The sequence below is a fragment of the Protomyctophum parallelum genome (genome assembly GCF_964188405.1).
Source record: "Protomyctophum parallelum genome assembly, chromosome: 15".
Taxonomy (NCBI): Eukaryota; Metazoa; Chordata; class Actinopteri; order Myctophiformes; family Myctophidae; genus Protomyctophum; species Protomyctophum parallelum.
The window spans coordinates 20,734,174-20,878,352 of record NC_139710.1 but is presented as its reverse complement, the minus strand read 5'-3'; the positions used below and the strand labels follow the sequence as shown (position 1 = coordinate 20,878,352).

General features: G+C 43.0%; 7 protein-coding genes across 11 annotated transcripts in view; 4 read left to right on the top strand and 3 right to left on the bottom strand.

Annotated features, from left to right (window-relative positions):
* Nucleotides 1–34,569: 34,569 nt before the first annotated feature.
* On the bottom strand, nucleotides 34,570–37,662 carry LOC310871723 (protein transport protein Sec24D-like; the record flags this gene model as incomplete). The annotated part of the gene is made up of 1 exon (XM_083783362.1): nucleotides 34,570–37,662. One exon carries the CDS (start codon nucleotides 37,660–37,662, stop codon nucleotides 34,570–34,572), a length of 3,093 nt encoding a protein of 1,030 aa, XP_083639488.1.
* Nucleotides 37,663–40,960: 3,298 nt separating this feature from the next.
* Nucleotides 40,961–42,400, bottom strand: LOC310871722 (TBC1 domain family member 22B-like; the record flags this gene model as incomplete). Its single annotated transcript, XM_083783361.1, has 1 exon — nucleotides 40,961–42,400. The coding sequence occupies one exon, from the start codon at nucleotides 42,398–42,400 to the stop codon at nucleotides 40,961–40,963; it is 1,440 nt and encodes a 479-aa protein (XP_083639487.1).
* A 1,193-nt stretch (nucleotides 42,401–43,593) lies between these two features.
* Nucleotides 43,594–63,142, top strand: slc39a14 (solute carrier family 39 member 14). 3 transcript variants are annotated; one of them, XM_083784060.1, is made up of 10 exons: nucleotides 43,594–43,851; nucleotides 48,451–48,657; nucleotides 49,480–49,826; nucleotides 51,642–51,816; nucleotides 55,044–55,213; nucleotides 56,257–56,379; nucleotides 59,130–59,312; nucleotides 60,168–60,393; nucleotides 60,669–60,853; nucleotides 61,598–63,142. In XM_083784060.1, the coding sequence occupies exons 3-10, from the start codon at nucleotides 49,512–49,514 to the stop codon at nucleotides 61,757–61,759; spliced, it is 1,539 nt and encodes a 512-aa protein (XP_083640186.1). In that variant the 5' UTR covers nucleotides 43,594–43,851; nucleotides 48,451–48,657; nucleotides 49,480–49,511; the 3' UTR covers nucleotides 61,760–63,142. The 3 variants fall into 3 exon arrangements, with proteins under 3 accessions (XP_083640186.1, XP_083640187.1, XP_083640188.1); XM_083784061.1 differs by lacking the exon at nucleotides 55,044–55,213 and adding an exon at nucleotides 53,416–53,585; XM_083784062.1 differs by lacking the exon at nucleotides 43,594–43,851 and adding an exon at nucleotides 48,065–48,148.
* A 3,066-nt stretch (nucleotides 63,143–66,208) lies between these two features.
* ascc2 (activating signal cointegrator 1 complex subunit 2) lies at nucleotides 66,209–83,028 on the top strand. Its single transcript, XM_083783134.1, has 19 exons — nucleotides 66,209–66,327; nucleotides 69,164–69,265; nucleotides 69,642–69,800; nucleotides 71,151–71,324; nucleotides 72,073–72,202; nucleotides 72,467–72,534; nucleotides 72,725–72,838; nucleotides 73,103–73,215; nucleotides 74,126–74,200; nucleotides 74,454–74,558; nucleotides 74,652–74,720; nucleotides 75,589–75,663; nucleotides 76,635–76,875; nucleotides 78,005–78,201; nucleotides 78,441–78,560; nucleotides 80,275–80,499; nucleotides 80,784–80,871; nucleotides 81,144–81,238; nucleotides 81,571–83,028. The coding sequence occupies exons 2-19, from the start codon at nucleotides 69,179–69,181 to the stop codon at nucleotides 81,743–81,745; spliced, it is 2,310 nt and encodes a 769-aa protein (XP_083639260.1). The 5' UTR covers nucleotides 66,209–66,327; nucleotides 69,164–69,178; the 3' UTR covers nucleotides 81,746–83,028.
* Nucleotides 83,029–83,645: 617 nt separating this feature from the next.
* Nucleotides 83,646–89,006, bottom strand: rnf215 (ring finger protein 215). Of its 2 annotated transcripts, XM_083783135.1 has the most exons (10): nucleotides 88,678–89,006; nucleotides 88,330–88,482; nucleotides 88,141–88,212; nucleotides 87,921–88,006; nucleotides 87,758–87,812; nucleotides 87,559–87,663; nucleotides 87,237–87,353; nucleotides 86,898–87,041; nucleotides 86,459–86,561; nucleotides 83,646–84,657 (listed from the first exon to the last, which is right to left on the bottom strand). In XM_083783135.1, exons 1-10 carry the CDS (start codon nucleotides 88,894–88,896, stop codon nucleotides 84,635–84,637), a joined length of 1,077 nt encoding a protein of 358 aa, XP_083639261.1. In that variant the 5' UTR covers nucleotides 88,897–89,006; the 3' UTR covers nucleotides 83,646–84,634. The 2 variants fall into 2 exon arrangements, with proteins under 2 accessions (XP_083639261.1, XP_083639262.1); XM_083783136.1 differs by lacking the exon at nucleotides 87,237–87,353.
* A 1,468-nt stretch (nucleotides 89,007–90,474) lies between these two features.
* sec14l8 (SEC14-like lipid binding 8) lies at nucleotides 90,475–114,098 on the top strand. Of its 2 annotated transcripts, XM_083783600.1 has the most exons (13): nucleotides 90,475–90,597; nucleotides 91,289–91,364; nucleotides 99,693–99,736; nucleotides 100,991–101,053; nucleotides 101,190–101,378; nucleotides 102,037–102,132; nucleotides 102,261–102,321; nucleotides 103,318–103,401; nucleotides 106,980–107,086; nucleotides 110,987–111,126; nucleotides 111,684–111,853; nucleotides 112,665–112,810; nucleotides 112,886–114,098. In XM_083783600.1, the coding sequence occupies exons 1-13, from the start codon at nucleotides 90,544–90,546 to the stop codon at nucleotides 112,958–112,960; spliced, it is 1,305 nt and encodes a 434-aa protein (XP_083639726.1). In that variant the 5' UTR covers nucleotides 90,475–90,543; the 3' UTR covers nucleotides 112,961–114,098. The 2 variants fall into 2 exon arrangements, with proteins under 2 accessions (XP_083639726.1, XP_083639725.1); XM_083783599.1 differs by having other exon boundaries at nucleotides 112,665–114,098.
* An 11,489-nt stretch (nucleotides 114,099–125,587) lies between these two features.
* LOC310872334 (metal transporter CNNM4) overlaps nucleotides 125,588–144,179 on the top strand; it is a 35,065-nt gene continuing 16,473 nt past the window's right edge. Inside the window, exons 1-4 of the mRNA XM_083784113.1 lie at nucleotides 125,588–127,040; nucleotides 138,986–139,129; nucleotides 139,320–139,457; nucleotides 140,519–140,688. Coding sequence (XP_083640239.1) covers nucleotides 125,621–127,040; nucleotides 138,986–139,129; nucleotides 139,320–139,457; nucleotides 140,519–140,688 — 1,872 coding nt within the window. The 5' untranslated portion in view covers nucleotides 125,588–125,620. The remainder of the gene's footprint in view (nucleotides 127,041–138,985; nucleotides 139,130–139,319; nucleotides 139,458–140,518; nucleotides 140,689–144,179) is intronic.

The window sequence follows — 144,179 nt, the reverse complement described above, 5'->3', positions numbered from 1 at the left end:
TATAATTGGCCCTGACCCCTTATTCTGAAAGGTCATTGGTCATATGAGGTCAGGCAGTTTAGGAACAGGAAAATTAACTTCCTGTTATTCAACTATAATAGCAGCATTAGGTGCAAAGCTAACCGAACTAGGGTCATTAGAAAGAACATTGCACACACACAAGCAACACATTTCTATTTGTTTTATAAAAACAGTTGAGCTGATCTGCTGCAACATTTGGGAATGAAAAAACAAACATGCATGGGAAATTAAAGTGGTTTTCATAATTACTTCAAAACATTTGGGTATTTCTTTGTATAAGAAAAAGCTTTTCACACATTTCTTTGCAATAAAAACAAATGCAGTGTCTCATATGCACCAATGCACCATAGGTTCTATAATGGGAATGGTGTGGATTTATTGTAGATCTTGGACTTATATCCAGTTGTTAGAAACTACTGTTTGTTATATAAAAAAAAGAAAAAAAGGAATTAAACTTTGTCTAATCTTTGAAGATATATTTCCTCCAGCAATGGAAAAGATGGGGTGATTGACTGCTACTGCTGGTCACATACAGAGAGAGAAGGCCTTGGGCTTGCTGTTCTGCTTTTAACTAAGTCCGTATGGAAGGGATGTGGACATGACTTCTGACTTCTACTGACCAACTGACTTCTAAGAAAGTTTTCTAACTTCTTGTGCCCAAGGCAATAGCACGCAAGTCAAAATCTCCACCACACCTGGATTCATATCCGTTCAAAATAGGCTCTATATAACAGTGGTGGAAAAAGTACTCAAATGTTTTACCTAAGTAAAAGTATCAATACTGCAATGTAGAAATACTCTGTTACAAGTCAAAGTCAGGAATTCAACATTTACTCGAGTAAACATACAAAAACAGTATTCATTATGCAGAATGTCCCATAGTCTTTTGAAAATAGCAGATATACTTTCAAATGGAAAGTTGAAAGTGAAAGGGTTGAAACGGCTGTGGCCGAAACATAGGTTGACCTGAGGACTGAGACGTTTTAGAAGGTTTACCGTACACACGGAATCATCTAAGTGTGTGTCCACATGAAACCACTGAAAGTCTAGCTGGGTCGAGCCCGTCCACAAGTAGTAGATCAAACCCCTTTCGCAGTATTTATTTAAAAAAGTAAACGTATCAGAACCAAGATACAGTTTGATAAACTTAACATAGTCTACCTAACATTCTAACTGAGGCGTCAAACAATTTCACCCCTCCTTATCTAGATTAATTATTTGACAGTTGATATTAATTTTGAATTCATCCTTAAGGGCCCCAAATCACACCTTAGAAAGCATGAGTGTCTATTTCAAACACAGTGTTTTTTGACTGTGGGGGTCATATTTTGACAGCAGCGTTCTGCCTGTCATAATTTCCCCTAAGTTTTGGACAGTATTAAGATGTTGATATTGATTTTGTAATCATCTTTAGGGCCCCACATCATACCCTAGAAAGCACTAGTGTATATTTAAAACACAGAGGTGTTTTGATTGAGGAGTCATATTTTGTCATAATTTCACCCATCTAATTATTGGACAGTATTAAGATGTTTCAGGGCCCCAAATCACACCTTAGAAAGCACTTTAGAGTGTCTATTTCAAACAAAGTGTTTTTTGACTAGGGAGCTTATTTTGACAGCAGCAACTGCCTGTCATAATTTCACCCCCTCCATATCTAATTATTGGACAGTATTAGGAGGTTGATATTCATTTTGTGAAGTCTTACCCTAGGAAGCACAAGTGTCTATTTCAAACAAAGTGTTTTTTGACTGGGGTGTCATATTTTGAAGGCAGTAACTGCCTGTCATAATTTTACCCCCCCCCCCCCCCCCCCTCCGTATCGAAGTATTGGACAGTATTCATCTTTACGGACCCAAATCATACCCTAGAAAGTGTCTATTTCAAACATAAAGTGTTTTATAATACTTGATATTATAAGTCAGTATAATAAGCTTTCTATGATTCTGAACATCTTTATCTGGACGTCGCCTGAGGTGCAACTAGTTGGATCGCTTTTTCCTAAATGTCTTTGCCAAAAGAGAATGTTCAAGTGGTTAAAATGGCTCAAGGCTTCTAGAGTTTGTCCCCATATACTAACAGATGGCAAATCAATTAATGGTTAATTAAATTGTCTTTCTTTCTTTCTTTCTTTTCTGGGGTCTTGACAGGGCGTGGTTTTATCCAATTGAATCCTTCACAGTAAATCCTAGTGTTAATTTAACTTTGAAGGAAACTGGTCTCCATAAAAGTACAGTTTAACACTTTCTCACGCTCTCTTTACATCTTGCGGTGGTGAGAGAAACTGTTGAGCACTGATACTGGATTGTTGAGTGAGCCGATCAAACAAGGAACATGGTCCAACTGCTGGTACAATAACGGGAAGTGTGTGTGTGTGTGTGTGTGTGTGCACATGTGTGGGCATGCGTGTGTGTGTTTTTACTGCTGTTCTATCCACGGTACCCACCTAGAAAGTCTCATGAATGAACACTGTGGATGCGTTGTGAGCCTGTAGATCGGTTATCGTACAAAAGAGAATAATTAGTTCCCCGTGCTCTAATGAACTGGCTTCCCATGCACTGAACCAAGTTCAAAAGAGTTGTTGTAATTGTATTGTTTGATATATATAGACCTATATGTGAAATCGTGATTCCTTGTTGGACAGCTCAGAAATACATCAGTGAGTATTTTGATGGTCACAGCTCCAATCATCACCCACATAGTAAACCTCTCCATCAAACAGGGACAGGTCCCCCAAGATTTAAAACTGGCCAAAGTAACCCCCTTGTCTATGAACAGGTTGAAAAGTATCTTGCCACTAAAAAAATTATGTACGAGATCCAATCTGGCTTCAGAACATCCCACTCCACTGACACATGCCTCCTCTATTTGAGCGACCACATCAAACACGATGTGGATGCTGGCAAATACTGCGGCATGGTCATTTGACTGTCAAGAGTTCAGCCTCCAGGAAGAAACCCTAAATACAATGTCTAATGAAGTACTGTCACCTCATAGACACATGAAAAACTGGAAAAATACAAAAATTGTGGCACTCCATCTTTAACAAGCTAAAAGCAATTGGTTTTGATCAGTGAGCTGGATGCAATCCTACCTGGAGGGGAGAGAACAGATGGTCACATCTACAAGTTCACAAGCTGTCGTGATGCGACCTTTTAGAACTTGTAGATCAACTTCTATTTGCAACAGAGTATTTCTACACTGTGGTATTGCTGCTTTTACACAAGTGAGAAAATACTTGGCTATGAATAGGATAAATTATTTTCCACACATATACAGTCTGTTGAGTTAGTGGATGTCGGAAGTGAGCCGTAATATCAGTTGGCATGCCGAGCATGATCCGGATGAATGTGGAGCACCAGCCAGGGCTCCAGACCTTCTGAGCAAACCTGGACTCCACCAACCCATTGAGCCAAACCACATCCACAGTTCAACACCCCCAAACCCTCACTGCCAATATGGAGCTCTGCCAGTATGTGATTAATCACTCCTACTATTAGTTTCATAGTGCCAAGGCGGAATGATATGGATTACAGTTACACACACGTGCTCTTTTCCCCTGTTAGTCACACATGCGCACGTGTGCACGCACGCACGCACGCACTCACGCACACACACACAATGCATGCACATATGGTGCAAGAAAAATACACACGTGCAGAGCTGGGCAGGCACACATCGCATCACAAACATTCACACGCATCCACCCGCTCACACACATGTGCACACCCACACGTGCACGCAAACAAATGCACACCATGCTGTTGCCCCATCTGGCAGAGAGCTATTTTCTGGAAGTGAAACTGTTGGCAGTTGTGGCTCTCCTCTCCACACTAAATAGCGAGGCTAACCAGTGTTTGCTTTGTGGAAATCCCTCTGGCATGCAGAGTGAGACAGGATGACTCTTACAGACCTGCTGCCTGCCTCCCGCACCCATCTCCTGTCATGCCTCGTACAGATCTGCACTCAAAAGCTGCAGTGTCAATGTAATTATTATTTATTATTCAGTGTCATGTGTCGAAAATAGATGATGTACAAGCTCACAACTCGCTGAATGCGACGGAGCATAAATGTAGCATTGTAAAAATGGACGGCTTCTAAAAATTACTCTCCTTACCAAATGAGGAAATCATTTGTAAAATAGGTTTCTTCCACAAAGGCACAACCATGTTTTCAACCCCCCCCCCCCCTCTTTATTGTCTCCACCAGCCGAAGGCATGGGGGAGAGTATGTTTTGCACTCCGTCCGTGTGTCCGTCCGTGTGTCCGTGTGTCCGTCCGTCCGTCCGTGAGCAGCTAATCTCGGCCACCGTTAACCTGGTCGATGCCAAATTTTGCACACACACTCCCTGGATGCCAACCATGAACCTCTGCCCCAAACTTTCCAGAACGGCCTGTTATAGCGCCACCAGGAGGCCGCTTTGTGCAAAACAAGTTTTTGCACAGTAAACCTACAGATTTTGTCCAAACATCACGCAAATTGGTACACAGTCTCTCTAGAGCCATTCAACCAAACCGGTCTTTCAGATTTCTCAGACTCCATCCTGATTGGTTAAGATTGGCTTCCAAAATTCACAGGAGTGCTCAGTTTCAAACAAAATGCTGCAAATCATGAACACATCGCGTGATTTCCGTGAAATTGTGCACCCACATTCCCACTAGGCCGAGGACGAAATGCCACATGAACAATTTCAACTCAGCCTCAAGGTGGCGCTATAACTGGCCCAAAAGTGTTTTTACCTCTAACTGCACAGATCTGTGGATAACTTTGTATGCCAACTCCCTAGAGGCCAAGGAAAAACCTTTGCCTGGAATTTTTCACATCTGCTCTTTATAGCGCCACCAGGAGGCCGACATATGTAAAACACATTTTCTATTATTACTCCTTCACATTTTATCCAAATTTCACGCAAATCGGTACACATGATCTCCATAGTCATGTGATCAAGACAGGTTTGTTTGATTTCTCATATTCCATCCTGATTGGCCACGATTGGCTCCTACAGTTTTCAGGAGTAGCCCGCTTTGTACAAATCGCCACAACTCCTCAACGCAGCGTCCGATTGCGATGAAACTGTGCACGCATATTCCCACTAGGCTGAGGAAGAATCCTGGTGGAGACCTGTGCCGATTGGCACTTTATCTAGTTCCCAATGTTTCTGTATAAATGGCAACCCCTGGAATCTAACTGGTTACCCCAAATGCCACCCTATTATACACACTTGTTGGATTCCGAAATACAGTCTGCGAGCGCACACTGACCACTCCTAAAAGTCTGGCTTTCTGAGAGTCTGAACATTTGTGACAACATTGAAGGATGAAGTTATTGCGAAATGGAATGGCTGTGGCTTCTTTGGTATAGATTTCTGCTCTAGATTTCAACACGCATCTGATCTACGTGTAATGAAACATGGTTATATTACAGTATGTTTGTTTACACATAGGATGAATGACGATATTGGAAACTTACGTTGGTAAATCAGAGCACTTTATGACCTCAATATTACATTTCTATGGTACCATGCTGTTGTGTTGCCATTAGTACGTTACTGTACGTTTATTAATCTTTTAAATTAAACCTTAAACACAGGAATGTAAGACACTGTAATGTTATGAAGCACCGAAGTCTGACCTCAATATCGGTAGAGGGCGAAAATCCACAGGTTCGTGTACTTTTTATTTGCATTATAATCCCCATAGGGGGATTTTAGATCGCCTCATATAAGAACTGTGTTTGAAAAATAAACATGTCACTGGCCGCTTCACTCATATGGATATTAAGAATCAAATGACAGAGAGAAAACGCTAATGTTACTGCTACTGAATTAGTTACATTAGTTACAAAAAAGTGTGGACACACCTCTGCCTCTAGCAGAATTCAGCCACAACAAACCTGTGAGCCTTAAATGAAGACTCAACCAGAGCCAGGAGGCCGCCTCTCATCTGGTTTCTATTCTCTCTGCCCTGTCCAGTGAAACCCGACCTGCTTTAGAGGAGCATTGAATTATGGGCCCATCAATAAATACCATATTCCTCCACTTTGAAGTTGCGTACGCCATGGAAAGTGGTAAGATGTCATGTGTTAAAGTTATTACCCGATTCCTTAGCACTAATCTACCGCGCTCGACGTTCCCGAGGTTTGAGGAGTGCTGTGGCTTTATACGTTCTGACAGCAGCCAGAGATGGACGCTTTTTTTCACTTTGCTCAAACGTCAGACCCACTTTCAGTCTCCCTTTGAATGTAGCCTATAATGTAACCCCACCGGCACCACCACCCTTGGAAGGTGGAGGTGGGAGGAGAGGAGGAGGTGAAGGTGGTGGGGGCTTGGCATGATATCTCGAGGGGAGAGAGCAGCGTGAAGTGTTTCGTGACAATGGTGGATAAAATGTAGCAGCTGCTGACTAGTGTGTTGTTGTTGAGTCATTTGGAGGTGCCTATAAAGTCGGTGCGTAATCTTCCTGCCTCCCAGCCTTTAATTGTGCCTCTCACGATTGAACAAGTTGCCTTTTGTTGGAGGAAGTGATATAGCCCAGGGTCCTTCTGATCCAACCAGGCAGAAATAACAGGTTACAGGCATAAACTGTGGTTGCTCTGAACATATTTTTGGTAATACGTTGTCTATCTATTTTCACAATACATGTTCTCATAGCAGTTAATAATAATACACAGTTGCAATTAGCTTGATAAAGGGGCAGACGTCGTGTTGATGTTTTCATTTCCACAAAGCATGCAGCAAAAAATATATATATACGTGCCTCTATATGTACCAGCAAGATGCCCTGAGGGCGAGAAGCCTGGGTGACGACAGAGGTGCTGGGCGAGCGCTGGTGCTTTGGCATGGGGGGGTCAGATCAACATATGGAATTAATTCTGTACTGGCCATATATGGAGCGTGTCTTGAGTGTACAGGGTTTGATGAGGTCAGATAACATATGGAATGTCAGAACAGGAAGGACGGGGGGAAGGATCAACATATGGAGATCAAAGGGTTTGAGGTTTGAGGTCGGATGTAGAGTCGCTGGCCGGCTCCATATATGCAGATCTAGGTGATGATCCAGTCTCCTCCATGTATGGTTATCCAGGGTTAGATGAGGTCAGTGTTGTGATCTTCATATATTGAGATGGCCATATATGGTGGCGTGACGTGTCACGAGGCGTGACCTATATGGAGGCGTGATGTCACAAGGCGTCACTATATATGGCGGTGTGACATGTCACGAGGCGTGACCATATATGGAGATGTGATGCCACGAGATGTGACCATGGAGGCGTGACTAACTGACGGGAGATGCAGGTTTTCATACGGTCGCAATAAATGCACCAAGTCTCTGTACGTATGCCTGTAATCCACGTAATGTAGTCCCACCTAATTTGTTGCAAATTCGACACACGCATTCCACACCCACACAGGGAGTGCAGTGCCCGGTGTCGAGTCGGTTTCGGACTCACGTTTGTCCAGAACTGCCAAAAAAGGCCTCAGTCTGGGATCTGGACAGGGCTCCTGCCCAGGCTCCAGGCCTGTTCTGACATCACAACACTCTATATGTGGGCATGCCTGACACAGAACTCCAAATATAGGAATAACGGGACACGAGAGAGACAGATACAGAAATCTCCATATATGGGCATAAAATGGACACAGACAGACAGATGGGTGCGAACAGATACTCCGACACGGGTACAACGGGTATTGCATAGCCGGGCGGGGCATGGATCTCCAACTTCCATCGTTACCGACCTGGTGCTCCACAGCCGGGCATCGTTCTAGTAAAGGCTAATGAAAGTGAAGTGCTCCTTTACTGTATTTCAACCCGCTAAACTAGAGTGATATCTTGGGACTTGTGCTGCATGGCATTTCTTCTGTATGCATGCACACACACACACACACACACACACACACACGCACGCGCGCGCGCGTAACTATGCACGCTCTCTCTCACTCTTTCTCTGTCACTCTCCACTTTGCAATCCAATAAAGCAAACATTTCCCAGAACATTATTTTAAGAAGATTATACAGAGCATTCCACTGAGAGAGGTGATCTGGCACTGTTATCTGCAGATGCCCACGTGTCAATGAAGCTCTCAAGTTAGGATAGTTTGTGGGACTGCAGGCCTCTTTCCGTAGTGACCGCCCAGTCCCAACTGTAATGAGTCAGTGTTTTTTTCCCACTCAGCATGGCATGAGCACCAAGATCATTATGGATTTCACATGGTGGGAGGAGGGGTAAGATGTGGGCTGTCGGGGAGGGGTTACCATTGCAAACTGATATCCAATGACTCCTGGCAAGGCAGGCAAGCTTGCTCGAAACCACATGGGTGTTTATGGCCATTCAGGGGAAGTCTGAAGCAAGACGTGGAATGAAAATGAAATGCTAGCTACTCATATATACATTCATGCAATATCAGTAAAATATCTGCCACACATAGTACCAAAACCCATAATGCACAAAGTAAAGGTCACCGTGTGTGTGTGTGTGTGTGTGTGTGTGTGTGTGTGTGTGTGTGTGTGTGTGTGTGTGTGTCTGTGCGTGCGTGCGTGCGTGCGTGTTTGTGTACTGTATATGTGTGAAGACGCGTGCCCCTTAAGGAATAGCTAAACACACTACTGTGTATCTATTGACATAGCCATTGTGTAATTTCAGCGGCGTATGGAAGGAGGTGGTGCTGAGATGTTGTCAGCAGTATTCATTACAAGCCAGCACATCAGCTCATCAAAGCCTGTCTCTGTAGAAGGGATCAAGCCAGAGGCAGGTTAAGGCTTTCCAGTGAGCAGCCTGTGGTTACACCCCCCCCCCCCCCCCCCCCTCTTGTCTTTCTGCCGCCATGTTGAGCAGCCTATTATTTTGGAAGCTGCGAAAATGAACAGTGAAAACACAAGCTAGAGGAAAAATGCAAGTATTTAGTTGCTGAAAGCTGTGCTTTTTTATCTACAATCTGTGTAGTGGTGTTGTAGACATATAGTAATGTAGCCACACGTCAGCTAAGCCTATAGCGGAATGCCTGCACTAAAGTGGTATGGGGCTATATATGACGTTATGCCTAACGTATCACGCAGCCGGCATTAAACATGAACTCTGGTCAAATTTTGAAATACATGGCGGATTTCAGATGTGTTTATAAAAAAAAAAATCCTTTAGCATCTGTATCGGTATTTGAGTGTATATGTGTCCCGTGCCGGAAATAGCACATCTTGAAGTTTCACAACGCGTCGCCATGCAATATGCTTTGTGGGCCTGTAGATCTGCTATCTTCAGCGCGGGACACCGTCATACGACAAAGTATAAATCAGGCTTAGGGTCCTTCCACCATAGGTTGTGACCCTTGGCGTTTGGGAGGAGCAGCTGTCGGTTGAAGGGGAGACCACTGTGCCGTCGGGGACACGGGAGAACAGAGGGAGCTGACTCTGCCCTGAGACCTTTGACAGACCCAGATCAATCAGCCAAAAGCGGCAAGGCCTCAAGGGATATCTCCCCTGACATCATCACACCTTGACCGGCAAAGGTCAATCCCGTTGACTTATTCATTGTCCAACCCACTGCGGGCTTTCCTCAATGTCCTGCCGTGGCTTTGATCTGAACAGTTGCTCTTCAATCACTGTGCTAAATGAACTCTTGCCTAGATCATATTGCTTTATAATGATATCATGTAAAGAGAGCACTGAGTATTGTTGCATTTTTTGAACAGTGTGAACTTTGGTACCAATTTCCCATCAGGTTTGGCACAAAGTGTCCTCACACAACACGGCACTGACGCAAAACACAAAACTGTACAGTTGTCACTTTCCCAGTGAGAGATCATCATTTGGATCGCACTGCTTATTAGCAGTTAGCCATGTACTGTATATAGTTTGCCATATACATGGCAAACTCATTGAGTTTTATTTTTTTAAATGATAGATTTCTTTACTCTTTAGTTTTTATCCTAGATATTAAACTCCCAGCACCCTCTGTTTTCCTATTGACTGGGGCTAGTTCTCAGTATGCTACAGATCAATCCCCCTGTTTATGTGCGTGTTTGAGATGTTATATTAACATTGATTCAGAATATCAGTATGTGCATGCGCCGCCATCTTGGAGTGATGCGCCATTTAGTGGTGATTCCAAACATAGATATATATAAGAAAGCTAGATGGTGTTCGCCCACGCTCTGGCCAATGGAGAGCGACGTTGCTACGTGGCGGCCATCTTACCTTGCATAACATTGTGTCTATGGCCATGTACTTTTAAATAACCATAACTCCATTTTCAACGGTTTGGTTTGTTATAAACGTCAGAGACGTATTTTATACAACGTTCATATAAAAAACTAAATTAAGCAGAAAAGCGTTCTGAATCATAGCCACGTTGACAACGTTTGTAATAAACCAACCCGTTTGTAAATCCATAAAGATTTGAGCGAGTTACCTCGGTGTAGCATAACATTGTGTCTATGGGGCATGTACTTTTTACTGTACTTAATAACCATAAGTTGAAATGGCCATTCTTCTGTGATCATTTCTCTTATCAGCGCAACATAGGACCAAGTTTGAATGCTGCATAGTGGCCTGAAACTCTAGCTGTGCTATACGTGAAATGTGCTATATAAATAAACTTGCCGTGCCTAGATTTTCTACCATTTGTTTTTTTTCTTCAAAACATACTTTACGCTGCTACTCCTAATGATAAATGATACCATACGAGTCTTGGGGAGTTCTTTATTAACCGCTGCCCTTATTGTACAACAAGTTATCGCTGGGAAAAACGGGGCAAGCATCGGGGTGAGTTAATTGTCCACTATTCCAAATACGTCGCTGAAGCTCACAATGCACCACATTGTGAGATTGATATTTAAAAACAAATATGTTGACATTTGTTTGTAACTTTCTGAAATTGTTTGATTTTGACTTGATTTTGTCCAAATTTCATCTATAATATTATATGGGAGGCCGGGTTGAAAGTGGGACACCATGGTTTACAGATAATCTATCACTTTTAGCCCCCAAGATAGTATATTAGAAACAGCTTCCTATATGGGACAGGCAGACCTGAAAGCAAGCTGTGAAAGTCGACTGAATCATGAGTGTGTTTTGGACTTGGAGGAACAGCGACTCCCTCCCTCCTTTCCTTCCGGCTCAATAATTGGGCCCTTCTCTTTCCTCCCCAGGGCCCGAGCACTATGCAGCAGGCTTCAACTTGCGTAGGGGTCTCAACACTCCTTGAACCAAAATAAAGCCATCTCTATACAAGGCTTTCGAACCCTCCATCCATATGTATTGCAATTGTTGATGTACAACACATGGATTTGGGTGTTTGCTATACAATGTGGCCTCTTGACTTGGTTTTCTGAGGTTAATGTTCGTTCACTCACGCGGCAGCACAGCACATGTTAAAACTGCAATTTCATATCAATGAGAGTAACATTAAGTAAAGATTAATTAAGCGTAAATCTGTCGTCCTGAAATGTGCACGACATAAATGTATAGAGCATGCTTTCTCTCTCCCTATAGCTCCCTCCATCTATCAATCTCTATTTCCCCTTCCTGTCCGCCCAGACGGTATTCCACTGTATTTTGCAGAGAAAGTGTTTGGTGATGTGGACAGATCTCTCATTTTTCAAAGGCTGCTGTCACCTGTGTCATGTCTTCCAGCCGTCCCTCTAGGGTATATGCAGGCAGGAAGGCATGTGCTCATTCCCATGCAAGCGCATGCATGTACACACACATACAGATACATGCACGCCGTTTCTATTTATATGCACTAAGAATACAGGAGGACGTAATATTGAAGATGCCAATTATTTAGCACCTTGCCCTGCCTATGCATGTCAGCATTGACATGCAAATACAGTGCACACTTCGCACACGCACACGGCACACGCAAATGCTGAGCAATCCATGCACGCAGGCACGCATACACACGCACGCACGCACGCACACAAACACACACACACACACACACACACACACACACACACACACGCACGCACACACGCATGCACGACAGGAACAAAGTGGGAAAACCAAACCCATAAATACCACAACATGACTTAACAAGACATGATGTTAGGGAATGCCATTCCGCCAAAGGGAATAGGAAATGTGTGTACCAAAATCTGTCAATTAGGGTTCTGCTTTTTCCTTTTTTGTTATTGATATATACATCATTTTCTGTGTTCCTCGGGAAAAAAAGACAGCAAGTTTGCAATTTCATTGTTGTTGTTCCCACAGAACACAGAACATTGCAGGCAGCCATTCAAATCCCAATCAAATATCCTGTTCTACGTGGCATTTATTAAAGCAAGCTGCTATGTTGGTGACGTGTTGCCTGGCAGTGCAGGCTAGGTGTGACATGCCATTGAAGTGGTGGTATACCGCTTCTATATTTCAATGAATGGAAGCACCCCTGTGGTTTCGCAATACCCCCATCAATCCTTTTTGTTGTGATCTAATCAAAGTTCTCGGCTTGGAGTGGGACGGGGGACGGGACGGTGGGGGGGGGGAAGGGGAACGGGCATGGGGGATGGGGGTGGGGCCGTTCTCCCATGTTAGACAGCTTACCGCAATTAAAATTTATTTAAGGCTTACAAGGAATCCTTTCACTCCTGAATAAATCAGAGTGAATTCCACTGACTGACTCCCAACGAGGGATCCCCTCCCTATAATTAGCCTCCCTCCACGGAGCCCTGAAAGAGTAGACCTGGTGTAGCTCCGCCCTCCACCTCTAGGTTTGTGCTTATAATTACAAGTCATGAAAACAACAACTGCACATTTCTGAGCTTTCAAAGTAGCAAACTTTGCAGGGATGTGATTGCGGTGGAACAGTTGTGGGCCCAGATGATTTGACTATCGTCATCAGTGACGATTTTCAGCTCTGTTCTGTGTTCTGTTGCTGCTTTGAGGGTCCTCCATTGGCTTTTGTTAGGAGAAGGCAATGGTCCATTAAGGCAAAGCAGAGAGATACTGATGATGAGTGGCAGTGTTCTGGAGTTGACATGATGTGGTTCACTGTGACTCAAGAAATAATCTAGACTTCTCTCGTGCCAGTGAAGATATTTCAGAAAGCTGTGTTTTTCTTTCAGCATAATCTTAACTCATTTAAAATCATTTAACTAGGCGCTATTATGTCCAGCCTGATCCCTAAGGGTAAGCTGTGGGAATTTAGCAAACGACAATGCTTTACTGTGTGTGTGTGTGTGTGTGTGTGTGTGTGTGTGTGTGTGTGTGTGTGTGTGTGTGTGTGTGTGTGTGTGTGTGTGTGTGTGTGTGTGTGTGTGTGTGTGTGTGTGTGTGTGTGTGTGTGTGTGTGTGTGTGTGTGTGTGTGTGTGTGTGTGTGTGTGTGTGTGTGTGTGTGTGTGTGTGTGTGTGTGTGCGTGCGTGCGTGCGTGCGTGGGAGGGAGGGAGGGAGGGAGGGACAGGGGCTTTTCTGTATTTCTTCTGTTTGTACATTTATTTATCTATATTTATTATTGTCTTTTAATTTGAAGCACATTGAGTTTATATAGGCTATGAGTGGACTATTAAATAATAATATGACTTATAAATAATTAAATTATGTATTATTATTATTATATTATTATTATTTATATATTAATTAAATATCCTGGCTTGGTTTTTAGTAATTGTGGTTTACTGTATCTCTGAGAAAAGCCTAGTTACTGCTTTCATCTTAACCTTTACCACATCAACCTTACCGTACCTATTCTGGCCATGTGAAAATAGACGAAGATTCGACTAAAATAGCAGATCTACAAGCTCACCACGCATCGCGTCATGATTTTCTCACTCTGATGTGTATACGGTAGGCCTATGAGGTAAGCAGGGCACAGTTGTCGCCTAAAAATAAAAGGCAGTTAGACTTCTCTAAGCAATTCTTGCATCATTTTGAACACTGTCTTATAGAGGGTATGCGCGTGACATCATCATCAAACCCGGACGTTATGCAGGAATGATACTGAGTGGCAAAAAACTACTTTCTGTCCTGACCCATACATCCAAACAGAGAAGTTGTATTTGATTGCATTAAATAACGTTAAATGACATTAAACTGACTTTGACACTCAACCTGGCCACTCGATTTGCCATTCACTTTATGCATGTGCATGCCCTCAATTCTGTTGGACATAGATTTTTTCTTTTTTTATATAATATAATAATGTGTTTTTCTTCCAGGTATACAAGTCGTGTATACTTATATTACTGCTGACAATATTCCAAAACATAGACTAATACTGTACGAATATCAACTTGCAGATACTGGTTTGAGGCAGGTAACCTAACACAGTGAACAGTTATGTTGCCTTCTTTGTCAAAGTTATAATGTCGTACTTGGTAAAGAAAGAGCACAAATTTGAAAAGTCTATCCGAAATCAGATGCTGCAGGTAAGGCAAATGGAATTCAAATGTCCATGACATGACATTAGAAACTTAGGTGAAGCATTGATTTCAAGGTTAATTATTCCAAAAGTGATTATTCCAAAATCTAAAGAATTGTTTAACATGCCAAAACACTTAAATGATCTTAGTTTCATTACCTTGAGACTGCAATTAACACTTTCTCATGACCAATTAAGGCCGATACCCGAATATAATCCGATCACAAGCTTATTGAGTGCGCGTTATCAATATGCTTTGGGCTTATCAAGCCTGTTATCGAGCATTGCGGCGCCTGACGTCATGTTTAAACAATCAAGACAAGTAAATAAATAATCATGCATGCTGGCACAAACATATTGGTCCAAAAGTGTATTGATACCTGCTAACCAGCGCTGTCCGGGTAAACAAAAAAACAAAATGACACTTTATTGGTAAAAAGGTCAATTTCCTTCCGTTTGTTAGAAAAGTTCTGTATTTTAAGGCCCTATAGTAAAGGATACTGGTTCTGTTCAGAATGTATTCTCTCCCGTGTTTCCACCAAATAATAGAAAATGCTCGATAGTGGGCTCGATAAGAACCCGGCTCGATAAGCCTGTTCGATAAGGTGCTCGTTATCACTAAAAGTTAACGAGGTCCATCCCTACCTGCTACACTCTCTCTGTCTCTTCTATATTCTGGGCAATTCTGTGCACATACTGTACAAAACTTTCTGTTGAAATATAGCTGATCTACAAGCTCACAACACATCCTGTTATTGCTACACATTGTGAACTTGTAGATCAGCCTTTTTCGGCCATATGATGTACAACGAAGTATATAGCCGGGTTTAAGTGCATGTTTCACAAATTCCCTCTGATTACTTTGCTCCTGTGACCGAATGTTGAATTAAATGCCTAATTTAACATGGGCCTTTTGTTGCCAGCATCTTTGTCAGGAGGCTCTTTCTAATCTTCCAGCATGGGACTTGGTGTTGTTGCCGGACACAGGCCACTCAGTCCACTCGTATTATGCCACTGTGACAGCGTGTTCTTGGACCAGGCATCAGAGCTGTCAGGTCTCTCTGTCACACTTCTCTGCAGGCGAGTCATGGCCAGCCCACGGCACAGCCAGGGGTCCTAAAGACCCAGTGTGCAACGCTGCTCGTCTCCCGTGGATGCCAACCTCTGTTGTCTAGCAACCAGCACTGCCTGACACCATTTGCTCATTTGTATGTGGCTGCTGCTTGATGAAACAGGGTTTAGCAGTGGACAAACTGACCAAGCAACGCTGTAATGGTTAACCCATTTTGGCCTGACGTCGAAATAAAAAAAAATTCTTCTAAATCCTGACTGAAATACCTATGTTTCTATATCAGAAACATAGGCACTCGGTGGCGCGCTACGAGCGTGATACGGTTTAATTATTAAATCTCAGATAGTGATGTGGCCGTACTGTGTGTGTGTGTGTATGTGTGTGTCCTGGTTATCCTAAGGTCCGGTGGCAAATACATACACAGAGATTACCCACTACCCCAAAGCTTGCATCTATTAAATCATTCTACTGTACAATGAAAGGCAGAACTCTGGGGTACAGATTAGCCTCAGACTGGCATAGATTTATTGACTACACGGGGTATTCCCCTGAAATGAATAAGAACAGCATAAGAATATGAGTAAAAGCAAATACGACCTGTTACATCACGAATCAAATTCGATCATATCAGTTCGTTGTCGGGACGTCCCTCGAAGCAGGACAGAGGGCTCGTCTGTCCTCAGTCCTGGAGAATTCTGAAGTTCTTATCTCTTACCACTTGCTATATCAAAGCAGCGTTGGCCTATGACCTTGGGTTACAAGTCGCTGCCCAGCCAGGCTGCAGTACACTATTATAAGTAATGGTACTTACTTAAAAAGGTCTATTTTATCCCACCAATAGCCAAGGTGATGTTTTGGCTGCATCCATACTTCCTTAAACTGTGCTGGAATAAAGCCGTGTTTGGAGATAGAGTCCTATATCTTCCTTCATGTTTTTTGAGTTGATTTAGTGCGATGATATCCCCAATGCGTCCAATAGCAAACGGTCTCACCAAGATTCCAATACCTCTGTGACGGGGTGATATTTGCATTTGCATTCCCACAAACAGGACCCTGCCGTAGAAAACTGCAGTTAGCCAAGGAAGGGGTCAGTGATGGTCATGAGGTGGGATATTACGAGGCGCTTGAAGGTCTTCATTACCACCGAGGTCAGGGTGACTGGCCTGGAGTCATTAAGGCCTGTGATCCTCAGCTTTTTGGGCAACCGGGATAATGGTGTCTGATTTAAAGCGGTCAGGTCACCGAGGTGCTAAAGATGTCCATAAACACTAGAGACAGCTGGTCTGCACAGTGTCTCAGCTGAGTCTGGTCCAACAGGGGTTCTGTCCTGAGTCTATATACAAGTAAGACGCTCGAACGCGGGACGCAGCTCGTAAATTGCAATAACAACAATTCGAATAAATTACGTACTTTTTTAAGGTTTTTTTTAAGATATGTTTTTTAAGTTAAGGTTAAGTTAAGTTTAAGTTAAGTTGAGTTTTTTTAAGTTTTTTCTTTTTAAGTAGTTTTTTTAAGTTACGACCGCCCGAGCCCTTCTCTCTGTTTTTACTCACCACCGTGCAACGTTATTTCATCCCTTGTGCCTCCCTTTTGACTTATACCTTTCAAATTTCAAACTGTAGACGGGCCTGCCCCAAAGTTATTAGTGCAGCTGTGCCCGGCAGCCGACGAAAACTAGAGTTCTCAACAGGCCCGGAAATTAAGGCCCGACCCTACCTGGACCCTACCTGGGTGTCTGTTCACCTATGTGTCCGCCTATGTGTTGGTTAATGAGCACCAGTATAATGAGTACCAGTAGGGGCGCTGTTGTGCCAGAAACAGAGAGAGAGGGAGTGCTGCACTGTTGCCTGCTATATGAGAGAGAGAGAGGGGGGGGGGGGAGTTGCACCACTCAGTTCACACAGGTGTGATTTTTTCATATGATAATATTCAGTAACCCATGGCACACCTGCCAGAATCAGCACACCTCCACGTAGAGAAGTAAGAATTCTGCTTCACATCTCAGTGTCTATCGAATATATAGGCTACTGTTAGCATGTGAGTGACATGCATGTCCACTTTGCATTGTGTGAGATCATGTTGTCGTGATCATGTTGTCATGTTGTGCCAGTGTGTATTGTGAAACTGTAAGTTATCAATTTGTCGCTGCACCAAAACAATATCCTGTAAAAATAATTACACTTGGCAAATAAAGTATTTCTGATTCTGACTCTGATTCTGTCATTCTGATTACAATAATGCCAGGTCTCACACCAGTGACACAACTTAAACGGGTCGGGTAGTAGTATAGGCTACAGTATGAAGTTGCAGAAGCAAGAGTGGCTGCCTGCAGTGACTGACTGAAACGGCTTCCTATTTCTTTCATCTCTCTCCTAATCTTCTGTTTGCACAGCTCTCTGTCTTGTCAGTGTAGTTTATTTAGGTTGTATGCCCGTCAATACAGCTGTGTCGTTTCCATGTCTCAACGTATTGCCCACATCTGAAAATAGCGTCAGTGAGAGATTTGTAGGCAGAACATTTCTTCAACCACAATCCTATTTTCTTTGTCTGGAAAATGATTAAGGACCAGAGATAGCATTTTTCTGTTTCACTCTAAATGGCAGTAAAGAAAGGGGCCCTTTGCACAACTAAATGGCTCAGAATGCTCTACTGTCTTTTCAACACCTGACTCAAAGCATTGAAAGACCTGAGAAGACCATCAGAGAGAATTGGCTGCAGAAGAAATTGAAAGCAGGCTTTCTCCTGGTTCCCTATAGTGGCATGGTGCAGAGACGTGCAGTGTGTTCAAGCCACTTATTCTGGGCTGACACCATTATAACAGTCCATTGATTGATGAGGAAGAAAGAATCTTAGCGTAAGGAGGAAGGAATATGCCAATATGCCGCTTTCTTAATGAAGTGGGTACACTTTAATTGTTTCTTTTCCAAATGAATACCAACCAGGTAAGGCGCTCATGTTTGCCGCTGACCAACCCTATTCTACAGGGAGAAAGAGAGTGTTGTGTTCCACTGTTCCCTCGACTCAGGAGCCAATGACTCATGCCGGAACGTGTTGCCAATGCCAGCAGACAACGCTTGACAGTTTAATATTTATGCTGTCAATTCCTAGGACTAACCTTGGTAATTAGGGGAGGGTGATTCTGGACAGATGTGGAAGGGGTGGGGTTGGGGTAAAAAGAGTCTTTTGTCTGTGTGTGCCGAATGCAGTCACCTCTCCCATGACAACATGGGAAAACATTCCCTAAAGTCACTGGCAAGTAATACTTAATTTATGTTCCATCGTACGACGTCCGTCACACAGTGGAAATAGCCATGCAGTCTACAAGCTCACAACGCATTGCATTTGCAACGTGTTGTGAGCTTGTAGATTTGCTATTTTTGACGCATGGGCCCATTGTGCGACAAAGCATAAATAAGGCTTCACTCCTCATGATCAGTTCATTAGATGAAGTAATTTTTTTTTATTTTTTTTATGTCACTTGGATTGGACATCAAGTCAAAGGACATCAGAGAGAGAGAGAAACGTCCTGTTATTTGCATGCCTTCAAATGCAGAGCAACGATTCGCATAACACTTTCAATGTGGATCTATTAAAGCAGACCATTTGGTTTCAATTGTTCCAAACAAATTGAATTACAGTATCCAGACCAAGGGGGTTGATTTGGATTTCCCCATTGTTAGAATCATATTATAAACAAAAATATATATTTTTAAATATTTAAAGATGGAGTTCCATAGTTTTGTACTTTTTCTGTTTCGTATGTGTCTATGGAGTTAACATTAGGCCTACTAAATAGACCCCATGTGTGGTTACAATATTGTCTTCCCTGTGTATTTTTGGTTTCTTCCTGAAAGCTTATAACGACCAAAAAGAAATAGACAGATAGCCCGTGGCGTACAACAAGCCGTCTACAGTACCATTTACTTTATGCTGTGGTCACTGGTCAACCTAACAAGACGGGCTTTGCCTCCCTGCCTCAAGTGCAGTCTGACCACTGACTGTAACGTTGTTTTCATTTCTGTCAAATCACGCACCGCAACCACTGAAGACAAACACCACAAACTGCCGCTGGTGCACGGCAACACGTCAGGTAATGTGCTCCCTGCAGTGTCAATCATGTATGCTATGATATTGTGATGTAATATATACTACATTAAATGTTCTTTACAGAAATGACTAGAAAAGTGCGCTCCTCGGAGTGCAGATCTCCACAAGGCATGGTTGTCTAACCAGGGCTGTGTCAGTCATGGGCTGCGGTGGGGGAAATAGTTTGTTCGACATTGTACAAACTATTAGTGTTTATTGCAGCCCCTACAGGCATATAAGAGTAAAAGTTGTTTTGGAGGCGCACTCTATAGGGCCTCATTCACACCTATCAAACACAATCAAACAAATGTTTGGTAATTATTTTGTTTTTTTAGGCCACCACAATGCTTTTCCAATGGGAGTCACATGGTTTGACCAAACATTTGTGTTTGATTTCTGATTGCTGGTGGTGTTTTGCCACCAGCAAAACACCAGGTCAAAGAGGTTCTTCTTTGACCTGCTGTACTGGGAGTTACTGTGCGTACAAAGTTTCATGCCTATTAGTCTAGCAGTGCCTGATATTACATTACTTTACTGTATGTAAACAACATACAGTATGTATTTAGAACAAATATTTTACTCATCATAAACACTTTTACACCAATATGCTTGTGTACGTGTGTGCGTTTAAACGCACGAGTACTGTCCATAGGATGTATCTCTTGCTAATGCTATTGTCAAGTAACTTGACATCTAATTATGCTAAGATGCAAAAGTAAGACATGTTTTAAATGAAAACAATGTAACAGCTATCATTGGACTTTTGCACTAGCCTATACACTGATTTTCAAAGCGCACACTTCTCCCTGTACATTTTTGCATTATTTTATTTACATTGCATTTTATTTTAATTCCTTCATGCTTTCCCCCTCTTTAGCTCACCTGGGCCACAAGTGAAAGTGAAGTAGTTGCCATAAACACTCAGGCTTTATCGTCTGGGGTAAACACAGCCAGCAGTCATTTCATCACATACTCCTGCTTTAATGAGAGATGACCTCAAGCCATTTCTAGGCTGTAAAGGACACCCTATAGCAGCTTTAGTGCAACAGAGACTGCATGGGCTCTCTGTGCAGAGGTCATAGAGTCTGGCCATTAACCACGTACGTTCAACCTGGTGGTGTCCCTGTTTTGGGCATGCCATTATGGGCAAAAGTAAAAAATAGCTAAAAGCTCACAATGTGTCATACATTGTCGCACGATTCAGAGTTCAGAGTTGGTGTTGTGTTGGCTATAGTTTTCACTCTCACATGGAATCAAATAGCTCTATATCCAGCTCTTTGGCGAACAGAAAAAGCATTTTCAGGTCGTAACACCAATTTTATCCAATAAGAAGAGATACAGGAACAGGATATACAAGTGAATGAATAAAAAAGGGAATGAGCTTTATTTTTTATTTTTTTAAGATGGAGAGATATGAACTTGGAGTTTTGAATTTAGAGAGAGAGGCTCATCAGTGGGCAAAGAGAATTGGGAAACTGTTCTGATTCGAGGCCCTGAGTTGTGGAAAGGCAGAGCCCTCTGATGGAAGTTGGAACACAAGGCCATGCAGGTGTCATTGGCTTCCCACCCTCTCGCTCTCTTTTTATTGCACTTTATGTTGCATGTTTTGGCATCCGCATCTCATTGAAAACTGCAGCTAATTTATTTATTTTAAAGAGGTCAAAAAACACCCGTTTTAGAATATGTTACACCAGGGGCCGAGGTTAATTTATATGAAAATAACAGTTCTTGAATACATCAGAATCTTCTGATGCAGAAGATTCTGATGTATTCACTGTTATTATTATTATTATTTGTTTATTGTATTCAAGAACTCTTATAGGTCCAAAAATGTTAGAATATGTTACACCAGGGGTGAGGTTTATATGAAAATAACAAGTTATATGCATCATGTGCATTGTAAGCTGTAAACTTGGGATGGACTTGATTGTATCAGTGAGATTATATACAGTTATACCTGTATAAGGAAACAAAAAACATGTTGCTGACCCCCAGACATGTTACAGTACCCATCTCTGCGTTCATTTTGTTCTGGGTGAGTGAAACTGACTCTTGTGCATGTGTCCATTTTACTGTCTCATAGTTAGAGGTAGAGGTAGTGTAAAGTGATAGTTTTTGTTACAAACGTAAAACTCTATATTTCATTAGTGATCATTGCATGAAAAAAGGTCTGACTTACACAACATCCATGGAACACAGTGCCTCAGAGATGCATTTACACCTCCCCACGGCACGGAGGGGCCCTTCACCTACATTATATTCACCGTCTCTTCTCTTTCAGGGATGCAGGCCTTGTTATTGAGCAATGCGCTGTGCTTTGTGCAACGAGGGCCCACCCACTCATTCTCAGTGCCATCTCCCCCCTTCACAAAGAATGGCCCTACACACAAAACCAAGAGGCGTACGTATACTACTATTCACGCTTACGACACGTCACATCGCGACTGAGCTTGTAGTTGTACTGTTGATCAGCTATTTTTGGTATAGGCCACCTTCACACCTCTCTTACAATTACTGTTGAATTTGTACAAAATACGCATGCATGCACGCACGCACGCATGCACACACACACACACACACACACACACACACACACCCTCACACGCACACACACACACACACACACACACACACACACACACTTCATGACTATACTTATTTATATGGAAGGTTCTATATAAATAAAGATCATTGTCACTGTATATTATGATGATTATATAGATTATATAGAATAGAATATTTGTGTTGTGTTGTATATACTGTACACAGATAGTATCTAATACTACTACACTTCTAATCTGTATAGTGTTCATTTAACCTTTACGGAACATTGGGTCCATTTTTACACTCTCAGAGATGAGAGATTTTAAACCACAGCATGCTGTACTGCGATCTTCATATTATAAAGAGGAAAAGAGCAGTGACTCCTGTTTGGTTATTGGCCTTGAAATGTTTATAGGTTTTTTCCAACGGAGGCTGTTGAGGACCGAACCACTCCACAATGGACCCAGAACCCCGCAGCAGCCCAGAACCTTTATGAAAGTGCCAAATATGAATCACTGCACAGCGGATGCCAGACGGGCCTTTCCTGTGTTGCTAAGAGAGGAGCCCCTCGGACTGGACCCGTCCGGGGAGCCAGAGGGGGGTTAAGTGCTTTGGATGGCTGTACAGTGCTGCACGTTAGATAGCACTCCATGCTCCCACTCCTGCCCCTCAGCATGGGTGGTCTCGGCTTGATTCCTTTTTATACCACCACCTATTAGCACCACGGGCTGGTGATTTATGCAGCTGTCAACTTCGACTTCATCAGCTCCGTCAGGCACAAGTGAATTGTGGGTATCGTGGCAGAGCCATTCCTTTCTCTGCCTGTTACTTACTGGGGCTAAAGAAAACTGCCCCTGTGTGCGAAAAAGGGAAAGGAGAGAAAAAATAACTCTGTTTAAGAGGAAAATACAGTTTGGGGAATAAAAACAAGGACACATACCACTAGAGGCAAAGAGCCCTCCTCTATGAAGACATTCCATGCCTAACATCTGGTTGGCTGAATATAAGGCAGAGTCTGTGGCTCGGTTACAGTAAAGCAAGGTGAAAACAAAGGAATTCATAGTTAAAACGGCAATCATACAACTAAACACTACGGGGTGGGTTCTGCAATGAAGCCTACTACAGCATCCATCCTAAATGGTAGCCAGACTTACCAGGACAGAATATTATTGCGTTTGCGTAAATATATAAGTTGAACTTTAGATAAAGTTGTATTCAGTAAGTGAGTTGTTATACTGTAAACTAAAATATTTATATAACTTCATAGTGATGGAATTCTATTCTATTTATGATAATATAAAGGGGCTCTCTGAAGAACATATCTCCACCAGGCTGGGTTGCCTACCCAGACAGGGCTGTATAAGGTTTTGGCTCTGTGTTGTGATTCAAATTTGGGTTCAATTAGATGATGCATTCATGATTTTGTTTTTTTCCCCCTGTAAAATAGGCACCAAATTTGTGGAACCAATATTTGCCATTCAGTATGAAAAATCTCTGGATGTAATCTAGTCCTTTTGGTGTTGTGAGCTTATAGATCGGCTATTTGAGCTATTTGACATACATCAACGTATATGGTTTAATGTTAACCTGTAGTGTGAAGTCTGTGCACTGGGGTGGTGTTCTCTCCGTCATCAGTGCCCATACCCGAGGCGGGGTTGGTGAAAGGGCCTTTCTGTGTGGAGTCTGCATGTTCTCCCCGTGTCCACTAGGGTAGGTACCCTCACAAACAACATGCAACATGGTCTCTAAACTGCCTCCCCCTGGCCAGCCGGGGCGGCTGGTGGAGGGGAAAGGAACTCGTCGGAATAACGTGCTCCTTCCACGTGCTAAGGAACCCCCCCCCCCCCCCTGTTAGGTGAAAAGAAGCAGCTTGGATTCCTCATGCATAGAAGGAAGCAGCGGGGGGGGGGGGGGGGGGGGGGGAGAGACAGCGGGTTGGCAGAGGAAGTAGGTTGGCAGAGGAAGTGTAGCGCCCAGGATTACATTGGATAATTGACTCTGGGTGAAACAATGGGTTGCAAAAATCGTGGGATAAAAAAAAGTTGGCCTACAGCCTAATACAGACGAAAAACGGTTTAAGTCCACACTAATTATCCACAATGTATAAATGATGGATAAGGGGTCAGGACAACGAGGCCTTTTCGTGGAGGGGTCAGAATAGAAATGATCACACATAGTGATATTTGTCAGGTGAAAGAAGCGCTGTCTCTAAACTGTACATGATCAAACTCTTTGAATAAAATGTACTTAAAAAAAAAAAAGAAGCGCTGTCTCCATTGTGTGTGTGTGTGTGTCCCTATATTAGTATGATTATTATTTTAGTAACGTGTATGCAGCCGCGTTTGGTTTGAAGTTACTGTATATCGAGTGTCGTTCGAACGCGTCTTCCCCGTCAACCTGTGAGTGCTCATGCTTGTCTGCTGCGTTGCTCTGCACTGTGTCTCAGGCTTCGTACACACATATCAGAACAACATGCTCTGTGCTGTTCGTGTTTTATGGCCGCCTCAATGCTTTTCCAATGGAAGTCACGTGGTTTGACCAAACAGTTGTGTGTGTGATGGGGGGGGGGAGGGGGGGCATTCAAACACAAGTGTTTGGTCAAACCACGTGACTTCCATTGGAAAAGCATTGGGGCGGCCATGAAACACTGACAGAGCACAGCACAGTTGTTCTTTATGTGTGTACGAAGCCTCAGACAGTGTGTTTAGTCTGCAGTCTGTGTGGCTGCCAGGAATATATCCCATTGCCCAGAGGCCGCTTTGCCGTCCCATTGGCTAGAAGCAGCCAATCACGACTAGGTTGGCGGAACTGTCGGCTGCATTTTATGGGTAGATGTATGTCAGGTTTCACCTGACAAAAAGGGCGGGAACCCCTTTTGGTGTTAGCATTATGTTATGCTTTAGCTATTGCAGATCTACAAGCTCATAGCGCGCCACCGAGTGGCACGCTACGAGCTTGAAGGTCTGCTATTTTTTTTTAATCGAAGAACGGCTGACATAGAAACATAGCTTTTTCAGAAAACTGTCAGGATGTAGAAGACATTTTTTTAATCTGATCTCAGGTCAAAAAGTACTGTACGTGACGTGAGTAAATTTACTTTACACCACTGGTCGAAAGACTGCTAGATTCATGCTCGGTGAAACCTGGTTTAAACATAGGCCGACATCCATGAAGGGGAGGCGGAGTCACACATATGGCTGATCTACGTGATTCTTTACCATAAGGATCATATTAAGGCAAAGAAGAAAAGAGTCCCTGTGGTGCTAATGTAATGCCCAGGGCCAAGCATTTGCAATGAAAATGATGATTTGCCTCAAAAGCTTTCCATGCGCTTTAAAGTGTTAGAAGCTAATTGGGTTAGATCTGTTTGCATTGTAATCATCACAACCAAGAGCCTTAAACTTGCTTAAAAGCGTGGAAATAGTTAATGTATCTGTGGAAAGTGTCAGATAGGATTGCATACAAATGAAATATGAAGTGATGATTGGCATGCTCAATTACCTTCAACTATGATGTGATGTGACTGACCTGGTAAGGCAGGTTGAGCGGTCAGTTTAGTCATGGTGCATGACATTTTCTACCAGTCATGTGTACTTATAACTGCCTGTAATTATGGCCATGATAACTTCTGACGGATCTCCATATATACATACACATTACAACTTTACAAGTATACGGCCCTACATACATGTACATACATACATACCCTACACACACACACGCACGCACTTGCAGCAGTTTTGTCTATGCAGAGCAACCAGACCTACATCATAGATGTTCCCATTTGAAATGTCTGCCATTGGCTCCGCACAGGGTGTGACTGGAGGCAAAGCCCTTTCTTCAGTGTAAAGTGGTTTTCTTAATTTATGCCAGGTCAGAGGGAAAGGTCATACTTTTGCATTAAAAGAAAAAAGATTACAACCCTGTGAAGGTCACACACTAGCTCACCAGATGCCAGTGAGTGTGATCAAATGGTTCCCAATTAGAACCATGTAATTTGGGAACATTACGATATTAAAGATGGCAGCTTGGTTTTTCCAAGCAAAACTAACTTCATGCGTGGCTGACCATAATTTGGGGGTTCTCCTGCATGTATGCAGAGGGGTAGCGCTGGTGGGTGGTGTTGTGTGTGTTTGTGTGTGTGTGTGTGTGTGTGTGTGTGTGTGTGTGTGTGTGTGTGTGTGTTTGTAGGGGCGTGTTGGGGGGGGGGGGGGGGGGTATTCACATCACTTCTCTGGAGAAGAAAAATGTTGGTACGCGTTCAAACTGACATGTCGTAGTGCCAGAAGCAACGTCAGTGAGGACGGAAAGGACCGGAGAGAGTTATGCAGGAATACTGGAAGTGTGTAATGGAGGACGCCTTTGGCTGCGTCTGGAGGAAAGGCCAAAAAACTTGTGGCTCACTGCGTCATAGTGGCAAGATTTACTGTCAGGTACAGAATACTGAATGGAACTTAGTGGAATAGCATTAAACTATGGAAGGATTAATAACATAATCATAACAATAATAACATAATCAGAACAATAACCCTCGTCAGTGATATACAGTATGTAATCTAGTCATACAGTAATTCCCAACTTTCTCTAAACTTCAGTGAACTTCCCTTGGAAATAGCATATCTAAGATCACGTGTTGCAACGCAATGTGGCTAGTTTCATTGCTCCACAGTCTGGAGCAACGGAAGAGCTATCATGAGTAAAATATAAAGCTTTACAGTCACGCAAATTTATCCTAATAGAAATAGAAATCATCTAACCATATGTAGCTTGTTGCTTAGCAGAAAAGGAAATAAAACAATATAATGTAAAGATATTTTAAAATATACGGAAATAGCAGCTTCCTTACTCGGATTTCGGGAGGTGTAGTTCCAGACTCTATATAGCATTCGGAGATTGTGGAATAGTTATCTGGCTACGCGAGACTATTATTTGACGTACAACAAAGTACATAGCATTTAAGTGGTTAATCGTGTCGGCAAACAAACAGGCAGTTGGACAGAGAACTACCCAATGCCGGCCATGTGTTTCAATCATTTCCCAAAAATGTAGTAGTAGTATTATATCAATGGATGTGGATGTCTATATGACTTTCCACCTGAGTCAATAAAGAAACACTATTTGGTCCACCGACTCTCCCAAATAAATTATATTAAATGATGATAAAGTAGATAAACTGATCTCTCTGATAATATTATCTTATGTACCCCAGCAAAACCCACGTGATTCCTTTATGCTCCATCATACGGCACCATAGCGTGCCAAAAACAGCAGATCTACGAGTTCACGACGTATCCATCCCATCCGTGACTCGTTGTGCTTGTATTTCTGGCACGCAACAAAGTATAAATGAGTCTCTCTGTAGTCTAGGTCATCGGCGGATGAGTCCTCCAGTGGTGTCTCCAGTCATCTCGATTATCCATACATCTGGGCAGCTTGCCAGTACTCTCCGGCGTCTCCGCCCCTGCATCCTTCTTATACGTCCACGTCGTAGGTAGTTGTGGGACGCCCTCATGATCGATGCCTGTGTGTTGGCTCGCATTGCACAGTCCTGCTGGCTGGGAGCTCCCGATATCTGCGGCAGACGATGCCAGTGACTAGCCAGTCTCATTGTCCTGGCTGATGTCTCCCCACTCCCTCTCGTTATAGCACCCCAAACAAATGCTTGTTAGTAACGTGCTCGTTCTGGTTCATTCTAACTATAAACGTCTCTGAACGTTTGTACGTCTGTACGTCTGTAATCCACGTGACTCGAGAACCGTTCGCCCCAACGACTTCAAGGTTCCACACCCCCACAGGGAGTGCAGTGCCCGGTGTCGAGTCGGTCGGACCCATGGTTGTCCAGAACCGCCACGAAAGGCCTCTGCCGGGCCACAAAAGGCCTCTGCCAATATTTGGGCATGCCTGACAAAGAACTGTTCTGACATCATTCTGATTTCTGACATCTGCATAGATTCCATATTTGGTCTTGCCTGACAAAGAACTCCATATATGGGCATAAAAGGGACACGGACATAATATCTGGGTGGGGCATTCATTTCCAACTTGCATCGTTCCAAGTAGGCCACTGCTGTAGAGGCCCCACTGGCACCGCTCTAGTGTTTAGTAATACATGTATCATTCTGGTGTATGACGCCATCCAGGGACTTCTGCAGGCCATGGGCTCCAGAGTCCAGCATTAACTCATCAGCTGAATTATTGCGACTGTAGGTCACAGTTTACTATGAAAACCTGCATTTCCCGTCAGTGTGTCCCCATCTTCTGTACTTTACTATCCAAAAAAGGCAGAAGAGACCCAAATATATCAATACATAAAAGAAAAAAGTAGTGCTTTGGGAGAGGTTATAATTCCACTTCTTTCAGCACAGTGCGTGCGTCCTGCTGTCATCAGAGGTGGAACGACTGGGAGGATGTTATAGGTGATAAAATAACGTCAGTTTTCTTAGAGCCTTTTGCATGACCAATCATGGCACACTCTTTCGGGTCTTATTCAGGTATACTTGGCCTAATAATTACTTATTTAGGACCTAGTTAACCGAGTTAATCATAATAACAGTATGTGACTCTTATTGTGTTGTTGTTTGGGTTAGATTTCTTTAAACCTGGTGCAGGTGAAAGTAAAACTACAATAGGTTTTTGCTGTCTCTGTCAACTCACTCGCTGTGCATTCTGCATTCAGCACGCTCTGATAGACATGTCAAAAAAATCTCCTCTCCACCAGCAGGGGGTGCTGGAGCACCCTCCGCACCCCCCTTCCAGCGCTGATGGAAGGGGGCGAGCGTGACCCTTTGCATCACCTCCACCAGGATGTCAAACTCTTCACTGTTGCCACCTGGGGTCTTGGCTCTTGTGCTTGCGTACATGACTTCTGTAAGCCCTGAGTAGTTTGGGAGGAGAGCACCATATAGGCCTTGAGCATCTTCATTGTCATGGCTCTGTACGTGTATCACGTCAAATGCCTTTTTCTTTTTGAAGTTGATGAAACACAGCTGATAAGGTGGAGTTTGCATGTTCTCCCCGTGTCCCCTAGGGTAGGTAGCCTCACAAAAACATGCAGTAATCCTGGTCTCTAAAACTACGTCCCCCTGGCCAGCCGGGGCGCCTGGCCGGACGCGCTACATCCGGCCATGGAAATAACCCCCTGTCAGGTGAAAAGAAGCAGCTTGGACTCTGCATGCATAGAAGGAGGCATGAGGTCAGTCCGCTGCCCCCCCCCCCCCCCCCAGGTTGGCAGAGGAAGTGTAGCGCCCAGGATTAGATTATATAATTGGCACTGGGTGAAAAAACTGGGTTGCAAATTGTGAGATAATTAAAATGTATTAAAAAAACAAAAAATAACAGCTGATAAGTTGTTCCTCTTCACCTCTTAATGATCCTCCTGGGCTGGAAGGACTGCATATACATCTGGAGCTATGTTGTGCTATGTGCGTGCGTGCGTGCGTGCGTGTGTGCGTGTGTGTGTGTGTGTGTGTGTGTGTGTGTGTGTGTGTGTGTGTGTGTGTGTGTGTGTGTGTGTGTGTGTGTGTGTGTGTGTGTGTGTGTGTGTGTGTGTGTGTGTGTGTGTGTGTGTGTGCGTGCGCGTGCGTGTGCGTGTGCGTGTGCGCGCTCGTGTGCGTTTGAGAAGAGAAAGATACGTTTGCTCAGCTCAGCGAAGCGATGCAACCCCTCATGGCCAGGTTGCCAGTGAAGCATGAGGCGAGGATCTGACTGGGCCCTCCAAGTGATCTCTGGAACAGCAGGAGTTAACAGCAGATCGAGGGACTCCCTGGAGACCAGGGTCTGTCTCACTCCTCTGTTGACACTCTCTCACTCTGTTGGCTCCCTCATAACCCCTTATCACTCTCTCACTCTGTTGGCTCCCTCAGTTATAATCCCTTATCAAAATGTTTTGCCTCTCCCACACTCCCCAATAGCCACATTTTGGAGGATATTCTGGCTCCACTCTGCCACCTTGTGGTTAAATTGAAAATGTTGCTTTTGCTCAAATAATAGTTCTTTACTCAGATTGCTTAAAAGTGTATTTACACTTCCTCTTTGACCAGTTGTGGATTCATAAAATGCATAACTTTTTATGTTGGGAAAAGGTTATTGAAGGAATATTGTTTTCATCAAACCTAAGTCCACTTTTTAAACCTAACCATGTAATGTTTAAATAACTCTTTATATTGTGTTAATGAACCACACTGCTGTAAAAGTATCTGGTATCAAGTATTCCACTGTAGAATCTGTGGGCATATTTGGTGTTGTTGCCAAATGGCAGATATGGCCTAATCTTATTTAAAGGTGATATTCTTGTTGTTGTTTTTTGTTTTGTTTCAAAAAGGTTAAAGCTCTATATTCTGATAGATAGTAATCATTGCTACAGAGTGATTGTTTAGTAACAAGGGTCTCTTAAGGGTCATTTAACCAACTTTCTTTCATGGTTGCCATATTTCAACTAATCAGAAGAGAGAAACCGATCAGCTTCAATTTGATAGTGTTCTAGTTTCACGTTTGTTTGCTCAGTTTCTTTCTTTTAAATGACACCATTTTGATGCCATTGAACAATAGATGTAGTGGTACATTTTGATGCCATTGAACAATAGATGTAGTGGTAAATTGTGGTGCCATTGAACAATAGACGTAGTGGTAAATGTCTGAGCTGTAGCTGTAACTTTGAAGAGTTTGAAAATACTTTTAGTCTGTCGTCTGACACCCTTTCATAAGAACAGTGTGTACGACTTTAGGACTTTTTCATTACAAACAAGATTGTTGCATAGCAGATGATTAATCTTGTGATGAATGGAAATAACAAATGCTGTCACCTCTGGCACTAGTCCTATAGAAGAGTTTTTAGCTATTTTTGGTATAAAATAACTCAGACCCATCTGAACTGAGTGATGCTGTGTGTGTGCGTGCGTGCGTGCGTGCGCGCGTGCGCGCGTGCGTGCGCGCGTGTGAGTTAGGCTACTCAATAGTGACACCTTAGGTGACTGTGTTATTTCCGTACTCAAGTGGACATATACACAGGGACAGACTTGTCATATATAGTGGCAGACAGTCAGAGTCAGACACACATAGTTGTTCATTGGAGTGGTTAGCACCACTAAAAAACTCCAATATAACGTACAACAATTTAGTTGCAAGCAGTGATAACAGGAGCCAAGCAATAAGAAAAACCGGCCCCTGCCTCTCTAACGTTCAAGCGCGTCCATGATTAAAAGTGTCTGCTAAAAGCTTAAAGTGTAAATTGTAAAAGCTGGTGGTGGCTGCGTACAGTATGTAGAGCAGCGGGAGGGGCCACATTGTCACTGTAGCTGCTGATTATTACAGAGTGACACAGGAGTCATCATCTAAGAGGAGGAGTCCGTCTAATTACAATTTAATAATAATCATACTATAAATGAGCGAATGTCTGTCTGAATGTCTGTCTGTCTGTCTGTCTGTCAGAAACAAACACTTATCTCCTCATTGCCTGCACCAATCGCTCCCACTTTTCACACAGGCATTGACCATAATAATATGGAGGTCTTAACGAAGCCATTTTTCCAATAAGATTAATAATGAATTTATTAGTGAATAAAAACCCGTTTATTTGTCCGTGGTCTATCTCCGACCGAGCCACACTATTAGCACACATCTCTCCATGCCAAAAAAAATCTGCACGCTCCCACAATCCAGCTAGGCTACTTTTTACCGACGCTACTGTCGTATTTACTGTACAGATATTGTTTTTACATCACCCATTTATATGAAATTATAATCCAACCCAGGGCGCAGTACCCCCCGCGGCCACCAGGGGGGTACTGAACAACTCATCTCCCCATAAATGCAATTACTACACTACTAACATGACAATGACTGTTTGAGACTTTCAGTTCTATGTATGACTATGATGTACTGTTTTTCCATTTCCAGTGAACAAGTCTATATTAAAGCATTTCTTCCTCAAAATACAATAAATACATATATCAATAATATGATATATTACATCACATTACCCACACTGTACATTTGGGAATACCTGTGCGACAGCCCATACTTTCTGTGCTGCATGTCAAACTGGGGTCTTTCATACTTTTCAAATGGGGGTCTGTGGGCTAATAAGTGTACATTTTACAGTCCTTGCCATGAAAATATTTCCCTACCATGCATTTATACAAATATTTTCATGTTATAGTGCTGTTTCTATTCACACAAAAAAGACACAAATATACTATACAAGTTAAAATGAAGAGCAATTAAATATATTTATGGGGGGCAATAGTCCATACAACGGGTAAGGACTATGTATATTAATACAATAAACAAGCAAAAGGGCATTGCCTGACCATGGATCACACCAAAGGACCTGCAACATGACTGAGGAACACGTTCCACTTCAAATCATATTTATCCAACTGATTATTCATCTTAAAGGATAACCTCTCCAAAGCAGCCACAATACCAAGCTATCAATGGTATACTTATGATTGTACTGCAGCATTTTCTTGCAAAAGAAACTACAGTAGCCTACTAATTAGCCTACTTTTGTGCCCAACCTAACTTCCCAAGACCATCTGTAAACAATTCCCCGTTCCCCGCTATCAGTAATGTGATCTATTACAACACATTACCCACACTGAACATCATTTGCTGTTCATATAATTATTCAGAATGGGTAAGGACTAGTAATAATAATACAACAAATCAAAAATAGCAGATCTTAAAGCTCACTTCACGTCATACAGTACATAAATAATAAACCTTATGCACTTTTTCCACCAGTTTGTTGAAACAATGTATAGGTTGTATAGGTTATTAAATAATTATGATATATTTTTCTGTGGAACTGGTGCAGCTGCATGGATGTGGTCTGTTGTTTCCTGGAGTAGAGCACACCTCAGAGACGGAGTAGGATGATGACGTAGACTACATTAATGTTCATGATACAGTACTGTAGGAAAGTAGTGTACAGACACTCTTATAGATAGCTATAGCCTCTTTCAGAGATATAAAACATTTAACAACTTCAAATGAAATCACAGTTACACTTCTAGCTTTACATAACTACAATGCTTTGAGACAAACTCAATATTAATTCACAACCAAGCAAAGCCTTCACAGGACCACAAAGGAAACGAGCCTTTGTTATCCTTTTAACAATCATTGTAAAATCGTACCTGTACTATTTTCAAACTGTTAATAATGTATCCAATCAATCAATCAATCAATCAATAAACTCAAGTAGTTATTTGATAATAATAATAATAATAATAATAATAATAATAAGAAGAAGAAGAATAAATAAAAAAGGATATGTTGTTAATGTCCACTACTGGCATTCACCAAATCTGGATCCGCAATTATGAATTTACAAAATCTGGTAACAAAAAATCAATATGTGAACAATGTTTTAGAACGTTCTTCCTTGGCACTCTACAGAAGACATTTGGGATTTGGCACTGATTAGCCAGTGGTTTCTGAGATTAGCCGTGGACACAGACAGACACACATACTGTAGGTGGAAGATGAACACTGAACACACTCTTCTTGACAACTGTCCCTCCAGAGGCCAATCCGATAAATGCAGCTAATTTTTTTACACCATGGCCCCTAGGAGGCGAGCCTCAGCCACATACAAGAGATACGCCTGCCTGCCTGCCTGCCTGCCTCAGAGTATCAAATGTTATCATCAAAATGATGCTATGAATAGACCTTTGATTGATTGATTGACTTTATAGAGCGCCGCAGTCCCGCCCCCGATGAGCGGTCTGGAAGACAATTTCCCATTCATTTTTCCCTTAGACGTTTCAGAAAGTATTTATTTAAAGACCTTTAAGCCTCGGACAAAGCCAAAGTCGGCACATGACAATGGGCAACCACACTAATAAACACAATTGTTTTGGCCAAATAAATGATTAGAAGCAAAAATCTGATCTGTCTGAACTGAGTGGTGCTGTACTGTATGGCCGCTCTATGTGTTTATGTGTGTGTGTATGTGTGTGTGTGTGTGTGTGTGTGTGTGTGTGTGTGTGTGTGTGTGTGTGTGTGCACGCGCGACGTGTGTGTGCATGCATGCGTGCGTGCGTGCGTGCCTGTGTCTGTGTGCGTGCGTGCCTGCGTGTGTGCGTGCCTGCGTGCGTTTCGTAATGGCTGCTAAAAACTCAGCTTCCCATCATGCACCTGTGCACGGCATGAAGCTCAACAGTGCCACTTTGTCACCTGTTGGTACAGACAGACATAGGGACCCTAAACAGACATATAGGGACACACATTGGTGTGCATTGGAGTGGCTGCACCACTCAAAAAGGGAAGGGTATAACACCTTTTTTTTTAGAGTTTCTTCTTTCCAAATGATTTGTTCGGGAAATTCTCTTCCGGGCCGCTCGTCATTCTGAAAGGGAGCGGGACTGCGACGCTCTATTAGTCAGAAATGTAAACAGGATAACACAAAACAGTTTCCATTGTGATCCTATGTATTCAATTCATCAACATAGCATGAAAATAAAAGAAACACTATGTACAAAGGAGACAGATTTAAGGGAGGAGCTGACGAATCTCTGTGTGCAAGAGGCAGAGGAAGTCTATGTAGGAGTGTCCTCCATACACACCGATGTCCTCCACCAGGCACTGACGGAACAACCTCTCAGAATCGTCCTTCTGCCTCACTAGCTGGAGCTTCATGGACCTAGGACTCTTTTGAAGCAGACTGCTAATGATGAAGCAGAGCTTCCTAGACTGGGGGTTATCCAGCTCCGGCAGAGCACTCATGTGTGTTGTCAGGTGGGCAAGAGAGGGCAGGTTGAAGATGCTCTGGATGAGTTCTGGGGGGCATGCCTGGCCCAGCCAGAGGAACATAGAACGGCCGTTCTCCAACAGAAACATGCCAGTGTCAGCCAGCCTCTCCTCCGAGCAGCGCAGAGGAGCATGCACCGCCTCGCTGCCAACGTCCATGTTGTGCAGTGGGATAAGGCGTGGGTAGAGGAGCAGCTGTGTGTCTTCTACTCCCATGGCCATGACTGCGAGCATCTGCAAGGCCCTGTCGTCCGTAGCCAGCTCTGTGCTGCACACTAGTGGAGCGGTCTTCATCAGACTGTTCATATAGACTGGAAACACCTTCAGGGCTTCAGGCAGGACCAGCTGGCCGGTGGGGCTGGGGTTGTTTTTCTTCCTGTAAAAGGCAAGAATTTCGGCAGTCTGGCTGACCAGGGTCTCACTCACATTCTTTATTGGCTGGGCCAGGATGGCTCGGTAGGCTGATTTAGCAAAGTAGTTCATAAGGGAGTCTGTTTCGCAGCTCTTGTAGAGTTCAGAAATGCTCGAGACGCAGTTCAGACTGAGGTTGTGGATTCGTAGCCGCCTCTGCCCGCTGACGGAGGTGTACAGCATGGCACACTGTATTAAAGCTCCAGGCTCCTCGCAGAGATTGTCATCATGCTTGAACTCCACAGTCAGGGCCTTGTCACAGTCTACGGCAGCCATCTCCACCTCTGTGCTGTTGGTCATATGGATGGCTCCAAAGAAGTCACTGGCTCTGAATCCTGTGCTGGTGCGAACACGCATAACGGCATCAAAACCGATGTTCTTCATTACGTCTTTCCTCAGGTCCCTTAAGAAATGCTTTCCATCTGTCTCCACCTGAAAGTTGCTGTACTTGTAAACAGATCCTCCAGTGTGTGAGGGCACATCAGCCATGGTGGCCAGGTCTGTGTACTGGTTGGGAAAGAGAAAGAGGTCCACACAGCAGCCTTGGGCCACACACTCCTTGGAGAGTTGTTCATAAACACCTTTTAGAGGCTGGAACAGAATCTTCTCTGTCTTAGTGTTGACCAGATTTTTATCATCCCTGTTCTTCAGCTTCCCAGGAGCTTCAGCTGTAGGCATGGAGGAGTGGAAAAGTAAGAGCTTACCGCTACACTCTGCTGCCTTAAGCGCCTCCAGGCCGGCCTGGATAACAGGGGCAAAGACCGTATCTGTCTCATTGGTGTCCTCAAACATGTCAGGGATCTGGTCCAGGAGGTGGCAGATGACGTCTTTCGAGTCCTGATAGTTGACCAGGAAGCCATCAAGCAGGGGGATAAACATGTCAGCTGTGTCTGAGACCACCAACATCTGAGGCTGGGCCAGGGTGCACTTCACATTGTAGAAGTGTAAGATCTTGTTGTAGGTGACAAAGCCCACGTTGACTGCTGAACTCATTGTGCCATCCTCTCTGGGCAAGTTGTTGAGCAGTGCCTTCAGCTCGTTACACAAAAGTCTGACAAGACCACTTTTGATGTTGCTAGAAGAAACGTCAATCATGAAGATGTATGCAGGAGGATTGGGACGCTTGTTGTTCTTGCAAAACTCAAGGGTTGTTGTAAACTCGTAGGACCCCAGACAGAGCTCAGGCCTCTCTTGGCGGTCCACCCTGCGACCCCTGTGGTCCAGAAATTGGATATAGGACTCTGGCACTTCGTTCACATGGTTACAGAATCCACACTGGTAGCGACGGCCACCATCGATGAACTGCATGAAGGGGCACATGTAGGCCTTGCAGCGGTTGCAGCGTATGGGGCCTGTTTCACCATGGTCCACCAGACACAGAGGACTCTCATTCTTTGGCACAGTTGCAAAGGGTTTTATGATGGAGGCCAAGGGCACTTTGCATTGTTTTGCTAGATCACTGCTGCTGGGGAAGGAGTAGATGGTGCAGCGCATAAACCTGGGACTGGCATTGCCTTGGTCCTGTACTGTGAACTGTGTGGTGACCAAAGGAGGAACCTGGCCTCTGAGGTTTGTGGCATAAACCTTTCCCCCTCGTTTGGCTTGGTCATCCTCAATTACCTGCGTAGGGCTGGGGGTAGAGTCAGGGTCCAGTTTCTTTCGAGGGCCAGGCTTTTGGACTGCTGCTCCAGAAATGGCCCCAGGGAAGCCAGGTTGAGGCCCCGTCATCTGGCCCCCAACCTGACCTGGTTGTTGAGGGTACCCGGGGCCAAGCTGCTGGAAGCCCCCGGGGCCTGGAGAAGGTGGTCCAGGTGGTCCTTGAAAGGGTCTGCCCATGCCTATTGCCATTGGAGGGCCTGCCATGCCCATGCTTGTTTGGGCTAACTGTGTCTGAGTCATCTGTGTGTGAGGTGAGCGAGGAGGGCCTGGGGACATTGGTGGCTGGGTTGTAGATGGAGCAGGGGCTGTCTGGAGAGGTGGTTGGGCCACAGAGCTAACTGGGGGAGGACTGTGCATGGCCTGTAGCACATAGCTGCTGCCCAAGTTCATATCATGTATTTGATTGGTGAGATGCTGTATGGGAGGTGATGCCTGCGAGGCCATACTGTTACATTGGGAAGGTTGTCCATAGGTGGCAGAGCCAGCTGGAGGGGCAGGGTACCTCTGTGGGAGAGCTCCATTCTGTTGGATATTTGAGTTGTAATGAATGGACACTGGTGGTGGAGGCATGCCAGTGGCAGTAGACACAGGAGGCTCCATGATCACACCTGATTGTGGTGGTACAGAGAATGCCTGTGGTGGTCCACCATAATGACTGTACATTGACTCAACAGGAGGAATCAATCCTAAATTGCCTTGATAGCGCCCCATCCCAGACTGAGCCTGGGAGTAAGGGGGTGTTGCAACATAACCCAACTGACTCATTCTGGTGGGATGATCTCCCATATCACATTCTTCTCATACTATAAATTACTACTCAATGGGGACTGGTTGTCCGAGTCTAGAACCCGCCGCAGTGGTGTCCGGTAAGAACTTTACAGAGATGTCTAGATCCCTGTATAATGCAGAGATATCTGGGTTGTATCCTGACACGTACGGAAGGCGATGGTGTCTCTCTCGAGTGCTGGTCAGGGCACATGAAGGTTGAATGCGAATATAGCCTTGAGAAGTCGCACCTGGGATATATGGAGTTCTAATTGGCATGATGTCAGCACCAAATGTCTCTGTCGTCTCCATATATGGATCTAGATCAGGCTTGTCCAAATATGGGATTTGTGCTGTCAGACTTGGATATGTCAGATATCGTCTTTTATGGAGTACCAATATACAGTGGGTAACTCTGGTGACCTATCGAATACCCATGTGGCGTGAAGGTGAGTGAAAGCCTGTGTTACACATACCAATGAACGGTTTATGTCAAGCTCTGTTGTAATGAGAATTTCTGTTTTTGAGGGGCACTAGCCCCTCCTATGCCCAGCTGTGTGTGTCTATGTGTACCCCATAGCGATGATTTGATTGGCTGAGCAATGTGTGTGCCCCATAGCGATGATTTGATTGGCTGAGCACGGAATGTGATGTATGATGACGTATGATGATACCAGCGTCCCTCACTTCACACAAGTGTGATTTTTGAGGGGTTTCGTCCCGTCACGTCTCATATTTGCCATTGAAAGGAGAATGTACGTCATATGTGCCTGAAATATGTAAATTTGTGGCAACACAAACATTAAATGCCATTGACATGTCATTCACCACGCATCGTAGATGGCATCATGGCAGACCCATTTGGAACAGTTTCTGGCAAGAAGTCTTTCACAGCCCAGACAACAGGGAGTCATTGGAGGTAAACATGGCAGTGAGAGGGATGGCAGCCCATCCTTACCTGCCAGGCCCAAGAGATCGGCTGACCCTGATTCTTCTGCGGAAGATGTTTGGGACCTCGACCTGACACGGCTAAATAAACAGCATTACTGAGTTTATGCTCAAAGTGAAGGGAGGAAGGTGGAGCCAGTACAAACAGTGGAAGGATGCACGCACAATGTTGCTCTGCCTTCCACTGAGACCTACACACACCACTGAAACCTTGTGTGGGGAGAGCCGCTAAAGACCAGTCTGTCCTGATATTTGCACACAACTCTGCTGGCAAGACCGTCTGTGCAGAGTATATGCCATAGCGCTTGCGTTAAGGGAGAAGCAGAGGGGGTAATCACCAGCCTTGTCCAATCAAAAATACAGTACAAGGAGTTCCATGATGTAGGACTAATGACTGGTGATGTCACCATCAACTCTACTGCCTCCTGCCTCGTCATGACAACTGAGATTGGCCTGGGTCATCTTTGACAAGATCCACTTATGAGAGAGCGTGGTGTGGGAGGAGACCATTATTCTCCTGTTTGCTACGGAGACATTTGCGATGGGCATCAACATGTCAAAAGTGAGGGCGCAAATTGTGATTGGCCAGTGTGATGAGGCCATATAACGCTTATTACGGCCATTGGTTGAGAATGAGATGATGTATGATGACGTATGATTGTAAAAGCGCCCCTCACTTCACATGGGTGTGATTTGTTTTACTCGTAGAAAATGTACAGACTTGTTTATGTCTGGTGGAATCAACTTTGAGCCGTGTGGTTATTGAAAAATAATACAAGTTGATTATTCCACTTGATTATTCCACTTCCACTACCATGGCCTGCACTTCATGGCCACACAGCCAGAAACCTAACCCTAATCTTCTAGGTGAAAGAAATTATGGGGAAATTATTAGGTTCTAATAGGGGACAGAGCTACAGTAGAGCGAGCCGTACTATAATCTACCTCTTATATAATATATAAGATAGATATATTATATATACTGTAGTATACTATAGATAATAATTAATAAGTATTATAATTTACAGAATCTGTATGTGTGCGTCACGCCGTCACCAAGAAAACACAAATATCTGTATCTGTATCTGTCAGCCCGCAGGTTGGACACAGACATTCTCAGTGTATTCAGGGGATACGTTTGTGTATAGCCTGATCGACTAACTTGACCAGTCTGCATGATAGAGTGGCCAAGCTTCACATAACATATCTGTTCCGTATACAGTGGGTGGGGGATATCACATGTTATCATCAACATGATGCTGTGATGAATAGATTTTTGATTTATTGATTTATTGATTGACTGACTGAGTACTTTATATAGTGTCGCAGTCCCGCCCCCAACGAGCGGCCCGGAAGAAGGTTTCCTGATTCATTTTTCCCATAGACGTTTCAGAAAGTATTTATTTAAATACCTTTAAGCCTCGGACAAAGCCAAACTCGGCACATGACAATGACAATAAACACAATTGTTTTGGCCAAATAAATAATTAGAAGCAAAAATCAGACCTGAACTGAGTGGTGCTGTACTGTAATGTACAAGCCTTCCTCCCTGTGTGTGTGTGTGTGTGTGTGTGTGTGTGTGTGTGTGTGTGTGTGTGTGTGTGTGTGTGTGTGTGTGTGTGTGTGTGTGTGTGTGTGTGTGTGTGTGTGTGTGTGTGTGTGCGTGCACGTTATGGAGTATTTTGTTTTTTGCTTTTGTTTTTGCGTACGGAATGTGATGATGATAAGAGCACCGCTCACTTCACACAAGTGTGATTTTTTGCAAGCTGATGACTTTCACTCTGCTACATGTCAAATAGAAATATTGTAGCCTAGTCTTTCTTGACTACACTACATTTGTAGGAAGCCCAAACCTATATATTTGTAATTATTATGAATTAACCACTTAAGTAGTGAAAATAGCCAATCTACAAGTGCTCAAAACTCACCGCAGCGCGGAGTGTTGTGTTGTGCGGTTGTAGATCTGCTATTTTCATTATTTCTGAAAATGTCTGAAAATAGAGAATTTACAGAATATACAAGTGAAATTGGGAACAAAAATGGAACTGGAATACTATGAATTTGAAGCTGATAACTGGGTTCTTCTTATAAGACGAAATTGATGACCCACCAAAAAACTAAGAAAATCATGCTGGGCATAGCGCTAATAGCGTCCCTCAAAAACATTTTATGGAGACGATGGGGAGACAAATGTTACGGAACAAATACTCTATAGCAATCAGAATACAGAGCTTTACTGTTTTAACACAAAAAAAAAATTGTAATCAATCACTTGGTAGTAGGAGATTTTTGAAGGAGGTAAAACTGCAGTCGTAACCTGGAGGCCCCACTGTTGTCCCCAGGCTGAGGCCTATCTCTTGTAATGATTAGGTGCATCAGCGAACATGTATTTCAGTCTGTAGGCTTCAGCCAGCAGGACACCCACTTCCTCATTACCCCAGTGGATTGTGGGAAGGTTCTGAAGTAGCAGGAGTAGGCCCTGAAAGTCGACCCGGGAAAGGATCTCTTTCCGCCACTCAATGAGGAAAGCCACGCAGACATACAGGTGAAAATGTGAGAAACCCTCTGCCTCAGCCTGGTATGTGTCCCACAGTCGGATGGTGCAGCGTAGCGGCAGTTCCCTCATCAACAAGTTGTTCATCCAACGGAAGGCGAACTGCAGATACTCCACTTCACACTTCAGGAGCTTACCGTGGATGTCCTCGTCTATTCTGCTGACCAGCTCGTCCAAAGCTTTCACTTTGTTGAGAATCCCTGGCTGAGCAGACGTGTAATGGTCCTGGATTCCGTCCAGTAGCTTGCTCATACACCAGAAGCTGTCTGCCTCAATGTTTCTCTGTGTATCCAGAGGAAGGGATGCCACCTCAAAGTTCTCCATGTCCTCCACAACAAATTCTGAGAGGAAGACGACAAAGAAGGGCGTGACCAAGTCATTAATCCCCTGGACATAACCGCTGGCTGGGTGTTGGATCGCCCAGATGAACAGGATTCTCTCAAACAGCTCTTGTACTGCAGACTGCTGGAACAGTGGAATCAGAGGGTTGGTCCTTGGAGTGTCAATGTGGATTTGTTTGTACGTGTCCCTGTAGCATTCATCTGTTCTGGAGTGGTTATACTGCTCAATGAAGCCAAAGTACTCGTCTCTCTTCCTCTTCAGTACCAGCTCTCTGTGCTCCATATTAGTGGGTAGGTAGCCAGAGAGGAGTCTCCATATAATCGGCCGGACTTCTCTTGGTATGCCTGACCAGCTGTGCTTCCGGAGTTCCTCCAGGTCAGTGGTGGGACTGGCGAGCAGCTGTTTGAATTTGTCCAGGCGGCTCTTTTCTCGCACAGCCATGTTCGGCGCTCCCGAGGCATTCTGGTCGGAGATGCGGGCGACCTGTGGTATGATGCGAGACTGTTGCTTCTGCACCATGTTGCAGACCAAGGATGTGTTGACGTGGTTTACCTGTCCACCCTTTGTCATCTCCTCTTCTGGTACCTCCTGGCAGTTTGGGCCGTCTGCCCTGATAGGGTCCAGTCTGTCAGATGTGTCTGGTACACACAGCTGCTGCTGCTGAGAGGACTGGTGGTGTGCTGAGTGTAGGCCCGGTGGCAGTGATGAAGGGTGGACAGGGGCAGTAAGGAAGTCCTCATCCTCATCATCTATGCCCCAAGCATAATTTGTGCTGCGGACAAACTCATTGAAGCTGGAGGCTTTCTTTGATTTCAGGATCTTGATTTTGGGCTTCAGTGTGTCTGGAACCTTTTTGTTTCTATTCCCAAAATCTATCCTGTACTCAGTGGTCATACTTCAATGGCTCCTCAGACTGACACTGAGCACAGTGGCCTCGTACGAATAAAATAGGGGAATGGTCTCCGTGTTACAGTGACATTGTGGTGCCATTCACTCTGCCCTTGTGATGTGACCCCCACATTGAGAGTCCAATTCAACACTGTGGGTGACAATGTTATATTATGGTATTTATTTACGATGATGTATGGTCTCCCAAAATGACCGAATATGGAGATGAGATCTATGTGTGTCCGCACGTGTGCCTCTTCATATGCCCAAATATGGAGAAGAAAGACAGAGGTCATACCGGTGGCCTCTATAAAGTAGGCCTACTAGAACAGGTACTGTAAAGTGGTAGGTTTGAGTTAACAATGTGGGTATTCTTACTATGGATTTAACAGCAACAAATAACTAAATAATTATCTACCTATATTAATTATCTTAAATTGTCTGTCTGTCTGTCTCTGTCTCTGTCTCTGTCTCTGTCTCCAACTCTCCATCCATCGATCCATCCATAAATGCCAACATGCACTGACTGTTTTGACTGCAGTATGTAGTTTTAATCACATGGGGGCGCCAAGGTCCTTAGTAAAAGACACACGTCCCTGGTCTAGCAAGGCTAAGTAAACAAGGATAGGACCTTAACGTCACTGGCTGGAAGCCAGACTTATAATCACTTTAATAATCTTTAATTTTCCTGAATTGTTCATATAAGCTTGTAAACGGGCGCACATGCATCAGAACAGCTGATTCTCAACGTGTGGCACGTGACCGCAGACCGGCAGGCCAACAGCCAAAGTGGACTGGACAGTCACAGACTCACAGTCACAGTGGACGGCCGTACTGGTCTGTACGTGTACAAAACTAATGGACACGCGTTTCCATTGATTTATACCAGTGTAAAGGGTTGTAGAACGGGAATGGGGCCCACGCCCCAGAGATTTAAAGGTAAAACAAAACATTGTCAAATGGGGGTCCGTGCAGGGCAGGCTGTGCCCTAATAATGCATTATCAAACCCAGGCGGTCCTTGAAAATGAAAAAGGTTGAGAAAATCCCTTCTATTGTCCTGTCCTTCTTTACACGGCCTTGTTTGACTGTTGGGGGAGGCATGCGCAAGTCTAGTGGTGGGAGGATGATGGGTGACGTCACGTCACCAGAAAAATGTCCTCCATCCATACATATAGGTCCGCACGCTGGACAGTGGACATGAACCTGGACCGACCTGGACGCTGTGATTGAATGGAGCATTCAGAAGAGCCGTCAGGAAGTGACTTTGAGGGGACAGTGATAGCAGGTCGCCTCCTCCCATCCGTATCGCATTATTTGACATTTGATATTAAACGCGCGTCTAATGTGGAGATGAATGACGGAACGAGGACGATGAATGCACTGAGCATTTATTCTCCATAGAACACAGTGCGGTATTCACCAGGCAGGCAGGCAGGCAGGCAGGCAGCATCACTAGGTAAGCTAATTCACGGCTACATATGTAGCGGCTAAAGCTAGCCGTTTAAATGTGAGCATTTATGTTGTTAATGTGCTATTCCTTGTAATAAACTCCCCCACGACTGAGAAGCGTAATAAGCGTTATATGCTCAGGTAGCTCTACAGTACATGTACATGTATATGTTGTTAAGGGAGTTTTGCTAGCCTTCTTTTTCACTGTAGTGTCTGTGTGTGTGTGTGTGTGTGTGTGTGTGTGTGTGGGGGGGGGGGGGGGGGGGGGGTGCAGGATGTTGTGACATTAACCTACTTCCATATTCCTGGGGGCTGGGGGAACATATAGGGGAACCTATAGTTTAGCCAATAATAGATCGTCACGTTGGCGAAGATATGGGTAGTATAGACTAGTGGTTTTCATGTTTTTCAACCAGTGGTCCTTGAGGTGGTTCTCTCCTAGTACCACATTAATACAGCATGGAATTATGGACAAAATCATATCCAAAATAAGTCTTTGGTCTGATAGGCTAAATCTCATCAAATGGTGGTCCGTGGCTCAAATGCCTGGTCCTTGATATGAAAAGGGTTGAACTTGAAAACCCTTGGTGTGGTGTAGATGGGGAAAAAAGCTGTCCAAGAAGTACAGTGTACTGGTTATTGCTTAGTAACAAGTTCCATGATGTGTTTATAATAATAATACACCATAGATATATGACAGCGAAAAGCTCCATTTGACCACAAACTTGAGAGTTAAAAATGTGTGAAACCCTGAGGAATTTCACTATGCAGTGATGGACCAAGCCTTCTGTCTATAATTCATCGTGGTACTGGGTATCCTTTTGCATGCTCATGATGAATATTCTGTCCCATTTGGTTGGTTTTAGATACATTCCGCCTGTGGTCGGTAACTTTCTCAACTAATGATAGTGTTGGTGCCTGATGTCACCTGTAAGCGAACACTAGGCTATTATTATGGGACTTAGAGAATGGTTGGACTGTTATTGTGGCGCTTATCTCCCCCAACCCCACAACACTATAAAGTGCTCCTTGATAAGGGAGCTTCCCTTCAGTTTGGTTCCAGGATGGGAATGTGAAGGACTAGACCACTTTACAAGATCTTCCTGGTATGTTGCTTTTTGCTATGTGTATGTTGGCAGTTGGCACTTGGCACTCAGTAAAATCCTCAGTGTTAATTTATCTCTTGACAAGTGTAAAGCATGACCAAAATGGACCATTTGGGTCAAGGTTTACTGAGTTTTAATTATGAGTATGTAACTATTTTCACACTCTGAGAGATAATCAACACTATTATATTTTACTTTGTGTCAATCGATGTAATGTATTTATTTATATTTGTTTGTACCGTTGTATTGCTATTTCTTATTATTGTACTGATACCCTTGGTTCTAAAATACAGTGTTGGGTTACTAAGAATGCTGATATTTTATTTCATTAAATTTACTGTCCTGTAAATAAACAAAATAATATTGAAGTCATTATAACTATCTTATGCCCAGAACAGATACTGAAATACCGTATTATGAATAGCAAATGCAGAATAATAAATGCTTAATGTCATGCAAGTCATTTAAAATAATACACAGATATTTAGTTAAATCCTCATTGGCGGACGGTAGATTAATAAATATACTTCCTCATACCTCAACTACTTTGGTTGACAGACCTTTAGGCGATTAGTTGAGCATGCGTTGCTGACACAAAGTTAAACTTGCTTGACGTCTGGTTGACATCTTTTGTAATATTACAAATATGTTCTCAATTCCTATAAGTTTCCATGGCCCTTGTTTATATAGGTCTAAATTAGGTTTTAACTAAGTCATCCTTTTACAATTTGATTGCCAGTACTGTACCGTGCAAGATTTGGCATAGCAGTCAGCATAACACCCCAACAATAATCATAGTTTAAGAGTACAATATGAGTAAACTAGCTGATTTAGTTAGGGTTATTATCATTTCACATAGCGATGGATAAGCTGCTATGGGCTGCCGTCTCCACTGATAAGGTGTCAAATGGTCCTGGAACATTTTCTGCTCAGTCAACTGATAAAGGTGATGATGATCAGGGAAACTTTCACAGGCGTGTGCGTGTGCGCCTGCCTGTGTGTGGGCTGAGGGCTCATAACTCACTAAAAGTTTTCTTGCCTCATGTAATCACTAGTGGTCCTAGCCAAGTGCTCATACAGCAGATCTAGATGCAATGAGCTAGTAGATAAGATATGCATCATGACTATAAATCTAATGAAAACCAGGGGAAAAAAACACTTCTGTATGCCATAGTATAATATCCGAAATCCCAGATGATATCTAGTCTTGTTCACAATATCAATATATACTATATTTCCCAGCTGTAGCCTGTATCACTTATTTCTGTATGTGACTGTAGTTGCCCAGTCATGTTGCTCTGTCGAATAAGGAGGGAGATAGACAGTGTGCCTATATGAGATGGATTTATTTTAACCAACAATACGTAATGCAGTGAGTCTTATATGTGAAGTCAGAGTTAATAGGAAGTGGATATTGAAGTGGTCATTGGGCGGAATTGACCTGTCCTATGCAATATAAGTGTATATATAAGTGTATAATATAAGATTGTTGGTGCTTAAGCCAGTGGTTCTCAAACTTTGTTCTGTCGAAGACCACCAAATATTAAAATAAATAAATAATCTAAATTCTTGTAAAATGTCCAAATTTACAATGTACAAGCTGTGAGCTTGTAGATCTGATCTGACAGTAGCTGATCACTATTTCAGTGAAAAGTATTTGAAATAATGAGCTCTATTGTTTCTTACACTGACATTAGGCTACATGTATGTGGGGTACACTTCCAACTGCATGTATCTTATATTATACAAAATTCTGTCTTGGCTCAAAATAAATACAAATCGGGGTGCACTACACTGACTACACCGACACTACACTGTGTGTAATTTAGTAATCTTTGAAAAAAGCTGATATCACAATACAGCATGCAGACTTTAGGTTTTTAGACAATCAACCTTAAGTCACAATGTCCAGCTCTAATGAAAAGCACTGACCAGAAAGAATTGAAAGAGTGATGCAGGGTGTGATCTATATGAGGATGAACGATGGGGGAGGGAGAGGGTGTGCAGAGATGGGATCGGTCACATTCCTGTGGGATCGGAGACCAGCCGACTGTAGAAACATTTTCACATCCCGCTCTTCCCTGCATTTTCTCTGCCTCTTGCAAAGCTCCGACTGAATTATATGACAGAGGACTTTACAGACGTGGGTGAAGGCAGCCTGACGTTTCTTCTACAAGCAAGCTGTTGCCTCTAGTACTGTGTTGATGCCTGGTCAGCCTTCCCATGGCCTTATCTCCAAACCACAAGGCCTTCAACTTGTGGTTTACACACAGACAAGTTCAAGGTATCAGCTTCCACAAACACACACACAGAGAGCGTGTGCGGTGACCCTAGGCTGCTCTGATATGAAAATGTCACCAAGCTAATGTTTGCACTGCCTTGATTTGACCGTTGCCACACCAAGAAGTATCTATACAGAGGTAAATGGTCATTTAGTTTGCAACCAAAGGCTTCTGCTCCTTTGCTGGGTTTATTACAATAAGCCCCCAGCAGGTAGAGTAGTGCTCAGAGCTCTTCATTTTGGGCCTTAGTGCTTGTTTTGCCCTAGTAGCCAAGACTCTCAATAATTACTATGCATTCTCCTTCTTGGACAACTATTATATTATGTCTTATGTCTGTTCATTTGCCAACATTATGTTGTACTGCCAATAATGGCAGAACTAGTTGTGTGGATATATATGCCACAGGCTCCAGCCAGAACCCATCTCATTTAGGATGGTGATTAGATTTACTACCAGGATCTCAAAATGTAACCATGAGGCAGCAACGCTTGTTTACCATTGTCTAAAGTAAACTAAAGCACTCTATTTTTTACATTGATGCTATACCGCCACCTGCCACTCCCAGACATTCCATCGTACACACAGACATACGCACACACACGCGACTGCCTTCTCTGTTTCTCTCCTGAAACATTGATGATGAGGAAGGTGAGGGCTCACTTTACCTCTGGCCTCTGAGTGTGTAAGGGAGACAGGCAGGGTGTGTCAGCAAACCAACGGAACAGCTCACTGTTGCAGAGAGAGAGGGAAGGAGTGATGAAAGGGTACTATGTCCAGTGACGGAACAGGATAGAGGTGTGTCAGCAGAGCCAGAGACCTGCCTGACCTTGCACAGTGCCGAAGCCTTATGGGCATATCAGGACACCGAGTGCTGTGCCACTCTGCGGGGGAACTGGATCAAATGTTAAATCCTGCGGTATGAACTGAGCAAATTCCACCGCTCGCTAAATTGGCCTTCGCTGTACAGCGCGGAGCAGGAATCAACATGAAAATGCTCTCACTGCAGCAGCAGTTTGGAAACGAGGGCTGATCTGTGGGTTCTTCTGGCACGTCACTCGAGTCTGTGGTTCGCCAGTGCAGGCTTGGAATGTCAAGAAGGCTGGTTGTCGCCACTGCTCCTTGTATGTTGTCCTTGCCTGTTCCTTTTGTCCTCACTGCTGAGTGGTAGCAATGCTCATCCTTGTGTCTGTTCTGTCTCTCTTCCTCTCTCCTATACAGTTGACTGCACTCTGAGGACCCTGCAGTTCTCTCCAGACTTCTCTTCCGTCAGTACTCACTGCTCCTGCATATCTGTAACCACTGCCAAGCAACGGGCATCATAGAAGGAACTCTGCATCAGACAGACAGACAGACAGACAGACAGACGAACTGACAGACTCGGAGAGCTCTGCACAAGGACCATCACCAGGGCCTCGCCAGGAAAAGGTGTGTCTTATAGGAATGAATGGGGCTCCTTGTCCAAACCAAATGATTCAGTCTAACCCTACGTTTTAACAGCGGGAGACCTTAGAGACCAACGGCGAGCGTCGCTTGAATTTCATTGGCTATCGCCCAATCGCCCACTATCACCGGGCGACGTCGCCCCAAAAGATTAATTATTTGTATATTTTCGACCGACGTTCCTCCGCCCACTTTTCGACCATCGCCTATTCGCCTGCTGTCGCCTCTATCGCCAGTAGTTGCCGGATCCCATTGACACATGATGCACTTCCGGGAAAATTCGTCTGGCTGTCGCCCGCTGTTAAAACGTAGTGTAAGGGTTGTAGCACCCTCATAGGCTGCATGAACAGACCCTGTATATACGTACCTGCACTGGGGGTTGAGCAATTGGAGGATTTTCCTCGCCTGTCAGTGTTGGGTGTGTTCTTGAACCCTCTCCCCACTCCTCCAATCCGGGTTACAGCTGGGCTCCTGTTGTGTTGGAAGTGAGCTGCAGTCATGTGTGGACGCTTTGGCAGGGTTATATTTCCTATCCCCTGTGTGCATTATGCTTCAGGTCGGTCACAGAGGGCCATTTGTGTAGCACTTGTTGCTCGCTTGTGTGGCTGCTAAATTCGCTCCAGTATGTAATTAACCCCGTCCCCTCCCACTCACTCCTCCCACTCCAAGCACAGACACCAATGCAACAAAGGATCGGACACACACTTTACAGTATAACGTTAAGAGGGGTTGGGTGTCACATTTCAGTTCCAGATTTGTCTTTCCAAATGCCAACTGTTACAACTTGCACTCTGCCGTCAATCCCAGGCCACCCCATCTACAGCTATAGCGGAGGAGCCATGATTTATCGGTTCGGTCGTGGCCGTGCGACCGCCACCGCTCTCCTCCAGTGCAAGCTGACCCTCAGCCTGGCTCTGGCCGTTCTGCTGTCGCTGCATCCCCTGGGCACGGTGCAGGGCCAGGCGGAGGCCCAGTCCCCTGCTCAGGTCCTCCAGGACCTGCTGGCCCGCTACGGTGACAACGCCACCATCACGGTGCCCCAGCTCCGCTCCCTGCTGGCCCGCCTCAGCCTGGGCCAAGGCGACGGCAGCAGCAATGGGACCGCCGCCACCGAGAGACCTCCAGCCACTTGGCCCAAAGCCAACAGCTCCAAGGTGAGAAGACTCCTCTGGCCACCTTTATGTTATCATGTTTTTTTTCTTCTTTTTCTTGTGCTTTTTTGCCTTTATTGATAGATATATAGCAGCTTGACAGGAAACGGGGAGAGAGATTGGGTTAAGACACACAGCAAAGTTTGTCGGGATCGGGACTCGAACCGGCGACACAATGTCATGCTGAATTACCAGCCAAGCTGCCTGGACCGCTAAGCCAGCCCAGGCCACCTTTGTTAGATTACATGCTAGAAAATTAACCTAACTGAAAATGTAATTGAATTAGCCACTGGCCAAATGCTGGTACATTTGAACTTTGACTGATACTGTAAGTAGAGGTGCAATAACATAGTAACATTAGTCAGTTGTACTGTTCTGTTAAAAACAGAATCACCCTGGGGCGCCCACTGGCCTAGTGGTCCATGCCATATAGGCTCTGGCCTGACAGCGTATTGCGTGTTCGAGTCTCACGCAATACGCAATTCGAGTCTCGAGTCTCTAACCAGTACAAAAGAGTCTTCAGGGCGATGACCGACTTTGTTCTCCTTTCTAATGTAACTCACGTCTGAGTGCAATGACATGCCACTACATCATCTGGGTATTTTTTGAGGCTCCAACACCTGGCTTTGTGTGTGCCCCCGGCTTTGTGCGTGGCCCCCCGTGATGTTCATGTGGAAGCCAAGTCTATGGACTTTTTACTATGACGTAGTGGGTGCCCCCCAAAGGCACCTCTCAGTTCACACGAGTGTGATTTTTAGACACAGAAATTGTAATTGCATTTGCCAAGACCTCTGACATTCTTATACGTTAGCCGCTTAATCATTAAAATATTGTTATTTGTTTCCCTCATTTGTACAAGGCACTGGCAGGTGTACTGAACAATTTCATTCGATATTGAATGAGCATGGAAATGGTTGCAATTTAATAATTTATGCACTATCATTTATGTTACTACCAACTCACCTACAGTATTTATTTGTGATATCTGCCTTTCAGCTGGCTTTGAGGGGCGAAACTGCAAACGTTCACATTTTGAGATATATAATGGCCCCATTGGTACCTGATTTTGTATCTTGTATTTTTGAGGGGCCTCCTATGCACAGCTTTGTGTGTTTGTTCCACGGCATGTGATGATTTGATTGGCTGAGCACAGAATGTGATGATGTATGAGGATAAGAGCGCCCCTCACTTCACACAAGTGTGATTTATTTATTTTTAGAGAATAAATAAATCATAGAGCATACCTATTTTGTGAATGTAAAATAAATTGTATAATTATATAGGGGGATTATTCATTATGTGAGTTTAAAAAATTACATGTACAAAGGATAGGCATCAATAAGCTTTGAGCTTCAGTCCGTGCCTTTTCCATCAACTGTAAGAGAATGTGAATATTTTAGGTAATGATTTATGTTACACTGTTGGATTGATCGAAATAAACCAAACTAAACACAACACGCACCTCAACAGTGGGTGCAGGGCCAATAAGCCAATCATGGAAGGAGGTATAGGGCCCGCGCACAGTTCTTTTGGTAAAGAATTTACTTTATTGAACAAACGACAGCGTTTCCATCTTAGTAGATGGTGTGCAAACATTGTTGTAATTTAGCTATTGAAAAATAGCAGATCTACAAGCTCATAGTGCGCCACCGAGTGGCGCGCTACGAGCTTGTAGGTCTGCTATTTTTGAGAAATCGTGAAAATATTTATTTCACAAAACTGGAGGATTTTAGTAGAATTATTTTTAATTTCGACGCCAGGCCTAAATGGCTTTTTAACCAGAGACTGACTGCAGCGTGTGCACTCTTCCGTCCACAGTGTCTGCCTGCAGACACGCTGGCTGTTTACAGCATCAGTGAGCAGTCGCGTTTGGATGGACGAGGCCTCCAGGAGCTGTGTCCCACCATGCTGCAGCAGCTGGACGCCAGGGCCTGCGAGGAACAGAAACAGGAGCCCAGCTCCGATGCACCTCCCAGGCCCTCGGGTGCTGAAGGTGAGCTTCCAAGTCTGGAATCACGGCTTCTCAATCTATTTTTTTTTTTACTATACCTTCTACCTTTATTATTTTAACATGCTGGGATGCTATTTTATGAAATGATGAAAATTGGAAATGTTCGGTTTTCATTTCATGTTTGCGTGTAATTGGCCTTTGAAACTCTGCTTTCACACAGTGAGATCCTTGGTGTTGATATAAGTCTGAGAGTGTAAAAATTAGGATTAGGAGTATTTTACTATTCACACACTTAAGTTTTATGACTTCTTATTGCATTCTCTTTTCTGTTAATGAGTAACTGCGTTACATAAAAACACTAAAGTATTGCTCAATGGTCTTAACGTCTTTACCTTAAAATGTCTCTTAGAATACCTGATTTATCAAAGACTCGTAAAAGAATGAACCTCAGCTTTAAAGCTTTAGAAGCAAAGTTACAATTGCCTGGTTGGCCGGGGCTCTATGTAATTTCTAGACCTGACTTTTAAATCAAAACATCTATTAGGACCACAATCTGATTGCGGCCAGCAGAGAGCTCTCAGCCCAGGTAAAGCCAATATATAAAGGAAGGCATATTGCTATCAAACGTCTCCTATTTCCTCTATATCAAGCTGCCCTCTTTAACACTGTATAGTTTGCTGACTGTAAAAACCCCAGCGGATGTCCCTGGGAGCTCTTTAAGCCACTCTGGCATCTGTTTCCAATCCGCTGGGCTTGGAGAAGTGGACTGCACCATAGGCCGTTTTTGCCTTTTTGTGTTTCCCGTCAAGTGGAACCTAAAATGTCCAGAGGAGAGTAGGATATAAAAAGGCGAGTAATGAAAGACTTGGAGAATTTGGAGAATACGTGCAACGTTCCTCCCTTGAGGGTGCAGTAGGGCCTTGCCAATCGTGCTCACAATGCAGTTGTTAAATTGGTGATGCGTCACACATAATTATGCAATTAATCTAGTTGGAAGTTATTATTAATAAACAAAACATTAGTGATGGGAGGATATACACTTTTTTTCTTCTTTTCTTTTATTGAGATAGAAAAAAACTCCCACGCATTGCTTCAAATGCAAGAAATAGGAATTCTTTATTGAGCAACACAATGTTTTGTTTCTGAGACCTTCGTCAAGTTACATTGTTTCCCTTCGTCAAGAAACATTGTTTCCCAATAAATAAATTCCTGGTTGTTTTTCAATTTCCACCACCTACCTTGTTTCTGTCAAACGTCTGCAGATGGAATATGTTTGTATCGCTACCTAACCCTGATCTCATAATCTCCGTTTATTTCAGCAGGGTGGGGGGGGGGGGGGGGGAATCATCTCAGGACCAAATGGAAACCGGATTTAACAGTTATACCTTATTTTGCAGTAAACACTGGCAAAAGAAGCCCCGCAGCATGAGCCACCTCAAGGCCTTAATGCTTAATGTCTGCAATACTATTTTATTTTCTGCCTTCCACAGGTATGAACGCCTCCCAGAGCGATTACCTGTTTAACACATGAGACATTATTGCCCTTTTTAGTAATGCTCTGTTAGGTCAATGCTCTGCATGTACAGGCCTAGGTTGTGACTTCTCAACGACCTCACCCTTCCCTTCCCTCCCCTCCCCCAGTGTGGGGATTCTCTATCCTGAGTGTGAGTGTGGTCAGTGTTTTCTCCCTGACCGGAGCCTTCCTGGTTCCCCTCATGAGGGCAGGCTACATGGACCGCGTGCTCACCTATTTCATCGCTCTGTCCATCGGAACCCTCTACTCCACCGCTGTCTTCCAGCTCCTGCCTGAGGTGTGCTATCCAACCTATACCTCTTATCCACCCACCCACATCCATCCCTGACAGCTGACATATCTTTTTTCAAATTGTGCACGCACGCATGCACGCACGCACACCTGCACACACACACTGAGAGAGAGAGAGAGAGAGAGAGAGCAGGCAAGTCCTCCCTTATTTCACACATGCCATCACATGGCCTTTTCATCAACCAAACTAATCCCGCAAGTGGCTGCCCTGGGGCATTTCCTTTACCTCCCCCTTACTCCTTCCTTCCTCTTGTCCTTGGCTTCCTTTTGTTTTCTTCTCGGGCTCCCTCTTTTTCAACGGGCAGGTTGTGTTGGCTGTGGTTAATCAATTTCACTGTAATGCTGATCAGAAGAAGAAGAAGAAGACGTGTGTGTGTGTGTGTGTGTGTGTGTGTGTGTGTGTGTGTGTGTGTGTGTGTGTGTGTGTGTGTGTGTGTGTGTGTGTGTGTGTGTGTGTGTGTGTGTGTGTGTGTGTGTGTGTGTGTGTGTGTGCGCGCGACGTGCGTGCTTCCAAGGCTGTTGTGTCTGACCCACCCCATGGCATTGAGATCCAGGCCAAACATGCTGTGTTGCTAACATTGGAGAGTTGTTGGCCAGCTTGCTGTTCAGTTGTGCTGCGCACGGCACAGTTAAAGCCTCAGTGTCTCACTAATTTCATTACACTGTTCTAAAAACAATGCAGTGTGCAGAACGCCAGAGAAAGCTAGGCTAAAGGCGCTGTGTGGTGTGCAGCAGGATTGTAATCTGGCCAAAAGAACAACAGACTGTGGTGCCCTTAAAAAGTCCTCTTTTGTTTCTAATTGGGAAAGGAACACTAGGTTGCAGGGCTCTCCTTGCTCCTATTAAGCTATTAGAGCTCATTTGCCCCCTTTTTGTGTCTTCAAAGAGCTGTTCGGTGTATAACCTGGGGCTACAAGAGACAATGGAGTGGTGCAGACACACCTGGACTGACTGAAACAAAGAGAATGTGTGTGTTTGTGTGCACATGTGGATTTTCACAGTACCGTAATTTCATTGTAGTAATTTACCCTAATCTTGATCAAAGGCCATGTGTATGTCTGTGGAGGGGGTGTAAACCTACTAGCCAACTATTATCTCCACATGCGCGGGAACAGTGGTCTTTCAATGATCTAACAATCGGGTCTTTTGAATGGACAGGGGGCACAATTCTCTCACCGGAAGAAGGATGCCTCCTTATCTGGCATCTCCATTTTAAGCAGTCGGGGTGATCACATTTGATTCTTACTTCCTTTTTTAGGAGAGGTGTGGGGACTACATGGTGTGCTCATTGTCTCAAAAAATGATCCGTTTTTTTCCAGTTTTATTTTGTCTTAAAAAAAAAGAAAAAAAAAAAAAGAAATCTAATTATCTCCTCCCTGTCTGTCTCCTCTTTCTCTGCACTCTCCTCCTTTCCCCCATGCTTCTCTGTTGCGCTGGTGGTCAGTGTGGGGTTATGGGTTCCTGTCCGTGACGCTCATCTCGTTGTGCTCGCTGGTGGGCGCCAGCGTGGTGCCGTTCATGAGGAAAACCTTTTACAAGCGGCTGCTGCTGTACTTCATAGCCCTGGCCATTGGCACGCTGTATTCCAACGCCCTCTTTCAACTCATCCCAGAGGTAGAGTTTTCTGGCTGGCTTGAGCCCCGTTTCAACCGCTCGCAGAAAGCTACCGCGCCGCTGGTCACTCACATTTAGTATTTAGAAAAGCGCTTTTTAAGTTTTAACCTAACAATTTGCTGAGGGACCAAGTATTTTTTAAACTGTAAACTAACTACTAAGTGAAACTGTTCTAGCTGCCATCCATAGAATGTGTGTTTTTGTCACATGACGTAGGTGAATTCGACTCAGTTTGCGTATTGGATATTGCCAAATTTGCATTTGTCATTAGCACATAGCTATGTTTTACAAAAACTCTTATTCTGTTTTCATCACGCTGAGGGGTTTTGAGTCATGGGATGTTTTTGTCTCCTTGGGGCCCAAACACTGACGCGCACATCCCAACATGTCCTTCAAATCAGGGAATGCTTTGCAAGGCAAATCAGCACCAGGCTCCCTGGTTCTGATTATGTAGTGTCAGCTAAGTCATGGGAAAGATACAGTACACAGCGTGGCAGTCTGAAATTGGGCTTGTATACAATAAGTATTAATGTTTGTGCAACAGCACACAACAGAGATGTCTCAATTCACTTTCTCCCAGAGATGAACCACCCATGTACTAACTTGACAAAAACAAAACCAAAGAACGGTAGACTCGGTGAGTTAGAACCTAGTAATTCACCAATCCATAATTACTGACCTGCAGAAACTGCAGCGTCACTAAGCCTTGAGTTGAAGCGTTACTTGGAATAACTCCTCAACTCCATTGTGACTGTTTAGTCACACATTGACTGTAGGCCCAGGCAGGCTCCCTCTGAACACCTCCTGATCCTACATCATTTACTGGGTTTCACAACATACTGTTTAGGCAATGACAGTGCATTATTCTTTCTGTCATCGGAATTGACCATAATCTCACAGCAGCAATTTTGGCTCCATGTCAGCATCTGGGGATGGAGTGGAGAGGCAATGACATACTGTACACGTACGAGCAAAATGGCCACTGTGGGAATATGGGCAATTGCATTCAAGCTAATCATGCTGTCGTCCCTGTACACCTGTAGGCCTTTGGTTTTGACCCTATGGTGGACTTCTATGTGAGCAAGTCCACCGTAGTGTTCGGAGGATTCTACCTGTTCTTCTTCACCGAGAAGGTCCTTAAGGTGCTGCTGAAACAGAAAAATAAGGTAAGAACGGATTGTTTTAGAATATATATATATATATATATATATATATATATATGTATATATATATATATATATATATATATATATATATATATATATATATATATATATTATTACCAATTTGTCTTTCATCCAAACAGTTGGATGTGTTAAAATAAAGCCTTAGAGGTTCTACTCTCACATGTTCTTATGGTACAGTAGCTTCAGAAGCCACATCTGATGGTCTGTATGTCTCTCCCATGGTCTGCATTTTTACTATTCAACTACCTAAGGCAGGTTTGACCAGTTATGCAGGAGGCTGGCATAACTGATGAGTGATTATGTGGTGTCATAAGTACTTTAGCTTTGTACTACTCGAGGCATTCATAAATAACGTTATTGACTCACTGTCAAGTGCCTGGAGTCTTCACACACGTGTACTTGAAATGCGTAGAGGAGGCATTTGTACCTCAAGTTGACACGTGTGTCCTCAGGCTATGACGATCTATAACTTACAAGGCAATGCTAGGGGTGGGGCTGGCCTGCCTGTTGGCTTGGGGAAAAGTGTAAAAGAAAAAGAGAGAGCAATGTCTATCTTACATAATGCACATGCTCTTTCCATTTCCGTTTACAACACCCTCCTGTAGGGATGGAGTTCGTTAAGTTTCATTGATAACAAGCACCTTCGATCAGGCTTCGATCACCATCGATCAGGCTTATTGAGCCGGGTTCTTATCGAGCCCACTATCGAGCATTTTCTATTATTTTGTGGAAAGATGGGAGACAATAAATTCTGAACAGAACCAGTATTTTTTACTAGAGCCATCAAATACAGTACGTTTCTAACAGACGGAAGGCAATTGACCTTTTTACCAATAAAATAATATTAAAGAACCTGGTTAATATGTGTACAGTCACTTTAAAAGTGTCATTTTGTTTACCCGGACAGCGCTGGTGGGCAGGTATCAATACACTTTAGACATGTTTGTGCCAGCATGGATGATTAATTTTTTTTAATGCTCGATAACAGGCTTGAAAAAACCCAAATCTTATTGATAACGGGGACTCAATAAGCTTGTTATCGGATTTTTTCGGGTATCGGTTATCGAGCTCCATCCCTACCCTCCTGTTCCTACTGGCAAGATCCTGGGAGTGGTACTGGAGAGTGAGCTGTCCTTCAAGGCACACATTGTGCAGCGATCACTTAATTCTGTACTTTTTCACTGTACAACATCCAGAAGATCAGACCCTTCCTGGCCAAGGAGTCTGTCCAGACCCTTAACCATGCCTTGGTCTACCGGGATAATCACTTCAACAATGTGGCACACGTGGTCTTAAACCTCCCTAAATCTTCATGTCTCCCCTTCTGCGTTTCCTTCACTGGCTTCCGGTGTGTTGCTGCTACTCACTTCTGCTTTAAAACACTGCCGATGACCTACAAGGCGATAAAGGGCATGGCATCCCCTTAACTTCAGGACATGATCCACACCTACACCCCTTCCTGGTTTCCGCCAAGGACTGTCTAAAGAGGACGAGACGCGAAGACAACCATGTTGCTCCATGGTGCTCCATGAAAGAAACATGCGCAATGGGATATATGCAGCCAACACTTCCGCGTTCAGCTTCCTTGGTCTCAACTGTGCATGTTTCTTTCCTTCCATGGAGCACCATGTGAGCAACATGGCGTCGCCCGTACGACGCCATGTTGTCTTCGCGTCTCGTCCTCTTTAGACAGTCCTTGGTTTCCGCACACTTGGATCACTTGGAGTCCTTGAGGGGGTTCAAGGGGGTCTCCAGCAAAACGAGGAACTGTTTAAAGTACACATTTGAGCCCTATTCATTTTTCTGCTTTTAAAACGGTCGTTCGCCAAATACAGTAAATAAATAGATGTGTCCTTGACATGAAAATGTTGGAGAAGCACTCACGCCCCATTTCCCACCGCAGTTTCAAAACTCACCTATTTAGACTCACCCCTGGTACTCCTAATTTTAAACCTCATTTTGATAGATGTTAATTTTAAATGTTACTATGTTAGTAATGTTGTTACTCCTAAATTCTGGAACCATTTGCCATACCACATTAAGTCTGTGACCATTTTAAATCAATCAAAGACTCACATTTTCTCTGTTGCTTTTGACTCAGTCTGAGGTTAAACTATGTTGTTTTTTTTTCTTTTGTAATTAGTTTGACATTAATCTTGTTTTTGTGGACCATTGTGTATCAGGTGTTCTATATTTTGTCATCCTCGATCCGGAAAGCATTTTGGCTCAACTGTTGTTTTAAAATGTGCTATATAAATAAATATTTTTATATTGCGAATGGATACAATACCATTATAGTCACAGAGCTATCCATTCATTCATAGAATCAGTAGCTTTGAGCACAAGGAAGTGGTGAATCTGGGGCAGTAGCTCCCCCTAGTGAGCTCTCACCTCAGAGCCATATGGTGCAACCAGCTCCACGTTGACACCTATAGTACAGGTCACCTGTTGATCCCATTATATAGAACCTCTTTGACCTACTTACTGTAGGCACCAACATACTACTTTAGCTTCTCTCCATTACCTTAACCATCCAGAAACTATTAATGACCAAATGCCAATGGTCACTAAAGTTAAAGCTTGATTTCAAAATAGCAATATTGAATTGTGAGTAACAGATTTGGCTCAGGTTCATAAGTGAATGGTACAGTTATTATTATTATTGTTATTGTTATTACAATTAAATTATGATCATCATGACTAATGTCCATGTGTTTTATCTTTACCAGGGCCAGGGCCACGGTCACAGCCACTACACCGGTGCGGAGCGCTATTCGACAGCCAACGGCGACGCGGAGGAAGCGCTGAGCGAGAAACATAAGCACAACGGGGAGGCCGGCGGCCTGGGCCTGGCCAAGGCGGGAGACGCAGGAGAGGGCGAGCTCATGCTCAACCCCGCACAGACGCCACAGGTATAGGAAACACACAGGATTTCAACATGTGGGACATTATACATGTGTGTTTGTATTCACCGTGGGAAGGGTGTTGCTAGTTGAACATGGAACAAGCTGGTGCTGTGCTTTCTGTGTGGCAATACGTACAGCTGGACGTGCACCAACGGCATCAATAGCCACATCCTTGGTACAGCTGGACGTGCACCAACGGCATCAATAGCCACATCCTTGGTACAGCTGGACGTGCACCAACGGCATCAATAGCCACATCCTTGGGGCATCTAAATGGTGCAGGTTCCTGTCCACCGCGTGGGGAACTTGGGGTCTGCTACCCTTTATGCTGCATCCAGCCACTCGGTGGCACGCTATGAGCTTGTAGATCTGCTATTTTTCAATAGCTAAAGCATATCATAATGCTAACACCAAAAGGGGTTCCCGCCCCAAAATGGGTTAAAGTATTCAATCAATTAAAAATCACTTTCCGCTTGTGAGGAAACATATTTTCTAACTCTAGAGATGTAAAAATCTCGCCAAAGATCGGGCCAAAAATCGTGGATTCTTTCTCATAATTATGGGTTCAAATGGACCCGTGAAGACCTCTAATCCACTTGAAAAATAAACACAGAGTATTTTGCTGTTACTTACAAAACACGATCCATGCACTGTTTAGTAGAGTCAGTAGAGGAGAAACGATTAATCAATTAACGGGTCGACAGAAATGTGTAAATAATAAAATATTTCTCATATGTGCTATTTAAATCATCACCAAAAATATGGTCTCTGTTCCGCATTATAAAACAAAAGCGTTATCATATCGTCACAGATTCGTATTCTTTAAACAGAATCGGCTTTGACTCTCAATTTATCCTTCAGGAGTCCCAGAGCACGGAGGGGACACGCCGGTCCGGCGGTGGCTGCTACTGGCTGAAGGGTATTGCCTACTCTGACATCGGCACGCTGGCCTGGATGATCACGCTGAGTGATGGCCTGCACAACTTCATCGATGGCCTGGCCATCGGCGCCTCCTTCACCGCGTCCGTCTTCCAGGGAATCAGCACTTCCGTCGCCATCCTGTGCGAGGAGTTCCCCCACGAGCTGGGTGAGTCCAGCGAGAGGACCCCATTATTAGTTTATATCGTTTTCAGCCATGACCAGCATTCTCTAAATCCAGTTGCTCTTGTTCAGTCTATTAGTTAGTAATACTATTCATATTATTTCCTGCCACTGGCCATACTTGGCTAGTACATTTAGTTTTTATTCTGCAGTTACAGGGTTGTCTTCATTTGTCTTTTTTTACAAAAAAAGAAAAAAAAGAAAAGAAAACTCTTCCATACTCAATACTGTCTCTCTACCTCCATCCTTTCCTCTCAACAGGTGATTTTGTTATCTTGCTGAATGCTGGCATGAGCATCCAGCAGGCTCTGTTCTTCAACTTCCTTTCTGCCTGCTGCTGCTACCTGGGCATGGGCTTTGGCATCCTGGCCGGCAACAGCTTCTCGCCCAACTGGATCTTCGCCTTGGCAGGGGGCATGTTCCTCTACATTGCATTGGCAGACATGGTTAGTGGCAGAAAGCTTGTGGACAGGGAACATTACGGAGGTGTATAAACTTATAAATAGTGGTGGAAAGTAACTAAGTACATTTACTTGAGTACAATTTTGAGGTATTTATACTTTACTTGAGTATTTTCATTTGACAGTACTTCTACTCCACTACATCTCAGAATACTCATATCCAAATAGTGTATACTTTTACTTCCATTAATTTGAAAACTTTAGTTTTTACTTGATGCATTGTGATATTGTAGATCTGCTATTTTCAAAAGATGTGTATACACGTGACATGGGACATTCTACATAATGAGTACTTTCTACTTTTGGTACTTTAAATACATTTTGATACCAATACTTTTACTCAAGTAGTACAGATTTTTACTTGTAATAGAGTATTTCTGCATTGCAGTATTGATACTTTTACTTAAGTAAAATATTTGACTACTTTTTCCATCACTGGCACGAGATGTGTGTGCCCTTTTGGTGTTAGCATTATGTTATGCTTTAGCTATTGAAAAAATAGCAGATCTACAAGCTCATAGCGTGCCACAGAGTGGCGCGCTACGAGCTTGTAGGTCTGCTATTTTTGAAAAATCGAAGAACGACTGACATAGAAACATAGCTTTTTCAGAAAACTGTCAGGATTTAGAAGACATTCATAGAATCGTTCCCAGGTCAAAATGGGTTAATCTCTTTACATGATGATCTATAATGAGACACCATTACTTCTTTCCTTTATCTCTCCTCCAGTTCCCAGAGATGAACGAGGTCAGCCGGGAGGAAGAGGAGGCGGGCGGCTGGCGATTCCTCGTGACATTCGCCATCCAAAACGCTGGCCTGCTGACAGGCTTTGCTATCATGCTCCTTCTCACCACCTACTCTGGACAGATACAGATGGGCTATAAGACCTAAACGGATTTAGATCTGTGTGAACAGGAACTGACCTCAGGCGGTTGATGCAGGTCTGCATCTATAGGACTATTAGAAATCCTGTTCATTTGCAGTTCCCATATGCAGTAGGTTATTGCTGAAAGATGTTCCAGATGTTCATCCTTTGGACTCTTATTGGCCTTCTCATGACTGACCTCCATCCACCTCTCCCTCTGCCAGTGTGTAGACACCCATAAATAACTTCAGTGAGATGAGTCTAGTACAGTACATGAGAAGCACTGTATGAACTCATTTGTTGACCGCAAACTGACGTGCAATATTTGCCTGGTTGCTCAAACTGGCCTCTCTACCCAGACTACTGATCAGCCACTCTGGTCTGTTTCCGCTCTCTTTTCTTCCTCCTGTCATTGGATGCGGGCAAGTCTCAAACAGGTCATATTTACAGTTATACATTATAATTATGAATAAATCCTCCTTGCCCATACACCTACCCCAGGAAGTGGGATAAGCACAATCAGGTAAATGTAATTGCATTGTAGACACCTTTAAACGTATTGCCACCTCCCTTTCCAATTTCATTCCATACCAAAAATAGCTCCAGTGTCTCCAATGAATTGTGATCAAGCGTCAACAACTTCTTGTTGAAACTAAACATGAAAAATGGCGTTACCTTTTAGAAGACCAAATACAGGGTGGCCATTGAGAATGGTGAAGGGCTACATTGTGACGTAGACAGTCTGGAATGGCATACATTCACTCATGTTTAGCTTTGCTAAGTGCTTAGAATGGCAGTAAAGCCTGGTTCAGTTCTGCTAAATGAGAGCATTTATGCTCTCACGTCTGTTACGGGGTAGCTTAATCCAATTGTTTTTCACTGATCAATTTCCAATACTTGGCCACCTGTGCATGCTCCTCTTGCATAAATGCAGCATCAATTAGTTGTACTTTTTTATTCCATGTGATCACACCAAGACCTATCGCTACAGACATGGCTGCTTCAAAAATGCCATGGAAAAGCTTGTCAGGCAAAACAGTATGGTGCTCTTATGGAGCGGGGAGAAACTTTAATTAAGCAGACATCGAGCTCTTGCCATTGATTAGTATTTGAATAATGGGGTGACCTTGAATTATACAGTTAATTGCCATTAAATGCTGGTACTTTAAAATGCAACCTTTCATTGGTGGTCACCATTGCTCCATTACTGTTCCCTAAACTATGAGCATCAAATTATATAAATAAATATGTTATTGTCTGCCTGGACAAGCGGTGAAACTCTATGCCTTGCACTGGAGAATATTTCAATGTTTCTAAAAACTGCTAGAAAAATGCAATTCATGGTGCAAGTGTGCCATGCATGCCATAGGACCTATGGCATGCCTGGCACACTTGCACCTAGCCCTGGTCCAGTGCTTACAGCGAGTCTCTCTGACGCCCTGTGGAAGTCCCTTCCGCAGCCCTCTGGTGATATTCTCACTCCTGTGCAAGGATTTTAAAATCCCTGCAAATAAATATGAATCCAACCAGATCGGCGCAGGCATAACCCGGAAATGCCGTAGTAGAAGAAATGACTCTGCCTGGTAAATTCAGGGTACATTGCGTTATTAAAATGGCACAAAGTGCATTTTAGAGAGAAGCTGGGGACGAGATGCTTCCCAGCTTCGAGAATAGACTTTTACCAAGGTCTAGCAGGCTTTGTGTCGGTGAGTAGTTACGTCGTTTTGTTTATTTGCTGGGTGTAAACACTCGCACGGGGGTGAGAATATCACCAGAGGGCTGCAGAAGGGACTTCCACAGGGCGTCAGAGAGAGACTCGCTGTAAGCACTGGACCAGGGCTAACTTGCACCATGAATGGCATAGGTCATAGGAGAACAATTATGCTATCGATGGGCTTCTAATGATGTGTCTCAGTGTGATCACCCACTTAGGCTCTAGAAATGCAATTTTCCATCGCTCAGGCATTACAATTTTTATTCCATATTCTAGTTTTTAAATCTCCAAATATGTATTACAGTAAAGACTGTTTAAAGGTTTAAACATACTACAGTATATGCTGAATCGTAAGTACACGCCATGTGCTTGTTTGCATCCTTGTCTGTACTCAATGTCTCAGAGTTACATTTTATTTGATAGGAATCACCTTTTCTGTTGCTAGCCATATCTCTTGGCTCATTATCTCCAAGGACAGCCAAGCTGTTTACTATCTGTACTGTTAATATTTGATTGAACCATTAAGTAAAGAGGATGCAGTGAGGTGCATTATCCTCAAGGGACCATGTGGTATTATGAGCTAAAAGTACATTGCACTGTCTATAGAACCAGAACACCATAATGGTGTTTCAACTCCTAATAAGCAACCAGAACACACCATAATGGTTTTCAACTCATAATAAGCATTAGGATCGCAGGTGTCTCTATTGATGCACATTGTCAGTTAAACGGTTACCCAGAGGATGGAGGTGATGTCTGTACCGCTTTCCTTCATATTATGCTACATGGCGTTAAAAGCCTTTGAGACATACAGTACCTGGACTGTCATTGATGCAATGTGAAGGTGGTCACTTATCAATTGCTGTGCATACTTTATTAGATTAAATGTTAGTAATTTAAAAAAGCAGTACAAAATAGAAATGTACAGTGATCTAAACTTAGGCCTGTTTTATAATTACACCACCATTTATTAGCATACCATTTCAAAGTTATTCCCAGTTGGAGAGTGTAAACCAAGATATAAAGTGATGTAGCATCATTTTATATCTTCGAAGCTGTTATAATCTCTGGGTGATACACATTCTTTTTAAGACATGGGATATTTCATGTCTTTGTTTTATATGAACCTGTAAGCTCATAAGATTCATTTATTTATCTCAAGCCATGGCGCCAAAAAGATGATTGTTTATTTGCTTTTGGTTTGTCATGCAGATATAATATAAACTGCTTCTGTCAAAGTAGTGGAGCAGTTGGACAATTAACAATACACATGCTGTAAGCTCTCATTGTAAAAGAAAATGAACAAAAAAATACCAGGTGGCTCAGAAGCCTGAGTTTTACTTGTACTTACTTAGTTGTGAGCAAGGTGTAGCTCATTGAAAATGTACATCACAACTTGTAGATCTGACATTTTCAGTGTGTGACATCCATGCACAACTAAGTACGATATATCAGTCACATACTGTACTCTTATGAGTTGCAAGGACCTGGGTTCCAATCTGACTTCCAGCATCTTGTCTCATGTGTCACCCCTCTCGCTGCCCTTTCCTGTTTCCTGTCTCTAGTCTACAGAACTCTCCTAATGAAGCAATATAAATGCCACACACAAAACTAAAGATACGGCACTTGGCGCACACATTGTCCAGTTAAAGCTAATACTCCTATCTAGATTCCTCAACGGCTGTTTTGGTTGTTCTGATGCAAAGCAATGACCAATGTTGGATATTTTAAAGACATTATTTATTTATCCTTTTTCAGAAGTGCACAGCGGTATCTTGAAAAGTATTGTATCTAATGTAATTTATGGGAAACCTCCTCTGCCTTCTCCGTGTGTTGAAGGAATGACTTTTTTTGTATAAACATCCTTTTTCAACACCAAATGCTTCAAGTATCATTATTCTACAATACAGTGTGTTGTGTTGGCAAGTTATCAAAAACGTTAAAATCTCTATATTCTGTAATCATTGCTGTATAGTGTTTGTTCAGTAACAGGGTCTCACGTTTCCAGCTCTTTATAGACAACTTAATCTGGAAGTGAACCCATTTATCAGCCTAGAGAGAGAGGTGTGTGGGTGTGTGTGCGCGTTTGGCAGAATTTGTTTTTTTAAATATATATTTAGATTTCTATTATCGTGAGAACGATGGCTTTCATTATCGCATTGCAACTTTTCAGGAATAGAAGGGGGATGCTGTAAAAATAGCAATTTGTGATGCACGTTAATTTTGAATTTGATGCAAAATTCAGTTTTTGGAGAGTCATTGCATACAGTTTATTTTTAACCTCTTTATTTTATCTAGAATTTCATTTTATTGGGGAATACCGGTACATTCACAAAAATGCAGATGAATTCAGATGCACTACCATTTGTAGCCACTAGTGGGCATCACAAGCTTCTATATTAAACTGTATTTTGGTGTTCAACTGAAAATAAATCAATATTACTCCAGAGAGACATAAATAATCGGATGGTTTGCTATGCCTCTATTAGACCCTAATCCTATCTTGCATAATATATATTATGGAAGATATTGCATTCAGACTTCACGTTCCCATTTTGGGATCATCTTCGCTTTGCGGGTTGCAGATCCGGTCTCGGTCTAAAGCGGATACGGAACTGTACATGGATGTAATGAGTCAATTTACCGGACACAGTGGGTGGGCTCTAGACCGGATCACACTGGTTAGAGCAACAAACGCTTTCCACTGGTGCCGTGGGAAACTGACCGGTGACGTTAGTTTACCGCACATGCGTCCTCCTGGAAAGAAATCCTGTTACACTTCCTGAGCACTTCCAGATGAACTGTAAACGTTGCTAAACTGATGATAAGTCAGTCACTTGATGGAACGGCTCAAACATAATCACAGTAAAAGGTGAGTGAGTCTGTCATTTTATTTTGTAACGTTAATACAGAAAATATATAAATACAATTTGAATGTGGTTATTAAAACGACATGACGAGAATGACCGGTCTGCTAGCCACCGTAGCTGTCACTTGTGTTGAAGTTGTGTCGCGCACTGTTGCCTTAAATGTTAGCACGTTGGCCCCTCTGCGAACTGTATGTGTAGACTACACTGCATATGCTGTCTGACCAGAGTCACCAGAACATAATACGTCGTTGACCCAGCTATAGCTAACTGCCTAATGATATTTGCCATGTCCCACTGAGAACGTTATATCGGTTAAGTTAACCCGTTTCTATTTGGCAGGTATATAGTCGGTATTCGGTAACTAACCAAGTATACCGCCGGTGGCAGGTTTTCACAGCTGGTGCAACCAACCCATGGATTGGCTTGGCTAGCTAGCTTTGTAGCGACGTTACTGTCACAATAAAATGCTCTCCTGGGGCCGGATTAAAAACAAAAAGATCCCTGGGGATATACCCTAAACTAAAGGGTCCTCTCAAAATTATACACAATATTTTCAGTCGCCTTTTTTAGTGGAACAACACCTATCCTCAGATCGAGACAAATTGAAATGTGTATGCCAATCAAGACCTTTTACCAGAATCTATAGGACTGAGTTGAAAACACAAAGACAAGAGTATGAATTAGAAAACGCTTTATAGGCCATTCCTCGCCTGATAAAAAGAATAACAGCTGAGACAGGACTCAGACATACCGGTAATAAACAGGCTATATCACTATATGAACATACAAATACATCTTACAGACTACCAGTAAGACTACCTGAGGGCGAGAAACGACCTCGCATCCGCCTGGGTGACGGCAGCCCAGCAGTGGACACTTTGGTATGGGGGGTCATGATCAACATATGAAAGAAATTCTGTACTGGCCATATATGGAGCGTGTACAGGGTTTGATGAGGTCAGATCAACATGGAATGTCAGAACAGGTCAGCTCCATATATAGAGCTCTAAGAGTGGCAGCGGGGGCAGTGTCTTGAGTGTACAGGGTTTGATGAGGTCAGATCAACATATGGAATGTCAGAACAGGTCAGCTCCATATATAGAGCTCTAAGAGTGGCAGCGGGGGCAGTGTCTTGAGTGTAGAGGGTTTGATGAGGGCCCAGGTAGCTTAATTTTCGGGCCTGTTGAGAACTCTAGTTTTCGCCGGCTGCCGGGCGCGGCTGCGTTAATAACTTTGGAGCAGGCCCGTCTAGAGTTTAACTGGACAGGTATCAGTCGAAGAGGAAGGACGGATGGGGAAGGATCAACATATGGAATGTCGGAACATCATATCATATATGAGAGGGTTTGAGGTCAGATGTAGAGTTGCTGGCCAATATTGATGACATCAGGGATCTCCATTATGGGCATTCCCATATATGGGCTTTATATAAGTCTGCACCTGACTTTTGGGTGAGAAAATAGCCCGGATTGTAGAGGGTGAGGTTCTAAACGGGTCTAGCGTGAGAAGAGAAGGGTGAAATGTGGGCACCTGAGGACAACTGAGCACTTAAAGAGTGGGCACTAGCCGGGAAATGTGGGCACCAACACAGGGTGGGCACCATACCTTGGAAGAGTGGGCATCAAAACGGAAATACTTTTAAGTCGTAGGGTTTGTGTCCACAGGCGTCTGGCATGCGTATTGGTATTACTGGATTACAACTACATTGAGCCCCTGCTATGCACCCCCTTCAGCACCATGGACAGAGTTGCATATCGTAATCGGCCATAAAAATGCCATATCGGTATCGGATTGGTCTCAAAATTATCCAGATTATTTTCACAGATATTGATGACGCAATAATAACGTGACCGGTGACCGGCTCTGTCGCTTTTGTTTTGTGTATTTCTAATCTTTGAAGGCAGCATAAATTAATCCGTATAATATCGGCAGATATGACCCTGCAAATAATCGGAGATCGGTCACTCCACCACGGGAGAATCGTTGGATTCATTTTTATTAAATCTGTTAACTTTCTGTTGCATTCAGCTGCCTACGTTTTCTGTCACCATAAACCAGAAGCACGCAGCAATATTTTAAGTAAATTATTGAATGCCATTGACTCCTTCTAAAATGTACATAATATGGTACAAATCAACAAATGTATAGGCTAGGCTAGTACCAGACCAATGTATATGGTTACTTAAAAATGAAAACATTAAAAAAAAACTAAAATCCCAACCATCAACCAACAATCCCGCTGTGATCCTCCTCAGTGTTCATTTAACTTTAAGAGTGTAATGGAGCCAATAGTTACAAATGGATGAATCAACTCAATACAATAGATGCATGGTTATCGCAAAAAGGAATATTCTGACCCATTGGAAAGGAGTGGAAGTACCCACTTTTAATGTATGGCTAGCAGAATTGACCAACCTGCTACAAATGGAAAAGATAAGATATGACGTTTCTCTTAAAACGAAAGTATTCGACAGAATGTGGCAACCGTTTTTTTCTCACCTATCATTAACAGGCTGAAGTATGTATGCACATAAATGTTTTATTTCATTTTTTATTTTCTAAAAAACTCTTAACTGTGATCTATTGTATAATATTATTTTAATTTGTGTATGTTTTGTTTTTCTTTCTGTGCTAAATGTATTATTTTTCATTATTTTTCCTTTTTCTTTCCTTTGAATGGGGGGGGGGGGGGTGGGAAGGGTTTGTGTGTGTATATGTGTATGTGATGTGATTGTTAAACCTGAAAATGTATAAATAAAATTGTAAAAAAAAAAGAAAAACCTCAATACAATAGATCTCCAGACTCCAAACTACCTTGTGCTCCATCTTTGATCAGAAACCACTAGAGAGGGGGACGACACATGGCGTGTGCCAGAGTGCCACTGGATGAGCAGCAGGTGACAGAGCCAGGTGGACCGCTGGGAAAGGAGAGGACCGTGCCTGCTCTGGTGAGTCAGCCCTAACAGGCTGTTATCTAAACACTGCACATTGGCACTGTGCCTTCATACTAGGAAAAGTCTGTTGCTTGCCTCTGATTGGTATTTAGTATTTGTGTACTATGTACTGTGAGTGACTGAAGAGAACTGTCATTACCCCCGCCCCCCTTATTTTTTACTAAACTGATCACGTATTCCCTTTTCCCTAACTGTTTATTGTATTTTGCATAGATGTGTATATTTGTCTTTAAATGTTTTGATGTATTGAAAATGGAGGACCCTTGTAATGACTTGTACCTTCCTTGGACTGTACCCATTATGCAATCTGTTAATAACATTTTCAATCAATCAATCAATCAATCATTGATGTACAGCTTTTTCTTGTCAGCACCCAGACAGGAAGGAGGAGAGGTTTTTTGTGCCTTACAAGCCCCTGCCAGAGAACGTCTCGCCTGCCCAGGTGGAGGAGTTTCTCGAACATGCCAAGTTCGTCATTGAGGATCTGGAGTGGCTGCTAGCACTGCCCCATGACAAGTTCTGGTGTCAGGTGTGGGACCGTCACATACTGCCTTTATGGTTCAAATCCTTCACACCTGTTTTGTTGTTGTATACTTAAAGGTATATTCAGTGATTTCACTCAAAAAACCTTAGGTTTCGTTTTTGGCTGTGGGACCCAGCCTTTCGTCCAATCAGGATAGAGAGTCAAAAACGAAACCTAAGGTTTTTTGACCCCCAGGGGTTAACTGGGGACAGGGAGGAACTCCTTATATGGCCAGCACACTCTATAGTAGGGAGGATTATCACAACAAAACAAAAAAATAAGTGATATTTGAATTAAGTGAAATCACTGAATATACCTTTAATAATACTACATATTTTCAGATGGGGGTCGGTGGCAAAATACAGATAATTCTGGGGCTCCTTTTTTATTTATTTTTATTTATTTTTTTAAGATTTTTTTGCGGCTTACGCCTTTTATTGATTTTTGAAGGGACAGACAGTAGGCTGACAGGAAACGGGAGAGAGATGGGGGGATGACATGCAGTAAAGGCCGTGTCGGGCTCGGGAGTCGAACCCGTGGCACACTGCGACTGGATTACCAGTCAGGTGCCCAGACCGTTACGCCACGGCCTGGGCAATTCTGGGGCTCCTTGACATGACATTTTGTAGAATCGTTCTCAGGTCTAAATGGATTAAATCATGGCTTTTGGCTGGCTTAATGAGTATTGGATATGATGGAGGGGCAGCAGTGGCTCAGGAGATAGAGTGACTGCTTGGGAATCAGTAGGATATGATGGAGGGGCAGCAGTGGCTCAGGAGGTACAGTGACTGCTTGGGAATCAGTAGGTTTCTGGTTTGATCCCGGGCTACCCCTGGGTTAAGGGCCTTTCACACCTTGTGTGAGTGGGACAAATTCAGCATAAATTCTTCAACCCAAGTCTGCTCCCAATCGCTCTAGTCTGAATGAAAGAATCACACTGTTTTTATTGACCAACAACGCGGGACAGTTGGCACGAGCTAGTTCATAGAATAAAAACATGTAGGTGTGTTGAAGTGCTAATAAATCGGGTAGTAAGAATGCACTCTTCATGGAAGTCTTCAGCTTCACCATCAATCACGTGTAAGGTATACCGTACTGGAAACTTGTACTGCAATATCTCAATATATATCAGTCGTTTTGACCATGCAATTAATCAGTTATACTTATAACGTTGTATAACCCCTAACTGCTCCAGATAAGCAGGTTGGTGCCTTGCACAGAGAAAGTCGCTAAATGAATGCACCATTTACCTTTTGTGGAGTTTGTTATATTCATGTATTATAAGTTTGCTTTGATGTTACTGTAGCATTCTATTGCACTGTTTTCTCACCATCAGGCATTTGTGTATCCCGTCAGGTGGTGTTTGATGAGTCTCTGCAGAAATGTCTGGACTCTTACCTGCATCATGCGCCCCGCGGCCTGGACCCTGCCTCTCTGCCCTCCACCCCGGCCGTGGCAGACACTCAGCGCTGCGTCCACCGAGCTGTCTTCATGACCTTCCTCAGGATGGCCACACACAAGGAGTCCAAGGTAGGAAGAACAGCTGAACATGGATTTTAGAGGTCAGAGCCTCAACAGTGCGACCATTTCACTTTCAAAAGGTGAACTGTATTGAAGAGCATGTGTGTGAATTTAAAATGGTCGTTTTTTTGCAAATCAATCTTAAATTAAAAAAGAGTGCTCACGGAGCGCATGTCTTCACCAGGGCAGGTGGCCTTTCCCCAGGGATGTGTAAGTCGTGGGTTGCAGCTGTCAGGAACCACGGTAGCTGCGGGCGAGCAAAATCTTTTTGAGGTTCACTCTTCTAGAGACCTCTCAATGTGATTCAAATTTGGGCTTGATTGGATTTTCTGTTCATGACATTTTTTCATATGCCCAGTTTTGTCTGTTTGTGTGAACAGAAACATAATGATTTGATTGGCTGAGCAAAGTACATATCGAGGATAAAAAGTGAGGGCAGAAAAGTGAAGATGCCCAAAGTGATTGGCTGGAATTACATTTGTGATGATTTGATTGGCTGAGCATGAAATGTGATTTATGGAAAATAGGCCCTTCCCTTAGTGGAATCCAGTCGAAAAACTGAGTATGGGATATCAAAAAGCTGTTTGAAACATGACTCCCAAGATCATGTGTACCTAGTGTTTTGCTGCTTTTTCACTGCCCAGATTTCAAAATATATTGTCAACCCAATTACAAAAACATTTTTTTAATGTTCTATTGAGGTATTTTGTCACTGGACAGAGATGTGATCTTGAACAACTGGTTTCTCTCCCTTCAGGAGAATTTTCTAACCCCGACTGTATTCGGAGAGATCATCTACGAGAACTACCTCTTTGACATTCCCAAGATCCTGGACCTGTGTGTTCTCTTTGGGAAGGGAAACGCCCAGCTGCTGCATAAGATGATAGGTAAGCTGTTCAAATCCTAAAGAACCTTGACCTGTTTCGCTCTTCGGACACCTTTGACCAAATACTAGAAGATAGAGTAACTGGAGTTAGAGATACTGTGGTTTGATAATGAATTAATTATACAATGCAATGAGTAATTTGTGAACAGAGTGACATACAGACTTACAGTACAGAGCCTCATTACAATTTCACAATTGCGTTGCTGAAAACATAATAAACTGAATTGTAAAGGTATTTCACTTCCTTGTTTTATCCTTTTTTTAGAGAACATCTTTACCCAGCAGCCCAGTTACTATGTCGACTTGGATGAGACGGTGCCCTCAATTTTACAGGTAAGGGAGAGAAACACACAATAGCTATTTTCCAAACCGAGCCCGTCAGTCCATAAAGGAGAAAAGATCTTGTACGCCACAAGATTTTCTTGATCGAATGCATCAGTGCGTCTTTAATCTATACTCATTTACTTTCCTGACTTCACGCGATCTCTATCTCTCTTTGTCTTTTCCTCTGGTCTCTGTATAGATATTTGATACCATCTTAGATAAGTGTGGTCTCCAGTGTGAAGAAGCCATAGCCATGGAACCGCTGAAGCTGAATGCACACAGCCGCCCCACTGCAATGACCATGAGTCAGCAGGTCTGGCACACACACTCGCACGCTCAGTCAGTCAGTCAGTCAGTCAGTCACTCATTCACTAACTCACTCGCTCAGACACAAGGCCACACGCACACAAACATGCACACCTGCCTGTGTACACACTCCATTCATTGCTACATGTAATATTTGTTATATATCCACGTCTCGTCAATAACTCATTCAAAAGCTTGGAGAGGAGAGGTGTTTTCAGGGTAGATTTGGAACAGTGCAGTTGAAACATGCTTGTTTGTGTGTCGCTCTCAGGACCTGGCGGACCTGGTGTTGTACCTGTGTGACTCCACCACCACCATACACTCCTTCCTGGATATCTTCCCTGCTGCCTGTGCCGCCTTCCACTCCCACGGCTTCCTCACCAGGTACCCATAGGTGGAAAGCTCACAGCAGAGCACCTCCTTAACCCATTTTGGGGGCGGGAACCCCTTTTGGTGTTTTGAAGGATTACTTTAGCTAATTAAAAATAGCAGATCTAGTGCCGCGCTACGAGCTTGTAGATCTGCAAAGAAAATATTATCGTGAAAATGTGGCACAAATCTTTATATATATTCTTTAAAGGTTTTATGACATTAATTTTCATTCTTTTTCTTTTTTCTTTTAGGTTTTATGACCTCAATTACACCCAAAAAACCTGAACTTTGAACATTCAGTGGATTTTCTGTGGTCTGAAGTTTTCTTTGGGGTTTGGAAGCCTTTTGAGCTACAATGAAAACAGGCAACACAGTGAAAACAGTGACATCTGCTGGCAAATCCCATTGACATATATGGGATTTGCAGGATCTTACATCACAATCTGCCGGCAAATCAGAGCACCTGTTTGAGCCAGAAAACCCCAGATCACAGAAAATCTACTGAATGTTAAAAGTTCATGTTTTTTGGGTGCAATTGAGATTAGAAAACCTAAAAAAAAATAAGAACAATTCCAAAACCTTTTTTTTAATGTCACAATCCCTTTAAGAGCGAACGTTTTTAACTAAAATATTTGCTTCTGGGGGTCCCGGCTGGAACGATATATTTTCAGATAGAGGTCGGCGGCCAATTACATATATTTCTGGAGTTCGTTGACATGAAAATGTTTGAGCACCACTGACATAGAAACAAGGGTTCTTCGAAAACTGAGACCGAAAACTTTTCAAAGGCATTTGTAGAATCGTCCTCAGGTCAAAATGGGTTAATGTGAATCACTCGTAGATTAATGAACAAGTACTATAGTGTGTTGCCCTACGGGGTAACCACACTAATAATTAATATTCTTGTTTCTTTGAATTGTAGACTGGCCTCGTTTTATGAGACCGCCATACCTGAACTTGAGAAGGCACTGAGAAAGAGGAACTTTGACGATAAAAGGTGGGTAAATCTAATCGTTGGATTGTTCACCCACTAATAGGGATTTTCTTTTTTTTTTCTTTTTTCTTTTTTTCTCTTATGCCTGCTTTTGTTTTCAGGCTGAACTTTCCCAGTCATGCAAAACTAAATAATTACCTGGACATTTGGAATATGGCTGATGATGCAGTACTGTAGTTGTGAGGACTGAATCCAGGCCACACCGCTGGGTTACTGGGTTGTTTAGCAGTCTTAATGAATGACCCTCCTCCTCTAGTCTCCAGGAGGACTTGTGGAAGCGGGTGTCCCACTCTGGCCGCAAGATGGTGGAGATGGCGCACTTACTGCTGCAACACACCTGCCTCCAGCCCATCCTGGAGGGGTAAGACTCCACTACTGTTATAAGACAAGTTTAGCATGCAGCATTTTTTCTCTACTGTGACACACCCTAACGCTGATTTTTGGTGCCTTGCAGGGGCGAAAACATCCAAACATTTGCAGAGGAGCTCCTACAACATTTCACATCTTTTCTACCTGAGAAGAGGTACATTCAATGGTCCAAGAGGCCATAGTTTTCACAGTGTACTGGATCCCTCATGGGTCCTCGGACTTACGGTTGACCCCCTTAACCCATTTTGGTATTAGCATTATGTTATGCTTTAGCTATTGAAAAATAGCAGATCTACAAGCTCCGGTGGCGCGCTACGAGCTTGTAGGTCTGCTATTTTTTTTTAAATCGAAGAACGACTGACATAGAAACATAGCTTTTTCAGAAAACTGTCAGGATGTAGAAGACATTTTTTGAATCTGATCTCGGGTCAGAATGGGTTAATGAGGAATAGTCTAATTTCATTCAAGTTGGCAATGTACAGTAGCATTTCAATGCTCAATAGGGGACATCCTTAACCCTCGAACACTAAACCCAGGTGATTTTCACCCGGACAATAATGTTTGTGATTTTAATAATGTTGCTGGTGTCTGAGGTAGGTGGGTCCTTGGGTAGTACCTCAATTTGCCATGTATTGCTGTACTATATTACATCGGGTAAAATACACCGGGCTTAGTGATGGTGTGACAAAAGTTGGGTTTAGTGTTCTAAGGTTAAACATGGATATCGAGGTGGCTGTAGCTGAGAGGCTGCCTGGGAAACAGAAGGTTAGTGCCCTGTGTCGAGGTGTCCCTGAGCATTACACTGATTTAACCCCAAACTGCTGCCCTCTGTAGCTGGCTACTTCTCCTGATACTAGGATGGGTTAAATTCTTAAACATGTCATTGTGTACAGTGAGAAATGCCACAAGGGAGTGTAGACCAATGAACCGAACAATTATCTTCATGACCGTCTGCTCTAGAATAGGTGACAGATTTATTGAGTGTATTACCGGTAATCATGTGTATGTTGTTTTCCTCTCAGGTTCTTGTCAGACTATGATGACCAATTCCCCATCGCAGACGACATCAGCCTTCTACAGCAGGCTTTACCTCTCATGTAACTAGAAGCTATAGAGTCCGTTTTAGTACTTGTGTTTCCGTTTGGTTATATTATAAATACTTTCTCTTTGAATCGAGAAAATCGAATAGACATGAATGAATTGAGCCAATGTTGGTCATTGTTTTTTGATTAACCAAAAAATAAAGTTAACTGTTCAGAGGTGTGTTGTGTAATACAACAGCATCAGAGAGTGAGACTAGTGTTACGGGATGCTGTTTAAAATGACAGCTGCTGTTGTCAGGTTCTAGTTGTACAACTATAGCCTGCCTATGCATTCATTTCACAAAATACAGACTGGACTGACATTTTCTTTCACCAAGTGACATGGAGGCTGTTTTGTGTTTTTCCAAATACGTAGAGCATGATACAGTTGAATAATACACTCACTTGTTTATAATTTAATTTCACTCTACCCCTTTCTCTCATTCACTGTCTCTTTTTCTATCTCCCCTCTCTCACGTGCACGTACAATGAGATGATAGTAGGCTACATTTATAACAACAGCCTACACATTTAAAAGGAAACAAAACAAGGGGTTTTCTAAAAGGACAACTTATTTTCTGTCGATTACTCTACCCATGAAGCCTTGAATTCATGGTGAATTTTGTTGTTTTGTTGCATTCCTGGTCCAATATTCCAACATTTGATTAATTTAAGTAAATGTGAGGCCAGGGCAATAATAAACTAAAAAACAACTCTGTAATCCAAGGTGTAGGAGGAATGTGACAAAAAGAATCTCCATGAATTCAAGGGGTTGAGTCATTTATAGGTGAACTATTCCCTTCACAAATTTCAGACTCATAGGATTATCCCATTTTCTAAAAGTAGTGAACTATTCCCTTCACAAATTTCAGACTCATAGGATCATCCCATTTTCTAAAAGTAAAGGCTATGTATTTTTCCATTTAAAATACTGTCTACGGTTTGGGCCTGCATTCCCTCTAATGGTGCCCCTGGTTCTCTTTTAGAGACGAGACCAGGACGTCATACCTGCTGCAAGGAGTGCAGAGTGCCCGGGACAGCACGGGCCGGAGGAGACCTCCAAGCCAAGCTCGGCCCAAGACCTCTGCAGCTGCACAGGGGGCTGTGGGCGGGGACGTGGCCTGGCGTGGCGGGGAGTCACCACCAGGGGTCAGAGAAGCGGGGGAGGGTGGGGAGAGTCCCAGGGGGGCAGAGGCCATGCTGAACATGCCCTACAAGGGAAACAATGTTAGTCCTCCTGTTGTTGTTATTCCGATTTTAACTGATTGGATTGTGGCATACCTAATATCGTTGCTGTTGGGAGGAAACCGCTTGACTCCATTTTTGAGCTTTTAGATGTTTTTGCATGAATCAGTGCTGTTGAACACCCTTTACGTCTGTGTGTTGTTTCGAAAATATCGAACCAATGAAAAGTAGTAAAAAGTGTTTGGGACAAAACTCCATTGGACTATAAAGTCACAACATCAACTTTGATGAGGCAGTATTGCTTTGTTTTCAAAATATAAGGTTTCCTCATTTTTTTTTTTTTTTTTTTTAATATTTTTTGTCCCACGATTTTGTAACCCATTTTTCACCCCTGTGTCAATCATCCTGTGATGTGATCCTGGGCTCTACACACCCTCCGCCAACCTAGGGAGAGCAACGGACTTAACTCATGCTTCCTTCATGCTTGAGTGTCCAAGTTGCTCCTTTACACCTGACAGGGGGGAGTTTCCCTGGTTGGACGTAGCGCGTGGAAGGAGCACGTTATTCCAACCAGTTCCTTTCCCCTCCATCAGGCGTCCCGGCTGGCCAGGGGGAGGCAGTTTAGAGACCAGGATTACTGCATGTTTTTGTGAGGGTACCTACCCTAGGGGACACGGGGAGAACATGCAAACTCATTTCTTGAAAATTTTATATTTTTCATTTCCTGAAAAATGAACATTTTGGAGTTGGTTTCATCCGGACAGCAGAGATATAATCCTTTTCATTAGAGCCTGACCGAAGCCAGATCTTATTTTTTGTCTGATAGTGACTTTGAAGAGTCGTAGACCACTGATTGATTAACCAATGTTTTGACCAAAAGTTTCAAATTAATTTGAAGAAATGAAAAATAGATCTAAACAAATAACTTATCTGCAAGCTCTCCATGTGTCCCAACGCGTTGTGAGCTTGTAGATTGGCTATTTGTTTTTGAAAGATTTAGCATTTTGAAAATTGTCTTATAATCACATGCCAAAAATAGGGATACCAGATAATGGCCGATATATATCAGTCGGGCTCTACTTTTCATATAATGACATGGTTAGCGAGTGGCTTGGCCCTTGACTTTAATTACTTCTACCCTGCTACTTGAACTGGTTTGTGTGTGGTCCAGGGTGCAGCGTGTTCATTGAGTGCTGGGGAGCTGGAGTCTCTGCTGACGTGTATCAGGGACTTGCTGCCTGACCTGGGAGAGGGTTTCCTACTGGCCTGTCTGCATGAGTACGACTATAATACTGAGCTGGTCATCAACAACATCCTAGAAGGCAACCTGTCACCCGGCCTGGACAAACTGGACCGCACCATGCCCAGGTATCGATAACCAAAAAGTCCTTTGATATACTTTGTTGTGGGACAAATTGTGAAAATAGCCAGCTTCACTGCTCTTTTCTTTCTTGAGTTAGCTGTGGAAGTAACATTTATCTCTTCCATTTCATACGAGGTAGACACCCTGTCAGGGTGGAAAGGACTGATTTCTGACGTAATGGAAAATGGATGGCAGTGGCACTGCTATAGCTGTATTTGACTTGTTTCCCTCCCTGTCTCCCCAGGCCAGTGAAGCAGGAGCCTCCCACCGTGCTTACGGACAGGTCCAATGTGTTTGACGACGACGAGTTTGATGTCTTCCACAGAGACCAAGTGGACATGTCACGCATCTGGAAGGGCAGAAGGTGAGTGAATTGTTCATTGAAAAACATTCAGAATGGCCTGGATTTCCATTCTAACCCAGCACTGGCATCTGCATGAAGCTTTGCCTTCTGTGGCCACGTCTTTAACGTCTTTTTAGTTTTTTATTGATTCAGAATGGTCTCGCTGATAATCCACCGTCTAGCAGCGTACCCGTCGCTAGGTAATGCTCGGTTCATCTGTGGTCCCTCAATGAAATGATTACCCCCTCATCCACCCTGATTGTATCCCCTCATTGTAAAACCTTTATTGAACAGAATGTCGATGTTAGTGGCTCATTACTAAATGTTTGCTACCTCGCTGTTACAATATTAACGCTTCTGATATCTTCTAAAAAGATGGTAGCCACATTAGCTTCAAGTGATTTTGCTTCCGGTTCATTTTGGGGTCTTCAAAATAAAAGTCCCGGCTGCATCCGGAGGTACTGAGTAATGGCTCAGGGGCGGTGGCTCAGAGTCAGGGGTAGAGTGGCTGGATGGATGGTAACTGCAAGGTTGCCAGTTCGAACCTGGGCTCCCCCAGAGTTAGTGTCAAAGTGTCCTTGAGCAAGACACTGAACCTCTAATTGCTCCTGATGTGCTGGTTGGTGCCTTGCCTGGTTTCCGCCGCCATCAGTGTATGAATGTGTGCATTCACACAATCTATGTAAAGCGCCTTGGATAAAAGCGCTATATACAGTAAATGCACCATTTACATACAGTCTGAATCAATGTTGGCAGTAAATGAGTTGCCCTGTTTTATTCTATGGCACCAAATTCAGTGTTATACAAAATAGCTGATCTACTAGCTCATGTTGTGGCCTTGTATATCAGCTATTTTAGATTTGACATGCATACAATTAGGGACACCATTTGGTAAAACAGTCTTTTCTCCGTAGACAATTTTTGGCTAGAATTCTTATCAAACTGGGGTTTAAAATACATTATGCAATGATGAGATAACGGATTAAAGTTTCAACTTGTCAGTAGATTTTTCAGACCGTACTGAAATGAATAGAAACCACTCAATCAAGTGACTTCCTTGAAAATCAAACAATCCATGCAATGCCAGTGTTTTCCCGAGGTGGAGTCCTGCTTGCAGATAAAACATTCTGGCAACTGAGGCTTAAGTACACATACAAAACATTTGCAGTCTGTCTAGTTTACATACTGTATGAGGTGGAACAATAAATCTATAAAACAAGTAAAAACCCCATATACAGAAAAGTCAATCAATTATGTTAAATATGAATTAAAGATCATTTTATAATATAGAAATTAATGTGCTATGCCTTTTATACTAAAATATAGTTGTAGGCTAACTAAATGAGAAAAAGAGGTTGCGCATCAGCAATGGCTTTCAGTGGAGTGCCAAACCCAAATCAAGTATACTTCAAAAAATAGGAATTAAAAATTCCAAAAAGGTAGCACATCCAAAAATTAAACAAGCGGGGGACAAGGTACTCACATTTCCATTTCTTTATTGGCACACACCAAAAAGGAACGCTAACGCGTTTCGGCTATGCAGCCTTCATCAGAGCATTCATTCATAGTTGTAGGCTACTTTTAACTTGCCAACACGTCTTATAATGACGTGCCGGTTTCAGTCAATCCATATAAAATGAAACATAGGCCATGTAAGTCTGAACATTAGTAGATGACGATGTTTTGTGGTAGTGGAATTAAGTGTGATCTCTGCACTACATGTTTGATCCCACAGGAAAGGGGAAAGTGCTCGAGACCTATTGAATGACAAGCAGCACATCGAGGACCAGAGGGCCCGCTACCACGCCTACGAGACAGTAGTGGACGAGATCGTGATCGAACCAGGGAAGACACCAGCCGATTACGGCCTAGACGACTATGACGACGACTACGACGACACCTACGACATCAACCAAGTGGGGGCAAACGACCTGGATGGAGACAGCCTGCTGAACCGAAGGTTGTGTAGCAGTGGTTTTTACTGGTTCCTCATTTACTCTGACTCAAGAAATATGACTGTCGGACATTTATAAAATTACTAAAACCTCAACAGTCTTGGATCTTTGTATTATCTGTTAGGCATTTGTTATCACTGTATACATTTGACATGTTTTTGATTTATAGTAAGTTGCCACTGCAATTTGACAGTATTTACGTACAGTATACTTGAAGTTGTAAATGTAATCATTATAGCAAAAGACCTTAGCAATTCTGCCTCCCTTGTGCCTTTCTGTCTCCCTGCAGGCCATTCACTGTCCCACAGATACTACGAACAGTAGGCAGAGCAGCTCTGGAGGATGAAGAGGATGAAGATGAGGAAGATGCCGAGGAGGTAACAGTCAGAGATGCAAAGGCATGTGGTCTTCACATGCAGATGGGGCTGGGCGGGGGCGGTATATCGACTTTTTAAGTTATATCGATGTCGTTATTTTCAAACGAGGGTGAAACTGTTTATATCAATATCGATAGTTTGAAGGTGCATTATGAGACATAACTCTTTTCTTCCATGAAGCCATGCCAGTGTGTGTGTGTCTCTCCTGATTTTCAGTCCATACGCCCTGCCCTATATGTAGATATATATTTGTGTTCTCATTTCATCTGCAGAGCAATGCAGTGAACAAGGACCAGTTTATACAGGACCCAGCCCTGCTGAGGGAGAGGGCTGAAGCTAGAAGATCTGCCATGCAGCAGAGGAGAGGGTAAAGACGGCACACGCACACTCCTGCAATGCACTGTCTTGACTCACTGTTACTTTCATACCAAGAGAGCCAAAACCTGTGCACTGTTAGAAATCCAATCCATAGCATTATGTTATGCTTTAGCTATTGAAAAATAGCAGATCTACAAGCTCATAGCGCGCCACCGAGTGGCGCGCTATGAACTTGTAGGTCTGCTATTTTATAAAAATCATAACAATGCGGCACAAATCTTTGAATAGGTATACATATATTCTTTCAGAGCGAACGTTTATTTTATTTCGACGTCAGGCCTAAATGGGTTATTTATCCCCATATCCTTCCTGTTCTTCCAGATACCGGCCTGCAGCGCCTCCCAGAGACGTGGCGGGCAAGCCAAAGGGCCAGGGTCAGACCCAGGAGACCTTACAGGACAGACGGAAGAAGGAGGTCAATAAGGGCCGAGGCGGCAACCACAACCGCCGCTCCATGGCCGACCGCAAAAGGAACAAGGGCATGATCCCCTCCTGAACTGCACTCGTATGACGGGCAGCCTGGAGCACGACGAAACCGCACGTCCGGTACAGGAAACGCAGACTGGGGCTGTGGCCAAACACTGAAGCAAGAGGTCAAGACTGAGGTATCCTAAAGAGCTACATTTTATGGCTGTGGCTTTCAGTCAGAACAGGACCCTCTTCAAGTCTCCCCAACATCGTGCTATAGTCCTGATAATAGTCGATATCTGCGCACAAGTTAGATTTTTCTTTCATTGTCTTTGTCGCAGTCCAGGACTTTTCTTTTAATGAATGAATCTTTATTTTGACCAATCTGTATGGTAGAGTATGTTGATACAATAGAACTGGCACATCTGCAGTGGTTGTAGATCGTCTCCCTTTTCATTGAGAAATGTAGACCCTGCTGTTTGGTAGGAGTCAGGACACAGTGACCTACTGGTTGACAAGTTGCCCTGCCTGAAGCCCAGTATCTCCCTTGCCCAAGTGGGGCTTCCCTCTTGACTGAGCTATAGATTTTTGGTTTCCCATGTGGGAGACCCCGAGTTGAGTCATGGGTGTTACCTTTGAAATTTCCTCTCTCCACCAGTCCAGGACATAAAAGATATGGATTGTAGCTTTAAGAAAGAGAAAGACATGACAAGAGCTTTATGTTGCCAAGTAACAAATCTGTTTATTATGAAGGTCCATTTTGAGGAAACCGACGGTTTCTTTGACATTATCATTATATGAACAACAACATAGGAATAAAAGGAAGAGTCATAGGGTACCGCTTTGAAACTCCATGTCCTGGACTCCTGGTAATGCTATTCCGAACATCAGAGGCTGGGTGAGAATAGTGTTTTTCTTTTCTTTTTTATGTTTTTGGAGTGTGTGATATCCCCCTACTCTTCAGAGTACCATGTGTGGAAGTTGTTTTTCAAGTGCGTGTGCGGATTTTGTCTACATCTTACTCACCCGGTCTCCACCAGCCTCAGTAAAATCCTATACAAAGTAATAGGTGATTTATACGCACTGCGTTGTGCACAGGTGTTGTGCACCAAGAGTAACCAATCCAGTCTTGCGTGTACATTTTTGGTGCACTACATGGCGCAAGGTATAAATCAGGCATAAGTTGCTACATTAACATCTTACTAGCATAGTCGTGTGTTCCCATGTTTGGAAGCACAGAGAGGTCCCTCCTATCTCAAACAAATGAGGAAAGAAAGCTTCTACATTTTGCCATGCACAGAGCATTTTGTAACAAAAGCATATGTGATTTATTTTGTTATTACAAAAACAAAATAAATACAGTAATACTGACTGTTTCGAGGATTCTTTTGGTCAAAGCATTGGACAAGTGATGGACATCAAGGTTATGTTGCGTCAAAGCCAACTGCATAGTAGCTTTTTTGATTATCTAAAACATTATTTTAAGTAGTGATGCATATTCAACATATTTTCACAATATGCCATTTGATTCTGCTAACAGTGTGGTGTAGGTTTGTGATTTCCTATTCAAGATTCTTATTAAAAGAAACTTGGGAAAGATGAGAAGAGGGTTGAGATCAAACTGAGCAGTTTCTGCCAACCCCCACTGTTGCACAGTAGGGTATTTTCTTTGTTTTTCTTCCATTTATTTATTTTCATTCAATTTTCCTGAAAATATAGTTTTGAACCATTTGTCATGATTACATCCAGAACATGGACTACACAACACACTTTTCATTGCAAATAAAGGCATCAACTATAATATAGTTTTGATGTGAAATACCAGCAATTTTCGGATCATTTATTCGTCGCGCCCCTGGTGTACAAATATAAATAATATAATTTATATTAAATTTATAATAAATTTGTCAACCACTAGCATTTCTAAAGAAGGATTAAGCGGACTAAGCGAAATAGTCTGGTTTAAAGAAACTGTTTATGGTATGCCGTTTCACCACTGCCCAGTAAATTCATGAATAAGTTATCACTTCACTTGAAGGTCCATTTTCATGTCTGTCAACTGTGGCAGTTATGACAACTGTTATTTAGCTTATTCATTGACAAAATATATTTCAATATTTAGTTATTATTTGGACACAGAGGGGACCCGGACTGACATTGTCCCACGATAAGTATACCTGATGAACGTGTAATTAATAGAAATTGACCATACTTTAAAAAGTTACTTTGCTCATCTACTCCTGTCCTCCCCAGCTGTTACAGAAGAAATGCTGATGTGCAAAGAGACTATTGTTATTAAGGATGTCAAAGAATAGAACATCCATGCACAAACAATTCACTCAACAAGGGCTTCTGACTAGGGTCAGGTTAATAGCCATTTTGAATCTAATTCAGAAACAAACCAGTACAGAGAATATTTTAAGTTACAAAGCACACATTCTTGAACGAGGGTGACCAAACTTGGTTCTTGAACGCCAACAAGCTGAACGAGAACCCACTTACCTTTTTGAAAAGGGCATAATTGGCCACCCAGGTGCTAGAATGTGTTTTGCCCTTCGTCTCCTGTATACTGTATGTAAACAGACATGACATGCCATTGAGGCACCACCACATCGTTGGTCTAAGTCACACATACACATTACATACCTGCCAAACGAGATACACAATGTTACAATAATAATATTGTAATCCCAAGAAAAAGTACCATTCAAACAATAGTACTGGTACAGTACATAGTATTGTTTTTACACAGCCAGCCACTGTGTTGAGTTCTGCTGTAGGATTGGTTGGCCCACAGATACAAGGTCCCAAAGGCTGGCCGCCAGCTATGAGAACTTAAAGACAAGTGCTCCCACAGATCCAGTGCTGGTGGCGAGGTCCGAGAAGAGCTACGCAAGTGTCCCCAAACACAACACAAGACTTGATCCCATTGTCGTTCTACTGTTGCTGCAGGAGGTTACCTAAATGGAGGCAACCGTTAACTGTCTCTGCAGAGGTTGCCTTGTGAGGATGAAGAGAGGAGGGTATGGTGAGTTTCAGACCTTTGTCCATACAACACTTATATTATTACTTGCGCAAGCAGAGCGCGCAAGTAATATTTTCGCCCGGTCTCCTTCGTCGTGACAGCTGTTCCGCCATTCGAGGCTTACGCAGAAAAACATCAAATCTGTGCCTGTGTTGCTGGACCAATGATGACGAAATGACCATATTTCTTACGTCATCATTTAGAGCTAGTCATACGTATACTATATACATAATCAGTAAAAAATAAAATAGCAAATTGTGCCTGATCTGCTGGGACCAGAGTACGTGGTGTGTATGTGTATGACTAGCTCTAAATGATGACGTAAGAAATATGGTCATTTCGTCATCATTGGTCCAGCAACACAGGCACAGATTTGATGTTTTTCTGCGTAAGCCTCAAATGGCGGAACAGCTGTCACGGTTTTTGGCGCAAAGTAACCACAGTATACCGCTAATCAACTTACAACTACACACTTTATACAGTATAGAGTATAGAGTATATATGTATACATATATAGTATATGCCTATATACTATATATATACTATATATATTTCTTACGTCATCATTTAGAGCTAGTCATACGTATACTATATACATAATCAGTAAAAAATAAAATAGCAAATTGTGCCTGATCTGCTGGGACCAGAGTACGTGGTGTGTATGTGTATGACTAGCTCTTAATAATGACGTAAGAAATATGGTCATTTGTGGTCATTTGGTCCAGCAACACAGGCACAGATTTGATGTTTTTCTGCGTAAGCCTCAAATGGCGGAACAGCTGTCACGGTTTTTGGCGCAAAGTAACCACAGTATACCGCTAATCAACTTACAACTACACACTTTATACAGTATAGAGTATAGAGTATATATGTATACGTATATAGTATATGCCTATATACTATATATATTTCTTACGTCATCATTTAGAGCTAGTCATACGTATACTATAGACATAATCAGTAAAAAATAAAATAGCAAATTGTGCCTGATCTGCTGGGACCAGAGTACGTGGTGTGTATGTGTATGACTAGCTCTTAATGATGACGTAAGAAATATGGTCATTTGTGGTCATTTGGTCCAGCAATACAGGCACAGATTTGATGTTTTTCTGCGTAAGCCTCAAATGGCGGAACAGCTGTCACGGTTTTTGGCGCAAAGTAACCACAGTATACCGCTAATCAACTTACAACTACACACTTTATACAGTATAGAGTATAGAGTATATATGTATAAGTATATAGTATATGCCTATATACTATATATATTTCTTACGTCATCATTTAGAGCTAGTCATACGTATACTATATACATAATCAGTAAAAAATAAAATAGCTAATTGTGCCTGATCTGCTGGGACCAGAGTACGTGGTGTGTATGTGTATGACTAGAAAAACTAAAAAGGGATCCAGAATATATCTACAACGATAAAACAGTATTTCTTATATAGATAGAAACTTGAATCATACTTAATAATACTAGATGTTTATATGTATAAAGTAGGTAGCAAATAGTTACATCTAAACATTAATCATTTCAAACGTTCCTTCACAGAGATACTGAGATTTGACAGTTTACAGCGGTCGAAAGGACTTGCGCGCTCTGCTTGCGCACTAGTTGGCCATTTATGGCCTACTAGTGTGCAACAAGCAAGTATGCACTCGACAGAGTGCAGTTCTAGTTCAACATGTATTTATATTTGGCGTAAAAAAAACATTAAAACAATATTATAAATTGGTATTTCTTTTCCCAGTTGAACGCTGTTATCGCAGACTTACTGAATATGCTTCGTTTGCAGAGGGGACAGGTGTGCTGCCGGAGGAGCCAGGGGTCCACACAGTCCCTGTGGTACTCATGGTGGCATGGCAGCACCCGCAGACACTGAAATACAACATATAACACACATGGATTGAGTATCAGTTAGCTGTGTAACTGTGCATCTCAGTTTGCAGGCCTGACACAAAACATGATCACAACAACTACAAAGAACTCGTCATACAAGTGTGGCAGAATGTAGAAGTGATGGCCTGTGAAGCATCACAGGGGTATTCAAGTGGTGGCCTGTGGCCCCTGAAATAAATTTAAAAAACAAATTGTGGTCCCGGGCCTAATCTAGTTGAATACCCCTGATCTGGCATCCCAGAGGCCTTTCTATAGGACTTGGTATTATTATATGCAGGTTCGTGCAGCCATTACTGGAACTGATGAAGCTCAAACCTGGTTGTTGTTGAAAGGCTCCAGGCAGACGGCACAGTCATCAGTCTCTATGGGCTGGGCTGGGTCACACCACAGCTTGGGCTGATGGTATGTCTTGGTCTTGAGAGAAGACATCCTCTGCAGTATGTCCTGTTTGGGTAGTAACTGAATAGTGGAACAAAGGACAAACGAGTTCGTCCAAATTTTGATTAGGCTCCAGGTGGGTGTTAAGAGTGCATCAAGTTCAAAGTGAGTGCATTCATGTAAAAATAGTAGCTGGACTCTATTAAAATTAAAAGAGGGCAAATCAAGAGAAACGCTAAGCCAATTATTTTTGACAATAGCAAACATGTACTGTACCTCCAAATCATCATTAAGATGATTATCTTGATACTGCCAGCGGGCTTGAACTATGACCCCAGTACTGAGGATCAGAGCCACCAGGAGAACTGTGTTCCAAAGTTGCTGCAGATACTTCTGGAAATGCAAAGAGTCAAGGGCTTTCACAATATTTGTTTAAAAGTAATAATATGATGATAATGTTGATTATCCTTTCTAAATTCTTTAGAATGATTATGTTTGAGTCTCATTTGGTTCAACAGTGCAAATCCATGGTAGGCTTATCAACATCGTTGAGTACACAATATTCTATATGGAGAATGGAGATCTGCCACAACCTCACCTGGACCTGAGAGTTGGTCTCTCCTGTACAGATGACCCCCTGCCATTCACCATACAGACCACCTCTGGAGCGACCGCAAGTGGACCACAATGTCAGGGTGGCCCCCTAAAAGAGTACACAGAAACCAGTTGTACAGTAGCATCCTTCGGTCAATAATTGATAACAGTATCCATCTTATAGCAAAAACATAATTTCTCACCAGGTTGTCCTGTAGAAGGGTCTTGTATGTGACTTTGGCGGTTGCATGAAGACCTCTGTGCAAAAATCGAGTCACTCAGTGCCACTCAAGGTCCATTCATGGTTTAACAATGCCATTAAATGGTATTTGGATAGATTGTGTTTGCTAAGTACACTTGTTGTACCTGAGGAGGGCACCAATAAGCTTGGTGACATTCTCGGATGTCTGGATGACAATGATTGGCTTGGACAGAACTTGGGACAGATCCATCTGAAATGGTCAAGAAGTTCATTCAACTGGCTGAAGACTGGCAATTATGTAACAGTGTGACATTTTGGCTACACACAATTCAGATTGGTGTAATTGAAGTAATTCTGTAATTACTTAGGTATGTGTTTACATACCTCACTGACAGTGTTTTGGTTGAGGGCCAGAATGATCAATGCAGAGGCCCCCAGGACCAACGCTCGTTGCATCTGGCAAAGAGAAACGAAACGGGCTGAGCAGTGACTTATACACTTTACTTTAGGGACCTTACTACGAACAGTCGGGGGCTTTACAGAAAACATTTAGGATTCAAAATAAACACTCACTTTATTTACCACAGTAGCAGCAAATGACTCCTGGTTCCTGGTAGAAACTTGACTTTCCTCCATCTTAACGGGCACCACACCAATCCACGGCTCCTGGTCTTTGGGTGCATCTTCATCGTTCCCTCTTCTCACCTGGGTCTCCTCATCCTGCACCTGATCATAGCAGGACATTGACACTCTTGGTGACAAAATGTAATTCCTGAGAGACTATAATCAACTAAGCTAAATAAGATAGCTTCAAGGTATTCAAAATACCATCATAAGGAGGTCAAACGACTATAGGGCTCGTGATTTTGTAATAACTGAGGGCACACGGTTTGTGAAAGATGTCAAAACAGCAGCACTGACCAGAATCAGATCATGTAGTTTTTCGTTATGGTCGGAGATAATGCCCCAGGTCGCCTCGACCACCTCTCCTTGCAGCACAGTGTTTACGTCTCTCCGCTCCTCCAGAAAAACCTCCACCAGCGCTGCCTGTTCGCCCGTAACCAGGAGCCCTGACAGGAAAGCGGGAGCCAAAAGGACAAGCGATATGCACATGTAGTACCAGCGGGAACTCGAAGCCATTGCCTAAAAACCGAACAGATCTGAAATTGTCACAAATAATTAATCCCAATAGCTGTCACCCCTCATGTTATGGTCCCATTGCGTGCTGGAACTGCGTCAGCTCAGCCACAGCTGACCACATAGAGCTACCGACGTTAGAAAGGATTGATCCTGCTATCAAAATAAAATCTTTAATATTTTATTTCACCTCATGGCTTTGCAGGTTAAGGTAGGTGTGTGTGTGTGTGTGTGTGTGTGTGTGTGTGTGTGTGTGTGTGTGTGTGTGTGTGTGTGTGTGTGTGTGACAAGACGTCTAAAGTCTGATCCATCGTTCCCATAATAGATTCCAAGATCCATGATTTTTCACATCACACCAAGTTTCATGAAAATCCGCCAATGACCGTCCATCCATTCTCTTGCCAGTGATTATGACCTTGACCTGACCTTTTCAACCCAAAAGTGAATTAAATTTGTCGGTGGCCCTTTTGGTGTATCTTTTACTTTGAAGTCTACTATCGGAAGTCTTATTTTGATTCGCTGGTTTCTTCTCGGGCCCAAAATGTAAACATCATGCTACATTCTATGACATCATGGGGTAAACGAGAGTAATGTAGTAAGAGAGTGGCGACACTAGCGTTAACTCCCATTGTAACAATGGAATGCGGAAGTGCTCATTCTATCTCAATTGGATAGTTCCAGCTTTGCGGCGAGATCATAGCGTGTCGCTACTAGGTAAACATCAACATGCGAAGGCAGCTCTGAGCTTCCTGGCTGGACAGGAAAAGGCAACAGTCTGGTAACGCGAGACTTTCAACTAGACTGCCATCCGAGATACTACCGGGGTTTTAATTAAATTTAATTAAACCCCCGGTGTTCGAAAACAAATTCGAACATGTTATTCTAGAAAGAAAGTATTTTCTTTTCTTCTTCCTTCTTTCTCTCTTTCAGATTCAGACAGACCTATAGTACATACTATCATATCAGCACAAAAAAGGCTACCTGTTGAATTTATATGAAATGCCATTATTAACGCTTTTGATCGAGTCAGCGACACTGCCAGTTTAATTGGTGGCAGGAACAGGCAGGAGTGGGGGGCCCATATGGGCCTACACTACACATCAATCTGTACCTGTTTGTCGAGTCATGTCTTGTGACTCAGTCAGGCAGCGCTTAATCCTCTGTTGTATTATATTGTTACGCAGTTATGGTCATATGTTGTCATTTTACTTGTACATTACAACACAAACGGTTTTAATAGTGATTAGTGTTAGTTAGTGAACACGATTGATTGAATTGATGATGTAACACCAGCTGGAAACTGCTTTGGAAAATTGGAATGGATGTACTGCGAGTCAGACTGCTACTGCTACGTGCGTCAGGATGAAACAGCCAGCCATCCATTAAAAAAAACAGATCTACAAGGTAATAACGCGTCGCCAAGCGACGCGTTATTACCTTGTAGATCTGTTCTTTTTAGGGGCGAGAGCACAGTGGGCGTTCCATATGGCGTGTTTACATGGACAGCGCCCCCTGAGCATCATCATCACACACGTTTATATACACAGACATGCAGACAGCCAGGCAGCACACAGCACGGCGGAGAAGATAAAGATAATACACTCACTTAAGCCCTTAGGGATTAATAACTTCATATTATCCACAGAGGCGATGAGTGGAAGGGTTGGAGACCTCAGTCCCAAACAGGCCGATGCGTTGAAACAGGTAATAATAGCTACATTTACTTTCATTCCTATAGGAAATGCTTTCCTCGTAATGTTTGAGTCGGTGCTAAAAACGTGCAGTTGACATTATTGCTATCAGATCAGTTGTTATCTTTGCGAACATAATTTCGCTATCATGCAGCGCAGACTTTCATAATGTCCTTGGCTTTCTTTAGTGTTGTCTTTCAAATGTATTCTTTATAGGCCTATTTGGATTTATTTTTATTTTGGTTCACTCACTGTTTCCACTGAAATGTCGAAATAACACTATTTATTTGTCATACTGTGCTTGATGTTAATACTGTACCATCATTGTTTTCCATTGTGTTGTATCATATGTGCAGGCATCGTGTGTGTGTGTGTGTGTGTGTGTGTGTGTGTGTGTGTGTGTGTGTGTGTGTGTGTGTGTGTGTGTGTGTGTGTGTGTGTGTATGTATGTATGTATATATATATATATATATATATATATATATCACATGATCAGTAAAATTAGGAACTAGAACACTATTAAACTCACATGATGTGTTTGTTTTGTTTGTCAGATAAAGCTGAAGATTCCCTTAGATTTGAGCACATTTTATTGCAATCCTCAATGGTCATAATGCATATTGATCAGAGATGCCCAGCCAACCCTCTCTCTCTCTCTCTCTCTCTCTCTCTCCCCCTCTCCCTCCTCCTTCTCTGCCCCCAAGTTTCGAGAGAGGTTAGAAGACATTCTTCCTCAACTTCCGGCCCAGAATGATCACTTCCTGTTACGCTGGCTAAGAGGTATGGTACATCTTTTTTTTTTTTTATGTTTTTTTTGTGGCTTTATTTTATTTTATGGAGGGACAGACAGTAGGCTGACAGGAAATGGGGAGGGGAGGGGGGGAGACATGCAGTAAACCAGTCTAACCTGCGGCACACTGCCAGACTGGATTACCAGCCAAGGTGCCTGGACCATTGAGCCATGGCCCAGGCCGGTATGATACATCTTTAATGCAGTGTGTACTGACTGAGATGCACTCAGTGCTGCACTGTGGGTTCATTATTAGTGTATGTTGATGTGTCAGGGCGCAAGCAGAGGAAGTTCTTTCCAAATTGTCAATGTCTCCATACCATACCTCTGCAATATACAGAAGTTGCAGCAGTGGAGCCATTGCTACACAAGTGGACAAGCTTTTCCAAACATCCTCTGTGGCTGGTCGTTGAAGCATGTGTTGATGTACAGTAGTGAAGTTAAGAAAGAGAGCAACCATTGGTAACTTCTTTTAAGCTGAAATGTGACCCTGGATGTATGACTGAAACATCAAGACTTGGTCATGGTCTTTTTTATTTATGAGCAGTGACCAGCCTATAGAATCCGATTTTCCCCAGCACGCGTGATGTTGCAGTGAGCGCTCTGTGATTGATCCTTATCTAGAGATAATGGCATTAAAGTTTGTCAACGATGGACCGGTGCATCTGCCAGTAGTCACTGTACTTACTGTACCACTTGCTACATGAACCCAAGATGAAGCGTAGACTATGTGGTCTGCTGTAGGTCTCTCTAGTTTTGTATCTGTCAAGTACTGCCTAGAATTCCTATAATATTTCTTAGCAATACAGAAATCCTTAATAACAGCGTTTTGTTGCATATCAAATATTTTCCCTTTATTGATGTTCGTTTCATAACATTCAGCCATGTAAAAACAGAAAGTAAAGACACACAAGTGACACAACCATAAAAAAAATAAAGGTAACCCTAACGAAGAAAGAACAAACCAAATCACAAGAAATGGCTACCCTCCACCATCCCTGCCACCATCCGAACCTGCATTCCAAAAGGCCTTTGAGGTCGAGAGCAGGTCGGGCTGTTACTCGCACAAGTATTTACCATTTTGATTGTTGACTCCTTTGCCCTATGTACCCAGGCTGCCCTATCTACCCAGGATAGTTCCAAGTACACAGTATAAGTGCGTTAGCCTAAGCCCACACACTCACATAGGCGTAGCAATCACTTTTACGCTGCTATAAACCCAGCTAATAGTGCTTGCCTTTTGATCAGCGTCAAGCCCAGGTTGGACAGATCCTAGATTGTAACGGACGAAAGAGGCACTGTAATCTCAAACATCTCAAAGCCATTAAAAGCAACCATCTGACTGAATCTAGCCAGTGGAGAGCATTCTCAGAAGAACAGCCGTAAATAAGGGCCAAACAACGTTCTTAGAGCACAGCGTGCAAATGGCTCAGCAATAATTTTCAGTAGGGATCAGAGTACTCCAATTATGCATGGGCTAGGAGGCCTACTATATGTAATTGGTTACAGTAGGGATAGCACAATGTGTTTTTGAGTTGGTGTATCATTCTGTCAATTAGATCCTCTTGAATAATCACAGAGCATAAACCCCTTTTATAGACAGTCCAAGCCCAGACAAAGAGGGGCTTGTTGGGGTATTTTGGGTGCAGAGGGATTCAGATTATTTTCCTCTCACTGTGAACGAGTGACCCTGTGGATGATTTCATGTTTCAGTGAACCTGTTGTAAACGGTTCGGTGAAACGGAGAGAACAGAGATTTGCATCTCGGGGAAATGAAGGCATTGATCTGTTCCAATGGCAGACAAGAAAGTGAGATAAGAAACAATATGGCGTCATATGAATCAGAGGTCTTCAGCGTTTTTCAGACATACTTTTACAAACCTGACATAACCATCATCTTCAGTTCATCTTCACCATCATCCAATAGTTCAATAAGAAAAGAGAAACAACAGCACAATATCCAGTCACATAAGGCATATATGCCACCATTCTAGTTCAAACAACCTGATCCCCAAGCACAACCACATGAGTATTATTCACATTTCCCAGTTTTTCTTTTTCCTTTTTTCTCCCCCAGGGTCTATCCTCAGGGAGGGTTCAAGCGCATAGGGAATTGAGGCTTTAGATTAAGGATCCGAGACATTTTGGTGGGAAAATAATCTCGCAGTGGGGCCCAGACCTTCCAAAAGGAAGCTTCGTTGCCACTATACACTGCACATAATCTCTCGTGGGGGAGCACACCAAAGATCTCTATACCAGAGTTGTACGGCAGGAGGCTTATCCCTAATCCAATTTATCAAAATGCATTTCCGAGCTGATAGAAGTTCATCAAGTAATTTAAATTAGTCAAATTAATCTCTTTTGAAGGGAGTCACAGTAAGAAAGCTCCCATATCCTTCTTTAATTTCACCTTAAAAATCACACCCGTGTGATTTATTTTAAAATCATCATACATCATCTCATTCTGTCCAATCACAATTTGCGTCCTCTCTTTTCTCTTCAATGTTTGTGTTTACACAACCACTCAAAGCTGGGCATAGCCCCTCAAAAATATTGCTTGGCTCATGTGCCACCTGACCCCAATATCTCTGATTTCCACTTGCATTCTCAAAAGTAGTCCAAGTGCCAAGATCTGTTTGATATTTACAACAGAAGAACACAGGTGTAATGTGTAGTCTGTGAAGAACTTTGTATTGTGTTTCTCTTAGTCTGTTACAGGTGTAAACCTTTTTAACCAAGTCAGTGGTCTCTTGCGAGTAGTCCTCAATATATTCATTGTTAAAATCCCTCTCCCATTTGCGGAAGGATTGTACCTCCTGGCTCCTGGGAATCCAGGGAGTACAAAAAAAAAAAAGACTGTCTCAACAATGTCCATTGACTGTTGAGAGATGCGATACTACCTTGGAAGAATTCTGCAGGTTTTTCTTTTAACTGATGGTGATGGTGCAGCTTTGATGACTTCACAGATTAATATGGCAGGACTATCATCATATCATCATATAATTAAATGTTTTGTTATTTATTATTTATACACTATCTTTGCTAATAATATGTTGGAGTCATGTTAATATGTATTTTCAGTTGGGGAAGAGAACTAATCAGAAACAACAATCAACAATCTTGTAGTAACTATGCAGACCCCTTATAAGGGCCCTGAACACCCTGTTGAAGAAAACCTATGCTGTAGGCTATATTATATTGTAATTGTGCATTTTAATATTTGTAATTACCACTTTACCCAACTATCCAAAATGTACCTTAATTTCAGACGTGTTCTCTGCCCTGGAATTTCATTCAGTTTGAATTTCAGGCAGTTGATGGATGGCCCATATGCCTCTCTGGTACAGTATAGGGAAGGGACACTATCCTTCTGACAGAAAGTATGGATGGTGTTCTAGAGAGCACTGTTTCTCAACATCCAACCATCAGAGGTCCAATTGGACACACAAGGGTCTGTAACTCTGAGAGGGTACAAAAGGAACTCTTTTTTTTTTTTATGTATAGGAAACGAAAGAAAGGGCATACCCAACCCACTGTTTGGGAAACTGTGTTCTAGAGGTCACAATTTAGGCATTTAGCAGACGCTCTTAATCCAGAGCGATTTACAATAAGCAATAACAAAAAAGCATATATAAAAAGTAGTTATCATGAAACATGCGTAAGCTAAGAACGTAGTGGAGTATCTATATCATAAAACTATATATAAACTATACATACTATATTATACTATACATGTACTATAAAGTGCTACTGTATGACTACATAAAATGCAATTCTAGTGCTATTGTTGTCTTTTGTTGTGAAGCACTTTGGTCAACTTCGGTTGTTTTTATACGTGCTATATAAATAAAGATTGATTGAGTGATATCTACGTAACATGCTATAAGTCTGTTTAAAATGCTATTTAAGTCTACATAAAGTGCTATCTAAGGGGCTAGGGCAAGTGCTACGGGCCATGATGGAGTCTGAAAATGTGGGTTTTCAGACTACGGTGGAAGATTGGGACTGGGAATGAGGCTGCAGTTCTGATTGTAATGGGAAGTGCATTCCATAGTTTTGGAGCCAGAAGGGAGAAGAGTTTGGGCGTTTTTAGTCAAGGTACTTCCAGCTTCCCTGCGTTGGCTGATCTGAGGCTCCTTTCTGAGTCATTACTGATTACTGCATCCAACTTTCAGATGACCCGGACATATGCTTAAAGATATATATTTTTTTACTGTGGAGAATTTCACTTTGAGAGATAAAAGACGAGATTTATGGCAACCATTTGATCCATAATAGTATTCTCATGAGTGTGTAAATTGTGATGGGTCATCATGACCAGTGTTGCCATGTCTGTTAAGCAACGTTTTCTTTGGGCTTGTTTGTAAATTGTACTGTAGTTGCTTGTTTCCTAAGGTTGTTTACTTTAAACAAACCCTTTAATGTCAAGAAACCCCAAATCCAATGTATTTGTCCACGGACAACAATTTGAAAATATCTTTTTGTTGTAAAATGTTTTTTGAAAGATGTTTGAAATCTACAAGCTTATAACGTGTCATATTGGCTTGGCTTGGCTTGTAGATCAGCTATTTTCAAATGGCGATGTATATAGGTTTAAAGTGCTCATGTGGCCCTAATAGTCACTTATTTTTGGGCTTGTATTCATAGACCCGGTTGCTTATTTCCCTCGCATAATCTGGCAACCATGACAAGTATCTTGGTCCTAGTCTACTATACATTGTGCAAGGGTGTACCAGAGGTCAGTGAGATTCCATGGGAATTGCCACCAATAAAAGTGTCATTCAGTTCATGTTCAGTGACTCAGTCAGACATCGTGTTCTCAAGTGTATAGTAGTATGTTTAGTATAGCTGCAGTAACTATGTTTGGTGCAAAACCTTGCTAAAGAGATGGAGAGACCCCTGTTACTGAGCAAACACTAATAGCAAAGATTATGGGTATATAAAACTTTAACTTTTGATTGGACAATAAATAGAATATGTATTAACCAGACTATATCCCTTTGCAGTACCTTTTTTTTTTAAGGCTTATTTTGGACCAATTTTTCGAAAGGACAAATAAAGTATCTATCTATTCTATGGTCAATACCGGATCTTTAGGTCTATGTTGCAAGGGGTCTGTTTCATAGCATAGTGGTCTGATTAGCTTCCTTTTTAAAATTGTGTTGATGACTTCCTAATTTTCACTGTTGAAGGAACTTTAATCGCCAGCATTTGTTCACCCGTGAGTGATACTACAGTATATTGTTCAGTACATTTGTTCACCAGTGATACTACAGTATCTTGTTCAGTACATTTGTTCACCAGTGATACTACAGTATCTTGTTCAGTACATTTGTTCACCAGTGATACTACAGTATCTTGTTCAGTACATTTGTTCACCAGTGATACTACAGTATCTTGTTCAGTACATTTGTTCACCAGTGATACTGCAGTTTCATGCAGATGAGCTCAAGCATTTATGTGTGCTAAGCTAAAGTACTTAAAGGGAATACCACTCATTTTCAACATGTCATTCATATACCTTAAAGCTGTTGTGAGGAAATAATAAAAAAGTCCCCCCATTCTGTGTTGCCTAGAACTGGAGGTTTTCACCATGTACAGCTTGATGATGTCATCAAGATGTACCATGTTAATGATTTTTTTTCCAGACCTCCAGTTCTAGGCAACACAGAATGGGGGGGACATTTTTTTATTATTTTCAGTAAAATGTTGAAAATGAGTGTAATTCCCCTTTAAGCATATGGCTGAAAATCCATGTGATCGTTGCCAGCGGCCATCCTAATTTTACCCCTGCTAAGATATGGTAATTAACTGCCACACCTTGGCATTCCAAATCCATGCTGTTGAATCAGCTTACAGGTGTGTTTACTTTACTGTCTACAGGAGCGTACGGGGCCACTGTAAATTACAGACTCTGTTTGGCAGACAAAGCAGCACTGTACTTGCAGTCAACTTCCAGTGGTAGTAAGCACAAAAAGTTCATGACCGTTTGGACGGGGTAATGGATGGTAGCAGAAATACATTAGCATAAATTACATTAGCTGTCATGCAACAGCATTTGTAGACAATAGGACATGGGTGGCCTTAAATAACTTTACTAAATAAGTTTAGGTGAGAATGAGATGACTAGAGCGTGACCTGAGACGAGACATGACTTTATGTCCTGCTTTGAACTGCCTGAACTGGCTTTGTTCTTTTTGAGTGGTGCTGCCCAGCAATGTGTGTCCCTGGCTGTGCCCCTGGCTGTGCCCCTGGCTGTGTCCCTGGCTGTGTCCCTGGCTGTGTCCCTGGCTGTGTCCCTGGCTGTGTCCCTGGCTGTGTCCCTGGCTGTGTCCCTGGCTGTGTCCCTGGCTGTGTCCCTGGCTGTGTCCCTGGCTGTGTCCCTGGCTGTGCCCCTGGCTGTGCCCCTGGCTGTGTCCCTGGCTGTGTCCCTGGCTGTGCCCCTGGCTGTGCCCCTGGCTGTGTCCCTGGCTGTGTCCCTGGCTGTGTCCCTGGCTGTGTCCCTGGCTGTGTCCCTGGCGCTTCATTATGGATCCTGCGGCAAAAGAACAAGGAGGCGCGGTCTTTGCGCTTAGAGGCAGGCCCACGGCCTGACAGGCTGTCAAGCAGGCAACGCTGTATTTTTTTAAACAGAATAGCGTTCGTATTTTAACGCGTTTTTAACAGAATAAAGTTGACCCTAAACAAGCGATCCGTTTTTAACATAACAGTTGTTCAGGCATTAACGCGAATGGAAACACCAAAGTGTAGGCACATTAGCAAGACGATGATTGACCCATTATTGACCCCATTATAGTGACCCACATCTATGCATTGGCATTCCATTGAATAACAAATCTATGTATCTATCTATCTATCTATCTATCTATCGATCCTATCTTTCACTCAAGAGAGTTATTATTGATCAACGTTTCCTATGGTACCACATCAATACAGCATGGAATTGTGTACAAAATTGTACGTTTGGGGTCTGAGAGGCTAATAGTCATCAAATGGTGGTCCGTTGCTCAAATGGGTCTGAGAGGCTAAATCTCATCAAATGGTGGTCTGTGGCTCAAATTCTGAATAAACATATGAGGTAGGCTACCTTAGCAAGTTATTGAAATATTCCAAGAGTTAAATCGCATTAAAATACGAACTATTGCCTGATGGAGGGGAAAGGAACTGGTTGGAATAACGTGTTCCTTCCACGCGCTACGTCCAACCAGGGAAACTCCCCCCTGTCAGGTGTAAAGGAGCAACTTGGACACTCAGGCATGAAGCCTTGTCCCCCATATATGGGGACTAGGTTGGTGGAAGGTGTGTAGAAAAAAATATACGAACTATTAAAACTATTAATGCACGTTAAAAACGGAAGCTTGTGTAATGTCACTTCCAAGTTCCAACCAATGCTTCTCATACGAGGAAATCATTCGTGTTAATGCCTGAACAACTCTACGTTTATGGTAAAAACCGGATCGCTTGTGTGTAGGGCCTTGTGTGTAGGGCCTTGTGTGTAGGGCCTTGTGTGTAGGGCCTTGTGTGTAGGGCCTTGTGTGTAGGGCCTGGGTGTAGGTACAGTACAGTACAGTACAGTACAGGTCTGATTTTTTTCCACAAGAATTGGATTCTGATAGTGTACTGTGCCCTGCATGCAGCAAATACTGTACTCTCACAATTCCCATGATGCATTGCAAGCTTGGCTCCTCACTGGCAAGTGGGACAACACAGAAATGTGTGTGGGGAGGAATCAATTGAGTCAGTGTCACGGAGTGTGTTGTGTGTAGTGTGTCTACAAGGTGGTGCGTCTCTTTCTCTTGGACTGGTTCCCACATTGTCAAGTTTCTTGCCACCAGTAACGAGTGCCTGACACAGTGGCAGTGCACAGCCAGCCTCATCCTTCTCTCCCTGACACAGTGGCAGTGCACAGCCAGCCTCATCCTTCTCTCCCTGACACAGTGCTAGTGGCTCAGTGCACAGCTGCCTAAACTTGCAAAACTGCTTTAAAAAGTAATTAAAAATCGAACTAAATGTACAAATGTAATAAAAATGTGAAACTATACTACTGTTCTTATACTGTAATCACCTGCAAAGAGTTCAAATTCAGAGCTTTGAGACAGGGCTGTTGACAAGGCCTTGAGGAATTGAATTCACTTATACGTTCAAATTAAATGTATTCAAATGGACACTTATTTGTCCGTCTACTCGTCTAGTAATCAGAAAGGCCACGTGTTCTCACCCCGGCCTGCCCAGTAGTCAGTCAGTAGACGACATCAAAGTGTACTTCCTGAGCAAGACACTTAACCACTCACTCTTCTTTCTCCCTTGTCTTTTTACAGCCCGAAACTTCAATGTCCAGAAGTCTGAGGCTATGCTGCGAAAGGTAATCCTGCAGATCTTCTATTAAATTGGAGAGGCCATTTCTAGAGCTGTGTGTGAGTGTGCGTGCGTGTGTGTGTGTGTGTGCGTGTGCGCGAGCGCAATATTTTACCCCAGTTACCCTGCTAATTCGCTTTGCCATCAACACCTTCTTATCCAATTGAAGCTAACCAAAGACAATTGCAACTCATTTAGTTTACGACAGAATAACAGTAAAAACATTTCACAACAAGAAATGTGATGCAAATCAGTGTCTTATGTTTGCAAGATTTGGTGCAGACGGACACATAGAAACGCATGTGTGTGTGTGTGTGTGTGTGTGTGTGTGTGTGTGTGTGTGTGTGTGTGTGTGTGTGTGTGTGTGTGTGTGTGTGTGTGTGTGTGTGTGTGTGTGTGTGTGTGTGTGTGTGTGTGTGCGCACACACACACACACACATAGATAGATAGATTTTCCTGGTGGAGATAATATCATTGCTGTCGGGTGGAAAACCTGTGTTCCAATGTATTTATTTAGTCACAACTCACAAGCTCTAATTAATACACTAATCCATCTTGATTGACCTTTAGTGAATGTGAGGGTGTACAGTGTGTGCGTGCAGCAGACAATCCGTTTCTTGCTGAGGGGGCAGGTCTTAGTCGTGTGTCTAAAACCTCCTGAGCCACTTAACTCAGTCCACACTGCTTTAATGAGATCAGATTCTAAGAATGGCTTCTACGTCCTGACAGTTTTCTGAAAAAGCTATGTTTCTATGTCAGACCTACAAGCTCGTAGGCGCGCTATGAGCTTGTAGATCTGCTATTTTTCAATAGCTAAAGCATAACATAATGCTAACACCAAAAGGGGTTCCCGCCCAAAATGGGTTGAGAGCTGTAGTTGCTCTACTTGTATACATTATGCACTATTAACCTCTTCCAACCTGGCATCTCAATTCTGGGCATGTATTAACATTGTGATCTTGTAAATCAGCCATTTTACTGTTGCTATTTTCACTTGACACAATCATACGACAATATAATAAATATATAGGGCTTAAGTGGTTAATTAATATCATGTTTAGAAAGGTCTGCTATGAAGAAAATAAATGTTACTTGATTTGTTAAACCAAAGCCATTAACCACTTGAACCCTAGCATCCCTATTGGGGGAACATTTTAAAAATATTTCAGCAAAGATATTTGGTGTAATCCATGGGAATACGGTCATCTACGACTACGTATAGGGGTAAACTGGTTAACGTCACATTTCTATTTGATTCCAGCATTTGGAGTTCAGGAATCGAATGAAAGTAGACACAATAGCCACTGAATGGCGACCTCCTGAAGTAAGTGTTATATAAAATGTGTCATTGAATATCAGCATATTTTACAAAACTGACCCCGAAAGTAACCGTGTCAAAATACTGTCATTAGCAAATAATCTCAGCGTATCTGAATAAGCGGTGGTTGTTTTTCATTCAGGTAATAGAGAAGTATCTGTCTGGAGGGATGTGCGGCTATGACCGTGAGGGCAGTCCTATCTGGTATGATGTCATCGGACCTGTGGATCCCAAAGGCCTCTTCCTGTCCGCCACCAAGCAGGATTTTGTTAAGTCCAAGATCAAAGACTGTGAGATGCTGCAGAAGGAATGTGAACTGCAGTGCCAGAGGGTAAGATGAGGGTAAGATGTTGGGCATGGTCGCAAACATGCCCAACAAAATGTGGGGGTGTATGGGTGTGTTTTCATGTAGGAACGGAACAAAGGCCAGAGGGCACCTTTTTCTAGAATGAGTATGGGATACTGTGTTTGTGTCCTCTCTGCTTTTACATCAATTGCCTTACATGCCTTACATATATGTAAAATTCATAAAAATGAGTTGTTCAAGGTTAATATGAATTGTTTTCATATTGTTAAAATTATGCTCTTTTGTTTGTTAGCACTGTTCAGATATCTAATCATTTCAGAGCAGGCAATCAAGCAAGTGTTATGGCAATTTGCCCATTAGATTTTGAGATAACTTGTGTGCAAGTGGAAGGTTTGGCCTAATGGTGTAGCTAAGGCCATTGGGTCACCAACAACATCAGTAGGAGGCATCCTATCTTATCTAGGGATCATGAAAGTGCCCTGCAAATTCAATGACAATTCAGCCACAGCCAGTATTAGCTTTCAAGATCTGTTGTTTGGGGCTAAAGTGGTGGGTGAACAGCCTGACTGAGCAACACCACCATCCTAATTAGAACCCCATCACTAGTGGGGATTAAATAGTTTTCCCAGTGAAGGCAACATAATAATAGCTTCACTTTTGATGTATGTCTGTTGTCTTCTAGCTGGGGAAGCATGTGGAGTCCATAACCATGATCTATGATGTTGAGGGTCTGGCTCTGAAGCACTTATGGAAGCCTGCTATTGAGACATATGGAGAGGTATACGTACACAAACGTACTGTATATTACAAACATATCCTACTCACAATAACACAAATGTGTCCTGAAAATAAGGCATTCTGTAAATGAGCAGTGACTCAATGTGTGTTGTTGTTTTGCATCTTCAGATCGTTCAGATGTTTGAAGACAACTATCCCGAGGGGTTGAAAAGACTATTTGTCATTAAAGGTGCATTCGTCTCTTCCCTGTCCCTAGCTAGTAGTGCCTTTACATGTTACAAGCAAATGCAGTAAAGTGAGTAGTGTTAATAATAGTCATCATCATTATCATTGCGATTTCAATAGGGCTTTGCACTAATGTGCAGTGCTCAGGCCCTAATAATACACTTCATTTATAAAGAACTTTAACAAAAACAAAATGTATTTTAGAATGTAATTCATCTTTTTAAAATAATAAGTGAAGTTAACAACAATATAACCATTAAGAGAATCATACAATACAATAAATGTTATGGAAATGTCTTTTGATGTCTTTGTCATTTGAAAGACATTGATTTATGAAGACTTAGCTCCTCAAGCAGGTTGTTCCAGTATAGGAGCTCTGACAAGCAAAGCCACTGTTGTGTTCAACTGATTGAAATTTTTTGATTGAAATATTTATTAACAGTTTGTAGAATTTACAGTACATTTTAAGCACAAACTCAATACAAAGACTGTCAACTGTGAGTGGACGACCCAATTAAGCATTACACTTGTTTACAACAGGGTCCACATTGTTCAATTCATCAAAACATTTAAAGACATACAACCATTTAGAGACATACAAATAGACATTTCTATGTAGCTAAAGAACAGAACAGGAATTCATCATATGGGAAGCAAAAAAGGGAAAATATACAAGCACTGGGAAAATATACAATATACAATATACAGTGAGGGAAATGGAGTGGGGGGGATTCAGATTTTACAGAGGCCAGTTTCGAATTGCAGCCATCCGTAGGTGCCCTTTGAGAGCGGTTTTGAAGGAGTCAAGGGATTCACATGTCTTAATGACTGTTGGTCAGGAACAACAAGTGGGTTCCTGCCTTAGGACCACATGAGGGGTTAAAGTCATTATGATCAAGTGTCATCATAGCGAAGTGCCACTTCACCTAGAACGTTACATAATATTGGATGGCTAATCTTTTCAGTTGACCGGCTAAAATTACTCTTTGTATCTCCACAGCCCCTAAAATCTTCCCTGTGGCCTACAACCTTGTGAAGCACTTCCTGAGTGAGGTCACGCGATCAAAGATCCAAGTGCTGGGGGGTAAGACAACTTAAGACGATGTCACATTGTTTAATTGCCAAGTTGTTTAATTGACCATGTGGTGTCCATTTTGTTCGAATTTCGTGGGATGTGAAACGCTATCCCCAAAAACTAACATGAATTTTAGAGCAGTGATTCACAAACATAGGGTTAGGGCCGATTCATACTCCTATTTTACCGCTGTTTCGGCGCTGTAGTGCCGAAATGATTTCGGCTCGTCGGAAATTTTCAGTAGCACTGAAGAGCCGACTTTAGGACGGTACCCCCCCCCCCCCCCCCCCCCCAACCAACCACAAATGACGTCACATTGTAGGCCGAACCAACTTTTATTCGGCTCTAAAATAGGAGTATGAATCGGCCCTAAATCACAGACCCGTTTTATGGGTTGTAAGTATTAGGATATTTCCACTATATATCATTTCCTTCAAAAGCTAATCAAGAATTTTGATTTGATTTGATTTGATTTGATTTGATTTTCTTTTCTTTTCTTTTCTTTTCTTTTCTTTTCTTTTCTTTTCTTTTCTTTTCTTTTCATCTACAAGTCTATCTTAATAAATGTAATCAGTTACTGGGAAGTCTGAGGTTAAGAAATTCCACAGAAAAGGGAGTTCTCAAGAAGGGTGCAGTCTACCAGCTTACCTGATTGAGTCATCATTATTAGGAAATGTGCCCATTTGTCTGCTCTATCAGTACTGTATCAGTTAACCTGAGTTTAATGGGAGGATGGATAAAGTAAGAGAAGTGTAACCGTGGGATAGGAATAGATCAGTGGTTCTCAAAATATATATCTTTTGGCTTTTGAAATAACTGTATTATTTAAACATATTTTAATACATCTAACAAAGAAAATTTATTTATATTTTAAAACATTTTCCCATGGACCACCTGCAGGCCTATTATGCCATGGACCACTAGTAGTCCGTGGACCATCTGTTAAGAAACAGTGGTATGTACAGTATATATTGCATAGCATTAGCAAGTGTTATGAAAGAGCTAAGCTTAGCCCATATACCCTCCCAACACAACAGTGGTCCCTAGCTTGATTCTTAGTCAGGGTGGTGGTCCCTGGTTCACAATCAGTTGAAAACCCCTGATCTAGATTAACGTATGAGTAAACTAAGGCACCAGTACTCGTTTCAGATGTTAGGTATATGTATTTATGACATTTGAGAAAGATTTTGTGTTGCCAAAATCAATATAACACATTTTACAAGCAAAAACACTTTTCTTTTGTCAAAAACACAAGTCCAGAAGGGTATAATCTATGAAAAAATGCATTGAATGTGTAGTGCCCATGACACGGGAACGGAACTGAACGAAAAGGGACCTCACAATATGGCCTATTAATGAATGTATTTTTGTAAGTTTGGGTCCCTGGAAGACACCAAGGGCTGGATTTTGAAGATGCGTTTTACAATGGGGTAATACATACAGTTTTATGAGCTGGGGGCGTGTTGTATGTCATATTGCAATTTTGGGCATGTTAAGAAGCGCTTTCGACACCCCGTGGATTGCGCAAAACGGCCTTGAATTAGTCATGGGTGTGTTTAAGGCGTGTTTGAGACGTACCCAATCAACATGTCCGTACCATTCTCTTTACCAGTCAGCTGATGTCACATACGGAATGCGCAATTTGGGATTACATTTCTTCAGGCTGGCACCATAGAAGACATGACATGACTTTGTCACATTTGGGTTAATTATTCCTATTGCACTGCATGCTGTCACCTTTATGCCTCAAAATAATTTGTTTCTATTGAAAAACACCAGTAAAATAACGTTTATTATATTTTATTTCATTCAAGTCATGATGAAGGAATGAGTTGAATGCTGCTTATTAATGCTGTGCCTGTGGCCCCGATGGTATATTGTCTTCGCTCGTAGCATTTTACTTGAATCGGGTGTGATACAGCATATGAAAGCAAACTTCCCAAGGATTATGGAGATGTTTTTATTTATTTTTAAGGTTGAGAAATTAAATAATTATGGCCGTTTCTAATCTCAACATTTTACAAAAAAATAAGAGGCTGTTGCCATGTCTCATAGAAACAAGTAAATAGGTCTATAAAAATAAGCGCATATAACAGGGATCTGTAACCTATTTTAAATGAAGTGCCATGTTTTTATTTTCTAGATAGTGAGTCTGCCATATCCAGATTAATTTTAATGACACCACATTAAAATAAAAAAACATTTTGATTGTCCACAAATATAAAGTTCTTCCTTCTTTTTAAATATGTTCTTGCACATTGTTATAATGATCATTATATATATCCCCCTGCAGTCAGAGTTCATAGTTTTAATGAATGAATGTGATGCATTGTGAGCTGGTATAGATCTGCTATTTTCAAAAGTAATCAATTAGTAAAATTAATTAAATTTTTGGATTAGCCGTCCTTAGTTGGGCAAATGCATTCATCTGGGGATCCTTGACATGGGAATGTGCTGTGTGAGGATCACTGGTTTAAACAACATTAGGAGAAAAGCCCAAATAACCACTTTAGAAACAAGAAAAGCAACCACAAATAGTACAACTACCAATATTTACAAGCAACTTTACAGAAAAAGAAGCCGCTTATAATAAACAGACATGGCAACACTCTAGCAGCCTCCCAGAGCCGCTCAAGTGTACAATCAAACAGTGCTTTTTGCGTTTATGAGGTGGTCAGACCCACGTCTAATCGTTATGCGCTGAGTGTTTTTAGGTCAAGGGGCTTAATAGCAAATTGCGCAAAGCGAAAATAATTAACATATGGACACTCCCACAATGCTAAAATATTCAAGAACGCCGTATACCATATGTGTGTGCGTTCAACACGGGCCGATATGCCTTTCATAATACGAATGTGCGCAGAGTGAGGGCAATTTATGTATTACCCCATTGTAAAACGCATCTTCAAAATACAGCCCCAAATGTCTCTTTTGGGTCTCGAGTTGAAAAACCCCTGAGTTGGATCAAGCAATGCCAAAGCGTGGTCTATCCCAGTGGTTCTTTTTAGCCTTCTTTTTAACTTTTTTACCTGTGACCCAAAAGAGAAATTAGACATTCGCCCAGGACTCAAACTAGTGAAAATTGCACATTTACAAGCTAGGTCAGATTAGATTGGCTATTTTCACTACTTCTACCTCTTAAACCCCAGGGGGTTCCAGGGGGAAAATCCGCAACATCGGAGTTGGAACCGGAGACCAATTGGGTCTCCATTGACCCGCTGAGCGCTGTTCAGAGGTTCTGAGCTGCTGCAAGAGGCTCAAGAGGTTTAAAACACCTTTTTATTTCTGGAAAAGATTTGATTTATTTCATTCATGAAACACTTGAAATATGTTGGAATTAATTTCATTGATGAAAAGTTTTTTTTCCCTCACTTTTTAAAATATATATAGTTTTAATGGAAAACACAAAAAGGGGGTTATTTACTTGTGACCCATAAAAAGATGGGAAACAGTGCTCTCTAGCCAACACCAACTCTGAAGTCCTGGATCACTGCCCTCCACACTCTCCTATCTAACATCAGGGTCATGAGCTCTACAGTCAGTGTTGTATTTTTAATTTCTGATGTCTTTGTCCTCTGGATCTGCAGAAAACTGGCAGGAGGTATTATTGAAATACGTCGACCCAGAGCAGCTGCCTGTGGTCTATGGAGGTAAAATGACTGATCCGGATGGAGACCCTCGTTGTAAGTCCAGGGTGAGTCCAATCCCCGTCAGGATGAAGCAGACCCTCTGCAAACATCTAGGCTGCAGTTCTCTAGTGCTGTTACAGTAAACCTGCTAAATAGACTTGCAACCTATTGCTGAAAATATGTGCAAGATGCTGTCTCCGGTAGTGTAGTCTGCACGCACAGATTACATGGTGCCTTGACATTGATGTTTTTGTTTGTAGTTAACGTAGGAGATTCTACAATCTGCTCCTGTAGTTGAAAAGCTTTTCTGAGAGATGCCCTGGTGGCTCAATGTGCTTGGACTAGAGTTTTCAAAAGCTTTTCTGAGAGATGCCCTGGTGGCTCAATGTGCTTGGACTAGAGTTTTCAAAAGCTTTTCTGAGAGATGTCCTGGTGGCTCAATGTGCTTGGAGTCGGACTAGAGTTTTCAATGTGCTTTTGGACTAGAGTTTTCAATGTGCTTTTGGACTAGAGTTTTCAATGTGCTTTTGGACTAGAGTTTTCAATGTGCTTTTGGACTAGAGTTTTCAATGTGCTTTTGGACTAGAGTTTTCAATGTGCTTTTGGACTAGAGTTTTCAAAAGCAACACCTCAAAATGTCTCTGCAGTATTTTGGAACGTTGCTGTTCTATTTGACTGCAACAACTATCGATTATATTCTTAGCAATTATTCTATTTAGTGATGGCAGATTAATTGGCAAACACATCGGTATCGGCCGATCTGTTTTTAGATTAATCTGCATCGGTTTGATTAATCAATCAGACCGATTAATTAAGCGGTCCGATTAATCGTTCTGTCTTTTTGTCCAAAGTAACAGCTTGAACAGATCTACAAGCTCACAATATTAGCCTGTAGTGCAGACACCCTGTTATGTATTTTTCAGAATGGACAAAATTATTATATATTTTTAATGCAGAATGAAATCATATCGACATAGGTAATATCGGTTATCGGCCATAACAGCAATTTATTATATCGGATATCGATATCGGCCAAAATGTCTCATCGGCACATACCTAACTATTGATTACTATTTTGATTGATTGAATAATTGAGAAGCATGTCTGTTAATTCATTTAAGTCAAACAAATAAAATAATTTTCAGGTCGTAAGCTTGTAGATCGGCTATTTTCGTAAAATTAAAATAAATACACATTTGACCTTTTTTTAGACATCTATTTGTATCAAATGTATTTGTTTCATAATCAATTAAATTGATTAGTTCAATTAACTGTTGCACCCCAATGACCCAAGAAGCAACAAAGGTGCTTCACAACCAGACCATGCCACTGCAAGCAAATTAAACTGCTTGGATAATAGAAGCTGATCAATACATTCTAGCTGGGATCCTCTAGTCTAACCCACAAAAGATGTTATGCATATTCACCACATGGGTCACTCTTATTTAGAAGAGAAGCCTGGATCTACAACACTGGATCTGCTTATGGAATTAAAACTGATCACCAATACCACATAACCAGCTCAGTGGCCTTGTGGTTAGAGTGTCCACCCTGAGACTGGGAAGTTGGGGTTCGATCCCTGGCTGGGTCATACCAAAGACTAAAAAATGCAACCCACTCAGCACCAAGGGTTGGATTGGGATAAGTCCCTGCGACATACTAGCGTCATGTCCAGGGGGTGTACTTGTACATCAATCTGCCTCACTCTACAGAAACAGGAGATAGGCTCCTGACCTATGGGCCTCATGGCTCGGCAAGACCACTACAGACTTTCAACCAAAAGGTGAGAAGCTGAGAAACCTCTACAGAATGCACAATTAAAAACACTAGCCCGGTGCCCGGCTGTAGAGAACCGAGTCGGTAACGATGGGAGTTGGAGATCCATTCTCCGCTATGCAATACCCGTTGTACCCATGTCAGAGTACCCGTTCCACCCATGTTATGCCCATATATGGAAATTTCTGTATCCGTGTCTCTGTGTCCCTTTATTCCTATATATGGAGTTCTGTGTCAGGCATGCCCAAATATGGAGCGTTGTGATGTCAGAACAGGCCAGCTCCATTTTTGGAGTCCAGGCAAGGGCCCTGTCCAGAGCATAGAGTATTAAAAGGATAGAGACTGAACTGGCGCAAAGCTCCGCCCCCTCCGCTATTCATGTCAGTGGAAGTTGCTCAGTGGCGTTTTGAAGCACCCGGAAATGCTGATTCAGCATTTGGGCACCAAATGTTGGTGCCCAAATGTGCAGCTGGGCTTTAACATTGAGCGCTCGGTTGCACAGGGTTTCCTCGTCAAGAATCCACGGGTCCGCCTGCAGTCCTTCCTCTTACCACTAGGGCCCAGCGCATCAACGTTGGAGTGCCTCACTGGCCCCTTGGTCCAGAGCCCGGGCAGAGGCCTTTTGTGGCGCTTCTGGACAACCGTGGGTCCAACCGGCGACCGACTCGACACCGGGCACTGCACTACTTGCAGGGGTTTGTCGAATTTGAAGTCGGCGTGTCGGAACGGTTTTCGAGTTACTGCTTAAATGACAGCTTTTGCTTTCTTCCCTTTGCAATCCTGCCTCACAGCATGTAGTTGGTGTAGAAGCAGTTAGGATGACTGAACTTTTAGCTTGAGTATGCATTAGATACTTTTTCTAGATATGCGAACTGAACCCGGATTTATCATTGTTTCTATAGATACGTTATTGGGTCCCAGACAGATGAGGAAGAGGAAAGAATATCAGAACATTGGAATGAACCTGCTAGATTCAATGGACAGAGGCTCAACCTCGACCCCTATTTTTACACAACCTTTTTTTGTTGTAGTTATTAGAGAGTGTTACAGTAGCTGTTTGAATGTCATTGTTATTAACTGTATGGAGTTTGCCTGTTTTTTTAATGAACTTGTGTGATATCAGGCCTTTAAAACAGCCGTTCTGGTTGTTCTTATCAATGTGCAGTTAGACCGTGGTAAAAGACTGATAGGTGGATGAAGCTGATAACTGTGTCTGTTCAAAAGAAAGGACTATGCTTTTGGGTGACCTGTTCTACTGAGTTTTTAGTCATGTCTGTTCTTAGTATGTTCAAAAAGTGTCTAACGGTTAGACTCTAACCTCCTGTCCTATTTGTTGGCTATGCTAATGCATAATGCCCTGAGGAAAGTGCCCCAAAACAGTATGTCTTCTTTATTGGAGGACGGTTTTTCTACCTCCTGCCACAGTGTATTTTCTGATAGATGAAGGTAGTACACCATTAATATAACGGTTATTGAAAAAATAATCAAAATATTTATAGTCATGTTTAAATTAATCATCTAAATATTGTATGATCAAATAGCAACATCACAATTCATGGAACATGAAGAAGAGTTTTTCAAACTAATTTCATATTTTGTTTTTGCAGAAGCTAGGCTACTACAAGAATATTCCCTTTAAGTAAGCATGCAGTGTGTAATTGACAAGATAGCACAGTGGTGTGTGCATGACTGTTGTTATTGTGTTCACTATGATATAAGGGGTTGATCTCAACCATACTGTAGCCTGGTGTGGTGAAGGGAAACACTTTATCTCCCCTGGTCTAATTTCACACTGCCCTCTATTGCCCGGTTCCAGTACTGTACACAATTTCACGCCATGTCTTTGGTTTGGTTGTACTTGAATAAATAGATAAGTGCTCCTTTACAGTAGCTGTATGGGCTCCTTTTTGTATGTCTAGGAAGATTTTAATTTGTATGACATAAAAGAGACTTTGAAAATATAATGCTACTTTGAGATCTGAATCTCTCTTTTACTGAAGATAATTCATGCTATTCCTGGCTGTCACAGTAAGTTATGTCTTCTATTTAACCCTCATCTCCCTCAAACTCTTACATCTCCTGGCTACATTTCAACATCAACTGTTTTGTTTAAATTAACACCAATATTCTAACCTCATGTGTCTTTATGTGATGTGATGTGTGCGACTGTGTGTGCGTGCGTGTTCCAGATCCAATATGTAGGTCCTGTGCCTCCCTCTTACTATGTCCGGGACCATGTGAAGGTGAACTATGACCAGTGTCTCACAGTCGGTCGAGGTTCCTCCAAGCAGATGGAATATGAGATCCTGTTCCCCGGCTGCGTTCTCAGGTTAATATAGTATTATGAAATTGGGTTGAATGCTAACTTTTGAAATGCCTGCAAGCCACAGAGGTGACATGTGTGACTGTACACACGGACGGACGGGCTGAAACATAGTATCGGCCCGCCTTCGGCATGGCACAGGCAAAGATTATGACAAAAATGAATGATTATTCTGAATCTAACAATATGTTTCAGTATCCCCACTATAAATGGATAACCTGTGACAAAACTGCTCTCATGGTGCACGCTCTACCTTTTTCTGTAATATCTAAGCCAGGGTTTATGTAAGTGCTCAAGCCTAGGTCAAACAGAACAATGGTTATATCTGATCCTGTCTATTTATGAATTCTAATTTCTAACCTACTGAAGTTTAGGAACAAGGCCTCCTGTTTGTTTGAGCTACCATTGTGTCTTAACTACTGTTAATTGGCTGTGTGTGTGCACACACATCCTTATTTCCTGCTTTTACTTTTTAATAACTCAAGCTCCCACTACTGCATTGTAGACTATAAGTACCGGTAGATGTTTCAAGCAACATCTTCTTCCAATGTAACCATTCTCAGGTGGCAGTTTGTTAGCGAGGGGGCAGACATTGGCTTCGGGGTGTTTCTGAAGTCCAAGAAGGGTGAATGGCAGAAGAAGGGTCAAATGCAGCAAGTGGTGTGCAGCCAGCGCTACAACTCCCAGCTGGTGCCTGAGGACGGCTCACTTACATGTGAACAACCTGGAATCTGTGAGCTGAATTAAAATTCCTTACCGGAAAGAATATGAACGTTCTACATATGCTAACATAAACTCAAGCTGTATGTTCAGACTGGCAGCCCAAAACATGTTTTTGGCCAGTCTGGATTGGAATCAAATTGGTGTAATCAAGTCGGAAGAGAAAAACAGATGAGAACACATTATGGTGAATCAGATTTGAACCACATTCATAGGTGGTTTGAAATTAGATTACATTTTATTTCTAAAGATCTCAGTCTGGACACGAGGCCTGATTCATATTTTGTTGTACTAACTGAAAATAGCCAATCCATAAGCACACAACGTATGTTTGCACCGCTTTGTGAGCTTGTACTAGATCGTTTATTTTCGGTGTGTAGGACTGGCTCGCAGCGCATTGCAATGCGCCATTTTGTGAGCTTGTAGATATGTAGTTTTTTGGCGAGTCATACGGACATTACGTCGTTAACACAGCAAGCAATGCAGATAGGTCAACGTTGTGTGAATACTTCAATATAATCTGATCACTTGCTAATCGACAGTGTGGACTGTCGGTACTAGAGATCAGATTTGTTTCTCAGATCAGATTTGACAAAAACATTCGCTCTGAAAGAATATATATTCAAAGATTTGTGCCGCATTTTTATGATTTTTCAAAAGTAGCAGAACTACAAGCGCTATGAGCTTGTAGATCTGCTATTCTTCTATAGCATAATGCTTAGTTAAAACACCAAAAGGGGTTCCCGTCCAGAATGGGTTAAACCATTTGTGATTAGAACTGAAATACTGGTTGATGTGTGACATGTTTCTCGGTGGCCTTTCAGATGTGCTGCGATTCGACAACACTTACAGCATCTTCCAGTCCAAGAGGGTCAGCTTCTCTGTCGAGGTCCTACTGCCAACCCACTTACAGTCCCCAAAAGGTGGGTCTAGCAGCCCATCGGAAGAGGGCGGCCCCAGCCAGCCAGAGGTCCAACTGCAGTCCCCCAAGCCTAACGGTGGGTCTGGCAGCCCATCGGAAGAGGGCGGCCCCAGCCAGCCAGAGGTCCAACTGCAGTCCCCCAAGCCTAACGGTGGGTCTGGCAGCCAACCAGAAGAGGAGAGCACCAGCCAGTCATGATTGAAGACGAATTTGGTAATACTTCCCATCAAGCCCGTGTCTATATGATGCGTTACAATCGGCCTATAAAAATAAATCTGATTCTGATTTTGAACATTGTATGCTTAGTTATAAGCACCATAATACCTCAAAACACATAACGGCATTTTATTATGAATTCTTTATAACTTTCAATGTATTATCACTGTTACAATGCATCATAGTGTGATTATAAGTCACTATAAATGTTCATTTGGTGCTTTACAATACATGACATTCCAGGAGGCGTAGGCAGAAAAGTTATATTGCTATTTTCCCACTTTATTTAAAACACTACATTATCACTTATAGTGATACCACACCATAATGTATTATAACAGTGATTATAAAATATAATATACTACTTCTTTGAGAAATATAATAAACTATGATCTGACCAAATGAAAATGTCCAGTAATTATGAAGTATTATGATACTTCTAAAGTAATACTTTATGTGTTATGATTTCATTATTGGTACTTAAGCTGTAATTATACAGTTATAATCAGATTACAATGCATACATGACCTTTATAAGTAGTTTATATGCTTTATACTCTGCTATGATTATTCTTATGAAGCATATGTATGAGTTCTTATAGCCATTTATAGTTTTATAAGCCGGTTAATGCATTGTAGTTATGGGCTTCATAGGAAGTGTTACCAAGAATTATTTTAACATGAGGTAGTCAGAGGAACTGCAGCTGCACTGATTAGTCGCCACTGGTACACACATCCTGAGATACTTGATCTGAAAACAATCTGCAGCCATGGACAATGACCATGTCACCCATGGACAATGACCATGTCACCCATGCACTGATACAGAAATGGAGGAACAGTCTGCAATGCATGCAAGAGGATATGATATCTCACAGGGAAAAATATACCAACTGGACTACGTGAGAAGTATTTAATACCGTACATACCTCCTACAGTAGTCCTAGAATATTTAATGTTATCTGGAATTTGTGCTTGTCCCCCAGCAACACTGGCTCAACTCTTTCTTCTTATCCTATCAGTCTGCATGTTTAAAACCACAGACGTTGGTACTTGGTAGTGGGAAGAAATAAGATTAATGTTCAGGTTAAACAAAATAAAGAATGTCTAGTATTATATTATACAGTATATTAAACTTTTTTTTGACAGTTATAGAATGTAGGTAATGATTTGTACCCTACCCGGGAGCAGTATGGGTTGCAGCACCACGGTGGAGCCTGCGGAACCATTGCGGCTCAATAATCCGCCACTCCTGAATGAAGTGTCTGGTGCTGGGAGTCTGGTGCAACGCACAGGTCCTGCGCTGCACCTGGTGAGGGCAGGAGTGGACCTGGTGGGCCCGGACAAGAGTCAACCCACGGAGCATAGTCCTTCCACGCGGCAGACCTCCCAGTCCCGGCAGAGTAGTTCGGGAGCGGCGGACTGTGTGACCCTGTCTTTCCCTAATGGGACTGATCGTGGGATGTGGGTCGGGATTTGATCACCCTGGCTGGGTCACCTGAGTGAGTTAAGTACAGTAGGCCAATGATTGAGGTATGGAAACTTAACTGAAATAATTAGTACATATGGATATGCAAAATGTACTGTATAGCTATATCTTGTATCTTCTAGATAAATAAATACCTATATTTCTTAGGCATTGTTCCAAATTAAAGTGTGTGTGTGTGTGTGTGTGTGTGTGTGTGTGTGTGTGTGTGTGTGTGTGTGTGTGTGTGTGTGTGTGTGATTTCGCTCAGGAGTGGGAATGGAAATATGAAGTAAGGAAGGTACTGGAGCAAACTCTTGGCAATTAAAGCCTTTTTAATAACTGGGTGCAGGCAAGTAACGTGGCAACATTTCGATATCAATACATCATCAGGTCGTCAATTAACTATTGCACCCCTAATCATGGCAGACATAAAAGTATGAGTAGAACATACACATACAGCACATAAGAAAAAGTATTAATCAACTTTGTCACCGTTTACAGGTGTAAAGAAGCTCAATTTAGCTGTTTTTGAGGGGTGCTAGCCCCTCCTACTGTATGTCCAGCTTTGGGTTTGTGTGAACACAAATATTGTTCTGCTACCACCACCTATGACTAGTTGAGTGTTTGTGTACAAACACTAGAGTGTGAACACAAACATTGCATAAACATCAACATTGAAGACAAAAGTGAGGATGCAAATTGTGATTGATCAGAATGAGATGATCCTCACTTCACATGGGTGTTTTCTATAAAGAAAAAATGAAAGCAAAATCACTCAGTTTCATTAGTTGTCCAGCAGTATCAAGATCAAATCTTGACTGAACAAAACAGGTAGTACAGCAGTTAATATAACCAACCGCAACCGGGCATATGAAGAAGAAAGTTAGTGGTAGCAACAAGATACTAATAATACATATTCTATTCAATTCAACTTTATTAGCAGACTCAGGTCCATAGGGATACATACACGGGGTTAACATACAAGAGATACAACGGGCAATAAAAATCATAAAAGAATGTAAAACAAATACATAACTTAACTCACAGGCAGAATACAGGCATTTTAGCCAGTGTACCCTTAATCTAGATGTATAACGTGAACAGCTCAGTGAGGGGCTTGAAAGCGCTACAATGATAGTTTGTTGACACATCCAGCCTTTTCATAAATTAGATTTCTTAGAAGTGCTTCAAAAGTCCTCACTCCAGCAGTGACAAACATCTGGCTAGCACTGCCCCCTCTGGGTTGTTTAATGAGTATTCTCATGGCATCATTATATGCAACTTGCAACCGGTGCATGCTAGACTTTTTAGTGGAACAATGACAGAACTTTTCGGGCTTGAGCATACCATACAGCTTCCGACATTGTCTGTATATATCATCATCAGTCATTTTATCCGTAAAAAAATGGCCAAGATATTTAATCTTATTCCAGACCTCAAGACTATAGAGCGTCACAGTCCCACCCCCTTTCAGAACGACGAATATTGTGTTCATTGTCATGATTTGTCACGATCCGAGTTGGCTTTGTCCACGGCGTAACCGTCTTTAATTAAATACTTTAAGAAAAGCCTATGGGAAAAATGCATTGGGATTAATTTCCTGGGCCACTCGTCGTTCTGAAAGGGGGTGGGACTGCGACGCTCTATTGTCTTAATAGTTTAAACATAGGAAAGTTAAGGCGTCTGTCCTCTTTAGTTCTACATATTAGAACAGCGCTTTTGCTGGCATTATATTATATTATCATGTTGCACACCATACTTACAAAAGTTACAAAAATGGTTCAGCAGCTATAGAAACATACTGGGACTAGGAAAGGAGTACCAGACCCATGCTTATTATACTTATACAGACATAATCAGTAATACTACTGTCTGTATCCGGTATTTCTTCTATTTATATTTCCTATGCAGGGGTTTCCTATGCATCCTATGCATTTTGCACTGGTTCAGAGTATGACACATGGATTATATGTACATTAAAAAAATATCAATGAAAAATTATAAATATGAAACAGTCTGCCATGGATCCATATGGTACAGGCAATCGGCCATATTTTGCGTGCCGTCTTATGCCTTATGCATTTTGAGGCATTTGTTGAGTTCTGCATCTGGTCCCATACATGTTGGTTTGCGACGTGCTGTGAGCTTGTAGATTGGCTTTTTTACAAATGTTTGTCTAGTTTCAATATAGTGCTATACATACCCAGACGTACAGTAGTGTCCATCAAACACGCTGTGCCAGACTTAAGAACAACATAGACCTGTATCTTTACTATCTTGGGTTAGGGGTATGATTCTCATGGGGTTGAAATACTCTCAATAATACCCTTAGCCCCTTTCAGAACCCTTTATACCTTTTTTGAGGAGCACTAGCCCCTCAATTACTTTTTGCCGCCATATGGAAGCAAAGTCTATGTACTTTAATGTTTGTTTGGAGCGACATCATATGGCCGATATAAACACATCTTTGTAATTTATTTTGTTTCAGACAAACAAGCCAGGGTGGATAAAGAAAAGAAACGGTACAATTATAAGTAACCAATGTGGAAAAAGCATCCGAAATAACTGAAACGGCACTGGAGAATTCATAGAAGAAATTAGCCAAAAATAGTGTGGCGGGCATGCCGCCCCACACATGATGCCCTGGGTGGGCATGTTTTAAACAAACATTAAAAACTAAAAAGTCCATATTCTGCCACCCCAAAAAAGGCGCCCACTTTCAAGGATTCCTTGAAAGTCAATGGCTTCTCTTATTCACCCGCTGATTTGCTACATGCAAGACGGGGGAGGTGGGACATGGAGTGTGCAAAATATTAAAAAAGAAAAGAAAACATGCTTAATAGCAGCATTGATCAGCGCCAATCAACACGCGTTTCTCATGTCTAAAGCCCAGCTACTGTCTGTATTGCTATACTGTTTTTCCTATGCATCCTATGCATTTTGCATAGGATGTATCTTTAAAAATCTCTGCAAGACGAGACGTTACATTTGTCCGTTGCCAGAGAATGGTACCAGCGGGTGAATTTGAGAAGGCATTAACTTTCCCTAAACACACACACCTTACATCCCAGAGCGAGAGATGGCTCCATTTACTCTATTAGCATCACTGTAAACATGCCATGAGCGATGTCTCTATTTAGCTTAGTTTGATATCAGTGGTTTTGGCATCACCAGGCTTTCCGATTGAGAAAAATGCATGGAGTTTCTCAGTGAAAGTGTATTTATGAGTGTAAATGTGAGTCATCTCATCATAGAAGGACACCAATCCCCCGTCATAGTCCAGCTTGACTGTGATCCTCTGAGGGTTCCTCTGCAGCGTGATGGTTTCTCCACACCCATTAGTGTACTTCCCACTTTTCTGTGTTAAACACCAGAATCCATATTCGGGTGTGACACACGGCTCCCTCTTCCTGTCAACGGTCTCTTTAGCCAAACCTATAGTCCAGTCAGGATGGTCTCCAACTTCCACCTCCCAGCTGTGTTTTCCCGAACCCAGGCTCTCATGACCCAGAACAACTGGACACTTACTGAACCTCTCTGGGTTGTCAGGAAGCTGCTCCTTTTTGTCTCCATGTCTCACACTGGTCAGGTCTGCAGACACACGGAGCCAGCCATTTGCTGTGTTTGGGTCCAGAACGACGGGAACGAATCTGACCCTCTCCCCCAACTTCTCACAGACCCTGAAGGACAGGTTTTCCAGGTGTTTGGAGTTCATGACTAGACTACCAGTGTTCTTGAGACCTGCTGTGTGTGTATGTGACAGTGTACAGTTGTACTGTACACTGGTCTGGTCTCTGGTACTGCTCCGATGTTATGTTACAGGTACCAGCCAGGCTGCAGCTCCCATTAGCAGCTATGCTGAAATACAGAACATAATGATGAAACACGAGATATGGCTTGCATTTACTTATCATTTTTCGACCACAGACTTCCAGGTCCTTCATTACCATCCCCAGTTCCTGCTTACTATTTACTTATAGTGCTGCACAATTCATCTAAAAAAGATTGAGATCTAGATTCAGACACCGAGTGCAATCTAATTTTGAGAAAAATCGTGCAGCACTAGTTGGCTGCCCAATTTATTTTAGTTAGTCTCTCATAGCCAGACAACTATTCCACAATAGTCTGGAACTACACCTCCTGAAGTCCGAGTAAGGAAGCTCACGCTCAAGCTTACATTTTATTATTTTTATTTCCTTTTCTGCTTGGCAACAACTTCAACAAGCTATATATGCTTAATGATTTATAATTATATTTAAAGGATAAATTTGCACGACTGTAAAGACGAAATGGAAGTTGGGAGGAGGCTCCACTTCCGCTTTATCGCTTATGCATGATAGAGCTTCCGTTGCTCCAGACTGTATGATGGTCCGTCATACAGTGTCCCCCTTTGCGTGGGACACTCCCTCATTCCAAAGACTTTTCAAGCGTCCCACAAATTGACAGTGTACAAATGCCCTAATAGTTAGTCCCCTAATAGTTGTCTTTCTGTTGTAAAGTTCTCTCATTGTCTCTTTTCCTGCAGGATGTGTTTTTAAGCCTGTTAAAATAGCATGAAAATATCCCATAGGTCTAGGGCCTAAAAAAACAAAAGGTCTATACAGGCTACAGTACCAAGTCGGCCACACCACCCAAAATGTGCATGATTTTAAAACAAAATGTGAGATGCCAGAGTAGGAGTTTATAAATGATAGGCAATATTAGGCCTATGGTCGAATATGACATCAAGGCATTTAATAGCAACTCAAGTAATAAGTTGCTAACCCCGTACCCCTACTACCCCAGTATCGCTTGTGTGGGACAAGTGGGATGGGGGGACGGGGTCCCCCCATCCCACTTGTCACACACAAGTGATACTTCCAACCACGTGGGGGCCACGGCCCCCATGAAGACTCCCAGGGCCCCTTTAGGCCCCCATGAAGATTTTCGTGGACATTTTACATTTACATTACATATTTTCTGGGAATTCCAAACATTTTGGACCTCTCCGCCGGCAATCTGAGAATCCCATCGTCAAATATTCGGGAAAACAGCGCCTCCCCTGTTGTTCCTCAATTGTTGCGAGGCAACAGTCTGGCCCAATCCCAATCCACTCCCTTGCTGACTCAATGAGCCCTCACTGACTTAGCTGCGCGTTCATGTGAAGTCTGCGAGGGCTTGAGGGATGTCCCATTTGAAATCGGTAAGTCAGTGAGGGCTCAGCCCCGCCCCTTTATGTGCCCTTTGCCAAAGTCAGCGTCGATGCTGACTTTAGGCTGACTTTGGCAAATAAATTACCCACAGTTCATAGCGTTACCAGTGGAATGAGGGGGATCCTCCGAACGTCAATCATTTAGGTATGCAAATTAGTTATGTATCGCAATTAGAATGTCAACAAACACAATAGTGCTTTCTCACTGTTCTCAAAAGGAGACGGAATGGAAGGATATAGGCTGTATATTTAATAACAATAATAATATTAAGGGAAATATGATGAGAAATGACTAATGAGCAAAGTAAAAGAATATGGAAATGAAATGTATAATGCATATTATTATATATGAATATTACAACTCATATCACACAGGAAAGTGTATTTATTAAACTAATAATAAAACGATCATCTTAAATACTAAAATAGACATGACATGTATAAATAGGCCAAGCATGTAGGTAGGCACTGGCTGTGAATGAGGACAGTTTGTATAAAGTGATGCAAAGTGTCATGAATGGCGGACTCATCTTCAAAGTGCTGTCCCATTTCTTTCACAACAATTTGGAGCCCTTGCAGCCTCTCACCCTCAAGCACTTACAGCTGACGTCATTAAAGTCAATGAGGGTACAGGGCTCAGGGCTTGAGGGAGGCAATTGGGATTGGGCCTCTGTCTTGAGAGACTACTCCGCCGGCCGTCCAAGAGGTGTTAAAAAGTACTCAAATGCTAATCAGGTTTATTTTGTTTTCACCTAGCCAGATGTCCACAACATCAAAGCGTGTCAGAATTTCACGGTAGTTGTTCTTGAGTCGTGACATAATAACACTGATCAAGAATTCACCAAAGAGACCTAACCCTATAGTGAGACTACACACTGACTCGAGAAAAGACCCATATCGTCCAAAATAGGCTGATCAGTCGTTGTCTGTGTATAGGCTAATTCATTGGTAAAAGTATGCTAAATCTCTCTCTCTCCCTCCTTATCTCTCTATATCTCCCTCCCTCCCTCTCTCTCATAATAATATAGTCCTGAAAGTCCTCACCTTGGCTTGGACATTGGCCTATAGAAGCTGCTTTAAAAGTAAAACAACAACAACAACAACTTATTTTTTTCCGCGCTGCGGCGGGGGGGGGGGAGGCGGGGCTGCGGGGGGGGGGCCTTGAGGATTGATCAAACTCTTCGGCTCTGGATACTTCTGAACCTCAAATGAACAGTTTGGATCTGATCACCCTAATGACGGAAGCATTTGAAAATTGCAAGTGGGCCTATGCATCATTGCGTCATAAATGCACTGGTACCCACTACCCACCCAGGCACGCTGATAAGTAGGCTATCATTTTCACATCACTGCGTCTGCACTGCACATGATAATGAACATACAAAATGTGTGCACTTGAACCATTTCCAACAGTTCCAACACAATTCAAAAACATTTTACGCATTATACATGTCAAATAACTCGTGGTTAAACTTTTTGTTGATGACACAACTGACACCGGGAGTCAGTCAAGTCATGTTGGCTTTTTGGATCTACTCGCAAAACTCGCGTCTACTGCTCAATTGCGGATACGGAAACGTGCGTGCATGTAGGTCAATACGGAAGCCGCGGCTCTTATTTTTTTTTTAAAAGAGGAAAGCCTGGTGATGCGAGTGATACTATACTATTAAAAGCTGAACACGAACACGGAACACCTCATTGACGGGAGGCGTACTATGGTCCTACGGAGCATTGGTTCGACATGCGTCCGCACCTCAGACTAGCGCCCGTTCCCGTGCTTAAATTGCGGTTATGGGTAGGTTAGGGTTTGAGGTGGGTTGTCGTGTTTCGGACCAAACACATGCACCCCTCATTGACCATTGAGTCCTTTTACTCTTGTAATTGGAGAAAAGTCATGCCTCAGAATTACACCCTACAGCTATCTTCTAAACGTTTTTCACACATTATCAACCCTAAATGCATGAAAGAACGGCGAGAGAAGGATTACCTACCTTTCTTTGTCTGATGAATTTTCCAGTTGTGTTGTGGGACGAAAACACCGGCGCATGCGCACTGTGCTCCTGACTACGAATCCCTGCAGATCCGGGCGTGCCAACTATTCCAGTGCGATCCCAAATCTTGCGCCATGGATCCCTGCTGGAGTATGGAGTAGCCTCGGTACCCTACCAAGCGCAAGGTCTCGCACTGCCACCTACTGTCAAAAAAGCTATTTTTTATTTTGGTGTCAAAACCAGTTTTTAAAAGTATTCTCATACGATATCAAACGGTAAAAAGAAAATGCAAATTGTATACTCCCAAATTATTAAACGCATTAAATAATTAAATCTGAAAAAATTGCTGACATACTGATTAATAAGCTAAAAGCAATTGGTTTTAATGATAGCACATCAGATCGGTGAGCTGGATGCAATCCTGCCTGGAGGGGAGGGAACAGATGGCGGAGGTGAACGGAACACTCTCGTCGTCGTCCCCTCCCAGTTTGCTGTGGCGTTCCACAACTTAAGGAAGCATACTAGGGAATTTACTGTTCCTAATATAATGTGAACGACATGACATCAGCTTGTGTGACTACAACTTGTTTGATCCTGTTCGGGGATGACTTGATGATTGATTGATTGATTGATTGAAATATTTATTAACAGTTTGCAGAATTACAGTACATTTCAAGCACAAACTCAATACAAAGACTGTTAACTGTGAGTGGACAACCCAATTAAGCATTACACTTGTTTATAAGAGGGTCCACCTTGTTCAACTGTATTTGCGAACGCAGTGAGCCACTTACTATGACAGCAGGGGCTGAGTGTCTGTGTGTGTGTGTGTGTCACGCTGTGTGGTGTCACGCTGTTACACCACCGGCCCGCCACCAGAGGGCGCAGCTGTGGCACGCACGCACGCACGCACACACACACACACACACACACACACACACACACACACACACACAGGGCGCAGCTGTAGCACACACACACACAACCACACACACACGAGCTGCGTTCGCTTCACGCGTTTGCGCGTCTTACTTGTTTATTATTACACACATGGTGTTTAGGTTTAAATGTGTCACATGTTCCCGGGATTTACAGTGTAGGCTATAACACAACTTGGTTTCTTCGACTTTGCATGCACCTCTGCCCTCTTGGTACCACAGTACCTCAAAGGCCCTTAATATAATGATCCAGACTTCCCAAAACAAACTGGTCAGGCTACTACTTGCGACCTCACTCCCAGAACCCACCTCACCCCTGCCCATTTGTATAGGCTTGAATGGCTTTATAGGGTTGGTGACAGAGTATAGCATCTTGCAATGGGCCTGGTCCACAAGATTCGCTACAGCACCAAGATTCCCATGTATACCTGTCTAAATACTTCCTTAATGTCAATGAACTCCACACTCGCAACACCAGAGGGATTTCAACAAACCATGTGCAACTCAGATTCGGCTCAAACAAGGTATTACATTCATTTTGCTCCTATGCCACTAAAATGTGGAACGCCCTACCAACAGCCTTTAAGCAATGTGAATCCTTTGACTCCTTCAAACCCGCTCTCAAAGGACCTACGGACGGCTGCAAATCATGGCCCCTGTAACATAGGAGAGACGGCGAGAACCCCCCCACCACCCCCTTTTCCCCAACTGTACATGTTTTTCCTTTTGTTTTCTTTCTTTACATGATGATTTCGTGTTTTTCATATTAGTCTATCTGTACGTCTTTAAATGTTCAGATGAATTGAAAATGGAGGACCCTGATCTAAACAAGTCTAGTGCTTTTCGGTTTCGTCCTCAAAGTAGCAGTTTTTGTATTGACTTTTTGTATGAAGTCTACATACTGTGAAATAAAAATGTCAATAAATCAAACAAACATTCTTCAACTCTTGTTCTACAGCAGAGATGCTGTTTGAGAAAGAAATTCACTCCTGAGTCTTGAATGTACTTCAATGTGGTTCTTTATTGTTACACCTTTGGTGGTATTTGGCCAAGTTATTGTCGAACATCTTGCTCCATTAGCATAAGACATCCAAATTAGGCCTACTACATTTATGGTGTGAAATGGCATGACGGACGGACCCCACAAAAAGACACCCCCCCCCCCCCCCTACCATTTTCTTGGGTTTGGGCACCTGCCTGGCTGCTCCCTCAGTGCTCTCTGCACAGCTCTCGGGCTCTGTCACAGCACATAATATGTGACCTTGGGTGATCATGGGTTCCCAGATGAGTAAAATAGCTACTTCATCTGACATGTGACTGTTTTAAAAGTTGTGGGAAAGATTGGCTATATTGTTTTCAAATTATATAAATGCTAGCTATAGGCCGCTGGCTGTCTGACTGTACACGCAATGATTGGCTATAAACTCACATATTAGAGGCAGTGCCCTGACAGTACTGTTTTATCTGTCAGAAGTTGAACCTCCCCACTGAGTCCCGGCCAGCCCCAGCCACAAGTGCACTTCAAGTTTGGTCACAAGAGGGAGCACTGCACTCAAAAAAGGCGCAAGGCGCAAATTCAGTTTTGGAAGAGCATGGAGCGTCTTTTTTTCCTTTAAAAAAAGAAAAGAAAATCACTGCAATTAGTCGTTACTGTGTTGCGAGAGCGATTGAGAGTATTTCCTCAAATGTGCCAGGAGTCTGTCTTGAGAACATCACATGGTTGCGCACTTTATGCACGTTGCACAATATCTAGAGTCAGACCTTGAGACACCCATATCTATGGACTATATCTGTCTACTACAGCTTTATTGACGAAAACGGTACGGAGTGATCTGTCAGGAGACTCAGGACGAGAAGCAAACTGTTTGGAAAAACAAATTAAAACAAAATCTAGCGTAATTAAATCAAAAGCTTGCGTGTGGTGTTACAAATGTACAAATAACCCAATATGGACATTAGGCCTACTGTGGTAAAAAACTAAAAATAGTGAGGTGTCTTTTCTTTTCTGAAGAACAAAAAACCAGCGTGCAGCAAAGGTAGGAAAAAAACCGGGTCAGGTACAGATTAAGTGAGTTTAAAGCAGACGTCTTTATTTGCATTCAAAAGAGCAATCCACCGTCAAGACAAAGGCACAAAGGGGGAAAAAAACGTCCTCTGGGAACTCTGGATTAAAAACACACAGCAACTCGTTTAGCCAAAAGTGAGCAACCGGATCCAGCAGAACCTCGATCAACCCACAAACCTGTCCTTATATTTGTAACTAGGCCCCTCCTCTCTCGGACATACGGAGCTCTTTCCGGTTGGAGAGAGGCGGGACCTAGGACAAAGGAACCTGATCCTGTTTTAACTGGAGTCCTAATTTTTAGACGATAAACAGATAATGAATACATAGTTTAAAACTTAACAAGACTTAAATGTAAACTGTGAACAGACTCTTATGAACATGGTTAATTATACGACAATAGCCAAAATAAATACAATTTAAATAAAATCACAAATAGCCTACAACGATACTACTAGGCAGACGGGCTGTAAATAAAATCATAAAAAGATAGCCTTCATAGTGCATACTAGGCAAGCTGCAGCTTAATTATAGACCAAATGGGTTACTGTTGTAAAACTTAAAAGAGCAACAGCCCACCACGAGTGTGTAGGACAGGCTTGGGCTGGGCTTGGGCATGCATTGATAGAGGCCAACATTCAATTTGTATTTTCGTTTGCTTCCTTTACACTGTACGGAAAGTTTAATGTATAATAAAAGTTGAATTGAAAGAATCTAAATGATGGTTGCGTGTTTAAATGCAATGTGTTAAATAACAAATGTCACCGTGATAGGTCTGCAAATGTGCCCTGGACTACTGGAAAAGAATATCAGTCATTGTAAAAAATAAAAAAAATAATCGAATACAAATAAAATAAAGGGGCTCGTTCAGTATTTTTCAGTGACGTTCCGAATGCTGGTTGGGTCAGTTTTAGAATTATACTAATGGGCGGGGCTCTTTTTAGTGAGTATGTGACGTCAGCTCCCAGGTTCCAGTCAGAGAGTGAAACAAACATGGCGACAGGCTGGAGTGGGCAGAGGTTCACGCTAACTTTATTGCTTTTTTCATGTTTTTTCGCGAGTGGACAGTTCAACACCGGGGCCACGGACTTGTGTAGCGGTAGCCGGATACTCGGCATGCGGCTTGAAAAAAGCGACAAGGCGGCGACGACCACTGAAGACGGGGTGATCCAGGTAACGGAGGATAGCAACATCCTCCTCAGGTTCTACGGGCTGCAGATCTTTCCAAACACCTCGACTCTCATCAAGTTCACGGAGCAGGACGCAAGCGACGATGATGAGGATGAGGGCCACGGGGGCGCGGGCGGCACCAGTGTCCCTCTCAACAGGAGCTGCTCCGTGGAGGACACCAAAGGCATAGTCGTCCGGGGCGGCATGAACATCAGCAACCAGGGCACCTCGGGGTTGCTGAGTCTGAAAATCAAGGCGCTCCGCAAGAGCGAGGTGGAGAAGTTGTACAGCCTGTGCATCAAAGACAGCCGAGGCGAGTGGTACCTGCTGGGGGAGGACGATGGGTGGCTGCGGGTGGCGGAGGAGAAGAAGTCCATGTTGCCTCTGTGGCTGCAGATCATCATCATCGCTTGCCTTTTGGTCCTCTCGGGCATGTTCAGTGGACTCAACCTGGGACTCATGGCACTGGACCCCATGGAGCTCCGCATAGTGCAAAGTTGTGGCACGGACAAGGAGAAAAAGTACGCCCGCAAGATCGAGCCCATCCGGAGGAAAGGCAACTACCTGCTGTGTTCCCTGCTCCTCGGCAACGTCCTGGTGAACACCACCCTCACCATCCTCCTGGACGACCTGATCGGCTCGGGCATCGGTGCCGTGGTCGCCTCCACCGTCGGCATCGTCATATTTGGCGAGATTGTTCCCCAGGCGCTTTGCTCACGCCACGGCCTGGCGGTGGGAGCAAACACCATCACGGTGACAAAGTTATTCATGCTTCTGACTTTCCCCCTGTCGTGGCCCATAAGCAAGCTGCTCGACTGCATCCTGGGACAGGAGATCGGCACGGTGTACAACCGGGAGAAGCTGGTGGAGATGCTCAGAGTCACGGAGCCTTACAATGACCTGGTCAAAGAGGAACTCAACATGATCCAGGGAGCCCTGGAGCTCAGGACCAAGACTGTGGAAGATGTGATGACGCCGATCGCCAACTGCTTCATGATCCACAGCGACGGCGTGTTGGACTTCAACACCATGTCGGAGATCATGGAGAGCGGCTACACGAGGATCCCGGTGTTCGAGGACGAGCGCTCCAACATCGTGGATATCCTGTACGTGAAAGACTTGGCTTTCGTCGACCCGGACGACTGTACGACCCTGAAGACTATCACCAAGTTCTACAACCATCCTGTCCACTTCGTGTTTCACGACACCAAGCTGGACTCCATGCTTGAGGAGTTCAAGAAAGGTTTGTTTGTTATTTGGGGGGTCTTATTGTGTGAGCTGAGACAGTTCAGAGCTTGTTATGGAGTTAATTTTCTCTTTTCATTCAGAGTCAGACAGCATGTGAGTATTTGAGCCTGTAGCAGGATCATCTCTTTATTATTATTCTCCCAGAGTCCCAGTGGTGTGTGTGTGTATATGTGTGTGCGTGCGTGCGTGTGTGTCACTGCTTTAGTTGAAGTACAATCAACTGCATGGGTCTGCATCTGTGATGAAATGATGACTTTAAGGAGTAGTATACACAGAAATACAATTTGTTTCATTGTCTATTCACTCTCATGTCAACTGAAACTGAGGTGAAGTTTATTTTATGCTGCACAACTTCTAGCAGCCTTCCTCAACACAACTGAAGTTAATGGTGAACGGTCCTTAGAGTTCCAAAAAATGGCAAAAAAAATCTTGTGCTTGTGCAGCATTTTCCAAGTCTGCCGTGTCCAGTTTATGATTATTTGTTTACTTGAGTTGTTTGGAAAAGGCTATGAAGTTGTGATGGTATAACAGACTGGTATGTAGTCGCTGGAACTGGCATGTGGGGGAGACTAGTACCTAGTGAGGTGAACTGTTTTTTTTACTTTGCCTGCTTTCACTTTCATTTCACCGTCTTTCTTTCATTCATTCACATACACAAAGTACATTCTCTTTCATACTCGAGCATATATCACTTTTACTAATGGGCTGTCATCAAGAAGTCTATTTCCTCCTGCTATCCCTCATGAGTCATGAGTCATGACTAACTAATCACTTATCCACTTGAACCCCCTATATACTTTGTTGTCCCACGACCCTCAGGGGTCTATTTTTGCCTCTCCTTTTCCCCCTTTACACCAGATATCTTCGCCAAAAATAGGTGATCTACAATGCAGATTCAAATCCAAACACCTTCCCAGCTCCCAACCCTCACCCTTCGCAGCTTCCAGTCCTCAGATATGTACACAGTACAGTACACACACACACATTTCACGTGCACACCGTGCACATCTCCCGCAGGGGTTTATTTTTCCTCTGGGTATTTTGCCTGAAGGTCACAGACATGTAGACAAAACACACGCAGACACACAGACACACTGAGTATTGTGTTATTGCCTTTCTGCCTCCACAACATTGTTAGTATTCCCGGTACTGTGAGATCCGTAGACGTTCATTATTACAGCCTGGGCTGAATTTAATTGAGCCTGTTCCCAATTCAATAAATAAGGCTACATGAGATTAGCCATTTGCTTCATTTAGGGGGTGTGTGTGTGTGTGTGTGTGTGTGTGTGTGTGTGTGTGTGTGTGTGTGTGTGTGTGTGTGAGAGATATTATGTTTATATTGGCTTTGCCTCAATTGGAACGGACAGTTGGCTCCAGTGGCCCCAGTGCAGTGTGAGATTTGGCTGTGGTAATGCTCTACAGTTCATCTTAGCACCCCACTTTGGCCAAGGTGTTGCAAGAGACGTTGGCAACAAGTCACAGAGCAAAATGACACAGACGCGCACACAGAGAGAGAGCGTTAGATGAATGAGAGCATGGCGAGGTGAGATGTTGATCTTGGAGTGCACTCTGTTGGTCATACTGTACACTTGAGTAGAGTGCTCTCCTGTTAGAGAGTCCTAAGTATATCACATTATGGTTAGCTAGGTGGACCTGCAGTACTCACGTGCACGCACACACGCACCAGCTAACTGCCAGTTTACTGACTGACTCGGGCTCCAAGCTTCCAGTCCAGTCTGCAAACTCATAATGGCGAATAACATTTACTACATGGGAACATGCCGTACGTGATTGACCGGCCCCACAGTGTGTTCACCTCTCCGCTGACCTCGCCCCCCACAGACTCTGAGAGTTCCATTCTCTAGCACCTTGGCATCGGTCGTCATGGTGATGGTATCCAACTGTGCCACAGGTCACATTGTCTTGCTCTCTCTCGCAATCTACCTGTCACCACTCCTCCCCATTTCAGCCTTTATAGTGTAGTGTTTGTTGTGTTGGATGCAGGTGCCAGGGTTCACCACCACCTGTTGCATCGAATCACATTTTGGAGAGTTGGTGTGTTAGGCCTGCCCATTGCATAGGATACACGGACCATAATTATGGTGGTGGTCATTTTGTTCTTACATCATACCCTGACAGGGTGGGGTCTTCCTGGCACAAAATGTTTTGTGCCAGGAAGACCCCCCAGAAGATTCAACATTTTTCATAGCTAAAATCTGAAGTGACAAATGCTTTCCCAGTTTTAAATGGCTTATGAGCAAAACTGCAGTATTCCTCAGTATTGCCTCAACCCGTCGTGTTCTCGCATTATGAGTAGCATAATAGCATTGTGTGTGTCTGTTCTAGCAAAAATATTCAGTTGTCTCATCAACTGTCTATGTAATCTTTGAGCAGAGGATATGTCAAATGATTCAGCATTAACTGTCTCCATGCCACATGATGCCTTATGACGGTCTGGCTTATTAGCCAGGCTATTATGACGCCTCCCCCTTATGATATTAGAAACCAGAAGAGACCCAAAGCCTTGGGAATGGGATCTGTATTTCAGAAGGTGGCATGTCCATTTCATGTTCCATCTCATTTCTCCTTAGCTTTGTTAAAATGTCTCTGGAGCACACGTGTCATATGTGTTTCCAGGTAAGCATGGACTCGGAGCCAGTCACCATGATTCATTAAAATGCACACAATTCAATTCAATTCAAAGGGCTTTATTGGCATGAGAAAACATACGTTTACATTGCCAAAGCAGAAAGAACTAGAAAAAGTGCCCTTCTGGGCACAGGTCTCCACCAGGATAGGAATGTAGGACATTGCAGCTTGCCTTCATCTGGTGTTGGATAAAAGGGCAACAAAAGTAAATTAGAGGTAAAAACACTTTTCGGCCAGTTATAGCGCCACCTTGAGGCTGAGTTGAAATTGTTCTTGTGGCATTTCTTCCTCGGCCTAGTGGGAATGTGCGTGCACAATTTCACGGAAATCACGCGATGTGTTCATGATTTGCAGCATTTTGTTTGGAACTGAGCACTCCTGTGAACTTTGGAAGCCAATCTTAACCAATCAGGATGGAGTGTGAGAAATCTGAAAGACCCGTTTCGTTGAATGGCTCTAGAGAGACTGTGTACCAATTTGCGCGATGTTTGGACAAAATCTGTAGGTGTACTGTGCAAAAACTTGTTTTGCACAAAGCGGCCTCCTGGTGGCGCTATAACAGGCCGTTCTGGAAATTTTGGGGCAGAGGTTCATCGTTGGCATCCAGGGAGTGTGTGTGCAAAATTTGGCATCGACCGGGTTAACGGTGGCCGAGATTAGCTGCTCACGGACGGACGGACGGACGGACACACACACACACACGGACGGACGGACGGACGGAGTGCAAAACATACTCTCCCCCCATGCCTTCGGCCTGGTGGAGACAACAATACAGCAATACATACACTTGGCCTGTAAAACAGATCCGATATGCATTTGTTTTCTATTTTTCTATTTTTTCAATGTAATATTTTTACATGTGCTAATTAGCTTTTGAGATTCTGTTGAGAACTCTGACTGTACATACAGGAAATAGACCAACTTCTGTTTGGTTTGTGTTGCTAGGCTTGTCTCTATATTGCCCCCGTCTGTGTTTTATCAGTGCACGCACTCATCTGGACACTCCACCCTACCTTTTGGTATGTTAAATATCAGGGCTACAATAACGTTCAATAACGGATACCGTGCTTATGTTCAATATCTGCCATCTTCTTCTTTCTCATATATATATATATATATATATATATATATATATATATTTGTACTGTCCGTCAGTGTACCACTCCTACACATTGACTCACTTTGTTTTCTCACTCATTCTTGCCATCATATATCTCCCTCTCTTAGTTGTCTTTCAGCATTCTTTTACTATTCATTACAGAGTGCCCTCCCTGACCTTTGGACCAAACACTCATTTACCCACTTCCACTCCCACTCTTTACTGGGGTTTAGTATGCTCACTTGCCTGACACTCCCTTTTAGACACACACACACACACGCACACACACATACTGTACATACACACACCCTTTGATCAATGTGTGTTGAAGGTTTACCAATCCCGGCTGATAAGGCCCGTCACAGATCCAACCTGAGTCTCCTTTTGTGTGATGGGCGTTCCTCTAATTTCTCTGTATTTCTGTTCAACACCATGTCTCTCTCTACCTAACCTCTCTGTTTAATCTGTGCATTTGACTCCACATTTCCTCTTTTGTTCTCGCTGTGTGTGTGTGTGTGTGTGTGTGTGTGTGTGTGTGTGTGTGTGTGTGTGTGTGTGTGTGTGTGTGTTTCATAATTCATATCAGGTCGAGTCTATACAAGACAGTTCAGATCATTATCACTGCTGCCAGCCAGTATAATGCCAGTTAAGTGCATGCTTATATCCTAGTCACTCTGTCAAGCATATTTAAATTATTATTGTGATTATTTTTAATTATTTTGTTCAAGGGATGGGGGATGTGAGTGGCAGCAGAACAGGCATATTATTGACACCATATGAATAATTAAATGTATCGACAACTCCAACACGCGTACACCTTTAGCATTGGTGGTAGATGGATTGAGATGTGCATTTAGTAATTATGTTAGTGCCATGCACTTCAACTGCGTGTGACCACACCTGAGCAATGAATGGTTGCATTTGCTCTGCCTAAGGGCCGATTCATACTCCTATCTTACCGCTGTTTCGGCGCTGTAGTGCCGAAATGATTTCGGCGCGTCAGAAATGTTCAGTAGCACCGAAGAGCCGACTTTAGGACGGTACCCCCCCAACCTTGCATTTTGGACCACTTCCTAACTGCCGGGTGTCAGACAGTGTTTGGATGTCTGGCACCTCGGGACAGTAAATTACGTCAAAACAGGACCACGGCAACTCTGTCCACCTCTCTCGCTCTCTGAAGGCTCTTATCAGCGCCAGCGGCCTGCTGCTCCTCTATTCCTCTTCCTGCCTTGTCGCTGGAACTACTACGTGGTGTAGGAGTGCTGACAATGCTGTCGCTAGCCACTCAACACCCTGACGTTGTGTCTGAGTGTGTCACTTGGGTTTACGTGTCCCCTAATGATATCAGTCAGCAAGAAGATAGTTTGACACTCGGCACAAATAACCTAATGGGCAAGTCATGTATGTGTGTGTGTGTGTGTGCACCGTTCCGGCTGTAGCAAAGGAAGCATGACAGTGGGGTAACACCGAGAACGGTGGCCTGTGATGCAGGTGTCGCTATGGGCCGGAGGTGTGAGGTTGCGCGTTTTCCCATGTAAGTAGATGGGGAAAGTTTAATTCACCAATAAAGTCATTATTAATTTATAATTGGTTAAATGGGAAAGGGGGCTTCGTTAAGACCTCCATAATATTATGGGCAATGCCTGTGTGAAAATTTTAACAAGAAATGTCGACCATCTGAAAAGTATATTGATGTATGTAGTTAATTCTTGGTCTGGGCTACTTTTGAAAAAATGATTTCATCAATGGGGCGTGGCATGGAGGTGATCAGCCTGTGGCACTGTTGAGGTGTTATGGAAGCCCAGGTTTGCTTTGATAACGGCCGTAAATTAATTTGTATTGTTCAGTCTTATGTCTCACACCTTCCTCTTGACAATACAACCTAGATCTAGATAGACCTATCTGTAGGGTTCAGAGTTGGCTGGTCAGTTAAGCACAGCAATACCATGGTCAGTACACCAGTTACTAGTATTTTTGGCTCTGTGGGCAGGTGCCAAGTGCTGCTGGAAAGGGAGATCAACATAAAGCTTGTCAATGTACGGAGGCACTTTCCCCGTGTATGGGGATTTTGAGTGAAATGCACAATTCCATAGTTAACTGAGACCTTCGGTCGCAATAATCTTTTTTTTCTTTCTTTTTTCTTTTCTTTCTTTTACAAAAAACCTTAATATTGATATTGTGGTGAAAAAAGCAGAACTAGCGAGAATCTACAAGCTCATAATGCGTCAAATCTTTACACTTTGCGCAACATTTTGAAAGTGTAAAATAGAAAAAATGACAGCTATGCCATATAACGTCATTAAGATAAAATGTCCAGACTAGTCTTCAAGATATAGCTATAAAATCAATACATTCCCCAGCCTGTGTGCATTGTTACGCTCGTTATCTTACTTCACTCAAAGCGGACGATGGATTTAATTCTGATGCTCTGTTCCAATGGACTTTGAGACTAGTGGACAGAGATTTGATGAAACACGGAAGTTGTACTGCAGTTGAAATTGTAACTCTTTCTCTTTTGAGATTGTTGGGAACTGTGAGGGATTCTTTTCCCCATATCACTGGAATAACAGGTCGGTAAGGGCATGACCTGATCCACACAATAATATACTTGTGTGGGTGCATGTTTGTGCATTTTTCGTCACCTGGAGTGCATGTATGTGTCCGTTTGTGTCAGTGGTCAGTGCCGTCGATCTGTTTGTGTGCGTGGGTGGTATGCGCGTGGCATTCCTTTCCCATACAAACTAATAGCTCTCCTCCCTCGTCTTTGTGATGTTTCATGTCAACAAACACAGAGCCAGTGAATGGTATGCTGGTGACAGAATGCCACAAGGTCAGAGCACAATTTAATCTGCATACAGGCTGGGAGAATCAGGGCGGGTAAAGGAATAAGGTGATACTTTTTACTCTCATCTTCCCACAACAACAGCCTTCTGTGTACTGTTGGGCAAATCGGTCAGTCCCCAGCCGGATGCTCTAGTCTAGACTGCTCAGTGTCCAACAGTAGAATACTGTGGTGCTAGTGCTGAGCAGCTCGCAGGTGTGAATATCTACTGTATGAATAATAACGTCAATTAAGGTGTTTTGATCTGAATGGTCTGTAGTTAAAGTACAGTTAAAAATAAACATATTCCCATTTCTTTGAGACATTTTTCCTGTATGGGAGCCGATGTGAAATACTGCATCTAAGCCTAATAGCCTAAGAGCGTAAGCACTTTTCAGATGTAGCAACAGAGGGAGAGGCTGAGAAAAGGCCCTAAATTGTAAAAAGGAAATGCACTCTGCATTTCTACAGTATAATGCTTTGTTATTCAAAGTGCTTTTTGGTGTGCGTTACATCACCCATTCACACACACCCGACACCCAACAGTGGAGACAACCATGCAAGCCACCACCCTGCATGTCTTGCTCAAGGGCAATTTGACACAGACGGAGTCAGGAGGAGCCGGGGATCGAACGGGGGTCCTTCCAGTTCACAGACAGCCACCGCCAGAGGCTGCAATAAGCAAACTGAAGCTATGAACGAGCATAGCTTCAGTTTGCTTATTCCAGTCTGGCAAAGATACAGTATTTAGTGTGGGCCATGCTGTGTTGACATCAGACAACATTAGCTGATAAGCTGATTTTCTAGCTGAAGTCTGCTCTGACTTGTTAACATCAATTAGCGGTAAGCTCAGTCCAGTTTTTGTAGATCACCTTAAAAACACCTCGGCCCTAGAAGAAAACACCACAGTTACCACAGTGATTGCACTTCAATACCCATGTCTAACCAATGACTAGTCTAAACTAAGTATGCACCCCATGTTTTATTGCAGAACTGGCTTCAATAGGAGAATCAACTGCCCATAGCTGAGAGGTGTACACTGCAGCAGATTGGATAAAGCTTACTATTTGTCTTAGTTCCCGTTTCTCTTTTCGTTTCTTCCCCTTTCCCATGGGTCACTTAAACATCACGTGGCCTACACTGGGAGAAAACGGACATATCCACCTTGAGTCATTCATGTTGCATGAAAAAAAAATGATGTGGCCACTGGCCAGAGAGTCACTTTATAGAAACATGACAGACAAACTTCCTCTTTGTTGCAGATTGTATAGATCTGTCTGTACTTTCCATTGCCAGCAGCAACAGAACATGAAGGATTGCATTCAGTAGAGCGCATTACTCCACCAACACTATGCAGTTGTCATGATATGCCATTTCCGAGATGTAACTATAATTATGTCATTGTGACCTTTTCCGTGGCTGTCTGTGACCTTTTCCTTCCTTTTTTTACCGTTTCAATTCTAAGATTAACCATATCAATGAACCCAGGCATCCCTATTTTTGCGGGAAAAGAGGTTTGAGCTACCAGACATCCCGCATGTTGTTTCCTTACCATTGTGGTAAATGGTGAGTGAAGTTCTGCTAAGAGAAAGTCTGTCATGTCATGTTAGTGAAGCCCAGCACCACATAGTGGGCTGACTCGGTAGTGTTTGAACTCTGGAGACCCCAGCTGACAGTTCATATGTCTCTCTCTACTGTCTGTCTCTGTCTGTGTGTGTGTGTGTGTGTGTGTGTGTGTGTGTGTGTGTGTGTGTGTGTGTGTGTGTGTGTGTGTGTGTGTGTGTGTGTGTGTGTGTGTGCGCACACACAAAGGAGTCAATAAATTCTAAAAGTGACTCTCCTGTGACTAGCAGTAAGTATGTCCCCTGTGGCCCCGGCTTCCTCTGAAATATTGACTCAGCTCTGTAGGGATCTCAGAGAGGGGTCACACACACACACACACACACACACACAGACAGACTTTTCCATTGCATTATTTTTCCATTCCCTGTATTGCCACATTAATGTCTTGGCATGCAATGCCTAAGAATGTTAGCTAGTAATGATTATAGATGTAATTACTGTACTGGGTTGAAATAACACATGGGACATGGAGCATATTTCTGAGATGCATCCCAAAGGAACACACACAGAATCTTCTCTCTATATTCACAGTCACTTCTCTCTATATTCACAGTCACTTTATTAAATTAGCATAAGCCAACAAAATTAGCATAAGCCAACAACAGGACCCCCCCCCCCCACACACACACACACTCTCTCTCTCTTTTAATTGCATGCGATGGTGTGCGCTGGCTGACACCAACTCTGGATCACCTCCCTCCTGTCTGCATCAGATCTCAGAGCTCCGCAGCGCCTCCGTCCCCTCATAGCTGTGCCTTGGGTTGTCTCCCACAGAGTCAATACCCTTGCCGTCAGTTCAGGGTGCCTAACACAGTAACACAGTGCCCAGACAGCCAGCCTCATCCCTCTCTTCCTGACTTGGTCCTCCCATGTGACATCAAGTGCCATTCCTAGCGTTCTTGTGTAGACACCATCCAGCGTTTCCCGCTGTGTTGTGAGTGTCCATGTCTCTGCCCTATACAGCAGTACTGATTCTGGTGTTGCAAAAAAAATACCGTCTCTCGACGTCATCTCCCGTCTCAGATATCCATACTCTCCTCGTCCCATACAAGGCATTCCAGGCAAGTGGACCTTCAGATCTTGTTCCGTCGAGGCAGTCCAGGCACCCTCATCTATGAGTTTTGTTTTGTTGGCACTGAGCGTGACGTCATTGCCACGGCCATGCTACAGTATTGTATTGAGAAGTGTCTGTTTCCACCAGCAAGCTAAGGACCACCGGCCTCCAATGCTGTGCGTCTTAGCCAGAACACGGCGGTGAGCGTAGCCTCATTTATATACTTTGTCGCACCATGAAAATAACCGCTCTACAAGTGCACAATCGCATCATCCGCGACCCGTTGTGAGCTTGTAGAACGGCTATTTTTGGCGTGTGATTAATTCCGCCGTACAACAAATTAATCCATGACTGCCTTCCCTGGAGACTTCAGAGAGTCCAGACTAAAATATACAACCCCCCCTCCCTCCCACCAGTCTGTCTCCCTCTTGCGAACATGACATCATGGACTCCTCCAGTAAGCCGGGACTCGGGAGACAAATGGGTTTACTCTATGCTCTATTCCTGTGGTCAAACCAAGGTCAGGTTAGGGAATGTGTAGAATGTCCCTGTGGCACTCTGCCAATGCCGTCTACTCCCCCCCCCCCCCCCCCCCCCCCCTTCCCGGCTACGCAGGCTGGCATCAAGGACCCACTCCTAAAACACTTCAGATCCTGTTAGGTTCAGTAAGCCCTCTTCTCTACGTGTCCCGTCCACAGGCCTCTTCGTGGAAGCGAAGGATAGCCGATTGACGGCGGACCTGTCATTTCATCCTGGATCACAATGGGCCTTAAGCAGAACAGAAACGAACATTAGGAATGTGTGCGTGTGAATGTGTGATTGTGTGTACTGTAGTATAACATTATGACGCTTTTCGGTCAACAGTGAAGGAAGGTCCTAATTAGGGCTGCAAGCCTGCAGCTGCAACCATAAATTATTTACGTATCGATTATTCTATTGCTTACCCTTTGTGTGTGGACATGCTGTATATGCAGGTACTTGGCATTTGTGTGTCAGGGCGGTGGTGAGGGCATTATCCTGCTCCACACGGGGCCTTCTCTACCCCCGAGACAGCTGTGACTAGTGTTCCGTTCTGGCACTGGCATTAATAATTCAGCCTGCGTCCGCGGCGCACCATGGCAGCCTGTTTGCTTATTGTGGACACAACCATTCAGCCAGAAAGTCCCGCAGCAACATTTGTACTGTTGATACACTATTGATATCAGTGATAAAGTGCCAGGTGAAGAGTTCATTATTGTGTCTAATAAGTGTTTGTTTATGTGGATGTGTGGCACACAATGTGTGTATGAGCACGTGTGTGTGTGTGTGTGTGTGTGTGTGTGTGTGTGTGTGTGTGTACTAGTACAGTAAAAGACATGGCCAAAGTCCACACCCAGCCCTACCTATTATGACCTGTAACCATTAACGTGCTGTTTGCGGTGCAAGCAGAGGGAATTGGAGGGGAGGCGGGGTTAGTTAGGAAAGGGCCACTATCAGATGTAGTCAAAAGTCATAAATGTTAGCCGTCAGGTAGTTGACATACTGTAATCCACAGGCTTGGTCCAAATCACATGTTTTAGTATCACATGTTCACATAAATCAACAATGGTATCTGTTTTGTGCAAAATAAGAATGACGATGATGAGGAATAAATGAATACAACGTCAAAACATGTCATGATATACTGTATGTACCCAGAACCACAGCCTCAAGGCCTGGACAAGTAGGCTCTGGGAGTGGCAGGCAACCAGCAAACAACAATGGACACTAACAGCCCTGTTGCCGGTCTGCCTATTACACACAGAGAACAGCTGTGCATACACACACAGGCAAACCTACTTCCACATTATGTGTATATTTTGCACATTTATTAATTATATCGCAGCACCTTACAGCTTACACACACCACACATTATTATATTATTTCAACATATCCCACACTCACGGGCACCTCATAATATTTTGAGGTAGAAGGCACCTCACAGTGTTCAATTGTTATTTGCATTAGACTTTAGGTATTTGCTGTCTTTTCTTTCTTTCTTTCTTTTTTTTGCTTAATTTATTTTTTGTCTTGTTGCTTCTCATATAAGTATCATTATGGGATATATAACGATAAAATCTGGAATCTTGAATCATAAACCAAGCATGTCGGTGCCAGCTATATTTAACAAATACACTTTGAAAGGATTTTACTTGCCCTGACTTGACTCTGTCTTGGATCATTGAACCCGATGGGTATGCATAAAATAATACAAAAGATTGTGACGTGTACTGTCTAGTCTAGTGTCTAGGATTGCAACTATCGATTATTTTCTTAGCAAATATTCTAAATATTGCGTTTTCGATTAATTGAATAATATTGAAGCATTTTTGTCATTCTTTAAAAGGTTTCATGGATCGACGCGTTTGTGAACAAAAAAAACATTTTTGCATCGATTAGTCTGATTAACCACTTAAGCCTTGTTTTATACTTCATTGCAAAATAAAGTATTGTATTTTATAAAAATTATTTGAATCAATTAGTTCTATTAACTGTTGCACCTCTAATGTATACTATGGTATGCTAATATGCTTTGAGATGCTGTTTTAGACAAGCTTGCCATTTAGTCGATTGAGTTGACATTGATCCAGGTTTTTGCTTGGTGGGTTGATAGATATATAGATTGATTGATTGATACTCCAACTAATGCCCGTCTCCATCTTGCTCCCACTTAGGAAAATCCCATCTGGCCATTGTACAGAAGGTGAACAACGAGGGGGAGGGAGATCCGTTCTACGAGGTGCTGGGATTGGTCACGCTAGAAGATGTCATCGAGGAGATAATCAAGTCAGAGATCCTGGATGAATCTGATCTTTACAGTGAGTGGCCTATTTGGCTTTGTTTGTCACAGGCTGCTTGATCGCTCAGCTCGCCGAGAACAGTATTGTCAATTTGTCACTGGTCATTGCTTTATCTTTTGATTAGGACTACCAGATGGTTATGTAATACTGGTAACATGTTGAATTAAGACTCTTGTAAAATGATGGTGTGTTGTCTGTGTCTGTCCAGCTGATAACCGCCACAGGAAAAAGGTGCCGGCCAACAAGAATAAGAGAGATTTCTCGGCCTTCAAGCAGACCGAGGCCGAATCCAAAGTTAAGATCTCTCCTCAGCTACTGTTGGCCGCTCATCGTTTCTTGGCCACAGGTGAGTAAAAGTCATACGCAAAAGGGTACAACATGCATGACTGTACCACATTTAAAGTGTTCCAACCAGTATTTCATTGAAGTTCCACTACGCATTTAATTACATCAACACGGCTCGGTGTGCCAGAAAGTGATTGACGCAATCTGCACATCCGACAAAAAAACAGCACAAGTCCCTACTTGCTATTTAAAGCTGAGGTTTCTGCTTGCATGTTTCCTCAGGAGCCATATTTAAGGTCTGAGCACCAAGTATGCTTGTACGTGCTTAGTGGCAAAATGCGACACGGGCATCAGGCCAACGGGATGTAAAGTCTTCCCTGCACTACAAATCAATTGAGCGTGTGGACTGTTGCCATCTGTCAGGTCCGAAAGCGGCGACTGGCAGGAGCCTCCCAGCGGAAGCTAGCATGACGTAGCGCTTTATAGTATTCTCTCTCTCTCTCTCTCTCTCTCTCTCTCTCTCTCTCTCTCTCTCTCTCTCTCTCGCGCGCGCGCGCTTTATAGTATTCTCTCTCTCTCTCTCTCTCTCTCTCTCTCTCTCTCTCTTCCTTCCATCTATTTCTTTGTGCTGCCTTTTCTCCTGTTCCTGATAACCTCACCCTAAACCCAGCTGTTTTCATCAAGTTCTTTTAACCATCAACTTTGAACTTTATGAACCCCTTCACACCCAGTTACTGTGTCTGCATAAAGACAAAGCATGACATGACAGTTTGAACGATGTTTGATCAGTCCGTAGATGATGGATGCCCTACCTTTCCCTCTAGATTCTACAGTAGAGTATAACACAGCGAGTACTGTAGTACTGTGAACCCCCGTGTGGGTTCACTTACTTCACTCACACTGATTGTGAGGTGGAACGTGTCTTTGTCCCCGATCCAGGTGCGGCAATTGACCATACGAGCCCTGGCTCCTCCAATCACAGCACCTTGCCAGAATTCAACAGGTTGAATCTTAGGTTTGGAATAGTGTTTTTGCTGTCTTCTGACCTTGATTCTGGCTCTCTCTATCTCTCGCTCTCTCCCCCCCCCCCCCCCCCCCCCCCCCCCTCCTCTCCTCTTCCAGAGGTGACCTTGTTCAGCCCGTCTCAGATTTCAGACAAGGTGTTACTGCGGATTCTTCGCCACCCTGATGTGATCCAGGAGATCAAGTTCAACGACAGCGACAAGCGCTCAACGCAGCACTATGTCTACCAGCGGGGCAAGGCTGTGGACTACTTTGTCCTCATCCTACAGGTATACAACATGTTTGGGTTTGGGTGTGGGGGGAGGAGGCTACGGCTATGCCATACGCTACCCATGTACTGATTTAGCTGATACATCTATACAGGGCTACTGACATGAGTGAGGACAGGAGGATTGAGTGTTAGGAGCCCCCGGTGCCTCTACATTTCCCAGACAGCCTACCGGTATATCCACTCGGCTATGTCCACCGACTTTAACAGATGTCACTAGTCTGCTTTGTATCAGAACTCGGAACACTTTATTTTTGTGTTATTGCCAGTATGTAGAACATAAAGGAATTTAATTTTAGTCAAGCTGCGTCTCGTGAAACATACGTCGCTACGTTACGTTATGTATGACAAATACAGTTTACAAGGCAAGGTGGAAAACCTACAGTGTATGTGTGCAGGGCATGCAGGACTTACAGACAACCAGGAAGTAATACATTGCAGTGAAAACTGTCCATTCGGTGCACAGCATTTCAGCAGTTGTTACAGTCTGGACACTTGGGTGAGGTTTCTTTTTTCTTTCTTTTTGATAGTTTCAGGAAAGAAGCAGCAACGGGCTTGTACAATGGCCAGCTCTGCAGAGTTTTCCTACAACTTCTCGGTCGACTCATACTGTAGTTTGCATGTGCGTGGCACCTGCATGTGGGTGTGCCTGTGTGTGTTGTGTTGTGTGTGTGTGTGTGTGTGTGTGTGTGTGTGTGTGTGTGTGGTGCACTCACCTGAGCGTATACGTCACACAACATCAACAGGTTGGTAAGTCAAGTCTGCAGCAAAGCCAATCACCTCCACAAGGAGATTAACGGTCTTAGAGAGCCAGATTTGGTCTCTGTGCGAAGTTAACACCCCTGCTCCTCTTTTGTACTGGGACTGACTGAGCATGCTCGTATCACAATAACACATTTAAGAGCTGAGGCCGACTCTACCAATGCCTTCTAAATCAGTAGTTTTCAAACTTTTACATGCCAAGGGCACCCAAATTGATATGTATTTGGCCGCGGACCCCACCATCGGAAAATGTTTTGTACCAAGGACCTCCAGAAGAGAAGATTTGTGTTAATGGGTTTTAAAAAAAAACGGCGGGGCTCCACTGCAGCCATTGGGCATAGCGTCGGTGTCAACGTAATCAATAAAGGGTGCTCCACTGCCAACGTCGCGTTGCGTTCGGTGGCTGTAATCCCCACCGGTTTATTTTTTGACGCCGTCCGAATGCAACGCAACACAGTTGGTGGAGCTTTGGCATTATACTTTCGGCCTTGGTGTCTGACTGTACCGCGGGCTGTTCACATTTCTGACTAATAAAGTATTCAGTCAATCAAAAAAGAAAGCTCAGCCAGCCTCCTCTGGTAGGGAAGAGGAGGGGGGGGGGGGCTTTTAAGACAGCTGTGACCTTGGTGTTGTGGTGGTTTGTTACCGGGGCCCGAAAGGACCCCCTGCTCTTTGTTAATTGATCTCCTTTATGGAAGAGGGTCGGCAGAAGGGGAGGGGCATTATCAGTCAGCTGTCGATAACACTAATGCCACACCATACGCACACGCACACAAACTCTGCATAAGCACCATCGAGCACTCCATCAAACCATCAATAGCCTGAATTAATCCATATAGCCAATACCTGTTGTGGACATATAAACAAGCACCCAGATTACTGTTGGTGGGGAAATATGCTTTTGATCCTACCCTTGCTTATTAACACACACACACACAAACACATTCTTGTTTTCCCACGAAGCAGTGATGTCATTGTCCCTAAATAGTCATTAGCTAATCCAGAGCTTCAAACACCCTCCCATCTTTGTGGAATCTTCCCCATGGGAGGCAGGATATTGTACATTACAAATAATCCATTGAGGGCATTTAGTGTAAACATGCAGTACGTGGAATGAGGGAGGATTACACATCTTCCATTTTCACTTACATTATCTGTACCATAACATGATGCCTAGGCGGGTCTCTCTCTGGATGGGACTCGGCTTGTAGGATCGTTCTTAACGTCATAATAAAGGTGCAGTTTGACTCAATTGTACAATTACCAAAATGTCACACGTTTGTCCTGTACACAGTGTAATGTTTACCAGTACTGCAGGATTGTTTTTTTGAAAACAAAGGAAAGGGTGACGGTTGGTGGGGCTGAAGGTAGAGCGGGAGATGTATTCCGACGGAGGACAGAATATTTCTGGTTTGCTAAACCCTTAGAGAGGATACACAGTCTTTTGATAGAAGGTCCTGTTTGTGTGTGGTCATTTCTAGGGCCTATTTTGAACTTCATGGCATTTCTAGGGCCTATTTTTTATTTGAACGTAATGAGATTTGTGCCTATTGGTTATGTTTCCACTGCTCTTCATCATGCGTGCGTACGTGCATACAAATGTGCGCATCAGATGATTGCGTGGGAGGCTGCAAGAGACAAGAGACTCATGAGAACCAGGAACTTCATTACAGATAATTCACTGTCCACCCTAAACTTTATTCCACTCCTATTATAGCTCTGAATGTGTGCATGTGTGTGCACATGTTTGCGTGTGTGTGCACGTTTCCTGGCAGTGACCCCCACAGCGGGCAGACTAGAGTGTGTTTGTTTACGAGCAGTGTGATTCATTGGCCTGGCTATAAAGATGCTGTGTTATTCTCCCAGAGCAGAAACAGACACACACACACACACAGTGTGTGTGTCTGGAGAAAAAGGCCCTAGATAACCACAGTTCACTCTACTATGTGTGCAACACAATGGCCTTAACAGATCATTTTGATCACCACACCAGCTTGTTGCCGGATCCGGGGGCCAGCCAATTCGAGTCCCATGTCCCTGACTGGCTGGCTGACTGACTGAGTTAGAGTCCTCATTATTGAGTGTATGCTTCAGTCATCTCATCCCTATAAGCATGGTAGAGCACTCCGAAAGTATAGACTGAGTGATGAAGTTTCATCATTGGTTGGCTGGTTGGTCTAGCAACTATTATACTAGTAGTAGCCCATTGCAGAGCATTTGTCCCTCAGTGGTATGGGATGAAGTCTCTCCTCTGTTGGCCTATGAACTAGCCCCCTCTAGGCTATGGGACCAAAAAAGCTTGGGACCAATGTCGGCTTGTTGGTTTTGATTTAATTTGACATAATTTCACCATTAAAACATCTAGCTTAAAAGTTTTTTTGTGGGTTTCCATCGAGGAAAGGATTTCTACGTAGTTGCTACCCTGACACATTCAACAATCGTGGCCACCACTCTCACTATCTTGTATCCATCATTTCAAAATAAAAGCCCTCCAGTATTTCACAATATCCCCACTGGCATATATCCGAGTCTGTCTTAACTAGGCTTGCTTAACCCATTCAAACCCGGGAAAGCATTGTTGGGCTGTTCGAAAAATAGCAGATCTACAAGCTCACTGCAAGCTTGTACATCTGCTATATTTGAACATTTTGGAAAAATCTTGAAAGTGTAAAACTATTGATTTAGAAGGCAATGGCATTTCTTAATGGCCTAATCATGTTTTGACTGTAG

What these genes read in the sequence shown, in the direction of transcription:
- slc39a14 (XM_083784060.1), top strand. Translation starts at nt 49,512, where the DNA reads ATGATTTATCGGTTCGGTCGTGGCCGTGCGACCGCCACCGCTCTCCTC. An exon ending in CAGGCCCTCGGGTGCTGAAG is followed by an intron (nt 51,817 to 55,043) that starts GTGAGCTTCCAA and finishes GCTGGTGGTCAG; the next exon opens with TGTGGGGTTATGGGTTCCTG. An exon ending in TGCTGAAACAGAAAAATAAG is followed by an intron (nt 56,380 to 59,129) that starts GTAAGAACGGAT and finishes TATCTTTACCAG; the next exon opens with GGCCAGGGCCACGGTCACAG.
- ascc2 (XM_083783134.1), top strand. Translation starts at nt 69,179, where the DNA reads ATGGCGTGTGCCAGAGTGCCACTGGATGAGCAGCAGGTGACAGAGCCA. An exon ending in TGCCCTACAAGGGAAACAAT is followed by an intron (nt 76,876 to 78,004) that starts GTTAGTCCTCCT and finishes TGTGTGGTCCAG; the next exon opens with GGTGCAGCGTGTTCATTGAG. An exon ending in GCCATGCAGCAGAGGAGAGG is followed by an intron (nt 81,239 to 81,570) that starts GTAAAGACGGCA and finishes CTGTTCTTCCAG; the next exon opens with ATACCGGCCTGCAGCGCCTC.
- rnf215 (XM_083783135.1), bottom strand. Translation starts at nt 88,896, where the DNA reads ATGGCTTCGAGTTCCCGCTGGTACTACATGTGCATATCGCTTGTCCTT. An exon ending in ACCAAAACACTGTCAGTGAG is followed by an intron (nt 88,007 to 88,140) that starts GTATGTAAACAC and finishes TGACCATTTCAG; the next exon opens with ATGGATCTGTCCCAAGTTCT. An exon ending in ATCTTAATGATGATTTGGAG is followed by an intron (nt 87,042 to 87,236) that starts GTACAGTACATG and finishes TCCACTATTCAG; the next exon opens with TTACTACCCAAACAGGACAT.
- sec14l8 (XM_083783599.1), top strand. Translation starts at nt 90,544, where the DNA reads ATGAGTGGAAGGGTTGGAGACCTCAGTCCCAAACAGGCCGATGCGTTG. An exon ending in AAGACTATTTGTCATTAAAG is followed by an intron (nt 102,322 to 103,317) that starts GTGCATTCGTCT and finishes GTATCTCCACAG; the next exon opens with CCCCTAAAATCTTCCCTGTG. An exon ending in AAAGATCCAAGTGCTGGGGG is followed by an intron (nt 103,402 to 106,979) that starts GTAAGACAACTT and finishes CTGGATCTGCAG; the next exon opens with AAAACTGGCAGGAGGTATTA.